Source organism: Cervus elaphus, chromosome 5, assembly GCF_910594005.1.
Source record: "Cervus elaphus chromosome 5, mCerEla1.1, whole genome shotgun sequence".
Lineage (NCBI taxonomy): Eukaryota > Metazoa > Chordata > Mammalia > Artiodactyla > Cervidae > Cervus > Cervus elaphus.
In genome coordinates, this window is record NC_057819.1 from 96,166,013 (window position 1) to 96,301,769 (window position 135,757).

General features: G+C 43.4%; 3 protein-coding genes across 7 annotated transcripts in view; 1 reads left to right on the forward strand and 2 right to left on the reverse strand.

The window, feature by feature from the left end:
* Positions 1–22,649: 22,649 nt before the first annotated feature.
* PAFAH1B1 (platelet activating factor acetylhydrolase 1b regulatory subunit 1) lies at positions 22,650–87,325 on the forward strand. 2 transcript variants are annotated; one of them, XM_043903393.1, is made up of 11 exons: positions 22,650–22,781; positions 50,945–51,165; positions 69,362–69,446; positions 69,724–69,798; positions 70,690–70,896; positions 75,616–75,784; positions 77,712–77,814; positions 78,523–78,751; positions 79,967–80,068; positions 82,358–82,514; positions 83,409–87,325. In XM_043903393.1, exons 2-11 carry the CDS (start codon positions 51,134–51,136, stop codon positions 83,480–83,482), a joined length of 1,233 nt encoding a protein of 410 aa, XP_043759328.1. In that variant the 5' UTR covers positions 22,650–22,781; positions 50,945–51,133; the 3' UTR covers positions 83,483–87,325. The 2 variants fall into 2 exon arrangements, with proteins under 2 accessions (XP_043759328.1, XP_043759329.1); XM_043903394.1 differs by lacking the exon at positions 22,650–22,781 and adding an exon at positions 23,336–23,606.
* A 5,397-nt stretch (positions 87,326–92,722) lies between these two features.
* On the reverse strand, positions 92,723–113,958 carry CLUH (clustered mitochondria homolog). Of its 4 annotated transcripts, none has more exons than XM_043903398.1 (26): positions 113,729–113,958; positions 106,211–106,413; positions 105,095–105,266; positions 103,963–104,106; positions 103,636–103,760; positions 103,400–103,554; positions 103,191–103,316; positions 102,776–102,923; positions 102,521–102,613; positions 100,704–101,398; positions 99,789–100,012; positions 99,580–99,681; positions 99,352–99,452; positions 98,447–98,599; positions 98,280–98,342; positions 97,955–98,199; positions 97,691–97,775; positions 97,418–97,571; positions 97,168–97,307; positions 96,273–96,353; positions 96,062–96,187; positions 95,858–95,979; positions 95,483–95,576; positions 95,268–95,402; positions 95,119–95,192; positions 92,723–94,210 (listed from the first exon to the last, which is right to left on the reverse strand). In XM_043903398.1, exons 1-26 carry the CDS (start codon positions 113,826–113,828, stop codon positions 94,024–94,026), a joined length of 4,047 nt encoding a protein of 1,348 aa, XP_043759333.1. In that variant the 5' UTR covers positions 113,829–113,958; the 3' UTR covers positions 92,723–94,023. The 4 variants fall into 4 exon arrangements, with proteins under 4 accessions (XP_043759333.1, XP_043759332.1, XP_043759331.1 ...); XM_043903397.1 differs by having other exon boundaries at positions 99,580–99,684; positions 113,729–113,957; XM_043903396.1 differs by lacking the exon at positions 113,729–113,958 and adding an exon at positions 109,610–110,335.
* Positions 113,959–122,610: 8,652 nt separating this feature from the next.
* The window catches only part of CCDC92B (coiled-coil domain containing 92B), a 23,377-nt gene continuing 10,230 nt past the window's right edge, over positions 122,611–135,757 (reverse strand). The window contains exons 2-4 of the mRNA XM_043903400.1: positions 134,113–134,265; positions 129,485–129,532; positions 122,611–126,505 (exon numbers count right to left, since the gene is read on the reverse strand). Coding sequence (XP_043759335.1) covers positions 125,910–126,505; positions 129,485–129,532; positions 134,113–134,242 — 774 coding nt within the window. The 5' untranslated portion in view covers positions 134,243–134,265 and the 3' untranslated portion in view covers positions 122,611–125,909. The remainder of the gene's footprint in view (positions 126,506–129,484; positions 129,533–134,112; positions 134,266–135,757) is intronic.

Below are 135,757 nucleotides of genomic sequence, written 5' to 3' on the forward strand. Positions count from 1 at the left end.
CCTACAGATGCTGGAACTGGATGGACTATAACAATTTTTTTTAATGAAGATATAATCAACATATAACATTGTGTAAGTTTAAGGTGTATGACAGATTGATTTCATATATTTACATTGCAATACAACTGCCATTGTTAGCTAACACCTCTATTGTATCACATAATTATCCTTTCTTCTAGTGACTAGTGACAGGAACAGTTAAGATCTAGTCTCTTAGAAAGTTTAAACTTACAGTGTAAGTTTGTTGTCTATATTCCCTATACTATAGGTCTCCAGGACTTATTTGTTTACTAGTTATAAGTATATACCTTTAAACAACATCTCTCCCATTCTCCTACCTCCTAGCCTTTGGTAACTATCATTACACTCTCTGCTTTTTCGAGTTTATTTTTTTAAGATTCCATATATAAGGGATATCATACAGTATTTATCATTCACTGTCTGACTTACCTCACTTAGTATAATGTCCTCAAGGTCCATTCTTGTTTCACAAATGACAGAATTTCCCTTTTTCTCATGGCTGCAAAAACAGAATAATAGCCCTCAGATTGAGAGAAAATAATAGCAAATGAAGAAACAGACAAAGGATTAATCTCAAAAATATACAAGCAACTCTTGAAGCTCAATTCCAGAAAAATAAATGACCCAATCAAAAAATGAGCCAAAGAACTAAACAGACATTTCTCCAAAGAAGACATACAGATGGCTAACAAACACACGAAAAGATGCTCAACATCACTCATTATCAGAGAAATGCAAATCAAAACCACAATGAGGTACCATTACACACCAGTCAGGATGGCTGCTATCCAAAAGTCTACAAGCAATAAATGCTGGAGAGGGTGTGGAGAAAAGGGAACCCTCTTACACTGTTGGTGGGAATGCAAACTAGTACAGCCGCTATGGAGAACAGTGTGGAGATTTCTTAAAAAACTGGAAATAGAACTGCCATATGACCCAGCAATCCCACTTCTGGGCATACACACTGAGGAAACCAGATCTGAAAGAGACGCGTGCACCCCAATGTTCATCGCAGCACTCTTTATAATAGCCAGGACATGGAAGCAACCTAGATGCCCATCAGCAGATGAATGGATAAGGAAGCTGTGGTACATATACACCATGGAATATTACTCATCCGTTAAAAAGAATTCATTTGAATCAGTTCTAATGAGATGGATGAAACTGGAGCCCATTATACAGAGTGAAGTAAGCCAGAAAGATAAAGAACATTACAGCATATTAACACATATATATGGAATTTAGAAAGATGGTAACGACAACCCTATATGCAAAACAGAAAAAGAGACACAGAAGTACAAACAGACTTTTGAACTCTGTGGGAGAAGGTGAGGGTGGGATGTTTCAAAAGAACAGCATGTATATTATCTATGGTGAAACAGATCACCAGCCCAGGTGGGATGCATGAGACAAGTGCTCGGGCCTGGTGCACTGGGAAGACCCGGAGGAATCGGGTGGAGAGGGAGGTGGGAGGGGGGATCGGGATGGGGAATACGTGTAAATCTATGGCTGATTCATATCAATGTATGACAAAACCCACTGAAAAAATAAATAAATAAATAAAGGAAAAAAACCAGAATAATACACAAACACACAAATATCTTCTTTATCCATTCATTCGTTGATGGACACTCGTTTCTCTATCTTGGTTATTGTGAATAACGCAGCAATAAATGTGAGCGTGCAGATCTCTTTTCTATAACTTGTTATAATTTCCTTCAGATATATATCCAAAAATGGGATTTCTGGATCATACGGTAGTTCTATTTTTCATTTTTTGAAACATAACATTTTATTGAGGGTTCACGATATGTACTAAGTGCTTTACTTATAACATTTTATTCTTCACAGCAACCTGAGATTAAAAAATTCCTATGCTTATTTTACAGATGAACGTACTGAGTTATGCAACATCCACCTGGCTCCCCCACGTTTCCCATTCCCTTGCAGTTGGGTGGGACCAGAGGTGCTGGTAGACTAGAGCCCATGCATGGCTCTCCAGCTTTCCTCTCCCCTTACGTAGTGCCCAAAAGGTCAGTGTCCAGATGGGACGGTGGATTCAGCATCGGCCGGGTGCTTTGAGCAGAGTCCCTCACTTCCCCCACCAACCAACATTACATGTCAGATAAACACCAAAAATAAGAAATAAATCTTTGTCTGTTATGTTACCAAGATTTCAGTGGGTTTTTTTTTGTTTGGTTTTAATTGCAAAACAACCTGACCGCTTTCACATACACAAGAGAGTCTGAGTAACTTACCTAACAGGACACAGCTGTTACCTAACAGAGTCAGGATTCACACCCAAGTCCACTTGTGTTCTTTTTTAAAAGTTTTGGCAAAATACGCTACATAGCTTCCCAGGTGATGCTGGTGGTAAAGAACGTGCCTGCCGATGCAGGAGATGTAAGAGACCTGAGTTTTGGCATGTGGGCTCTAGAGCACAGGCTCAATAGTGTTGCATGGGCTTTGTTGCTCCGTAGCAAGTGGGATCCTCATGGATCAGGGATCAAACCCTCTGTCCCTTGCATTGGCAGGCAGATTCTTATCCACTCTACCACCAGAGAAATACAGAAGCAATTTTTGTTTTAATGTATAATTTTAAGTGGCATTAAGTACAAGTACAATATTGTGCAACCATCCCCACTTCTCATTTCCAGAACCTCCTTTATCATTCTGAAGAGAAACTCTGTACCCAATAAATAAGAATTCTCCATTCCACTCTCCTTTGGCCTCTGGTGACCATTTTCTACCTCCTGTCTCTATGAATTTTCCTTTTCTAGGTGCCTCATGTAAGTAGAATCATACAATACCTGTCCTCTGCACTCACATTTATTGCTGCATTATTCACAATAACCAAGATAGAGAAACAAGTGTCCATCAACGAATGAACGGATAAAGGAGATATATGTGTGTGTATATATATATATATTTTTTGGCCATAGGATCTTAGTTCCCTGACCAGGGATCGAACCTGGGCCCCATGCAGTGGAAGTATGGAGTCAGCCACTGGACTGCCACACAGTCCCTCTGGTATGTGTTTTTTTCATGTAGCATAATGTTTTCAAGGTTCATCCACATTGTAGCATGAATCAAAATTTCATTCCTTTTTAATGGTTGAATAACATTCCATCATTTGTATATACAACATACTGTTTATCTATTCATCTCTTGAGGGACATCTGGGTTGTTTCCACTTTTTGCCTATTATGAATCATGTGGCTGTGTTTGTTTTAGTCCCAGCTTTTATTTCTTTTGGGTATATATTTAGGAATGAAATTGCTAGGTCACATGCTGACTTTGCTTTTTGAGGAACTGACCAACTGTGTTCTTTTTTTTAAAAAAATCAGGTTCAATGAGGAATACTTCAGACAAAGTAAAATTCATTTTTTAGGTGTACAGTTCCACGAGCTTTGTCCAACACACACAGTCATGTAACTACCTCCACAATCAAGATAGAGCAACATGTTTTATCAACTCAAAAGTCCTCTTGTGCCCCTCTGCAGTCTACTCCAAACCCTTACCCCTAGACCATGGCAACTGATGGGCTATAGTTTTGAGTTTTTTGGACTGTCATACAAATGGAATCACTGGAGCCTGGCTTCTTTCAGGCAGCACAATTTGTTAAAAATTCATCCATCCATGTCAGTGTATCAAGCATTTGCTCCTTTTTATTACTGAATAGTCAGAGAAGGCAATGGCACCCGACTCCAGTACTCTTGCCTGGAAAATCCCATGGACGGAGGAGCCTGGTAGGCTGCGGTCCATGGGGTCGCTAGGAGTTGGACACGACTGAGTGACTTCACTTTCACTTGTCGCTTTCAAGCGTTGGAGAAGGAAACGGCAACCCAAGCCAATTTTCAATGGCTAATGATGTTGAACTTTTCCCCATATGCTTACTTACCATCTTTTCCTCTTATCTGGTAAAGTGTCTGTTCAAATTATTTGACCATTTTAAAAATGGGTTGTTTTCATCTTATGGAGTGTGAGAGTTCTTTATATGACCTGAATAAAATCTTTTTGTTTCTAATACAAATCTTTTATTAGATGTTTTGCAAATATTTTCTTCCAGTTCGAGTCTTGCATTTTCATTTTCCTAACAGTGACTCTTTAAGAGCCGAAGTTTTCATTTTAATGAGTATAATTTATCAATTTTTTTCTTTCATGGTTTGTCCTTTTTATCTATGAAATTTTTACCCAACTCTAAGTCACAAATGGGCTTCCCTGGTAGCTCAGCGATAAAAAATCTGTGTGCCAATGCAGGAGACAAGGGTTCCATCCCTGGTCTGAGAAGAACCCCTGGAGAAGGAAATGGCAACCTACTCCAGTATCCTTGCTTGGGAAATCCCACGGACTATAGCCCAGAGGAGCCTGGTGGGCTATAGTCCATGGGGTCACTAAGAGTAAGATGTGACTTAGCGACTGAATAATAACAACAAAGTTACAAATATTTTCTCCTCTATTTTTATTCTAGAAGGTTTATAGCTTTATATTTATGTTTGGGTCTATGATTCATTTCATTTTTGTGTGGAGCTCAAGGTACAGATCAAGGTTCTTTCTTGCATTGTTGCTGTTTAGTCGCTCAGTCTTTTTCACATACTGATGTCCAGTTTTTCCCGCACCTTTTGTTGAATGGTGGAATTTCAGCAAATTTCCACCATTTGCTGGAAATTAAGAACCACCCTGTTCTTAACTGCCATATTATATGGTATATAAGAGCTCTTTCCCTTATTTGTACCAACATCTAGCGATACTTGGGAGTTATACATGACATAGTTGCACTATTATTTTTAATAGTTTACAAAGTACTTTTGTTTATATAATCTCTTTGACTCATAGTCAACCCTGAAAAGTAGTAATAAAAATATTATTCCTATTTTACAGATAAAGAGACTCAGAGAAGTTAAACATTCAGCTAAGATGACAAAGCTTTTGATGCTATTTTCAATACATTATTGACCTTTGGTAAACACTGAGCTGCCTTTTCCAGGATCCAGGTTAGTTTCATAAATCTGCCTGGTACTCAGGAGCACAGGAAGCAGAAGTCTATACTCAATACTTCATTTTGAGCTCACTGGTCCTTGGAAAATGGAGAAACAAAGTCATTTGGTGCAGTTGAGATCCAGGAGGACTGCCATTTGGACTACCCGTGAGAAGCAGTCATGTGTCTCAACCCAGCCATGAACTGGCCATGGTCATGCAAACTTCATTGTATGAAAATGTAATTAGAGATTTTTTTTTAAAGTATATTGCTGAGCTTCAACAAGAAAAAAAAATCTGTCACTAAATAATTCAAGAGCAAAGCAATAAAGTGATCTGGCTTATGTTTTTGGTCATTTCTTCTGCCCACTAGCCACTCCTTTTCCCCTGGGAAGCACACCCACATAGCATATCATCAGAGGGGGCCCTTAGGAGCCATTCTGCTACCACCTGACTCCGCCTCCCCCGCCAGGGCTGTTTGTACCAGAGGGGGACAAGCCACCCTTGTTGATGGTGAGATTGTTTCTTTGGGGAATTGAGGACTGGACTGAAACAGATCGTCATTCTGTAGTTGGCTGGAATTTTAACGTGTGGACTGGGAGCTATACAGCAGCCTTATTAACCCACATGTTAAGTGGGTCAAAGGAGAAAGAAAAACAGACACGTAGAGAGAAAAGGAGTAAGGTCGGGGGAGGGGAGAGGTAGGCGCTCAAGACTGCTTTACTGTTCCTGGTTCCAGACCCTTCCAGTGGCCTCGCTTCCTATCTGTCTTGGTGCAGTGAAAGCACCTCTCTGTCCTTTAAAAATTGCCCTTTTACCTGAAACTAGCTCAACTGGGTTTCTGTTACTTACAACCCAAGAGTCCTAACTATTACAATGGAGGTAAATTTAGTTACCACAGAGTAGAAAGACCTGGCCTTGAACTGACTTATGGGGATTTAAAAAGAGAGCTGGGGACTTCCCTGGCAGTCCAGTGGTTAGTGAAGTGAAGTGAAGTCGCTCAGTCATGTCCGACTCTTTGCGACTCCGTAGACTATAGCCCACCAGGCTCCTCCGTCCATGGGATTCTCCAGGCAAGAATACTGGAGTAGGACTCCATAATTCCAATGCAGGGCTCTGGGTTCGATCCCTGGTCAGGAAAATAAGATCCCTACTGCTACGCAGTATGGCTGAAAAATAAAAAAAAATAAAAAGAGAGCTGACTTTTTGGGCAATGGGTGCTATAACTGGGAGACAAAAAAATCTCTCCCCTTTTGTTATTTATAAAATAAATTGCATGAAAGGATTAGGCCAGCTGAGTGAACAACAGCTTGTATAAGAAGAACAAGAGAGAGTATTACGCAGCTTAAACTAGCATTTGTTTCCAACTGGGAAGGAACAGGAAGGAGTGAAGGAAGAAACTGGAGTAGAAGGGAAGCCAGTGAAGGAAGTAAGGAAAAGTCTAAGAAGGTGTGGTGCCCAGAACATCTTTACACACTCACATTACATTTGGAAACACCTCCACCTTTGGATGAAAAATGCTGGTCCACTGCCAAGTATTATTTTGTAAATTAGATACTTTCTGTGAAATTAGTTAGCCTTTTGACACATTTCCAGCCATTTCTCTGAAGCAGCCCTTGTGAAATCTTGATTCTCTCTTTACAAACAGAGTTAAATACTGGGGCCTCGTGTTTTTTTCTTTGCCCAGAGTCTGGGTTTCTTTGCTGTGTTCCTGCTTTGGCCATTAGCTGTGATGAACAGAATGAATGATGCACAGAGGCGGGTGGGGACAATGGGGCTGATTCATGGTTTGGGAAAACAGGGAATTGTCACAGAGCAAACACTGGCCCTCCTTTTTACTGAGGACGTTGCAATGTGGAGCTGAAAGCATCTTGTTTGGATTCTTCCAACCAGTGGATAAGCTTCTAAATGACAGGTGCAGTGTAGGGTCCCCAGGGTCCCCAGGGGCGCTTATAACAATCCTGAGATATGCTGGCAGAGTTTGTGTTCTTTGTAAACAGAGAGAGGTTATTCAAACAGCTGTTAATTTCATTAAAAAACCTCATTTTCAGGTCCCAGAACAGGCATTTCTTTTGATGTCCAGATTATCTCTGAGTTTTATATTTGCATCCATTCTTGTTAACTTAGCTAGGATGTCAGGTGCTCAGCTTACATTTGGGTTGGTGTTTTGGCTTGAGCTTCAAAATGAATTTACCTTTAGAGCACACTGAATTTGATCAAAATTAATCTGATTGATAATACAGCACTATATATATGTTTATTAACATCAGATTGTACGTGTTGTTTGGTGGTCTTTTTCATTGAGCACTATAACATGAAAATATTAATTTATCAACTTATTTTAATCTACAATATCACTTCTCACGGGTGTGTTGTGTGTGACTATATCAATGAACCATCATTTCTTTAACTTGTCCTTTGTTATTGGACATTCAGGTTGTTTTCAACTTTTAATAGCTATAAACATGCATCAGTAAAAATTATTGCAGCTAAATCTTTATACGTTTCCTTATTTCCCAAGGGGAAAAATCCTGGATTTTGATTACTGGGTGAGAAGAGATGCATATATTTAATATTTTTCACTCATGCAGAGAAATTGCCCTCCAGAGTGCAATTCATACTTCCTCCAGGTATGAAGTACTTTCCTCCACAAACAGGCCCTCTAGTCTAAACTTTATCTAGCTTATCTTCTTGCTTTTTTCTAGGAAAATGATCATATAATATACACATAATGACTTTAGGCGGGATTTAATTTACCAGGTGGGCAAAAGTGCCAAGAATTATAATATGTCATTGTTGGTGAAAATATGGATAAGTGGGTGTGCTCAAACCCTCTGACTGTAAGTATTTTTGAAGGATAATTTGAGAGTATCTGTAAAAATTTTCAAATTGCATATCCTTTGGCTTAGCAAATTCAATTCTAAAAGACTATCCTTCATAAGTGAATAAAGATAGGTGCATAAAGTTATTTACTGAAGCATTTTTAATAGCAAAAAATTTAAACAACTTAAAATTTATCACTAAGGTATGATTAAATTATGTACATTTATGCTATGAAATACTGTGAAGCCATTAAAGAGCAGAAGATAAATGGCTAGTACCAACCTGGAAGTCTATGCGCTTAGTCCCTCAGTCATGTCTGACTCTGCAACCCCATGGACTGGGGGCCCACCAGGCTCCTCTGTCCATGGGGATTCTCTAGGCAAGAATACTGGAGTGGGTTGTGATGCTCTTCTCCAGGGGATCTTCCTGATAAGGAAGATCTTCCCGTCCACACTATTTTGCTAACTGTAAAAAAAATATTTTGCAAGACAATAATATATTACCCCAATTTTATTTTTCAAAATCCAAGTATAAATCTCAGAAATATACAGATAAAAAAGTTTATTGAAGATGATTACCTCTGAGATATAGAATTGACAGAATAATGAGAAACGTTTACTTTTAATCTTATATGTTGTTTAAATATTTTAATGAGCATTTATTCTTCTATAAAGGGTGAAAATTAATTTGTCTCCTCTTTCTTGATTTTTATACATTTTTCTTTTTATATCTTGTTGAATTAGCTCAGAATTTTAAGAATAAGAATAGTAACAAATGACATCCTAGTCTTGTTCTTGGTTTTAATAGTAATATCAAATACTTTTCAATTAATATCGATTGTTGTTTTCTGGACATTCTTTATGATGTCAAGGAAATACCCTATGATTCTTATTCAGTTGGAGATTTTTACTGTGCTTGTTGAATTTTATTAAAAGCTTTTTTGTCACCCATCAAGATGACCATATAGTTTTTATTTTTGGTTCAATTAATGTGATTAATTGTTTTAATACATTTTCAAATGTCAAACAATTCTAACATCCCTAGAATAAATCATTCTTGGTCATAGTGTTATTATTTTAATGTGCTTTCTAGATTTGATATGCTAATGTTTTTATTATGGTAAAAACCACAAGGGGCTTCCCAGATGGCTCAGTGATAAAGAATCCAGCTGTCAACACATGAGATTCAGGAGACATGGGTTCAATCCCTGGGTCAGGAAGATCCCCTGGACGAGGAAATGGCAACCCACTTCAGTATTCTAGCCTGGAAAATCCTATGGACAGAGAAGGCTGGTGGTCTACAATCCATGGGGTCGCAAAGAGTCGGACAGGACTAAGTGACTGAGCATCCACACATGGAAGTTTTATTTTTAATTTTTTGAGGAATCACTGCAGCATTTTCTATAGTGGCTGCATCATACAATCCCACCAACAGGCACAGTTTTCAAGTTCCAATTTCTCCACAGCCTTGCCAACACTTACTATTTGTTTCTTTCTTTTTTTTTTTTTTTTTGATAGTAGCCTTATGGCAGAAAGTAAAGAAGAACTAAAGAGCCTCTTGATGAAAGTGAAAGAGGAGAGTGAAAAAGTTGGCTTAAAGCTCAACATTCAGAAAACTAAGATAATGGCATCCGGTCCCATCACTTCATGGCAAATAGATGGGGAAACAGTGGCTGACTTTATTTTTCTGGGCTCCAAAATCACTGCAGATGGTGACTGCAGCCATGAAATTAAAAGACGCTTACTCCTTGGAAGGAAAGTTATGACCAACCTAGACAGCATATCAAAAAGCAGAGACATTACTTGGCCAACAAAGGTCTGTCTAGTCAAGGCTATGGTTTTTCCAGTGGTCGTGTATGGATGTGAGAGTTGGACTATAAACAAGGCTGAGCGCCGAAGAATTGATGCTTTTGAACTGTGGTGTTGGAGAAGACTCTTGAGAGTCCCTTGGACTGCAAGGAGATCCAACCAGTCCATCCTAAAGGAGATCAGTCCTGGATGTTCATTGGAAGGACTGATGTTGAAGCTGAAACTCCAATGTTTTGGCCACCTGATGCGAAGAGCAGACTCATTTGAAAAGACCCTGATGCTGGGAAGGATTGAGGGCAGGAGGAGAAGGGGACAACAAAGGATGAGATGGTTGGATGGCATCACCGACTCGATGGACATGGGTTTGGGTGAACTCTGGGAGTTGGTGATGGACCGGGAGGCCTGGAGTGCTGCAGTTCATGGGGTCACAAAGAGTCGGACATGACTGAGCGACTGAACTGAGCTGAACTGATCCAAGTAGGTGTGAGATGATATCTCACTGTTGCTTTGATTTGCATTTCTCTGATGGTTAGTGATGCTGCTTTTTGGCCATTTACATATAACCTTTGAAGAATGTCTATGCAAGTCCTTCGTCCATTATTTTTAAAAGAATTTTTGATATGGACCATCTTCTTAAAGTCTTTTATTGAATTTATAGCATTGCTTCTGTTTTATGCTTTGTTTTTTTGGCCATAAGGCACATGGGATCTTAGCTCCCTACCCAGGGATCAAACCCACACCCCCTGCAATGGAAGGTAAAGTGTTAACCACTGGACAGCCTGGGGAGTCCTCCTTTGTTCATTTTTAACTCAAGTAATTTGATTTTGCACTGCTGAGTTGTAGGAGTTCTTTATATATTTTAGATATTAATCCCTTTATCAAATATATGATTTGTAAATATTTCCTCCCATTTCACAGGTTAACTTTTCACTATATAATTACTATTCACTATATACATAACTATATCTCTATATAATATTGGCCTATATTTTGTCAATGTTATTTTTGACCAACTTATTTACTACTGTGATTATACTAACATCATTGATATCTTTCCTTATTCCCACTTGCAGTTCTTTTAATTGTAAGTCAAATTCAAACTAATTTAAGAGGAAAAATTATGGGAGGGGGCAGTGATTTACTGGCTCACACTTCTAAATCTTAAAAAGGGAAGCGATGGATGTGACCTCAGTCATGACTGGACCCAGAATGTAGAGTCCATCAGGTTCTTTCTTCTCTTTATTTCTTGTCTATGTCAGTTTTCCTGTGTGGGACTCGTTTTCTCCTATTGGCATTTGTCATAGACAGGAGCCACAGGCAGCTCTGGCCCCAATCAGCAGAGAGAACACAAAGACACATTCTCCTTGTAATAAAATTCAGATAACATAGAAGCTCAAAAGTAATCAGTGTAAATTTCCTTTCCATACCAGCTGAACTACACATTCAGGGAGTGCCATGTCTTCATAGTTTATGTGAAAGGCTGTGCACTCCCCAGAGAAAAGTGTGTATTTGTATTCCAAAGGGATCATCCCGTTTTTTGCCTGCTCAAAGAGCCATCCATAATGGATATAGTCTCTTGGGTTGTCAGCCAAAGGATGGGCATGTTCACAAACCCAAGCTCAGCCAATCCAAAATCTCTTTCTCTATAATTCGAACATTGATTTGGAAAATGAAAACACCTATTGGATTGTGTTCATTCCAAAAGCGGTAACATGAGGAACCTACCCCATTGGTCATTTCTCAGCAGTTCCCTTGGGCAGCGTGATTTCTGCTTTACCGAGACCCAATTCTTAACATTTTCTTTAAGTCTCTGGGGGAACCCTGATTACTCAATAAACTCTTTCTATTGTTGTTTTCTTAAATTAGCCAATCTGTTTGTGTTGTTAACCAGCTAAGAAGCCTGACACATAAAACTGTATATTTATATACAATGTTTTTGTTTTGCCATAAATGGGATTATACTACATAGATTGTTCTGCAGTTTGATTTTTTTCACTTACTTGTATGTCTTGCAGATTTCTCAATGTCAATATTTCTATTGGCCTATCTCATTCCTCTAGATCTCTTTCTTGGGGTATGTGTCTGTGTGTCTGTGTATGTATTTAAAAACCGGGATTACTCTACACATATGGTTTGTTATCTGCTTTTTAAATTTAAAAAACTATCCTAATCATATTTCTATGCTCATGTATGGATGTAAGTTATGAGTTTCAATGGATGACTACTATGTCATTGCCTGGATATAAATTAATCTATTTGCCACTTCCTTATTGGTGAATGGGTTGTTTATACTTTTTTTGATATTATTAAAAAAGCAACAATGAATATCCTGGAATAGACACATAGTTGTGCATTTATCCTATTTTCCCTTTAAGATAGATGCCCAGAATTAACCCTGCTCATTTACAGTTGCATACATTAAATTTTTTTTAATGATTAATTTTTAATATGTATATATGCCCATGGTAAAAAGTTCAAACAAAACAAACTATTTAGAGTGTCAAGGGAGTTAATACTAGGAATGCAACATTGGTTTAACATTTAAAAAAATATAATTCATCCTATTAGCAAAATAAAGGAGAAAATGATATGATTATCTCAATAGATGCCCCCAAAAAAGCATTAACAAAATTCAAAACCATACATTAATGATTTTGAAAAACCAGCAAATTAGAAATGGAAGGGAGTTTTTTAATCTGATACAGAGCATCTGAACCAAACTTCAGCTGACATGGTACTTAATAGTGGACCATTTTCCCCTAATAGTGGAAACAAGGCATAATGATTAGACAGAAGTAAAACTGTTATTATTTGCAGATGACATGATTGTGCATGTTGAAAACACTATGGAATCTACCCAAAAAAGCCCTACTAGAACTAATAAATGAATTAGCAAGATTACTAAACACAAGATCAATATATACAAATCAATTGCTTTTCTGTATACTTACAGAGGAACTGTTTTACAATTAAGCAATTGTAAAACAAAACAATATCTACAATAGCATTAAAAAACATCATATGGGGACTTCTCTGGTGGTCTAGTGGTTAAGACTCTGTGCTCTCAATGCAGGGGGTGTAGGTTTGATTCCTGGTCAGGGAACTAGGATCCTGCATGCAGCCTCCCAAAACAAAATTTAAAAAAAAAACCATGATATGGAGAAATAAATCTAATGAATCTGATGAAAGACATGTAATTTCCTCTAACTGAAAACTACTGAGAGAAGTGGAAGAAGATACAAATAAATAGAGATATACACCATTTTTTATAGGTTGGAAGACTAATATTAAGATATCAATTCTTCCAAATTTTGTATATATATTTGATGCAATTTCAACCAAAATCTCATCTAAGATTTAGTTAGTTTTTAAAATATTTATTTATTTATTTACTTATTTATTTGACTGCTCTAGGTGTTAGTTGAGCCATGTAGAATCTTTAGTTGTAGCATGGAGGACCTTTTTAGTTGTAGCATGTGGGACTGAATCTAGCACAGGACCACCAGGAAAGTCCCCAATTATATAACATTCTTAAACTGACAATTAAGGGAAGTAGCTGTGACTATAAAAGAGCAACATGGAGGATCCTCTTATTGATGGAAATGTATCAATGCCAATATCCTAGTTGTGATATTATACTATAGTTTTGCAAGATGTTACCATTGGAGTAAGGGGTAATGGTGTAAGGGATCTCTCTATTATTTCTTATAACTACGTGTCAATCCACAATCATCTCAAAATAAAAAGTTTAATAAAATATTTAAAAATAATGAAGGATTGTTCTATCCAAAATGCCAAGAGTGAGAAACACTAAGTGACCGGCAATTTAGCAACCACTGAAAGATGGTGCTTTTGTAGCACTGGGAGCTCTACTCAATACACTGTAATGACCTATATGGGAAAAGAATCTAAGAAAGAGTGGCTATATATATATATGTATAACAGTCACTTTGCTGTATAGCAGAATCTGACACAACATTGTAAATCAACTATGTGTATGTGCTCAGTTGCTTGGTTGTGTCCCCCTCTTTATGACACTTGGGACTGTAGCCCACCAGGCTGCTCTGTCCGTGGGATTTTTTGGGCAAAAAAACTGGAGTGGGTTGCTAATTCCTCTTCCAGGGGATCTTCCCTACCCAGGGATCGAACCTACATCTCTTATGTTTCCTGCACTGCAGGCAGATTCTTTACTGGCTGAGTCGTCAGGGAAATCAACCATGCTCCAATAAAAATTAATTTTGAAAAGATTGTGTTTTATTTATTTATTTTTTCAGCTAGTGATGTGATTTATTTATTTATTTATTTTCTTTTTTTTCTTTATTAGTTGGAGGCTAATTCCTTCACAACATTTCAGTGGGTTTTGTCATACATTGACATGAATCAGCCATGGAGCTACATGTATTCCCCATCCCGATCCCAAAGATTGTGTTTTAAAGACTGCTTAATGACATGGGAAAATGTTGATTTTTTAGCCTTCAATTAAAAATGATTAAGATTCAAAACTTCACTTAAACCAATTTTGTAAAAATGACTTAAATATCTGCAAAAAAAATGGAAAGGTGCCTATGATTTTTTCACTGTGGTTATATGTGAATTGTGGGATTACTTGTGACTTTCTCTTTTCATGCTTTCTGAACTTTCCATTTTCTTTTTGCTATGGGATAAGTCATAAAGAAATGAAATAAGGAAATAAACTTATATCTAGTGACACAGAAAAACGTAGACTCACAAATAAACATGTGGAGGTTTGTGGGACAAATGGGGCTTCTGTTCTCTATGAATTACCGTCTCACCTGTGAGAGTGCTCCCATTAATCTGTCTGCAGCCCTAGAAGATGCACAGGTGTTTAAAACAGTCTCCAATTCATAAGGAATAAGTTTGGAACAAAATTTTGCATACTTTTAAATATACATGTGTCAAAAGTGATTATAGAGAAAAGAATATTATCTTTATCTAAGGACTGTGCACTGTGGTCCAGGAAAAAAATAGAAAGTTCTGGATATGTAGCTACAATCTGTTCACTTTAAAGAAAGATGGAGTTAACGTGCTAAATTTTTTTTAAGTGAAGAAATACATAATTCCCTGGCAGTCCAGTGGTTAAGACTCATTGCTTTCCCTGCCATGGGCTGGGGGTCAGGGGTTAAGTTTCCTGGTCAGGGAACTAAGATCCCACAAGCCGTTCAGCACGGCCAAAAAATAAATAAATAAAATGAAGAATCTCGTGTGAGTTCTGAATGCTGTCACAGATGCACAGTGAGATGACTGACATTTCGTCCTGTTGGTGTGGTATGTCAGAGAGGGTGTCAGTTTGTGCCCCCAAACTCCTACAAACAGGGAAATTCTGTTTTAGTTTACATGTATATGTGCATTCTGTACCATATTTTGTTTGAGAAAAAAAAGCTTTGGAAAAAAAGAAAGCATAAAAACCATGATGTAGGGTCTGTCTTGATGTAACTTAGCATTAGTGGTTTTTCCTGGACCATCATTTAGAGACCTGGAACTCAGTTCTGCCTTTCTCTGCCCTGTCAATAGGGGAAGAAGGGACAGTAGGAAGAACAACTCGGAGGAGGAAAGAGGACACCATTGAAGAGAGAAAGTTCTCTGTGGAAGATGAAGGTTATTGGTTCATGGTCTGTGTGTGCTTGTTCACTCAGTAGTGTCAGACTCTTTGCGACCCCATAGACTGTAGCCCGCCAGGCTCCTCTGTCCATGGAAGTCTCCACTCCCATGGGAGTGGAGTGGGGTGGGTAGCTCACCCCAATACTGGGGTGGGTAGCCAATACCTTCTCCAGGATATCTTCCCTACCCAGGAACTGAACCCAGATCTACACTGCAGGAGGATTCTTCACCATCTGAGCCACCTGGGAAGGCACTTATGGACTTCACAAAGATGACTATAAGCATCCCATTAGCAAACAGGACAGACTAGTGATCAACATACTTGAAATCTTCCAGTCCAGTCCTTCCAGTCCATACATTTCTACCCTCTTCCCTTTCCACCCCTTCACCCTCCTCCTATCCGCCTCTCACATGCCAATACACTCCTTTTCATCTACTCTGGAATCACTTGTTTCCAGAACTTGCTTGCCTACCATACTTATAACTCCACGCCTTTGCTTAAACCACTTTTTCCACTAGAATCGTCTTTCCTTCAGACCTGTACTGTCCAGTATGATAGCCACTGGCCACATGGACTACTAGGCACTTGAAATGTGGTTAGTGTGGATTGAGATATGTCGTAAGCATTAAATACACACTGGAGAGACTTCCCTGGTGGTCCAGTGGTTAAGACTCCGTCTTCCAATGCAGGGGGTGTGGATTTGATCCCTGGTTGGGGAACTATGATCCCACATGTTTCATGGGCCAAAAAACCAAAACATAAAACAGAAGCAATACTGTAATAAATTCAGTAATGACTTTAAAAATGGTCCACATAAAAAAAAAAACTTTTAAAAAATATACGCTGGATATCAAAGAGTACAAAGAAAAGATAGAAATTAATTTTACCTCTTTAAACTTTTTAAAATGTGGCCACCACAAAATTAAAAAAAAAATATATATATATATATATATGGACATGTTACCTCAGTGTTTGTGAGCCCTAGTATTTAATCAGAATTATACCAACTTCAGTGAATTTTTAGGGCAAATGTGTTTATTAGAACAGACTATTTAGTCAAATTAATTATCTGATCTATTCTCTACTTTGCAGAGTTAAACCAGTTCCAATTTTACTATTTTCACTTTTATTTTAATAAAGTTATTTCCACTGGGGAAACATTCTAGTAATTTTACAAAGGAAATTTGATTTACTTATCAGGGTTTTTCTTTCAGTCTCTTGTTTATCTTTTCCTATTACTATCCTTTTGTGGCCATGATTTTCACCACATGCAATTCTTGGGTTAAATTTCACTGTGTGCAATTGTAGCCATCCTGGGTATCTGCTATACTGTGCTTAGTTGCTCAGTTGTGTCTGACTCTTTGCGACCCCATGGACTGGGACCCGCCAGGCTCCTCTGTCCATGGGGATGCTTCAGGCAAGAATACTGGAGTGGGTTGCCATGCCCTCCTCCAGGGAATCTCCCCAACCTAGGGATGGAACCCAGGTCTCCCGCATTGCAGGTGGATTCTTTGCCGTCCGAGCTACCAGGGTTGCCCATTCTGTGTATATGTCATGCAAATTATTTCTACTAGTGATATTCATTTTAATTGGATCAAGGACCATTCATGAGAAAATAGTGGGAGATCTCAAATAATCCAGGATAGTTCTACTGTCAAAGATTGCTTGACTGCATTGCTTGTCCAATTTCTCCAAAACTTTTAATTACTCCATGCAAAAATCATATGGCAGGGGAACTTCACTGGTGGTCCAGTGGCTAAGACTCCAGGCTCCTAATTCACAGAGTCTGGGTTTGATACCTGGTCAGGGAACTAGATCCCAAATGCCACAACTAAGAGATCCCACATGCTGGATCGAAGATCCCATACAGCCAAATAAATAAAATAAATATTGAAAGGGAAATAAATATTTAAAAAACCACAAAGGGCAGCGTCAAAATATCCTAAGAAGTCTTTTTTCTCTTAGAGATACATACGAAACTGTCAATTAGTAAAATAATGTGATAAATGAGTAAAATAATGTGGTATTTAGAATGTGCTTCAAAATATGAAGGGGAAATGAGTGAGTGTATAAATGAAATAAGAACAAGATTAGCCATAGTTTATAATTGTAGAGCCTGGTGACAAGTATATGAGGGTTAACATACCACTATGTCTTATATATTTGAAAATTTACTTATTAAAAAGGTAAGATAAAAAAAAAAGGTAAGATAATATGTAAAAAGGTAAGGATTTTTTTAAGTCTTTAAGGTCAAAAGACATAATCAAAATGTGTTCTTTTTTTGGGTCCTTACCTTTATCAATAGCTTCTAAAATGAAATCCAAGCTCCTTACTATGTTCTCAAGGCCCTGAACTATCTAATTCCTACCTGTCTCTGTGATCTTCTCTCCTGTTATTTTCTTCTCTGGGCTCTTCAGGGAATAAAACATGAAAAGTGTCAACCTAAAAAGAAACACAATGTGAGAGTTGAGTTTTATTTGGGCCAAATGAGGACTGCAGCCTGGGAGACAGCACCTCAGATGGTTCTTAGGAACTGCTCCAAAGAGGTAGTGGGGGAAGATCAACATAAAATTTTGGCAAAGGGGGAGATCAATTCAATCAAGTGCCTACTTTACAAGAGGTTTCTTCTAGTCATGAGGAGCTGATATCATCACGAAGGGATTTAGTGCTTTTCTAGATATGAGGACCATAAAGAAAGCTGAGCACCGAAGAGCTAATGCTTTCGAACTGTGTTGCTGGAGAAGACTCTTGAGTCCCTTGGACAGCAAGGAGATCAAACCAGCCAATCTTAAAGGAAATCAATCCTAAATATTCATTGCAAGGACTGATATTGAAGCTGAAGCTCCAATACTTTGGCCACCTGATACGAAGAGCCAGTTCATTGGAAAAGACCCTGATGCTGGGAAAGATTGAGGGCAGGAGAAGGGTGTGACAGAGATGAGGTAGTTGGACGGCATCATTGCCTCAGTGGACACGAGTTTGAGCAAACTCCAAGAGACAGTGAAGGACAGGGAAGCCTGGTGTGCTGCAGTCCATGGGGTCGCAAAGAGTCAGACATGACTGGGCAACATTGACAGATACGAGGAGATGCAAGGATTGGGATCATGAAAGCAGTTCTTGAATATATCTAACTTTCTAAAGACCTGTTCTACTAGTTTCCCTGGAGCACAGAGTGCCTCACTCTCCACCCTGGACTCCCTTCAGGGCATGTCGAAGGTCAACAGCTGGAGCAGCACAGGGTTCAATCTCCACAGAGGCAGATGGCAAATGCCCCTGGCAAGCGCCAGTTTGTAATTGACAAGGGCATCCCCTGGACCATTGCAGTCGAGGACTCTTTTCTCATTATCATTTCATTCCACCTGCCTGGACTTTCTTTAATTTCCTGGGACACAGCAATCATTTTCCTGTCTCAGGGTCTTTGCCTTTGTTCCTTAATCTAGAATGTTGTATCTACATAAGTCTCTCACTCATTCCTCTGACATGTCTTCTCTTACCACCCTAACTCATGTGATCCTTTCTATTTTTCTCCATCCCAAAGTTGTTTATTGCCTACATAGCTTGTCATCTTTTTTTTTTTTAATTTTAGGGTTCACTTTAAAAAATTTTTTTAATTGGAGGATAATTGCCTTACAACGTATTGGTTTGTCATACAACAACATCAATCAGTCATACATATACATTTGTCCCCTCCCTTTCAAATGTCCCTCCCATCTCCCACCTCATCCTACCCCTCTGAGCTGTAAGAGGTCACCAGGTTGAGTTCCCTCCATTGTACAGCAAATTTCCCCTGGCTACCTATTTTACATATGGCAATGTATATATTTTAATGCTACTCTTTCAATTCATCCTACCCTCTCCTTCCCCCACTGTGTCCACAAATCTGTTCTCTATGTCTGTGTCTCTATTGCTGTCCTACAAATAGGTTCATCAGTACCATTTTTCTCCGTATTATCACCTTTTTTCTGTCTTCTATCAGAATATAAACTCGTTGAATTCAGGGATTCTGTTTGTTGTATCCATTGTACATTTTCAGCTTCCAGCACAGGGTCTGGTATATAGGAGATACTCAGGTAAATATTCGTTGCATGGATGAATAAAAATTGTAGGCATTTTTAAAAGTTTGCTTTACATCACCTCCTTCATAAAGCTTTGAGTCCTCTAGGTGAAAATTAATTTTTTACTTTACAAGGTATACAAACAAGCATAAAGGGTAAGAAAGTTTGCCTGGTCTACTGCAGTGACATCTAGAATGAATTTTTTTGTATTATGTTAGCACTTTAACAATTATTATATATGTGTGTATGTATCATATGTATATGTATATGTATACATATGATCTCAGATTACGAAGTACTGCTTCTAAATATTTCTTCTATGTCCAGCTTGTGAGTTTCACCTCCTTTAATAGTCTGTAATTTGTTTCTGTGGCCTCCCAATGTTCATGACACATGAGGGTGTCATGATGCTGAGATGAAGAATGACTGGTTTAGTTGGACTTGCCCTCACTGACATGTTCATGCTTTGGGGAAATGCAGGTTACACAAATTATTTAGCCAAAATGAGTCTTGACCAGTTGGGTCATGGTTTTCTTTCAAATGGGACACATATGCCTGACAGACAGATACACGTAACCTGTATGCCTGAAAGCTACCCTCTCACAAATTGCTAATTGCTTTCTATCAAGTACACACATACAGCAATGTACGTTTGCCCATAAACAGAGGACAGTTTCATTCTCAACATAATGTTTTAACATTTGTGCCCATTGTAAACAGATTTATGTTCTGGAGCTACTTTTAGAAGACATTTTGTCCTCTCTCCAACAGTAATATTTTTAGAGTGCTTCTTCCAGTCCGCTTCTTTGCAGAATTGTTTAAACTAACACTAATTTTACTGCAGCAACTGAAACAAATGTTTCCATTTTGAAAATGTCTGCTGGGAAAAGTAAAGATTTGCAATTCAAATGAATGGGGAGATTGTTAGATTATGGTAAGTAAAATGGATGTTTACACTTACTTTTTTTCAAGAAACATCATCCAAAATATTCATTATTAAATGTTTCCTGAATGGATGTAGTAGGTTCTGTAGAAGGCTTTCTTATGAATTATGATTAATAGCATAGATGGCCTAATTCTTCATTTTCAACAGACAAGTGTCTATTAAGATGAGTCTATCACTTTAGAAACTGAAAAGAAAGTGCACAGAACCAGAACACATCACTCCATATTAAGATAAGCACACAACACAGTTTTCTTTTCAGAAAAATTGTAATCCAGGGACAGTTTTTACGCATTCCTCCCAAGTGAGTCTATTGTGTGTTGAAGGATTGCTATAGAACTAAAACGTGATCTCAATTTAATTCATAATTACGTAATATACATTTTAAAGCATTCTGATTTCTTGAGTCTATGAGCTCAAGGTATTGGGGTTAGTGCTACCTATTTGTATTAAATCAGTGTTTATAAATGTGATTCTGATTTCTGGGCAATTCTGTTGGCTCTTAGAACATTCATTTAAGAAATAAAGAGCTGATATACTCAGGTGATTAAATTTTAATACTGTGATGTTAGGCAATAATACACACTTTAAAAGGTAAAAAATGAACTAAAGATGGATTCTTAGAACAAAGGATGTTAATCTATTTCAAGTTTATTGACTGTTACTGGATGTGGCACAGACCAAACTCTTGTGCCTCATTTTGTTGTTCTTGCCCAACCAGAGAATCCCAGAACTGTAAACCCAGAAAAGACATTCCAGAGACCATTTGATTTCCTTCCCTGCCTTCAGGAAGGGGAGAACCCAAATCCTCCAGGCAATTCATTCATAGTCCTCTTGAACATCTGCAGAGTTAAAGACTTAAAACCTTCTTAAAAGGAAACTTATTTTGCTATCAACTAAAAGTAATTGTTACATGAGTTGCCTGTGACTCCCTACTAAAGCCATATACTATATACATGCAGCATTTCCTAATTCTCACAAAAGCCTTACAATTTATATGTCTATTTTACAGAGAAACTGGGGCTAGAGAGAGTCATTTAACCAAGGCCACACTTCCTTTATATGGCTGATCCAGGATACACATTCAGGTTCTGTCATTAACCCAGTAGTTTCTCAAAGGTAATGTATTTACCTAAAAAGGAAAACAATAAAATCAATAAACACAAGCCTAAACCTATATTTCAGGAAAAGAGTTTCCTTGGACAATATAAATTAGTGATGAGATGATCACACTAGGTAACTCTTAATAAAAGAATATTCCACATAGGATAATCTAGAACCTCAAAACTGGCCTCTTTTAAATCAAATGTCTGTGTGGAACGCATTTGACTACAAATCTCCAAGATTTTATCTGCCATCTATTTCAACCACCCAAATAGCAAACACACACGCACACAAAACACACACACGTGAGCGCGCGCGCTCAAGCCTTGTAGGGATAAAGTTCCAGGTCTTTCTTTGGGTATCAGTTTCGAGACTTCCAGAGTCGCAGATGTGTGTATGCCTATGTGTGACTAAGGAAAAGAATAGCTGAATCACATCTGAAAGCGAATATTCTCAAATTAAAAAATCTCTAACAACCAGGCATTCATATCCAGCAGGCTTTAAACCTCAACAGCTCTTCTCCCCAAACTAACCCAATCTACTCCCCCGCCCTCTCCCCGGTCCATGAGAAATAAACCCGAAGGCGGAAGGTAGAAGGGGCGACATTCTGGCCCGGGCTCTGCTTTCTGAAGCCCATCGGGGCCCGCAATCCACGGTGCCAGATGGTCCCTGCTGTTGGCCAGGGAAAACGGAGAGATCTCCGTTCGAGAGCAAGAGCAGGGCGTGGAGGTGAAGACAGACGGAGTTCGCCAGGGGCCGCAGCAGTCAGACGAGGGTCTAGGAAAAGGTTACTGGGAACCTTTGCCCAGGTTGCAAAGGCGTGCTGAGCGAAAATAAGCACCTCTCGCGCACACTTGCCCGCCCGCCTGCCTCTCCGACCTCTCTACACCGCCGAGCCGCATCGGCCCGCCAGCCTGCTAAGCGGAAGGCAGCGCGGCTCAGGGCCGGGCCCGGCCCGCGCATGCGCTGCAGCCCTCCTCCGCTCCCTCTTCCCCGCGGGTCTGGGGCGGCGGCGGCGGCGGCGGCGGCGGCGGCGCGGTGACGTCAGGGCGTTGGGGCAGCTCCTGTGACAGACGGAGCTGGAGCGGCGGGGCGGCGGCGGAGTCCAGCGGCCGAGATAGCGAGTGAGCGAGCGAACGAGCAGCGACCCCGGGGTCCAGGGAGCGAGAAGAAGAAGGAGGGGAGCGCTCGGGCGCGAGCTTAGAGCCACCGCGAGCGCCGGGCTTGGGCTCGAGCCCCGGAACGGCTGAGGAGCCCGCCCGCTCCCCTCCCCTCCCCCTCCCCGGGACCGGGCCCAGCGCGCCATCCTCCCCCTCCCTCCTTCCCTCCCTCCCTCCTTCCTCCCTTCCCTCTCCCTCTCCCCCTCCCCCGCCGGTGGATGGGAGTGAAGGACGGAAGAGGCCCTGCGGAGGCGGCTGTGCAGCGCTCCGGTAAGACGGACGAGGGTCTGCGCCCTCCCTTATGTCTTCTCCACCGCGCTCGGGCGGCTGCGGGCCGGGCCCGGCGGCCTGACGATGTGGCTGCGCCGGTCCCCTCCCTCCCATTCTCCCCTCCCCCTGCCGCCGCCTCCTCCTCCTTCTTCTTCTCTCCTCGCTCTCAAAATGGCGGCCGCGACGGCCGTTGAGTGAGAGACACGGGAGGAGGGGGGGACAGACCGGGTAGGGCGCTGCCCTCGCTCCCCTCCTCCCTGGCCCGCGTTCTGGGGGTGCCGGGGCCGCCGCGGCTCCACCCGCGGCCTTCCCCGGGAAGGGATCGCCTTCCTCCCTTGGTGACTTAGCAAGAAAAGTATTCTTGGGTAGGAAGGGCGTGGAGAGCAGGTCGCTCTCAGATCTTGGGGAAAGGGTTCGGCTCTCCTCTCCCTGTCCGCGGAAGACAAGCTCCGCAGTCCCCACCCCACTCCGCGGCAGGCGCTCAGGGACCGGGCTCAAGCCGCCTCGGCACTGTCCACCGGCCTGCAGGCGTTCCGTCCCCCACCTGTCCTTAGGATGGAGTTGACCTGAGAAGGATGGTCCAGCCTTTCCCTGGCCCCCCTGTGCGGTGGTTCAGCCCCTGCACCCACTGAGGAGGAGCGGCCTGACCCCACCGAACCATCCGCAGCATCCACCCACCAAATCCGGCAGGGTTTTCTTTTCTGCCGTCGGCTCCTTCAAAGGGAGCTGCCTCTTGACGTTGTAACACTGAGCTTCGAGGCCCTCAGCCATTCTTCGAATCTCCCCACTCGTATAGGAAACGCAGTGCCTGCCTTAACCTCCCAGGTGAGAAAATGCCTTTGAGGTGGTGGGCAAATTTTAACAGTACGTCTCTAAACAGAAGAGTGGAGAGGAGGAGGAGGTTTTTCAGTATCTGAGACAAGAGAGAAAGGTGGCTTGGCTTTATTTGTTGTTCTGCCTTTCTTCCGTGACTTAGCAAGAAACTCCTTGGGAGGAAGACAGGAGATTTTCTTTTGGGGTTGCCGTTTGGGTCCAATCTATATCAGTCTTTTGGTTAAGAAATTGTGCTTTGGAAGCGAAGAACCAGATTTGTGGTCTCCGTTCTCAATGGGCGATGTCATGCCAAGGTCCCCCCCTCCCCCTTTCCTTAAGAGGCAATCGGGAGAGAAGAAAGATATTACTGTTATTCCGACCTCTACTTTAACACACAATCCTTGAGATTTATAAGGTTTTAAAGGCTAAACAAAACAATTGTGCCGTTTTTGGTAATTGTATTTTTGTTGGGGGGTGGGTTGTTTTGTGTGAATTTCATTTTGAGCCTAGGGCGGAGGAGACGGTGCTTGGGCCTTTCATACCAGTAATGTCATCTCTCCCCTTTTGCCACGGTAGTGTTTGCTTGAATTTTTTTTTTTTTTAATTCCTTTTTTGCTGCAGCAGAGCTTGATTGCTGCGGGGTTCAGTCTTTTAATCAGGAAAATGTCCTGGTTGGGTAGGTCGATAGTGATATAATGTTGAATATATTAAAAGCTTTCACTTAAAGAATTCTGATTTGGATCTAAGGCATTAGCTACATTTTAATCTCTCGTGGGTATCTTTCAGGACACAGTTTTGCAAAATAATTGGCAGTTGCAAATTGCAGTTTTTATTAAAGCATAAGAGTGATCTCTGTTCAGGGTGATTTATTCTTTCATGTTCTATTATAAATGATCATTGTTTGGATTGTTCACAAGGGGAGGATCTATCTCCTAAAACAAAGCTGTTATTTTTATAAATCAGAATGAAACCTAATTTTTCACAAAATATTTCTGTTTATCTTGATTTTGATGGAGCTAGCCCTATTTCCGTGCCTCTCCCACCTCTTTTTTTTAAAATGGGCTAATATTTGTGGATGCTGTGAACAGCCATTGAGCTGAGGAGACTGGGTGGAGTAAGAGAGCAGAAGCTGTGAAATGCTAGATTGCCTTTTCATAGCATTTTTCTCTTGCTTATGTTTTGTAAGGTTATTTGATGCTAATTGGTGCTACAGTAAAGGCATTTCTCTGTAGTAAATCTTAAAATTTCATGTTTTTAGTTTCTACCTTTTTTTTGCAAGGTGGAGTAAAAAGCTGTGTCCCTGCTCTAAAGCAAATACTTATTGTCTGTATAGTACCTGTATACATACATACACGTTCATATACATATATACACACTTCTGAATTTTTTTTATTGTTTTAGTTAAGTTAAATGTAAATTAATGAATGCCAGAAATATTTGGCAAAAAATAGTAGAAATATTGCGAAAATCTAATGAGAACATTACAGATGTTTTCTTTAACTTTAGTTTGCATTGAAACAGTAAAATCTGTGATTTTTAAATAATGAACATCAAAAGTGAGTAAGAGAGGAAAAGGTAATTTGTGTTAAATGCTCTTTATATAGACCCTTTCTCTTGTGTTGTCCTTTGGAAGAGATCTTTTAGTAAGGTACTGCCCTAAGAGAGGGTAGGTCAGTATAATGTCTCGTATCAAGCATTAGTGTGAATAGATGTTCTCAGAAGGATGTCAAATTGATGTTGTAAATGTGGTTTTGATGGGCCTTATGACTATTTGTCAGTGTATGATACATTTTTATATTTTTGTTATTTTTAACGTAATTAAAAAGTAGAAGGGTTCATGTGGCGGGGAATGAGGTTAGTGTTACGTGTCTAACATATCCTAACCCTTCGTGTTTGTAGCTATAAGAGTGTACTAAGAGCCGAGATTTTTCAGTAGATTACTAGTTGATTAGGAGTTTAAAATAATTTGACTTAAGTATGAGAGCTTTTACTTCTAAATGTGTATCTGGATATGTTTCTGATACATGTGGCAGAATCTTGGGCTTAATTTGGAGATCAATTTTTAAAATTCTTAATAATCCTATACTTACGAAACTTTTAATGAGATTGGGATGGATTAATTTTTTAGTAGAATTACTTGGTATCTTCCAGATACAGTTACCCTGGTATATAAAATATTTAGAGATGTCTCTGGAAGGGAGGAATCAGTATAATAATTTTTGGTTTTCCAGCTAGAACAGCCATGTTTCATTGTTTATATTTTTTCAGTGTAAATGTTTCTCCCTCTTATGCAATAAATGATACCGTATATATGACTTTATCTTGCAGCTCATATTTTCAGTGTCCAAGAAAAAAGAGGATCTTTTTGTTTACCTGTGATTCATATTATTCACAATTTGTCTTATTAAGTAAGCCATAGAAACTATGGAAGTTATCATCATTAGGATGGAGATATCTTAAAAAACAAACCCAAAGTAAAATCTTAGGACAATTGGAATTAATTTTCCAATTCTCCCATTGAGTTCTAAAGCAGTGAGTCATGCACTCTTCTGCCAAAGGGACTTGAGGCTCCGGTTAGTTTTAAACCACGCCTGTCATGTCTGCTGTGGTCCTAAAAGAGATTTCTTTATTTGCCTGTAACTTTCTGTTGTGAAAATATTTCTTTATGACTGGTAATCTGTTTTCCAACACTTTGGAAAGAGAGACAGTTTAATTTACAGTAGAAATTCTTTGCCACTTTCATTGTACAACTTTTTTTTTTAATAACTTAAAAAGTTGCTTTATTAAAAATAAACTATACAAAAACAAACAAAAAACTGATGGTATATGACTTCTGAAAAGAAAAAGCAAACCTGTTCTCCTGGTCCTTAGCTGTAGAGTGAATCTTAGTTGCTAAAGGCCAGATTTGAGAAATGTTTTGAGAAATGTGTATTTCATGAAGAAAGATGCTGTATTATATAAGCCTACTACTAGGTCAGTTCAGTGAAGTCTTTTTGAGTTGTTTTAGCTTTGTTGCTGGTTTGACATGGCACTTTGACTAGTCATTTAAAGTGGAACTTTAGTTTAATTTTGCTGTGTGCATAATTTTTAACCTTGTCATGGCAGTTTCAAATTTTAATTGTTATTTGTGAAATGCTTTATAGTCTTTGGATGCAGATACTATAAGGACTTGTTATTTTGATCTGTTGTTTTCTCTTTAAAAGATGGTGGCTTGTAGTTGAGACTTACCTAGTTAGATTGATCTGTGCATTTGTCAAAGATAGTTCTGGAAGAGTATCCTCTGAAGTTATTGTCATCTAACGTAAACATTTTCCTAGAAGTTTGTAAACATATTGAACATGGCCTTTCAGTTCTGTCAGGTACTTTTTGTGAAAGAATGGTATTTTTATGGATAAGAGAAACTAGAATTTAGAGAATTTCTTTTCCCAAGGTCACATGTTGGGTTAGTAGCTAGAATGAGGTAAATACTGTAGTCAGTGAACCACTTGGGTAGTGCCTTGCATAATCATTCTTTTTTCTTTTGACAAAATGGACTCTTTTCATAACATTTTATGTTTGCTAATTTCTTTTCTAAAATGATGAGAACTGGTAGTATTTATTGCCTGCATCATTTAAATTGGCATTTATTCACATGATCTTACATTGCTATTTTGCTTGTATAAGGCATTTGAATAGGAACTTCCGGAAAATGTCTAATTCTGCTTTATCATAGTACATTTATAAGTAAATAAATGCTGCAAACATACAAATAATATTAATAAGTTAATATTAAATCAATATTTAAGTACATATAAGTGGTATTAGTAAGTAAATAAATACTTTTAAAATTTGATTGAGTATGAGGTTCTGTGAAAGGAAATGTGCTATCCTGTAGTTCTTTGTAGTGGCTAACTTCCAGGGATCTCTCTGGAATTAAGGTGAATAAAGGAAAAGTGTTCATATTTCCTTTACAGAGATTTTATGTTGTCCCAGGAACAAGGTAGCACTTCCGACATAGTTGTTTCAGGGCCACAGAACACTCACCTGTAAGAAGTGAACTTACCCAACTAGACAGATTGCATTTGCATTTCAATTATCTGTTCCTTGAGCTCTTATGTGCTGACCAGAATTACTGACAGTTAACTGAGGCTGATAAGAATTTTCTGAGAGACTCTTTTGATAACTGTGAAATTAAGAATCTGGGGAATTTTTAAGAAATTTAGTTGAAAGCTTATATTTTTAAGGATTTGCATGTTGTAGATTTAATTCACTTTTAATTTATGACAAAGATACAAGGATATGTTTATGATATTAGTATTTTGTGTGCGTAAGGCATCTATTTTATCTCTTCATCTTTCCTTCCATGTTTGTTTATCAAAAATGTGCTGACTGCAGAAGAAAGGAAGGTCAAGATTAAGAGTCAGTTGTATTGGGAACTCCCTGATGGTCCAGTGTTTAGGCCTCTGGGCTTTCACTACTGAGGGCCTGGGTTGGGGAGCGTTGGGGAGCCCACAAGCTGTGCACTGTGGCCAAAGGAAAAGTTAATTATATTGATTATTATTTACTATTATTTTTGTTATTTTGTTTTTAAAGGGTGGGGAAAAGCTATACATTTATCATTAGCAGAAAAAATTAAACAAAGCTGTTGACTAAAACCGAAATGAGTATTTTAGATTCTAATACTAACTCCATCATTTTTACCAGCTATGAAAGTGTGTTAGTCACTTAGTCATTTCTGACTCTTCGTGACCGCCATGGACTGTAGCTTGCCAGGCTTCTCTGTTCGTTGGGATTTCCCAGGCAGGAATGCTGGAGTGGGTTGCCATTCCCTTCTCCAGGGGATCTTCCTGTCCCAGGGATTGAACCGAGGTCTCCTGCAGTACAGGCTTTACTGTCTGAACCACTAGGGAAGTCTCTGTGAGCCTTGAGCAATAAGCCTGTTTTTTACCAGTAAGTGGATAATGTTGACAGCATCTAACGCATAGGTTGGTTGCTATTATTGGATAAAAGGCCTGTAAACCCTTCAGTAGATATTTTTTATTGTTAGAGACTTTTTTAAGTAAGAGAATTAACATACTGTTTACTCATAAAAGTAACCAGTAATATAGCTCTTATAGTTTTAAGTATATTTCTTAAGAATTTTCAAAATTTCTTAGTAGGCAAGAAGTGCTGTGTAAATCAATGCCAAATGGACTAATTCCGTTTTTTAATATAAAATTATATTGCTTGCAAGCATTTTATTTTAACTGCAAAGTGTATTTATATCTTTATTTTAACAAACAAAGCTTTTGTACTTTTTTTTTTTTTTTTTAAGTAACGTGCTTATTTTATTATTTTGGGCTGTACTGGGTCTTTGTTGGCTTAGTTGCGCTGAGGCATGTGGAATGTTAACTCCCCAACCAGGGATTGAACTCCTGTCCCTTGCATTGGAAGGTGAATTCTTTAGCACTGGACCACCAGGGAAGTCCCTTGTTTGTACTTTTAAATATTAAATAACCCATATTTTTCCTGTTTTCTTTTTAGAATACCTTTTTATTTTGGGATTATTTTAGATGTGTAGACAGGTTGTAACGATAGTGCAGAGAGTTTTTGTATATACCCTGCCCCTAATTTTCTCCATTGTTAACATCTTATATTTCTGTGGTACATTTGTCAGTCTTGGTATTTCCTATTAGCTAAACTCCAGACTTGATTTGAATTTCGCTGGTTTTCCCTTAATGGCCTCTTTCTGTTTTAGATTTAATCCAGGGTACCACCTTGTATGTGGTTGTCTTGTATCCCCCGTCTCCTCTGGTCTGTGACAGTTTCTCAGTCTTCCCTTGTTTTTCATGACCTTTACTGTCTTGAGGTCCTGGTCAGGTGTTCTGTAAAATGTCTCCCAAACTGGGTTTGTCTGATGCTTTTTCATGATTAGATGGGTTGTGGATTTTCGGGAAAAAAATACAACAGAGGTGAAGTGCGCTTCTCATCACATCTTGTCAGAGGCTGCATGATGCCCACAAAACATCAGTGGTGATGCTAACCTTCATCACTTGGTTAATGTAGTGTTTATCAATTCTTTTAAAGTTATTATTTTTCCTTTACCTTTTGGAAATGAGTCCAGTTACATTCCCTGGTGGGGGGAGTATCAGTTTACGTATGTCATTTGGAATTCTGCAGTAAGGCAGATTTGCCTCCTCTTCCCCATTTATTAAAACAATTTACATCCATCAAGAAAATTTTGTTTGGGATTTTAAATATTAATTTAAGTAATCCTCGTTTTATTCACATATTGTTTAAAACATTTTGACAGTGGTTTGAAGAATAAAGATCAGAGAAAGCCTTTGAAGGAGCTACATTTAAGTGAATTCTATATCCCTGTAGAAATTACTCTGAGAGTAACGTTCAGTGTTGGGATTTTAGAGAAGAGCTCCACATTTTGGGACTTGTTTGGAGGGACACTGCTGTGATCTGAGAAGCAAAGCAAATAGGGCATCTTATTCATCGGTGCTGTGCTAGAATTTGAATCCTCCTTGTTCTTCCCTTTCCCTCAGTAAACTTGTAAATATTGAAGCAGAAAACAAAATATTTTTGACTGACTGGACTCTTTAAAAACAGAGCTGAGATCTATGTCCTGAAGGAGATTTATTTTATATTAAGGAGAATTTATAATCCCTGGGTCGGGAAGATCCCCTAGAGAAGGAAATGGCAACCCACTCCAGTATTCTTGCCTGGAGAATCCCATGGAGGGGGTTGCAAAGAGTTGGACACGACTGAGCTACTTCACTTTCACTATATTTGAGTGCAAGATAATTCTTGAGCATTGCAGTTATTACAGTTCTTGGCAGTTTTTTTTTTTTTTTTCATTTATTTTTATTTTATTTTTAAAATGTTTATTTATTTGGCTGTGCCAGGTCCCAGTTGTGGCATGTGAACTCTTGGTTGCAGCATGTGGGGTCTAGTTCCCTGCCCAGGGATTGAACTCAGACCCCCTGCATTGGGAGCTCAGAATCTTAAGCACTGGGCCACCAGGGAAGCCCCTAAAATTTATTTTTAATTGAAGGATATTTACAATATCGTGTTGGTTTCTGGCATGGGTCAGTCATAGGTATACATATGTCCCTTCCCTCTCCTGCCTCCCTCCCACCACATCCCACCTGGCAGTTGTTTTTATATCTTGCCGTTCCACTGTATTACTTGTACAAAGAATATCATTGGGTTTCTACTTTTAAAACCCTTATTCAATATCATTACTTATTTTTGTTTCTCTTCTAAATTTTCATCAATTTTTCAGTCCAGCAGGCATTTATTTAGATATATTCCAAGCATTGGTGATGCAAACATGATTGTCAGCCCTTGCCCTCAATGATCTTAGAACTTAGAAACATATATTTAACGTGCAAAGGTAGAATAATAATGCTAAAATCAAAATATATACTTGGTGAGATGTTTTCAAAGAGGTCTTCACAAAGATTTTGGTTAAACATTTTTGAAGAAATCTTGTCACGTTGTTTGGGGGATTAATTTGTACCCAGTCTCATAAGCACCCCTTAGTGGTGAGGAAGTTCCATGTAGCTGTAGTTCAGTGTGGCTGGGGTGATGGCAGGTCTGGAGGAGTGAGAACGGTGCCCGGATCTCACCTGTGAAGCCGGCTGTGGACCCATTTCCATTTGCAGGCTCGGTCTCCTCTTAGGTCTCGTCTTAGACTCACTCAATACAAATTCCGTGGGTGCGGGGGAGCACCGGGGATACCTGCATTTTCAGTAAGCTTCCTAGTTGATTGTTTTTGAGAAGAACTGTTTTTGTCCTTGAGGTGGCAGAGGGTGATTTTAAGTTGTCATAAGTGACGTCATTAGATTTCCCTTTTAAAAAGGCAGCTGTCAGCATTGTGGAATATGCAGCTATGGAGTGGATGGAGGCAGATAGACCTGTGATAACTATTTAAAAGACAGTGAAGTTTTAAAGAATGGATTTGAGAGAGATTGAGTGTGTATAAATTAGTAACCGATTTGATAATGGGAAGTGAGACAAACAAGGAATGAGGAAGGTGAAGAATTGAGATTTGTTTGTTTTGGTTTGCGCTGTTGAGCAAATATGGTGGTTTGGAAGGAATGAGAAAGAGTTGAAGGAGAACCAAGGTTGGGGGGAAGTTTTTTTGGTTGTTGTTTTGTGTATGTTCTAACAGTGTAACCATTACATGTATTGGAGACTTGAGTTCTAAAATACTTGGTATTTTTTTGTTTTATATGTCTATCAGTATGATTAATAGTAGAATTTTTAAATTTATGCTTACTAACCTTATGAGGTATTAAAAATTCATTCTTTCATCAGAATGTATTCACTGCACTCTTATGAGAACTGTGCTGAGGTGCTGGAAAGTACTCCAGACAGGGGACAAGCAATAGTAAAATAATAAAGGTGTCAGAGTGAGGAGAGCGAAGTTGTGCGTTACAAGGTGCTCAGTGTTAGAGTTTGCGCAAAGTGGGACTTGATTAGAAGTAAGACTTGAAATGTGGGAAGGGACCAGATACTGGTCAAAGACCTTATACACTGTGTTAAGCATGTGGACTTCGGGAAATAGGTGCAGCATAATGCAGTGATTAAAGGCCCTAACTCTGGAGACCAGATGCTTGTGTTCAACTCTGCTGCTTACATAGCTCTGTTGCATTACACACACACATACACAGAGTATAAAAGCTCCTTATTTAAATTTTCATGGGTAGTTATGAGGAGTAAATGAACACTTCTAAAACACTTAAAGCAGTGACTAGCATACAGTAAGTGTTATTTAAATATTTGCTAAGTAAAAACTAGTGTGCCATTGAACAGTTGTTTTTAAGTAAGTGATATGGTCAGATTGTATTTTAAATATATGATTCTAGGGCTGAGTATAAGATAAATTTTAATAGGCCAAGACTAGATTTAGAAAGACCTGTTGAAATTAAATTAGGCCAGTCCAAGGACTTCCCTGGTGATCCAGTGGCTAAAACTCTGCACTCCCAGTGCAGGGGTCCGGGTTTGATCCCTGGTTAGGGAACTAGATCCCACATCCCACAAGTAAGAGTTGTGCAGCTATTAATCAAAGATCCGGTATGCTGCAACTGAGACCCAGTGCAGCCAAACAAGCAACTATTTTAAAATAAATAAATAGTCCAGTCCAGATGAGAGCTGATGGTGTGAACTCTGGTGGTACTATTAAGGACAGACAGAAAAACTGAACAAACATTGAAGTGTTAAACTTGGCAGATACAGGTAATCGAATATAGGAAAGAGAAAATCAAGGCTGACCGCCCCCCCTCACAATATTCATTAAAGTACTTTGGGTCTTAGATGTCCTCTATGCTAGTGATATTTGAGGCTTTGGTGTATATTAGGGTGCTTCCATAAAAGTGAGAACTAATGACCTGAGATAGTTTTTAATTTCTCTAGATGTATAGGCCTTTGCTGTTTTTCTCAGTAGATGGAGGGAAATTTCTCTTTAAAGATCCACTACTATGTGTAAAACTCTCATTTAACCCAAGTGCAAAGAGCCAGAGAGCTTAAATAATGATTTTATTATGTTGTTTTTATGTTATAACTTTATATTAAAATTTGTGATTATAAAAAGATAGCACCATAGTAATGCTGTAAAAATTTAAAGTGGCTGCTGAATCATTAAAGAAGTTAAAATTTGTTAATTCTATTATAGCTATAATTTTTCATTGTTTATTCATGTATGTGAAGTTGCTCAGTTGTGTCCGACTCTTTGCGACCTCATGGACTGTAGCCCACCAGGCTCCTCCATCCTGGGATTTTCCAGGCAAGAATACTGGAGTGGGTTGCCATTTCCTTTTCCAGGAGATCTTCCCAACCCAGGGATCGAACCTGGGTCTCCCACATTGTAGACAGACGCTTTACCATCTGAGCCACCAGGGAAGTCTTGGATCGGTACAATATTTCATCACGTATTCATTCCTTTGATGAATCTTACTTCCTCTTCCCTACTTTTAGATTTGTCAAATTCTAAGAATATTTTTTCATGCCATTCAGTTTTACAAAAATAGGCAAACTTGATTGAAATTAGATTGTTCTCTAGAGTCTTAATGAAATAATTAAATGGGTAGGAAATTCAGTATCCTTCTGTAGCCTTTTAAATCTGGGTCCTGGGTCATAGTGGTGAACACCATGTATGATATGTGTCACACTGTTTCAGGGCTCATCAAATCTCCCTACTAAAGATGGTTGAGAAGGATATTTAAACCAAATCTTGAATGAGTAAAATTGGAGTGGACATGGGAGAAGGTCATTTTAGGTAAAGGGAAGAGCAACATATACAGGTACAGAAGCATGAAAAACTATTATGTGAATGCTGGGAATGCAGAGGGAATTGTAGAGTACATGTGAGTATGAGACTGAAAAGGTACATATGAGCCAGATAGGTAGAATTTATAAATTCTGGGTTGTTCCAAATTCTAGGCAATTCGGAAGGCATAGTTTCAAGCAAGGTGAACGTTATAATCAGACGTAGAGTTAGGTAGTTTAGGTGGCAGTGAGGAATATAGATTGGAGTTTGAAGGTCACTTAAGAGGCTTTTTCAGGAAAGAATGATTAGCGCTTGAAGCAGTGACAGTGGAGGTTGTTGACTGGAGAAAGGTTTAGGAGGAGAATTGTGAATGGGTGGTGTATGATGTGCTGCAGTGGGAAAGAAATCACCTGCCAATGCTGGAGACGCAAGAGACACGGGCTCTTTAGAAAGATGGTGACGATAAACCTATATGCAAAACAGAGAAAGAGACACAGATGTACAGAACGGACTTTTGGACTCTGTGGGAGAAGGCGAGGGTGGGATGTTTCGAGAGAACAGCATCGAAACATGTGTATTATCTAGGGTGAAACAGATCACCAGCACAGGTTGGATGCATGAGACAAGTGCTCGGGCCTGGTGCACTGGGAAGACCCAGAGGGATGGGGTGGGGAGGGAGGTGGGCGGGGGGATCGGGATGGGGAATACATGTAAATCCATGGCTGATTCATGTCAATGTATGACAAAAACCACTACAATATTGTGAAGTAATTAGCCTCCAACTAATAAAAATAAATGGGGGGGGGGGGAAGAGAGACGTGGGCTCAATCCCTGAGTAGGGAGGATCACCTGGAGGAGGTATTGGCAACCCACTCTGGTATTCTTGCTTGGAGAATTCCATGGACGGAGGAGCCTGGAGGGCTACAGTCCATGGGGTTCGAAGAGTTGGACATAACTGAGCAACTGAGAACACAACACAGTGTGTGATGAGGAGCGGGAGGTATCAGAAGACATCTCAGATTTGTGGCTTGGGTGTCTGGGTGAAATTGAGAAGCTGAGTGTCATTAGCCATCAATAGCAGAGAATAAAAGGAGGAATTATGTGGAATATTACATAAAGCGCCAGATTAATTTTCCTGAACCATAGTTCTCGAGTTGCTTTCTTGCGAAAAACCCATTGCCAGCTTTTTACTCTATTTATTTAGTCAGCTTTGTATATGAAAATGCAAAGGGTACCTTGCTAAAAACATATTTTTTAATCCTAAATGGACACTCAGGGACTTTTCTATGCCGTGTCATCTTTAAAGTGAAATTATAATTTTCTCTTTGTATGTCTTCACTATTCTAGAACTCTGTGGAGGGAAGCAAAATGGTAGACAAGCCCTTAACACCGATTAACTCCTTAAGCTTCACCACAGTTGTTTGATTTATGTGGACAAGCTTAGGAATTTTGAAAATTTGCCCTCAGGTCAGTTTGTAGTTGTTATTTGAACCTCCACTATTGACTTCAAAATTCTACACAGTAGGACCTCAAAAAGTATAGGATTGATTCCTTCAGGGCTTTCATACCATTTATATATTCAGCTTGTTTTAAGAGGGCCCATCATGGGATCTAGACGTCATTTCTTTTAAATTTTATTTTACATATTTACAGCTTATTTTTATTATGCAATATGTCAAATATGCAGGAGAAATACCTGCGATGATATAACAAAATATCCACATAACTACTGCCTGAATTAACAGATATTAACATTTTGCTTTAAAGTTTTTTCTTTTTTTTTTTTTAAGAAATATGGCTTTATTACAGTTAGGGTTGATACCCACTTTCCAGTCCTACTCACCTTCCCTCTTTCTAATGATAAAGTTCTTCCTAAAGTTTGTATATATTCTTTTATTCTGTTTTTATACTTTTTCTATAAAATGTATCCATAAACAATGTATGATCATGTTTAGAGTTTACATGAATGTTATACTGTATATTCCGCAACCTGTTTTTTTCACCTAAAAATGTTTTCTAGATAAATTGATATATGTAGATCTAGTTTATTGTGCTAAATAATTTCTTATATATAATTGTCTCTAGTTTGTTATACCTATAGTACAGAAATAGGCCTTTAAATTGTTTTCAGATTTTCACTGTTAGATACAATGTTGCAGTGAACATGAAAAAGGTGTCTGCAGATGATAAATTTTGTTTTTGTTTCACAGAGTTTTATCTTAAGGTTGATTAAGTATTTGTTCTTTAGTAAATTTTATGCATTGAATTGAATAAATAGAATGAATAATATTGTTGACATTGATTTTAGACCATAAATTCCTAAATTTTGTTGCATTTTCCTCAGTCTGTTCAGAAAACCTATGTTTAATTCAGTATTGGGCCAGGGGTTGCACACTGGTGGCCTTTATGATGAACTAAGTGTAAATGCATTTCTCTTGTCCTTGCATAGTTAAAAAAATTTTTTTTGAGTCATTATCTTAGAATTAGTGTTTTTGGATTATCCTGAAAAATTGGAAGCTTTGGCAACAGCGGGGCCCACATTTTCCTGTGGCAGCAATTGGCCTAAGCTGAGTCACAGCTGCCCTCCTTTAGATGGGCATAAACTTTCCAGTGAAACAAGTTCCTACCACTCCGTTATTGTTTATTATTGCCCTTGTACTGTTTATAGTGAAGAAATACTTTCCTATTGATGTCTTTATAAAAAATGGGGGAAAGGTATAGCTAGAGAACTACAGTAGTAAAGAAAAAGTACCTTATTCAGAGGCTGCAAAATGGATAGTTCAGGATTCAGATTAAAAATATGTTTTGTCTGCTCAGTGGTTTTGTTTTTAATTAGATTTGCTTAAAAGAAAAAAAAAGTTCTATCACTGTTGCCTTACTTCTAGCTGATTCACACTTTTATCTGCCTAGTTAGTCTCTGTATTTGATTTGTAATCTATTTAAAGCAGTTTATGAAGATGCATAAACTACAAAATACCACAAATTAAAAACAAGAGAACAAAGAAACAAAGGGTAAGGATAAAACGGAATCAGAATCTAGGCCAAAAAGGTCTATCACAGTGGTCTTCCTGCAGGCAGAGAGCACAGATTTGACTGAACTTTCTATGAGGTGGCAGGAGGAAAAAAATACCAGTTAGGTTATTTTTCACAGTGTCCTTAAGATAAAAGTGAACCAGTTAGCTCAAAAAGGTCAGTAACACTTGGCACTCTCAGACTGTAATTTCTCATAGGGGTCCTCATAAAGGAGATTATGTATAATTATCATTTCCATCATCAACATCTCTAAGGTAGATACATGTCTAGTAATTTAACAACACTCAATATGGGAAGACCAACCATGTCATATGAGAGTCAAATCTGAATGAATGAGTAGATTGTTTGACCAATGGATATAGTTTCCCTCAATCCAGTTTTGATACATATTGAGATTAAGCTTCTTGGCAAGTACCTGAAGTGCGGGTGTTCCATACATCAGGCACAAACCATTTATATGTAGGATTTAAGTAGTTTTGTGAAAACTTAGTTTTACCCAGATAAACTTTGTGGGAGTGCTTGATTCCTATCTGCTACATTCCTGCCTTGTTTGAAGGTGTAAGGAGCAGCACTCTTCCATAATATCCCGAACTGGTAAAGTCATTAAGAAATAGAGTTAAAGAAAAAGGGCGGTCAGTGCACAGCTCTGTTTAATGTTGCTGCAAACCACTTGCTTCAGCAGACCATTCCTATGACAGTGGACTCCTGGTAAATACAAGGAGGTGTTGTTTTTATTTATGTCCGGTAATAGATGTGGCCTCAGCTTTTTAGCAGTACTGTATTTTTCAACTGCTTAAAATAGTTTTACATTTGTTTTTTTTTTTTTTCATATTATATTTAGCATATTATTTTCCCTTCTTCTAAAACCTGCCTCAGAAAACTGCCAGTTATTTCCATCTTTAGCCTTTCAGTTCACAAAGCTGACTTGGTTAGTCCTTGGCTCACGTTATACTCCATCACCTCCTTCCCTGTCCCCAGTCTCCCATCTTACTCTAATTAGATTATACATTCTCCTAGGGATGGATTGCATTTTATTCACCTTTATTTATAGTAAAACTTCATATCACAGAGTTCAGCAGAATAGTCAATGAATGATTGAAAGGCTATGTATATGTAGCTCACATCTTCAGCTATATTGTAAGTTTCTTAAGACAGGGACTATCTAAGTCACATGCAGCTTTTCATAGATGAGACACAGGTTACATGGGACACAGATATGCTTGATTTGTATACTTGATACTTGGTAGATCCTCAGTTAAAAAAAACAACAAACCAAAACTGAATAATTAACACTAAGAATATAGTTACTTCTCAGTGTTGCAGTGGAGGAAAGCATTGAATGTGGATAGTAGTAAACTAGAAATCAGTTCAGTTGAGATATGATGAAAGTTTTCCAGTTGGATTGTGGGCAGTTGTATTTGGTGATAAAGATCCTCTAAAGGGGATCCACCTTTAGGACCAATATCATATCTTTGAGAAATCCATCTTTAAAACCAGGAGCAAGTTAGTAGACGAGGTCAAAAAGAAAAATCACACTTTGCATAATTCCCTTTTGACTATAAAGCTGTTTTTTCCCCCAAGTCATTGTTAGCTGCTTCCATCCTAGTCCAGGCCTCTCTTACCTTCTACTTGTAGCCTGCCCTTTCTCTTTTATCTCCTGTACGTTATCTCCAAAACAATCATCATGGAACATCAATTTTAGAACATTGCTCTGTTTTTAAGAATTGCAGTGATTCCTGCATTGTTATAGTTTCTTTGGACTGTCTGCATCAGTATTCAGTGTAATTTGTACTTTTTTTTAAAAAAGGCAACAGGAAAAAAAAAGGCAACAGAACAATATGTTTTCTGTTATTGTTTGTATGCTTAGAAGTATTAGTAAACTTTTTCCTCTGAGTTTTAAGGTAATGTGTTTTACCTTAAGGTAATGTGTTTAAGATTTGCTTGTGTGACTTTGGTTAAGTTTATCTAATTGCCACTGTCCTTTGCATTTTGAAGCAAAAACCAGAAGAGTAATCAATATGCACATTAGAAGATTAAGTGGTCTTTAATTTTTGAAGTTTTATTATAAAGTTGAGACAGGCAATTGATTTTCTATAGGATTTTTAAATTGGTTTACTTTTATGACATTAGTGTTAAATCTTTTAAAAGAAAAAAATTACATCAAATCCAGCTCTAAGCAGCTGGATTTAAATGTATTTTATTGCCCATATTTCAGAATTTGAAAAAGAATGATGAGAATAAAGTAATACAGTACATCTTTTATTTCTGAGGACATGGTAATTTTTTAATCTCAGTTTTACTGTGATTCCTTTAGCAGACATAGAAATGCTTATCCGATCCTTACCGTGTGTGGATTACCATAATATTTGGTAGAGACATAATGAGGAATATGTCAGGTTTGCAGCTTTGGAGGAGTGTTGTTGAGGAGACAACATCAAGGCAGATAATTACTGTGTGCTGTGAGAAATGTTAAATATGTGTATGTACAAAGAACTATGAAATCTCAGAGAGGAGGAAGTTACTCTGTTTTTTTTTTTTGTCAAAACTAAGCCCCTCAGCTAGTTGCTGAGATATTTGCTGCTGCTGCTGTTGCTAAGTCGCTTCAGTTGTGCCCGACTCTGTGCAACCCCATAGACGGCAGCCCACCAGGCTCCACAGTCCCTGGGATTCTCCAGGCAGGAACACTGGAGTGGGTTGCCATTTCCTTCTCTAATGCATGAAAGTGAAAAGTGAAAGTGAAGTCTCTCAGTCGTGTCCGACTCTTTGTGACCCCATGGATTGCAGCCTGCTGGGCTCCTCCGTCCATGGGATTTTCCAGGCAAGAGTATTGGAGTGGGGTGCCATTGCCTTCTCCGGAGAGCTTTGCTAGTGGTGTTTAAATACCATTGATAAGTGTTAGATTGAATCTGTGAAATTGTCATTATCAACAGTTTTATATGGTTTAACTCTAATATGTATGGCAATTAAAAAAACATAGTTAATACCTTTTGCTAATACTTCTTGACAGTGGCTATATAATATTTTATTAAAATAAAGCTTTTGAAAAAAAATAAAGCTTTTGAACGTTGAAGAATACTGAAATGTGTGGTTTTTATCATATATGAAAGAATTTTATTGACTAAATTGCTTTGGAGTTATAAGTTATTGTATAATTGCTTATAACTGTGGAAATACACTTAACTTGATTTGGAAAATTTTGCTTTCAAGGCTTGACTCCATTCAAACACTAGAGAGGCAGATTCGGTTCAGTGTTTGCCCCTGAGGAGATCAGTCTGGTACTAGAGACGGCATGTATACAGTTACAAGGAATGTGGGAGGCAGCCCAGGGTAAAATCAGTGATTTTTCAAATTTTTCTTAACAGTGGAAACTTCTCCAAAAAAACTTGTGTGCAGAAATACAATGAGTGAACAGATTAAAAAATAGAATCCTGCCCTCTTGGCCTCCCCTCTCTGTCCTCATTCCTACTGTTCGAAACCTTTTGTGTGGAAGTAAAAAGCAAACCGGATTTGAATCCTGGCCGGGCCGCTGTTTAACATTTTGACCTTAAGTACGTGCTCTAACCTTGGTGAACTTGTTTCCTCATCTGTTAAATAAGTGTATTAGTGGTTTTTTGTTTTTGTTTTTTTGCTAAGAGTTGTAAGAATTAAATATTTCAGGAAAAGAGCCTAGCCTATAAAGCCATTCTGTACATGATAGCTGTTAGGATTGTATGTACATGGCACGTGAGATTAAAGACTAGGCAGCAGGCTGCTCCACTGAGAATAGTCTGAACAAAGAAGGAGTCACAGAGGTGGTGATGGGTTGCCTTTGGGGTGAATCTTGAAGGGAAATGGAAAATTTGCAAAACATATGGGTGAGGGGGCAGATACCCAGAATGAAATATTTCTATAATGAAGACTTGGGCATGAGGAATGCTGCCTGTTTATACCTCTCTGGAGATAAATGGCCTCACTTGAATTCTGCTTGACTTTTCCTTGCATTCTTTTGACTCACACTTTAGTTTTAGGCAGGCTTAAGCCAGGGTGAGAGTCGCTGACTTTTCTTGGTTAATTAAATTGGCTACTTAAGTAAAGGAAAAAGTATGCTAAACCTGAATTTGTAAGCCATGTCTTGGTTATAATGTAATCATGCATTTATAGACAAGTTCTTTCTAACTGCAATTGCATTGTGTGCTGTGCTTAGTTGATTAGTCATGTCTGACTCTTTGTGACCCCCTGGATTGTAGCCCACCAGGCTCCTCTGTCCACAGGGATTCTCCAGGCAAGAATACTGGAGTGGGTTGCCATGCCCTCCTCCTGGGGATTTTCCCAACCCAGGGATCGAACCCAGGTCTTACTGCATTACAGGCAGATTCTTTATTGTCTGGCCTACCAGGGAAACCCACCAGGGAAGCAGTTGCGTTAGTGTATTGAAAATTAGAATCCTGTGTCCTCCTTTGACGTCTTAGTGTAGATCTTTGTAAATATTTACTTCAGTAGGTAGGTGAGGGTTTTTGTTTTTTGCTTGAGATTCAGATTAATGAGATTACTGCTGTGAATAAATTCAGGTGAATGTATTTGGACTGTTGAGGGAAAAAAAACTTAGAAAATTAGTTTCTAGGAAAAGCTGATAAACTCATAATTGGATACTTTTTCTGCCTCAACAGTGATTTTTCTTTTTTATAACTGTCAAATTTTAGGTAAAACATTTCAGTGTGATAACAAATGAAAGGGTATTAAAGTAGAGGAGATACGGAAATATTTATTTTAGTCTCTCTATCTCTTCCTCTCTGTGTGTGTGTGTGTGTGTGTATGTGTGTGTGTGTGTGTGTGTAAAATCATTTGTCTAGGTTAAGGGGGCTTGCAAACTGTGTCTGACAAGCTGGATCCTCCCTGCAGTTTTTAGTGGTTGGAAAGAACAAAGTAATCTCTTGTAAAAATTTGTTTTGTAAACAGTTTTATACAATTCCACTTCTGAAATAATTTCCGATTTTAATTTTATAAATTAATAATTTTAGTTACATGAAATTGAAATTTCAGTGTCTATAAAGTTTTATTGATATGGAGACACAGATATTCCACATATTGTTTATTGTTTGTTTTTTGCTGCAGAAACCATAAGGTCAGCAAAACTTAAAATATTTATCAATACTGTCTATCCATTTATAAAAAGTTTGCCGACCCCTGGTCTAGATACAGAAGAGAAGAGATAGGATGAGACAAAAGCAACAAAGTAATATAATTACAAAAGAATGTATCTTTATTAGAACATTCCAGGAAGACTAGGACTAGATAGAGTTGTGTAAGGAGCAAGCCAGCAGTATTTTCTTCTTGAAGGATTAAAAAAAAAAAATCTTTAATAACAGCTTCACTATAATGAAAAATGCCTAGTTACTCCAAAGTGTTGTATTGACCTTTTTTTCCTGTTAGTATAAGATGTCTCCTCAAGATATATCTGAAGGGCTTTGTAAATATTTATTTGAATTTGGGTGACAGTTGTTGCAGTTACCTTTGAAACCTGAGTACTTTGGCCTCCTGATTTGATTTTTGCCCTTGGAACTCATCTGAGTTCTGACATTGAAGATTTCTTGATTTCCCCTTCTTTTATAATTTTGCCTTTGGCCATTTAGGACTGGTTACAGTCTGTAATGTTGAGTATATGGTCTCTACTGAGGGATGTGCATCATAATCATCTGGAGAAGATTTTAAAATCTCTGTGGCACCTCAGAGTTGCTAGGATAAGGCCTGGCATGATTATCTTCAGGAAGTTTCTCAGGTGATTCAAGTGTAGACTCGTGGTAAAATCCAGTTACCCCATTTCTCCTTCAGCTACTTTAGTAAATCTAATTGGAAAAAAATACAAAAACGTGGCATTCATTGTTTTGTGTCTCAGAGGTGTTTCTCAGCCTAAAGATTCATTACCTGAATTTATGTAAACTCATAGTAGAGGTCATCAGCATCAGTTTGGTGAAGTCATTTTTTATTTTGATATCATTCAGTATAATAATAGAATGCAAGTTGGAATTTTTGTTAGAGAGCAGGTAGTATAATTCATATTGTTTATTTTTATGAGAGACATATTTGGCATCATAGACTCCCAGTGAACCTAGAAATAATGGATTCATTGAAGTAGAACACAATTTATAGGAGACAGTATTTTTAGGAGGAATAGTTTATATTCCAGGACTGTTTTGTTTTGTCAGTGGTTCTGTCAGTTTGTATGTCTGTAAAACAACCTTTTAAATAGATCTTTTCCCTGTTTTCATTTAAGTATATTTCGACATCAGAGTGAATTTAAAAGGAAAAAAATGACCTGCAATTTCTAAAAGCATGTTAAAACAGCAGATAGTTGTCTTTTTTCACGTTCTCTTTCACTGTGTATAGACACAAACAGTTGTATCACACAGAACACTGATTTGAGATAAAAAGCAGTAGGAAGGGATATACATACAGTCACATCTAAGCAGGTCAGAATTCCACTTGGAACCCTCAGGTTTTCAAAATGGCTTCATGCCTTAAGTCAAAGAAGAGAACGATTTTAATCAACAAAGAAGCAATCTTTGGGCATCCGTCAGCAGGTGATCACTGTGGGGACAAAGATTATATCTTGCATGTATTCGGTGGGTGTGTAAGGATGAGAAGGCTGATCAATGTCCGTAAAGGGAAAGCCAAGAATGATGAGGTAGACAGGCCAAGAAAAAAGAAACAAGGATAGGAAAGAGAAGAGCTGAAAAGTCAGCAGTAATGAGATGGTGCTTACAAGTTGCAGTGGCAGTGGATATCAAAGACTCCACTTGCAGTGGGGAGAGGGACGGTGAAACAGGATAGGAGAGTTCTCAGTTATCCGTTTTGCACCTCAGTAGCCTTTTGTTTGATGCTGAAGCTCCAATACTTTGGCCACCTGATGCGAAGAGCCAACTCATTGGAAAAGACTGATGCTGCGAAAGATTGAGGGCAGGAGGAGAAGGGGGCAACAGAGGGTGAGATGGTTGGATGGATGGCATCATCGACTCAATGGACCTAAGTTTGAGCAAATTCCGAGAGAGAGTGAAAGACAGGGAAGCCTGGTATGCTACAGTCCATGGGGTTGCAAAGATTCGGACATGCTGAGTGACTGAACAAGTCTTTTGTTCAGGACGTTTCTCTTGTCTATTTTAAGTAGGACTCGGTTTGTTTTATTTGATAATCCTTAAGGGCATTGATTTACCTGGTGAGTATCCAGGGAGTAGAGTTTAAGCAGTTTGAGGGGTGAAGAGTATTCATTCCAATAGAGTTTAGTGAGAGGCTAAGGCTATGATATTAATGTCTGCTGTATTATTATAACAGAACTGAGGGCTTGGGGGGTATATTATTAGGGTTCTCCAGCCAGACACCCAGTAGGATTTATGTGTATATTGAAAAGAAAAAGTGACTACAGTCAATCTCTGGGAGAGGGAGAGAACTGAGGGAGAGATTTTAAGGAATTGCTTGTGTGGTTGTGAAGGTTGGCAAGGCCAAATTGTAACTGGCTGGTGACCCAGGGAAGAGTTGATGTTGCAACTCCCAAGTCCAGAGGCAGTCTGCTGGCCTTGCACATCTTTCTTTTCAGGCCTTCAACAGATTGGATGAGGCTCACCCACATTGTGGAGGGTAATCTGCTCTACTCAGTCTGCTGATTTAAATGTTGATTTCCCTGGTGGTCCACTGGCTAAGGGTCTGTGCTTTCAACGCAGGGGGCCCAGGTTTGATCCCTGGTCAGGGAACTGGATCCCATAGGCTGCAGCTAAGAGTTTTTAGAAGAGAGAGAAAAAATGCTATTTCTACTTTCTTCAGATTTATAATCTAAAGCAGTGGAGCATCTATTTGCAACACTTGCCTTTAATACTAAGAGTTGCTAGACTTGATATTGGTACGAGTAATTCTCAGTGGAAAAGGTGGCATCTTAATCACTGGCCCAAAGCTAATTGAAAAAATGTAAAATATTTTGAATGTAAATTTTGGATGAGTGACTTAAATCTTGCAAAATGAGATATAGTAGTCAGCTGTAACTAATAGGAAAGTGAAGAAATGGTGTAGCTGTTGGAAGAATTTTACTTTTACAGAAAGTGGACTGTGCCTTTGCTTAGTCCATCCCTCAATGGTGACCCATCCTGGTCCTTTTTTGCTTTAGTTTTTTTTTTTTTTTTTTTAGTTTTTGTTATTGCTTGCCAACAGCAGGTCCCAGTGAATCATGGGCCTCCAAGCTGAAGGAGAATAAGAAGAGGTGGACACTAAAGCCTAGGTATTTGATGAAGAACTTTCAGTGATCTAGTGTTTTCAAATTGTGGGGGGTGGGGAAAATCTAACTTCTTCATATTAATCACACAGCACAGGATACTGCAGGGACCATTAGTGTTTTAGTTATTTTTGACATCTTTGTTTTATTAGAAAACAACCTCAAAACTCTAGAAGCTTATCTCTGTAAGTGGAGAAGTGAGGAAATCACAAAACTTGATTTAAGGAAATGAAGTTGCTTTTGAGGGTACTTTGTTGTCTGATGTAGTCTTACAGAATTAAACTGTAAATTTAAAAATTTAAATTTGACTGGGGTGTTTTTCAGAATAGGCAATGCATTAATTTCATAGGTAAGTATACTTTTTTAAATTATTTGACTGCTTTGCAGTATAGCATTAATGATGTAGTTTAAAACTGTTTTTACATAGAATAATAGTCAAAGTCAAATACTGAGAACTTAGAGAAACCAGTAGTAACCTCATGTTTGGTGCCATGATACCGAGCATTACTTGGTGGAAGTGATGGAGAATTTGCTGGCATACCCTATATGTCCACCACTATTTAATGGATGAGTGATGGTCCTCCTTTTTACTTCTGTTCAGTGAGGACTTTGCAAATCAGAACATATATGTGTATGTTCTGTTGGGTTAATTATACAGAAATCAGGATGATTTTGATGATGCACACAATTTGGGGATGGTGAGGGGAGGAGAAGACAGAAAAAGTGAAAAAAATTTTTATCCAAGGAGCCAGGACCTTGTTTTGGGAGATGACAAGTTTCATTTCTCATGAAGCATAATTTATTGGCAAACAGGAGATTTTTATTTAACTCTAGAAAGCTAGTAGGAAAAGGCACTCAGTAATCCTTGACAATAGCTTCTGTCTTTCCTCATTGCTGTATCTGGACTGTATTATTTGTATTAGGGTTAGGAACTGTAACCTGCTGTTCAAGGAAGGTAGGTAATCTGCATTGCTGAGTGACAGTTTCGTGAGACCAGGAACCCTTGGTAATCCCTTAGTGTAAAAGTCTTAGGTGAATTTCTTAAACTCTTCTACATCTAATATTAATAATAAGTAAACCTGACAGCATTCTTTATGTCAGTACGCCTCTACTGTTAACATGTAATAGGCTGTTTATGTTTTCCCTCATGTACATCCTTTATAGTCTATATTGTTTTCCCCTGTTTCATAAACTCCTACTTAGCAAGAAACAGTGTACAGAATAGGTTATTGATGAAATAGTATTTTATAAAAGTTTTGATAAGTGTGAAACCTATGTTATTAACACACTGAAACAAAATGAGAGGAACTTAAATTAGTAATTCAGTCACTAAGATTATTTTTTAATACTCTATTTATTTCCTGTTTTCTTTTTTTACTTTTCCCCTTTTTCTTTCTGTGGTGAGGTACTTACCTAAGCCATAATAAACAATGTTGTCTAGGAGAGTTGCTTTGGTATATCAGAAAACTTTATGTTGTGTTAGAGTATAGAGTGCTTAAGAATTCTGCATTCCAAAAAACATACTGAAGAAGCCTCTGTTTCTAGTGCTCAGGCAGCACAGATCTGATCTCTAAGAGTGTCTGGATATTGACATGCATGCTAATAGATAAACCAAACTCTTCTTTGAAATATGTTTGTGATATATACAAGTAGCTTAGAGGGGATTGTTGGAGTACTGCCAAAATATATTTCAAAAATAATAAGTAAAAAAAAAATGATGTCTTTTCACTCATTATGTTGACTTTGGAAGGATTTGTGAACCCCCTTAAAATCCATGTATGTATTAATAATATTTTATCTTCATATGTGCTTTTTTGAGGGAAGAGGTTTTGCCTCTTCATCACACTGTCAAACGAATTTAGTGACTCCCCAAAAGATTTAGGACTCCTTCCCAGGTTGTGTGAAAATACTGCCTAGTTTATTTGTACTGTTGGTTACAAATATAGATTGATCATAAATTGTTGTAATGAAAACATTATTAACCTATAGTAGTAAATAAGAGCATATATTTTAATTAGCAAATTGAGACATTTCAAATTTAATCATCCCACTCCCTGACATATCCCCTTTCAAGTGGTCTCCTGGGAAGGAGCAAACTCTGCTTTCTACGTCCCTCTGCTCTGTTTGCCTTTTCAGTTTTCGCTTTCTGCACAGTGGCGCTTAGGCTCTTTGATCCATTGTTTCCAGTCTGCTCGTTATGCATTCATCACACATACCCTGTAAACCTTTAACCCAATCCTAGATCTCTAAATGTGTGACTTTTCTGTGTCTGTAGCCAGACAACTGCTAAAGAAAAGTCACATGTTTGTAAGATTGTCACCACCAAAAGTTCCTGGTCTCCAATCTTAAAAATGTCCATCCTGTACTTCCTGTTGTGTTTTTTTTGCCCTCTTTCTTCATAGCAGCTGTTTCAAGCCTCTTAATGCCTTCTTCTTCACGCCCCCTACCCAGCAAGTGACCTCATTTCCTATTTTCTTGAAATAAAAAGATTTCATGTTTTTCTCCTTCATAATACAGTAGAAGAGGTAAGTCATCTTTGTATCTAGATCTCTCATTCTGTTTTCTTCCTCCTCCTCCCATTGAGTATTTCTCTATTCTGATTTTTTTTTAATATGGAAAACTTCAGACCCATAAATGAAAGTAGAGAAAATTACCATTCATGTACCTATTACCCAGCTTCAACAGTTATCAACTCAAAGCTAGTATTTTTTTCATATATATTCCTCCATCCACTCTTCCAAAATTTTTTGAAACAAATCCCAGACATATCATTCTACTGATAAAATTTTCATTGTATATTTTTAAATGACTTAAAAATAATCACAATACTGTTATCCCATGAAACACTCACAGTTATTCTTTAGTATCATTAGACATTCAGTCAGTGTTCAGATATCCCCAAATGTTTAATTGGTTTGTTTTACAAAAATTGTTTATTTTATACTTAGAAGAACATTTAGATCTAAGTAAGGTCAGTGTATTCCAGTGGTTATGTCAGTTACCTCCTTTCATCTGTAGCTTTCCCTTTCCAGCTCACTCTCTGTCTCTCTCAGTTTCCTTGGAATTTATTTGAAGAAACTGGGTCATTTATTTTATAGGGTTTTTCAAAGTCTGGATTTTACTGGTTATATCCCTGTGGTGTTTTTAACATATTCTTCTGCCCTTTATGCTTCTTGGTAATTGATAGTTGGAGCCGGAGACTTGAACAGATTCAGATTTGATTTTGTGACAAGAATACCTTATAGGTGTGTGGTGTTATTCTGTCGGGGGATACATTGTGTCTGGTTGTTTCTTTGTTTGCCTTTGGTTAATTAGGTGGTGAAAATGGTGATACTAAAATTATTCATTCCTTTATTTCTCCTGTGTCTTTTTTTCCTTCCACCATTAACATTTAAGCATCTTGCTAGGTTGAGAAAAACAATAGCCCATAAAAACTGCTTTTCAATATTTCCATCTGTTTCTAAGATATTTTTGGTAACCATCTTTACTTCATCTTTGTGTATTCATCAGCCCGTTTGATTATGGGTTTTGCAGTGCTGAACCATGCTCTTAGCCATTTTACTGAAATCATTCTCAGCAGGGTTATCCGTGAGCTCTATAACGAGTGAAACAGACCCATTTCATACCTTATTTTGCTTGACAGTTGGGTAACTTTGGGTACTGTTGGTTGTCTCTTCTTGAAATATTCCCATATTGACTTGTGATATGTTCCCTCTCCTTTTTACTTTTACCTCTTTAATTGCTTCCTATCAGCCTCTGTTGTAGACTCTTAAGTGTTGGTGTTGCTCTGCCTGGGTCTAGTCTAATTATACCATCTCTAAGCAGGTAAGTAACAAATCGTTTATTCCCCCTTAGGTTGGTTCTTTTTAGAGCTGACATATCTAAAGATGGAATGATTCACACTTCTTCATCCCTTCACGTATAGTTCTACTTATTTCAGCTTGTTTCTAACCTAGAAGTTTTTTGAGTTGACTCCTTGACTGACCTTTTACTCTCACCCTTCTAGTTCTCTTTACTGCTGCTATTCTAGTGTAGATCTCCATCTTCATTGCTGCAAACATCTTACCTGGTTTCTTCCTTTCCCGTCTTTATGGTCCTTCTTCACTATAAAAACAAGAGTGATTTTTCTTTTAAAAAAAAGGAGGGGCTCCCCATTATTCCTAGGATATATTGTAAAGACCAGAGCTTGTTTTCTGACCTAGCCTCTGCTTATTATCTTCAGCTTTATGTTGAATCATCATCATCTGCTATTTGGAAATACTTGTCACACATTTCACACAGTTTTAACTGCTTGGCTGACTCTTCCAGAAGACTGTAACTTCTTCAGTGTAAAGACCAAGAAGTCTTTTCTTTTCCCTCATTAAACATGATGCCTGGTTCATTGTGTTTAGTGTATGTTGAATGGATAAATTTGTGCAGTACACTATTATATTCAATGATTTCTTTATATCTTGGTTTTATCCTGATTAGGTCATGTTAGTATTCTTTTACTGTTGTAATTCTTGTACGTTAATTTGCTTTTTTTGTCTAGAGGTAGTCTCTCCATAGTTAAACTGAACCTTGTAACGTACATAATATTGTGGAGTTTAAAAAAAAAATATTGTGGAGTTTTTTCATTTTTGCTGCTTCTTTTTTACTGTGATTTATGTGATTAATGCTCTGTCAGTGGGTTACTGTTGTCCCAGATAATAGAAATCTGTAGACAGTTCACATTGTCACCAATGTAAGATAATCCTATTGAACCTTCTTGTTGGAATATATGAGTTCCTAGGTGGTTTGGCTTGGTGTGACAATTAAGACTTAGAAAAGTGAGGCTAAAATTTGAGTGTTCAAACCTGTGTTGACCCATGCAGTTCAAACCAGTTTTGTTCAAGTGTCAACTATATTTCCCAATTACAGTGGAAATTCTGTCTAGCTATTTTTTTTTTTCAGGATATCACATACTTTTGTTTTCATATGCTTGTTCTAATGTTTTATGTTAGTAAGATTGATAGTAAATAGTTGGTGTGATAATGAGATCCTTCCATGTTTTTTTCCAGATTTACGTATTTTTAATTGAAGGCACATTGTTTTGTCTAGCTATATTTATACAGTGTATTAAGACAGACTGTACTTAGACTTTAAAAAAATAGAGGAGATTTGAAGAATAATTCTTGAAGAAATAATTCTTGATTTTTCTTTTACCTACATTTATTCTCATTGAACTGATCATGTGTTGCAGGTATAAAAAGGGCTCTGAAATATTAACAAGATTAGGGAATTGGGTTGTTTGATTACAAAGAAGTATGTACTCCATTCAGTTTAAATACATACTTCTTAAGCATTGAGCAATGCTAAATTATTTCTTGATTAAATGTATTGGTTAAGAGGGCATTAGATTAGCTAAATAGTTTATTTACATTATAAATAATATCAGCTATTGTAAGATTACTAGTTGCTAACATTCAATCTTGAATTTACTTTATGGTTAGAACCTTTGACTTGTGGGCAGTTTGTGCAATATTTATATTTGTTACTTTTTTCAGGTAATACTTTTTGTAAATTAGAAAATTTGTTTTTGTCCTTAAGGAAAAAGTGTTTTCTTCTCTAAAAGTTATATGTTAATATTTGAAATTCAATAAAATTGAATAGTGTTGTTTTGGCTCAGTTAACTGTTAAAGATCATTTAAAATGCATAAAATGACTGTTTTGGCATTGATTTTCACAGTAGGTTAAAAAACATCACCTGGTATTCATATTACCATCATGGTAAACCTCACCTTTGATAGTGCATACAGCACGTAATAATTTAAAAATAATTTAAATTCTAAGTGAAAGAAATAATCTTTCTCTCTCTCTCCTTAGGTGGAATGAACCTTACTTGTTGAATATCTCCTGGTTACACGTTGGATTCACTTGTGAAAGAATCATTTTCCCCTGCTTGGAAGCCACTTAGTGGCTTATTTAATTATAAATCCAGGGATTGCAAAGCTTTTTGATTTTCCGGAGGAGGGACATACCACTATATCAAATAAGCTTGATATTACAGCCAAAATGGTGCTGTCCCAGAGACAACGAGATGAACTGTAAGTTTCTCTGTTTTGTGTTTTTTTGTTTTTTTTTTTGTTTTTTTTACTTAAATCCTCTCATAAAAGACAAAGTAGTAGATTAAAATACAGCTTTGAGAGATGTATTCTAAATTAAAACTGTTATGAGAGTTCAAATACTGGTTTGGGCTATTTGGTCTATTAGAACTGGGTCTTATTCTGACATAGTGTTATTTACCCTTTTGACATTATCATGTGTACTTTTGAAGCAGAGAAAACAAGTAAGTTATTTGCGATAAGTTTTATTCTAACCTTGTCTTAACTATCTTATGTTCAATAGGAAGGTAGATGCTTCAAAGCACTTCAAATTTTTTTTTTGTCTGGAATCCATGTAGTAGAAAAATGAAATCTTTTATGTTACTGTCACTGCTGATGCCTTTCCTTTTTGTCTTACTATGTTTTTCATCTTTTATCATCCAGTGGCTATTGTATATGAACTTTATGAAGTGGCTAATATAGTTAATGCAAGAGCATTAATGAAAACAGCATGAAATTATGTGACTACTATTTTATAGTGTCTTAAAGCATCCCATATTTTATAGCATTTTGTTTTTATAGATGAGGAGCATTGGGGGAACATTTTAACTTCATATTCTAGGTTTTTTTAGGATTTTCCTGTGAGTTTTAAAAAACTTCATTTGGAAATAATTTCAGATTTATAGAAAAGTTGTAGCATTACTACAAAGAATACTTACTATATGTTTTATCCAAATTCGCCTGTTATTTTTTTTTTACCATTTGCTCTATCATTTGCACCCTAGCCATGTGTAGTTTTTTAAAAACCATTTGAGAGTAAATTGCATGCAAGAAGGACCTTTGCCCCCAGATACTTCATTGTGCAGTTTCTAAGAATAACTATACTCTTCTATAAAACAGCAACTTCAGTAAAATTTAACACTGTCACTTTTTATTTAATGTACTTGAGTTTTGTTGCTTGGACCAATAATATCATTTGTAGCATTTTTTTCCCCCTCTCTGATATACCATGAAGTCCAGGATTGGGTTTATTTAGTTGTCATGTCTCTTTAATCTCATTTAATCTGGAACATTTCCTCATTCTTTCTTTGTCTTTTATGGCATTAATATTTTTGAGTAGTCTTTAAAATTTTCCTTGTTGAATGAGAGATTCTTTAAATTCTGTAGTGCTTCACAGTTTTCAGATGTTTCACACATACAATTTCATATACTTCCATGATAACCCCTTTTGCCTCGCCCCACTGATGACCAACCACTGGCATATTCTCTGTGTGAGTGTACTTCCTTTTTTTTTTGTTTGTTTCATTCACTAGTTTGTTGTATTTTTTCAGATTCCACATATAAGTGATATCACACAGTATTTGACTGCGTAGTGCCCTCCAGGTCTGTCCATGTTGCTGCAAATGGCAAGGTTTTCCTTTTTTGGGCTGAGTATTATTCCATTGTATATATACCACATCATCTTTACCCATTCATCTGTTGGTGGACAGGTTGCTTCCATACCTTGGCAGTTGTCAGTAATGCTACTGTGAACATTGGAGTGCATATATCTTTTTGAGTTAGTGTTTTTGGAGTGGAATTGCTGGGTTATGTGATAGTTCTATTTTTAGTTTTTTGAGAAACCTCCATGCAATTTTCCACATTGGCTGTACCAATTTACATTCCCACCAACAGTGTTTGAGGGTTCCCTTTTCTCCATAACCTTGCCAGCATTTGTTATTTGTGAGTCTTTTAGTTTCTTTTTTGACTGCATCCTGTGGCATGTGGCATCTTAGTTCCCTGACCAGGGGACCCATGCCCCCTGTGTCGGGAGCATGGAGTCTTAACCGTTGGACCAACAGGGAAGTCTTTTTTTTTTTTTCCCCAAAATAGAGTGTTTCTCATTTTATGTTTCTTTCCTCATAATTAGATCCAGTCTATGCATTCTTGGACAGAATACTACATAAATAACTTTGTCCTCCTGTCAGAATATCACATCTAGGCGCATACAGTGCCCTCTGCCCCTCAGTGATGGTGTTAACTCTGCTCCCTCAGTCTCAGTGCCTGTTGTCTCCGTTGTATAGTTACTGTTGTTTCCTCGTCAGCAAATAAGTGCAGAGACTCTTTAAGATGATGCAGACATTCTTCTTCCTATCGCTCTTTCTCCCCTAGATTTAACATCCATTGATGATTCTTGCCTGAATGATTCTTTACTACAGTGGTTGTAAAGTGATGATTTTCTAACACCGCTACTCATTCTGTATTTATTAGTCAGCGCTCAGCATTTTACTGTAATCAGTGCACCTTCTTTTTCCTTCTTTTATGTATGTGTCTTTTCATTATTGGCATTAATTCACGGGTTCTTAAATTTCCAGTTGTTTATCTTTCATTACTATTGCACTATTTTGGTGCTTGAATTGTCACAGATTTCCCGTAGGAACCTCTTCAGTTTGCTCTTTTATGTGCCCCTATCGTTTTTTGTAAGCACTGCCTTACTTTCTAGGATAATAGGATGTTCCAGGCTTATTGTTTACCTCAACAATTTGTTTACCTTAACAAGGGTTTGCCTTAACCCTCGAATCAGCCATTGCTCCAAGAAGCCCTGGTTCTTCTTAGTGAAAGTCGCTCAGTCGTGTCCAAGTCTTTCTGACCCCATGGACTATATACAGCCATGGAATTCTGCAGGCCAGAATACTGGAGTGGGTAGCCTTTTCCTTCTGCAGGGGATCTTCCCAATCCAGGGATCGAACCCAGGTCTCCTGCATTGCAGGTAGATTCTTTACCAGCTGAGTGGTATTTGAGATCAAGATAATGGGCATTAAGTGTACTCATTACTAGGGATGTCTTTGCTTCAGGGCCCTTTAAGTAGACAGATCTAGGAAATAGGTATATGTATTAACACATATACAGACTCCCTAGCTCATATTTGTGCTAAGGTTTCTCAGTCTTTGCACAGTTGACATTTTGGGCTGAGTAATTCTTTGCTGTGGGGGCTGTCCTGTACATGTTTGGTTGTTTAGCAACATCCCTAGCTTTTGCCCACTAGATGCCACAACCAAAAATATTTCCAGACATTGCTGCTGTCCTCTGAAAGGACTGTAATGCTTCTAAAACAGTTTCAGAATTATTATTATGCTCATACCAGTGAAAAATCTCCTGGAAAGGGTCCAGAGTTTGAATGTAGTTCTTCCCCTCTCCGTTCTACTGAAGACTGAGAGTATATAATGAAATAGTGTGTAAGTTACGTAGATTCATTTTGTTTTGTGTTTTCTCTCCTTCTTCATTCATTTGAAATACAATTGGGTACATCTGTTCTGTTAATAGTTTTTCCTGTTTCTGTGTTTTACATTGCACCTGCTTCCCATCTTTATTATATATGTTTTCTTGTTTCTCCCTTCTTTCATAGTTAAAAGGGTAGCATACTGTATGTTCTCTTTTGCATTTTACTTTTATTCACTTAACAGTGTCTCCTGGAACTCAGTCATGTCAGTTCATAGAAATCCTCCTCTTCCCCCACCCCTCCAATAGCTGGATAGTACTCCACTGTTTATACACCAGTTTTTCAACCATTCTTCCATGTTTGAACATATAGGTAGTTTCCACTGTTTTGTAATTGCAAAGAATATTGTAATGAGTGACCTTGCATATATACTTTTATCTTATAGAAGGTATATCTGGTTTTTAATCATTCTTGTTTCTGTCTTTTCTTTAGATAGATTTTTATTTCTTTAGGTAGAAGATTCTTTTCTTCTAAATAACTTGTGAGAGCTGACTGCAAGTCTTGCTTATCACCCTCATAATCAGGATGACTATTTAAATTATGGCCAAGAATAGAGCTTTTAATTTGTCTAAAAATCAGTTGAGAAAGAAAGAATCTAATTTCAGGTGGCTAAGTTTTTACAGAATTTGAGATAAGAACTGACTTAAAAGTATTAATCAAGCAAAGCAGATTTGTCCCACAGATCTAAATATAAATTTAGGATATGGATTTAGTGTCCTCCAGTTTTTAGGAAGGAAGTAAAATGAAGGGTTTTGCTTTTTTTCCTGTTTTTGAAAATGATCTGAACACATATTTACTATGATAGCAAGAAATAAATGTTTATGTGCCTCTTACAAGTAAGATAAATTTTGGCATCTCAGTTGGCCTTTGTAACATTTTAGCATTTCTAAAGGTTGGCTAGCAGTTAGACTATAAAATTCTTTTAGGTTTTTTTGGAATGGAAATGAAATTTTTTTAGAAACTTGAAACATAATTTGTGATTCAACCTAGCAAATGTGTATTGTGTGTTCTTACTACTCTGGGGCATATAAACATGAGTAATAACATGAAACTATGTGGATATGACAGGCATCTTTTAGATAAATCAAGGGTGGGAGAAATGAAAATGATCCAATTTTACAGCGAGTAACAGAGGTAGTTTTCTGACTTTAAATTCACTATTCATTAGACAAAATTCCATTACCAAAAGTAACATATGTCAAAATGTAAACCTAAACCCCCACTTTCTCAGTCCCACTTTGGAGAAGTGGCCACCATAACCCCTATATAATTTTTAAGATATTTTTGTATTTTTACAAAAAATGCATGAACATCTTTGTTCTCCTTAAGATTTATAAGATAGAATTATACTTTACAGCCTGTTTTTAGTATTTTTTGTCACCCTTGCTATGAGTTTGGAAATGTTTACTATCTGTTGCTGGTTCATCTAATAGCAACTTTTATACATCTTATACCTCTATTTCTTTATCAAATGTTATGCATTGATTCTCCCCCATAGAAGATGAAAGGAGTCTGTTATTTTTATGTTGTCGTGGTTGATGATATTTGTGCTGTTTGATCTGATGTTCACTCCCTAATTCTTTCGTGCAACAGCTTTCCTATTGTATTTTTTAACACCTATATTGAAGTATAGTTGATATATAAATAACTGTACATGTTTAATATGTACAATTTGATGAGTTTGGACCATTCTTATATTCTTATTTTGATTACTCTGTTGAGTTCAGTTCAGTCACTTAGTCATGTCTGACTCTTTGTGACCCCATGAACTGCAGCACGCCAGCCTTTCCTGTCCATCACCAGCTCCTGGGGTCCACCCAAACCCATGTCCATTGAGTTCAGTGATGCCATCTAACCATTTCATCCTCTGTCGTCCCCTTCTCTTCCTGCCCTCAATCTTTCCCAGCATCAGGGTCTTTTCCAGTGAGTCAGCTCTTCGCATTAGGTGGCCAAAGTATTGGAGTTTCAGCTTCAACGTCAGTCCTTCCAATGAACACCCAGGACTGATATCCTTTAGGATGGACTGGTCGGATCTCCTTGCAGTCCAAGGGACTCTCGAGTCTTCTCCAACACCACAGTTCAAAAGCATCAGTTCTTCAGCCTCAGCCTTCTTTATAGCCCAACTCTCACATCCATACATGACCCCTGGAAAAACCATAGCCTTGACTAGACGGACCTTTGTTGGCAAAGTAATGTCTCTGCCTTTTAATATGCTGTCTAGGTTGGTCATAACTTTGCTTCCAAGGAGTAAGCGTCTTTTAATTTCATGGCTGCAATCACCATCTGCAGTGATTTTGGAGCCCATAAAGTCGGCCACTGTTTCCACTGTTTCCCCATCTATTTGCCATGAAGTGATGGGGGGTGCCATGATCTTACTTTTCTGAATGTTGAGCTTTAAGCCAATTTTTTCACTCTCTTCTTTGACTTTCATCAAGAGCTGTTGGGTTGATTTTGTCATTATGTACCTTTTCAAGATGGACTTATAGATGAACCTCTGTGGATCTTTGCATGCCAGATAATACTTTTTTTGCTCCCAAAATGAATAAGTAAAAAGTGAAGAATTTTTAGATTATACATTTTTCCCACTCAGTTAAAAGTATTAAGGGAGAAAATTGCCATGTTTTAGATTGCAAAGAAAATCTTAAATTCCAAAAAAGCAGAAATCACATAGGCCTCATTTGCTGATCATAACACTGTAAAAATGCAATCTATCCATCTGAGCATTTAAAATAAATACTTCTAGATAACTGGAGTAGAGAGAGCAAAATGAACCTTAGGAAGTGAAGAAATCAATAATAGGGTACTCACATCAAAAACCTGTAGGATATATAGCCCACATAGCATACAGAAAATTAGATAGTCTTTAATGAATCTTTATAAAAAAGAGAAATGAACTTTCAAGAAAAAGAAAAATAAGCCTAAAGGAAGCAGAGAGAAAGAATTAATAAAAAGCAGACATTAATGAAATAGAAGATGTAGCTTGGTAATTTGACAGGTAAAATTAAAAACTAGCTTTAAAAATAGACTAAAATGAAAGAGAAAAGACACAAATGAACAATAATGAAAAAGGCAACATAAAATGAAGTCAGGTGATTTTCAAAATTATGAGAATGGTCTATTAAGTTTGAAGATCTGAATGACCTGAGTGATTCTCTAGGAAAATATATGTGATCAGATTTGTTTAGAAGTTAGAAAATTTGAATCTTGATTATAGAGGAAATGATAAAAATAGGTACAGACTTCAAGTCCAGGTGATTTTCAAGGCTAGACTTCCTGTCAAGTCTTTAAGGACCAGTAACTTCCCAGATTATGCAGTCTCTTCCAGAACATAGGAAAAGGTGGAAAACTTAGGAATTCATTTTAGTAGGGTGGAATAACCCTGACAGCAACAGCAAGCAAGAGGAAAATAATAAAGAACACTACATGCTAATTCTTACATGAACTCAGATATAAAGAAATACAACAACTGAAGCTGATAGTATATGAAAAAAATTAATTATGGCCAAGTATGATTTATTGCAAGAATGTAAAGGTTTTTCAGTATTTAGAAACCTGTTAGTATAATTAATAATATATATTAATAAACAGGAGAAAAAATTGTGGTCAGTCCAGAGAATATAGAAATGGTATTCTTAATACCCAATCCTTATTGTTAGAAATTGCTTAGAAAATAAGAAATTGAATATTTATTTAATTTGATTAAGGCTTGTTGCCAGAAATCTACAGCAGACATTAGAAATATCAAGTGCATTTCCATTAACGTATAGAGCAAGTTCAGAGTTCCTATGTTCCTGCTACCTTTTAAATTTGTATTTGAGATTCTAGCCAATGCAGGGAGACAACAAAAAGTATTAGAACTATAGGAAAGGAAGGAGACCAAGTGTGTTTGTAGGTGATAGCATCTGCATAGGAAATCGAACAGAGTCAACAGTAGCTTAAAAATACGATATATTTATGTGTGTCTCTACACATAAAGATGTCTATAAGATCTTTTGATAAGTCATATAACCTGGTTGCTAAATAGATGGTATAATACATTTCTGCTAAATACCCCCACACACAACTGTGCATTTCTTTTGTGCCTGTATCTGTGTAGATGCAAGATAAAGGCCTGAAGTGTTAAGCGTGGTTACTTCTGAAGAGAAGAATGAAATTGGGTAAATGTAGAATGAAGATGTGTGCCAGTATTGTTTCAGTATTTTGAAGACAAAATATATTTATTTTTTGTGTAAATAAAAAGTAAAAATTTAATGGATTTTCTTCTAAACAAAGTAACTATAGATGATTATTATTCTCTGACATTATAGGTTGCAATGGAGAAGTGTTAGGTCAGCCTATTTTCTTTTGCTTTTCTGCCTGGGTACCCACAGTATCTGTGCACTTGCTCATGTTCCCCAAGCTAGGTTTGGTTGGTTTGGTTGGTTTGGCTGTGTGGCATTGCAGGATCCTAGTTCCCCTGATCATGGGTTGAATTCCTGTCCCCTTGCAGTGGAAGCATGGGAGTCCTAACCACTGGACTGCCAGGGACGTCCCTGGACGTTCTTTTTTTTTTTCTCTTAGTATATTTGGTTATTTTGTATTGTGTCTTTTGGATTCCTTTTATTTTCAGTTTTATGTTACCTTAGTTTTTTGTTTTTTGTTTTTTTGAAAGTATAGAGTGTTCATCTATAATTTTCTGCTGCTTCCAGGGGTTATTCTTTCTCTGTATAGCATGCTTTCCTCTATTTTACTGGCTTTGCTACTTTTCCTCTTCTCTTAAGAAAATTTGCATGGGTCCTGTGTGGCATTTTTGAGTATAGTTCTGTTTTGTGGAAGGAGCTATGAAGCTGGAATAGCTTGAAATTCAGTGTGCTGTCTTAGTGCACGTTTCTACCTGATTAGCATGCTCTTGGGGCATTTTACCTCTTCGTTTTCCAGGTCCTTCTTAGGTGAGCTAAATCTTCCTCAAGTCATCTCAGGCCTTTTTTGGATAATTTATTGTTTGTCTTTGTTGGCTAATTCTGGCTGGCACATGTAAAGCTAATTCCCTTAACCCTTCTCTTAAATCCCCCTTTACCTGTAGACAGTGTCACTGCCCTAAAACTCCCCCGTGATTGCTTGTCCATTGCTCTCTCCAAAGCTCCTGGAAACCACCCATCTTTTTACTCTAGTTTTGCCATTTCTGGAAAGTTGAAATCACATGGTATGAGGCTTTTCAGAATGACTTTTTTCAGCATGCATTTTGATGTTCCTTCATGTCTTTTTGTTACTATATTTTTAAGCTGTGTTTTGCTTTAGAAAAGACTTCCCTGGTGGCTCAGACAGTAAAGCGTCTGCCTACAATGCGGGAGACCAGGGTTCAATCCCTAGGTCGGGAAGATCTGCAGAAGGAAATGGCAACCCACTCCAGTATTCTTGCCTGGAAAATCCCTTGGACAGTGGAATCTTTTAAGCTACTGTCCATGTGGTCACAAAGAGTCGGATAAGACTGAGCAACTTCACTTTCGCTTCAGAAAACTAAACCTCTTGTTATTTGAGGGATTCAAGTTTTTTCTTTGCATGTATTTTAACATTGTATATATTTAGTGTCTGTTAGAAAGTGACTCTGTCCTGGCCCTTAAAAAAAGAGTAAACATCTGTACTTCACTACAAACTAAAATTATATCTATACATAGGAGTACACTGCTACCTGTGTGAATTAGAATCTCTTCATACTTGGCAACAAAGGCAAAATGTATGAATTGAGTGCTGGGACTGAAATGAGACTATAACTGTAGTTCATACCCTTTCAATTTCAAATTTTTTTTTATGTTAAGCTATATTTTCATTGACTATAAATATAAGTATATATTTAGACATACACTTAATATGTTGCTTTCATCTAGCTTGTTTTGAGGTTCTGCTGCCTTTATATTTCCTTGGGGTGATAGAATATGATCCCTTCTGAGTCTTCAAAGGAAGATAAAAGTATTCTCAGTTTGTGTTATATTTAATCTTTTTATTCTTTGAAAGCTTTTAATTGAACTATTTCATTCAGTAGAATGCATCATATTTTGATCATTCCAAAATAAAAGATAATTACAGTCCATGGGGTTGCAAAGAGTCAGACATGACCTGGAGACTAAGCACACATACTGTAGGAGGTACTGGTATTTTCTGTTGTTAATGTTAGACTTGTCAAAATAGTAATAGTAAATAAAACATATTTCATTTGTGAAATTAAACCAAGATTATAAAATTGCTTAATGTTTCAAGATACACATTTCAGCATTTATTGAGATGTAGGCATCTCTAAAGGTAATAAAGATGTGGTCATCAGTGTCAAAATTGTTGATTTTCTGTCGAACTCATACAGAGCTGCAGAACTTTTATTGTGTCATGACATTTCGTTTCACTGAACTATTTGATTGTATTTTAGAAGACGGTATTGAAAGAGAAGTCATACTGAAAAGAGAGGAGGGCAGTGCCACAAATAAAGTTAGGGAAGTTGAGAAAGTTGTATGCTGAGTGGCTCCTGGTTTTTTTTTTTTGTGAAGTTGATGGTCAGCTGAAAGGTGGGATACAATTAAATATTTGAGAATACAGAAAGGAGACTATGCACAAGTGAATGAATGATTCATCAGGCAGCACTGGAATGACAACCGTATATTATGACCTGACCCATACCAGTTTTTTTAGCCAGGTAATTCTAGGGATGTCTGTTGTGAATATGATCTGATTTTAAGTGATCTTTACTTTTATACTTTAGGGCTTACTTATGATTTTTTTTGTTTATTTAGTTGGTATCCCATCTAATCTTCCTATATGCTTCTGATAAGTAAGTCTTTTAAAAATGTCACTTAGAGTGCTTTTTCTTGCCTTGCATGTCCTTCATAATGTCTGTTCTATCTTTCAGCCTTTTCTGTCATACCTTAATCTCATTTCCAGTGTTTATATCTATTACTTACGTGGATCACTTTTGGGACAATTTTAAATAATAGTTATTATAGGCATTCTTTTCTTGTTCTTGGCATTAATGCAAATATTTCTGGTGTTTTACCATTAACAATATTATTTATTGGTTGAAGGTTTGAAGGATTTCTTTTTAAAATATTAATAAGATATCTTTTTTAATATTAATGACGACCTTTCTGTTGTTAAGGAATGTTCTAAAATCAAGAATGTTGAAGCATTTGATCATATAGACATTGAGATCTTCATCATAGTCTCATTCCCAGTTCCCCTCAGTATACCAGGTACCTGTTCTTTTACTTAATGATGAAGATAAAAGTCCGCTTACCCTGACTTACCTAATTTTTATTTTCCTTTACTTCATCACTGTCAGAATTAGGTCTCATTGTAACCTCTTGCTGTGCTTTACTTGTCCCAGGACTGGTAGTAGTGGAATCCTGGCCTACCCTTTTGAAATACATTCAAGTGTGATGATGAAGGATGATTGTTACAATCCTTTGTCAGGGCACAGGAGTTTGGAAAGGTATAAGACCTATGACCGAGAGCTTACCTTATCAATACTGCCCTTTCCCCAGAGTCTCAGTGGGGACTGTAGCATACTTAAGAAGCCATGTTGCCTACCTGTCTGAGAGTTGGTTAATGTTGTATGCAGCAGTTTGTGAATGACCTGCATTAGTGTCTCTGCACTTGGAGTGAACTTTATTCACATCTTCACCAGGACTATGTAATTCATCTTGGTGTTTGTCTAAAATGGCATTGCCTGGGTCATTGTGAGGGTTGTGTTCTGGAGCGGGGCACTAAAGACGATGATGTGCTCCTGGTGGCATGAACCTGCATGCTTGATCCTGCTGGGTCTTCTCATTATCCTGGTAGTGTGTCCTCCTAACCCAGTAGGGATCCCACATTCATCGGGCCACTGCAGCCTATTAGAGCGGTGTACATTAACCCCATTGCTCTCCTCATTCCTGAATGGGTGAGATCAGTGTCTTTTGTAATGGACCTGGTAAGAAGACATCTATTTGTCAGTTTCTGACTTAACCTTGTTTTTCCTCATATAAACAATAAAATTTAACTATAGAATTCCTAGAACATTTTTATTCAGCCTTAGAGTACCAGAGTACACAGTTTGAAGAAACACTGTTATTGTCATTTTGGTTTCAGAAGACCTGAATTTTGATTCTCAGCTTCACCGTTTATTAGCCAAAAAAAAAGTCAGTTAAGCTCTATGAGCCTTGGTGTCTTTACCTTTGAAAAATAGCTTCCACCTCAGTCCCCTGTAGTGCATGCTCTGTAATTCTCTCTGCTTCAGTTTTGTTGGTAAGAAATGCTGGGGACCCTGAAGTATTCTGCTTTTATTGTTGGTGTTATCCAGTCTTTTTAGAGTCGTTTTTGTTTAACTAGCAGTTCACAGCATTTAGAATGACTTTTGATACTCTTATCTCTATACGAATGTGAGGTTATGTTTGGGTTGGTAGTGGTGGGATGTTATGTATGACTGATCCTACAAATACTACTGATACTACTGATACTACAACTACAAAAAATTATCTTGGAGTTATAAGAATGAAGAGCATGTAGGAAGTCAACTAAAATGCTTAAAATACAACCCTTGCATTTTTAATAAACTTAAGAATAGTTTAGAAAAACAGAGTCTGATTTGTTATCATAGCAGTTTCAAAGGAGAGCAGTAGACTATGTCCAGTATGGTACTGTTCCACATGTTAGCGTAAATTCTAACCAGTTCTGTTTGTTCATAGATAAAGTCCTTCCATCTCAGTTTGTTCTTGATTTTAGCCACTTTCTGTGATTCTACATGGCTTTAATGGTTTTGGTTCTACTCAGAATGACCTGTTGCACTTCTGTCTGAATTTTTCTTTGATTCTAGTGATACTTGTTTTTCTTCATATCTGAAGGCTTAGTAGATTTACTTAACTCGTGTATTAAGTTTCTTTGAGAGATTATTATAAACTTGTGCTTTGGTGCCCTTCTGTTTTCAAGGGTATGCATCTTTCATCATTAATAAAGTGATGAAGATCAACTCTGAGTCTACAACTGAAATTAGTAGCAAACTCTAGAAGCACCCTTTAGGCTTTTGTTAGAAGCAACAGATTCTTCAGTCTTCTTTACTCTTTCTTTAAGTGATGGTGGTACACTTTGCCTGTTGGAGGTTCCTTCTTCTCAGTATCACTTCAGTTGGCGTAGATGTTGAGTGGCGAGGTAACAGGGGCAGCAGTGCTAGTTACTTGGCCACGGGCACCTGGTATTTGATGTGGAAATAAAATTGACTAGACTGTTCTGGGACTAGGTTGTAGACTTTGTACATCATCAGTATGTTGTACTTCTCCTAATGATATCATACATATTTAAACTTCAGCTTTATTTGCTGTATTTTTGTTTATATTCTCTTGCTCTTTGATAATTCGGTATTATGATATTTTAGACCATCCCCAAGAAAAAGAAATGCAAAAAAGCAAAATGGCTGTCTGAGGAGGCCTTACAAATAGCTGTGAAAAGAAGAGAAGTGAAAAGCAAAGGAGAAAAGGAAAGATATACCCATTTGAATGCAGAGTTCCAAAGAATAGCAAGGAGAGATAAGAAAGTCTTCCTCAGTGATCAGGGCAAAGAAATAGAGGGAAACAATAGGATGGGAAAGACTAGAGATCTCTTCAAGAAAATTAGAGATACCAAGGGAACATTTCATGCAAAGATGGGCTCATAAAGGACAGAAATGGTATGGACCTAACAGAAGCAGAAGATATTAAGAAGAGATGGCAAGAATACACAGAAGAACTGTACAAAAAAGATCTTCATGACCCAGATAATCACAATGGTGTGACCACTCACCTAGAGTCAGACATCCTGGAATGTGAAGTCAAGTGGGCCTTAGGAAGCATCACTACGAACAAAGCTAGTGGAGGTGATGGAATTCCAGTTGAGCTATTTCAAATCCTAAAAGATGATGCTGTGAAAGTGCTGCACTCAAAATGCCAGCAAATTTGGGAAACTCAGCAGTGGTCACAGGACTGGAAAAGGTCAGTTTTCATTCCAGTCCCTAAGAAAGGCAATGCCAAAGAATGCTCAGACTACCACACAGTTGCACTCATCTCACACACTAGTAAAGCAATGCTCAAAATTCTCCAAGCCAGGCTTCAGCAATACATGAACTGTGAACTTCCAGTTGTTCAAGCTGGTTTTAGAAAAGGCAGAAGAACCAGAGATCAAATTGCCAACATCTGCTGGATCATTGAAAAAGCAAGAGAGTTCCAGGAAAACATCTATTTCTGCTTTATTGACTATGCCAAAGCCTTTGACTGTGTGGATCACCACAAACTGTGGAAAATTCTGAAAAAGATGGGAGTAGCCAGACCACCTGCCCTGCCTCTTGAGAAATCTGTATGCAGGTCAGGAAGCAACAGTTAGAACTGGACATGGAACAGCAGCCTGGTTCCAAATAGGAAAAGGAGTACGTCAGGGCTGTATATTGTCACTGTGCTTATTTAACTGATATGCAGAGTACATCATGAGAAACTCTGGGCTGGATGAAGCACAAGCTGGAATCAAGATTGCTGGGAGAAATATCAATAACTTCAGATATGAAGATGACACCACCCTTATGGCAGAAAGTGAAGAGGAATTAAAGAGCCTCTTGATGAAAGTGAAAGAGGAGAGTGAAAAGGTTGGCTTAAAGCTCAACATTCAGAAAAGTAAGATCATGGCATCCCCCCCATCACTTCATGGCAAATAGATGGGGAAACAGTGGCTGGAAACAGTGGCTGACTTTATTTTTCTGTGCTCTAAAATCACTGCAGATGGTGATTGCAGCTATGAAATTAAAAGACTCTTGCTCCTTGGAAGAAAAGTTATGACCAACCTAGACAGCATATTAAAAGGCAGAGACCTTACTTTGCCAACAAAGGTCCATCTAGTCCAGGCTGTGGTTTTTCCAGTAGTCGTGTATGGATGTGAGAGTTGGACTGTGAAGAAAGCTGAGTGCCGAAGAAGAATTGATGCTTTTGAACTGTGGTGTTGGAGAAGACTCTTGAGAGTCCCTTGGACTGCAAGGAGATCCAACCAGTCCATCCTAAAGGAAATCAATCCTGAATATTCATTGGAAGGACTGATGTTGAAACTGAAACTCCAGTACTTTGGCCAGGAAGAGCTGACTCATTTGAAAAGACCCTGATGCTGGGAAGGATTGAGGGCAGGAGGAGAAGGGGACGACAAAGGATGAGATTGTTGGATGGCATCACCGACTCAATGGACATGGGTTTGGGTGGACTCCAGGAGTTGGTGATGGACAGGGAGGCCTGGCGTGCTGCAGTCCATGGGGTTGTAAAGAGTCGGACACGGCTGAACGACTGAACTGAACTGAACTGAATGCCGTGTAATACCTCTCTTTTTCTAAACTGTTAAATGTAAATATGGTTACTAACTAGATATTTAACTTTCATTGGATAGAGTACACATGCCTGATATTCTCAAGTCTCACTGCTCCTCCCCAACCTCAGTATTTTACAGTGTTCATTTTAAGCCTTACTGTAGAGTAGAATACTGAGGCTACTTTAAGTTCTGAAGCTGTACTTGCTAAAGTCAGCAGGGACCTCTGAATAGCCTGATTGCTTGGTCACTCTTTAAACTATATTTTACCTCTCTCAGATCTTTGTCACTGGTAGTGATTTCCATTTCTTTGAAACGTCCTTCTCCATTGGCTTGCTGACATCTCTTAATTCTTGTACTATAACAGGATTCTTCACTTTCTGATGGCTTCTTAACAAGTTTGATATCTCTCAAGGTTCTGTCATTTACTTTCTACTTTCCTTTTATCTTCGCATTATGTACCTTCTTCCAAAGAGTCTTTTACCACTTATGGTTTGAAACACTAGTACTTATTTACTAATTTTCCCAGATTCTTTCCTTAAATCAAATCCATCTCTTAAGCTTTTGATCTGTATATTCAATTACCTTCTTTTATCATATATCTACACTTAAATGTCTTATAGCCACTTCAGGTCAAAACATTTAAAACTGAACTAATTATATTCCTGCCTCCCCTTTTTTTTACCCCATCTTCTTCTCCTGTGTTTTCTGTCCAAGTAAATGTTATTACCATGTACCAAAACCTTGTGAATCAACTATTTTCTCCCATGTCCCACATCTAGTCTGTTACCAAAACAAAAGCCTACTGGTTAAAAGCATGAGTCATTCTTGGTTTCAAAAATTTGTGTGTAGGCTGGTCAGAATGCCCATCATTAAAAAGTCTACAAATAACAAATGCTGGAGAGAGTGTAGAGAAATTGAACCCTCCTACACTGTTGGTGGGAATGTAAGTTGGTGCAGCCACTATGGAGAACAGTATGGAGTTTTCTTTAAAAACTAAAAATAGAATTACTGTATAATCCAGCAATCTTACTTCTGGTCATATACCTGGAAAAAACTCTAATTCAAAAAGAGGGTACCCCTGTGTTCATAGCGGCACTATTCACAAAAGCCAAAACATGGAAACATCCTATCCATTCATTGGTAGATGAATGAATAAAGAAGATGTGATACATATATACAATGGAATACTACTCAGTGATAAAAGAGAACAAAATAATGCCATTTGCAGAAACATAAATACAACTAGAGATTATAATACTAAGTGAAATAAGTCAAAAAGAGAAAAACATGATATCACTTATATGTGGAATCTAAAATTGTGGCACAGATGAACCTAAATACAAAACAGAAACAGACTCACAGAGATTAGATTTGTGGTTGCCAAGAGGGAGAGGGGGAGGGAAAGAGAACTGTGACTTGGAGGTTGGTAAATGTAGACTATTTCGTTTTGAATGGATGTACGACAAGGTCTAGTTGTATAGCACTGGGAACTGCATCCAGCCTCCTAGGATAAAACACAATGGAAAAGAGTAGTTTAGAAGAGAAGTGTCTGTGTGTGTAAAGCTCGGTCACTGTGCTGTGCAGCAGGGATTGGCACAACATTATAAATCAGCTGCATCTGGATTTTTAAAAGTTTGTGTGTTGGACTTTCTAACACTTTAAAAACATTTATGGAAAAAAATTTATGAAGAAATTTAGTATATGGAAGTATATGAAAATTGAACAACTCCAGTTAAAGAAGGGAGGTGTAGTGTTCCACCTACTTGGCCAGTTTCTTCCCCACCTGCTCAGTAAATATTGATGGAATTATTATCCTAAATTGCTTCACTACCTGTTTTATGACCTTGAATGTATCAGTCTCTCAATTATGTAATATAGGGGTTATACACTTTTCTACCTAATTTAGCAGCATGGTTTTAGGATCAAAAGGACAGTGAATGCTATTTTTTAGATTTAAAACTTTATAGAAAGTTTTTATACGAGTTATACGTCCTCACATAGGCCTCTCTTCCAAACACCGTTACTTGGGGGGTTAGGTTTCAACATAAGAATTTGTGGGGTATACAAATATTCAGTCTGTAGCATCTTTTGACTTAAATGTAAAAATGTTTGAAAGACTTTGACTATATGAATACTTATTTGTAACATTGGAAACAACCTGTAAGTCTAGCAATAGATGATTGCTTAAATAAAATCTGGTATGTCTGTTAATTGCTTGAATATTAAGAACTATGATATCATAAATGAATATTTACTGACAGATTTTCAGTGTATTGAATGAAATGAACAGATATGTGACTTGATTAAAGCATACATGGTGATGTGAATGTATAGGCAGAGAAAATGGTATGAGTGACCTGTGCTGACCTATGTTAGTGTTAATCTCAAAATATTGGGATTTTTTTAGTAAGGGAAAGGATATAGTTTCTTCTCCCTTTAATAATACGTCTTACCTATAAAAGTATCATCATTTATCTATCCTTTACCAAAACAAAGTCCATTAAGATTAGAATTGCTATAATTTGTACGTGTTACATGTACATACTGTCTGTTATGTGAGCTTCACAGTTGTAAGCTGTGTGCAGTGTGTTCAGGCAAAGTTCCAGCACTCAGGCTTGACTCCGAGGAAGGGGTAGAGCTGCGTAGGAACAGTGAATATTTACAAATACTACATAAGATTTTTTAAACCCTTGATGTTTTCCCCTTTGTTGCCTGGAGAAGGAAATAAAGCTAAGAGATAGATAGATGTCTTTTAGCATCTTTGTTTTCCTTACCATTTGGGATATTCTTACCAAACGGTAATTTATTTGTTGAAAGTTAGTTTGTAATATAGGCTTTGACAGCACAGTATTTGATGAAATTATCTTGAGAGAGTCATTGCCTTTCTATTTGTATTATTTCAGAAGGTCCAAGTAGAACTGCTTGGAAATTACAAAGTAGTACTATTTACAGATTCACGTAAAGAATTTATTTCTGAATGAATCAAATTATCCATTAATAAAACAGGCCAGAAGGTACAGCCTTATAAGAAGCACACACAGACTCACAATAATACTACTATACTTTCTTCAATCCCATGGCCCACAAATGTGATGTTCTAACCTTATAATTTTAAATTAATTTCTCATTCTATGGTACTGTACTGTTTGTAGCTTGTGCCTTTTTTCCACCCACTCTCATGGTTTAAAGTTGTCTCTAATATTAAAATACTAATTATAATTTTAGCAGAACAATTCTCCTTAAAAAAAGTAAATTTCACTTGCTAGTCCTTGAGTGTGTGTAAGAATAACAAGTATTAATAGTATGGGAGGGCTAAGTGTAAACATGAACAAAATTGATAATTACTGTCACAAAATGATTACTAGTTATATAAGCCAGGTCTTGATCGTACAACTTGTAAGGTAAACAGTGCATTAAGTTCAAGAATAGTGTTACAATCTTACGGATGTGCTATGAAGGGTTAACTATTTTAGAGGCTTTTGTGGGGTTGGTGGTTCATTTTCTTATGATTGTATGATTTGAAGGGTAATCTTAAGGGTGTCTTAAGGTTTATGAGAGTTTTTTAAAAATACTTTCTTCAGCATGGAAATAAGAGTTTATGAAGAGTCATTTAAATTTGTTGTCTTTCAGAAATCGAGCTATAGCAGATTATCTTCGTTCAAATGGCTATGAAGAAGCATATTCAGTTTTTAAAAAGGAAGCTGAATTAGATATGGTATGTTTGACTTTTTACAGTTACTCATATAATTGATGAGTAGGTTTTATTGAAGTATCAGTAGTTAGCAGTCACCTCAGTTATTCAAAATCTTGTCATTTGTTATTATGGTTTTACTTGGCACTAAACTTGAAATTCACCCCCTAACACACACCTTCTTTGTATGATCAGATAATTTTAGTAATGTTTGGGCTTAGAGACTGAATGGTGTGCATGGCTTGAGCTTTTGTATTTGAGCCCTTTTTTCTTTCTTTAATCTACTTTTTTTTTCCTCTAGAATGAAGAATTAGATAAGAAATATGCTGGTCTTTTGGAAAAAAAATGGACATCTGTTATTAGATTACAAAAGAAGGTAACAAAATCTTTTTCTTTTAGTTGTATTCAGAGTATTATATTAAATATAAACTTTGAAAGTATCAACATAATAAATTTTTTTCTGCATTAGCAATTATGTTTAACCTTAAAAAAGGTAAATAAAAATACGTTTCTATGCATTATGCCATATACAGACCGTTGCTGGTACATTGCTACCTTATGCAAACAGGAGTACTGGCTGGGTTGAATGTAACACAGCCCTGACTTCAAGGAATTGGTACTGAAGAACCCATTTATACACTTAGATGGGAAGAACACATGGAACCAATATGATGCTAGGAAAAGAGCACTAAAATGTGCTCTTAGTTTCATTTTCTTCTCTGAGCTTTGATCTGCTAAGTGAGGGCAATAAGTAATATTCTGGTCCTAAAATTTGTACTTTAAGTAGGCAAAGTTAGAATGAATAATGTTGTTATAACATGATTTAATCCATAAAAAGCCCTTATTAGGAAAGTGCTTGGCACATAGATGTCAGTAATGTTAGCTTTTATTATGAATATTCTGGTTAACGGGTACAATATAAACGAAGTTTGGAAAGAATTTACTAAGGGTGGGAGAATTAGAAGGGATAAAGGTAGGTTTCCTACTCTTCCTCAAGTTGTATCCAGCACCTTCCAAATTCTGCTTTGAGTTAAGGGGTTAAGACTCAATTGTATTGAGTTTTTCTCAGTGTGCAGTTTTGTCACCCCACTAAGATTTTAATGATATGTAATACAGATAATTTTCAGTTAAATCTAACAAATGCTTTGTAAATTGCTAAAATTTTATTCTGCATATATGGATGCAAAATAAAGGCAGTTTTAAAAAATACCAGATATACAATTTTTATCATCTATCTGTATATAACTGCTGTGTGTTCCTTCTTAAGGTTATGGAATTAGAATCAAAGCTAAATGAAGCAAAAGAAGAATTTACGTCGGGTGGACCTCTTGGTCAAAAAAGAGACCCAAAAGAATGGATTCCCCGTCCACCAGAAAAATATGCATTGAGTGGTCATAGGAGTCCAGTCACTCGAGTCATTTTCCATCCTGTGTTCAGTGTTATGGTCTCTGCTTCAGAGGATGCTACAATTAAGGTAGTTTTTCTTTCAAAATTGAAAGATGTACAATAGGATAATTGTTAAAAGCAACTTTAAATGTTAATTTGAGAAAATTGGGTGTCATCAATTTAACATTGGACAATAATAGGTCACCTAGTGCTTGAATAACTTTTCTTCTTGAAGACTGGAAGTGTAAGTATTTGCCTTATTTATAAGCAGGAGGAGAAGGGGATGACTGAGGATGAGATGGTTGGATGGCATTACAGACTCAATGGACATGGCTTTGGGTGGACTCCAGGAGTTGGTGATGGACAGGGAGGCCTGGCATGCTGCGGTTCATGGGGTCACAAAGAGTCGGACACAATTGAGCGACTGAACTGAACTGATAAAACTAGTAATTCAGGGGATGAATGTATTGTGCGAAAGAATTCAATAGAGGACTTTTTTAATAAGGAAAAAAGTTGTTTTTATAGTTTCCTTTGATTCAGACACAATACAGTGACAGTTGTATAAACCATGTACAGAAAGATGAGTAAAGCATGGTTTTAAAATTTTAAGTAGGTTTCTCTATCTAAAGATTATTTCAGATTTAGTTGTAGATTTTAACTTTCATTTGTAGAGGTATAGCTAAGAAAATGTGAGTAGATTGCCAAGATTGTATTTATCATATAGCAACAGTCAGCATATAATGCTGGCATGACTTAAATGTATGTACTTAACCCGTTCTTCAAATTAAACAGGTTGTATGTTTTCCTTTTGTGGTTGCTTTAGTTTCTAAATCAGTGGCCTCCTTTCTTTCTGTGGGCTGGTGATCGATGGGGTGTGCTGCCAAGTGATTTGAAGAGAGTCTTATGTACATATTCGCATTACATATTTCTATAGGCTGAGATGACTACCTATCTAATACACTAATATATTATCTTTCAAATTATGTTGACATGTATTTAATTCATTAACTTTATGATAGTCTTGTCTACTTAAAACTGCACTCCTGTCATGAAGCATGGGGTTAAGATAGGCTCGTCAAATAGATGGAAAGCTCAGTCTTAACCTTTGATTTTGCAGCAGTGGTATAAAAACATAAACAAAACTGCTAAGGTGCCATCTATTGGGTCAACTTTAAAATATTACAAATGGAAGTTTTAGAAGCTTGATATATAACCATAACATATCTCAACAACTACTAAAATTCTCTCTTCCATTTAGTCTTTATTTAATGTGTATACATGGCTGTTTTGTTAATGACAAGCATTTGTAGTTTTTATTTCCTTTTTTGATTAAACTTATTTTAGAAATACTTTTCTTTGTTTCTAATGAAATCATCATTTTTTGTCATTTTTAATTGCATCATTTAAATTTCTGAAACATTATTTCTGGTTGTCACTTAGAATTAGTTCTTAAATATTAAGAAAAATAAACAGCAAACAAAACTGAAAAAATATCTTCAATTAGTAAAGCAGAGGACGGATTGCCAACTTTATAGAATTCAAACAAGTATGATAAACAGTAACATCTCAATAGAAAAAGTGGACTATAGGACATGAACAGGTAATTCATAGAGGAAGGAAAAATAACCAACAATAGAGCTTTGGCCTCATTACTAATAGTAGAAAATGTTGGTCACTCAGTCATGTCCAACTCTTTGCGACCTCGTGGATTGTAGCCCTCCAGGCTCCTCTGTCCATGGAATTCTCAGTAGAACCAAGAATAGAGCTTTGGCCTCATCACTAAGAGTAGAAGAAATGTAAATTAAAATACATGTCAAATCTAGCAAGCTATTTTAGTTTTACTTTTTTACTTATTTTTTATTATATTTCTATTTTTGTCTGTGCTGGGTGGTCATTGCTGTGCTGGCTTTTCTTTAGTTGTGGCAAACAGGAGGTACCCTCTAGTTGCGGGCATTGTGTGGGCATCTCATTGTGATGGCTTTTCTTGCTGTGGAGTGCAGGCTGCAGTGGTTGTGGCGTGTGTGCTCAATAGTTGCAGCTCCCAGGCTCTAGGGCACAGGCTAGTTGGCTAGTTGGCGCACGGACTTAGCTGGCTCCACAGCCTGTGGAATCTTCCTGGCTCAGGGATCAAACCTGTGTCTTTTGCATTGGCAGGTGGATTCTTGACAACTGAGCCACCAGGGAGGCCCCCAATATTTTACTTTTTAAATGAGAGTTCCCAGTTGTGGTAAGAATTTGATGAAGCAAAAAAAAAAAGAATTTGATGAAGCAGGCATTGTCATTACATTTGATACAGTCTTACAAGAGAACAATTTTAGCAGAATATATGAAGGGCTAAAAAACTTAGTTTTTGACTCAAAATTCTTTTTCAACCATCACTGTCTGACCTAAGTTTTGCAGAATGAGGATGGATATTTTTCAATATTCAAAAGTTTTCACTATAACATTTTCTACAGTAATGAAAAAAATTTCCTTTTTGTTTAGAAAATAATAGGAATTGGTTCTAAAAGAACGTTTGCTAAAAGTTTTTAATGGCATGGAAAAATTCTTACAATAAGACACAAAGGGAAAATTGGGTTAATGAAGTATACACAGTCACTGTACTTTTTAAAAAAAAAAAGCATAGAAAAAAACAGAAAAATCATACCATTGGTAGGATAGTGGATATTTTTATTGCCTTGATATCAGTACATTACAGATTTTTTTATCATGAGCATTTATTTTATAATCATACAAAAGGTAAATATTCAGTAGAGAAAAAGTTGATTATCTTTAATTCCTGACATTTATAAACACTACATTACCGTGTTTGCTTACCATTTATGAAGATACATGGTTCTGGGTATATTTATTAATATTTTAGAGGAAGATGCTTCAGTGTTCTTTAATGAATTCATGGAAACAAAGTTAACTGAAATGAAAGTGAACTTCAAGATCACACCTTACCGTTCAGAATGTAAAGTATTCACCTGAACTCTTGGTGTTGAAACAATTAGATATCAAAATGGGTAAAGATAATACAAAAAAAAACCCTGTAGACTGATACAGTAACATTCATGAACATAAATGCAAAATCCTTAACAAATTATAAGCAAATTGAATCCAGCAGTTCATAAACGGGGTAATTAGTATGTCATAACCAAGTAGGGTTCATCCCCAAATGCAAGATTGGTTCTATATTTAAAAATTAATTGGTGTGATATACCATATCAGTTAAAAAAACATAATAGGTTCAGGAAAAGCATGATAAAAACTCTCAACAAGCTAGGGAGGGAGCTTCCATAGCCTGATAAAAGGTAAAGGTATCTGGTAAACCCACAGTGGACTAAATATTAATACTTAATGGTGGAAAGCAGTTCTTCCCCCTCGAGTCCAGGGATCAATGACCACTTAAATCCACCTTTGTATTAGAGTGCCTAGCTGGTGCAGTAGAGAAGAAATAAAAGGCATACAGATTGGAAAGGAAGAAATATTACCTGCAAATGTTACTTGCAGATAACATGATTTTCTGTGTAGAAAATTCCAAGGATTCTTCAGAAATTTGCTAGAACTATGACTGAATTTAAGCAGAATGCCAAGATACAAGGTCAATATATGAAAAGTGGTTATTTCTATAAACTGGAATAATTGAAAATTGAAATTCTAAAATGCCATGATAAAAACCCTTCCAGAATAGTTAAGAACACATTAAAAAAAAAAAAAAGAATACATTAACAAACTGTGAAAAAAGCTAAACATACAGTAATCACTCCCATGTGGAAGTAGTTGAACATTTAAATGGTAAAATTTTTATATGTTTATTTTGGGGAGGATACATAAATTTTCTATAAGAGAAATGTTTTTAGAGGATATTTTTGTGTGCTTTTTTTTTTTTGCATTTTTGTAATTTTGTGTTTTTTTATGTAACAATGTATACATGCCATAGATTCCTTACAGTAGCAAATTTTATATCTATGTGGCAATTTCCCTAATATTGGATGTTTAAATTGTTTCTAGATTTCAAAATGCATTTTCTAAGTTTCTTTAAATTCGTTGAAATACACCCTATCCCAGATACATTTTATTATGGTAAGAATGGAATCAGCCATTTGATTTTATGGTAAGAATGGAATGAGCCATTTGATTTTAGAGCACGTACGTAATTATTGTTAGTTACAGACTTAAGACTAGCCTTTGACCACCAGAATAGAAGTTCACTGTGTTCTTGAGATGTGTTTATAATAATTATTATTCTTGATAGTTCATTATTTTCATCATCTTAGAAAAATTACCTTTAAAAATGTGACTGTGGCTCAGTGCTTTTACATCAAAATGACCATATGCTTCTGTTAATCTGCTATTTAAAGACAGTTAACATCTTGTAAAGTCTTTCTTTGGCTTCTTAGATGTCTGAGCTCTGCTTGTCTAGTAGAATTGGGTATTCCTTTATCATCCCCCTCATATTCTACATATAAATTCATGTCATAGGCTCATGAAATTTTTTTTTTCTTCTTTTGGTACTTATATTTACTTTTTAACCTGTCTGTCACCTGCTGTCAGGCTGAGACGGGACTCTGTTCTGTGGCAGTCACTAGCATGATTAGATATATGGTGGATGCTTAATAAATGTGTTTTTAGAGGTTTATTTAATAATCGTTTTTCTCTGTAGAGAAAAGACCAGTTTATGCTTGAAGATGTGATGATTCTAAGACAGTTATCTTGTTACTTGCTCGGTTAGTCAGTAAAGTGCCAGACTGGCATGCCGAGTGCAAATGTGAACTGAGAAAGGAATGATGTGATGCTAACCGATTTTCTGTTCACTTGACAGGTGTGGGATTATGAGACTGGAGATTTTGAACGAACTCTTAAGGGGCATACAGACTCTGTACAGGATATTTCATTCGACCACAGTGGCAAGCTTCTGGCTTCATGTTCTGCAGACATGACCATTAAGCTATGGGATTTTCAGGGCTTTGAATGCATCAGAACCATGCATGGTAAGGCGTAGCATTTTGATACCGGTTTCTAACATAGTACTGCAGGGGGAAGAAGGATAATGGTTTCTAACATAGTACTGCAGCGGGGAGAAGGATAAGGTTTCTAACAGTGTGCAGGTTCCCTTCATTCAGTCCTTACTCTGTCAGTGGGGGAGCATATGATATAGATAATCCATGGATCGTCATGGTCATTGAGAGTTGTCTGTTTTGAGGTTTTAAGTATCTCTTTGTGCTTGCGTGCTCAGTCACTGTAGTTGTGTCCGAGTCTCTGCGACCCTGTGGACTGGAGCCCACCAGGCTTCTCTGTCCATGGGATTCTCCAGGCAAAAATACTGGAATAGGTTGCCATTTCCTTCTCTAGGAGATCTTCCCAACCCAGGGATTGAATCTGAGTCTCCTGTGTCTGCTGTATGGCAGGTGGATTCTTTACCACTGAGCCACTGGGGAAGTGTCTCTTATGGTTATAAAATAGTTACTTTCACAAATATTTTTGGATGAGAAAAACTGCTAGGGCATCTATCCGTTCTTGAGAAAAAGAGAAAATGAAGTTACTGAGGTTGTTTTTTTCTTTTTGTTTTTCATTTTTCTCAATTGGGAAACTGAATTTAGAGAGTAGATACAGTAAAAGCTGGAACCCAGGTTCTCTTGCTCACTTTTTAATATCCCACATAGACTGTAGTCTCATTGTTATCTTCTCCTTGTCCTGGAGACTATTTTCTGAAGCAGTTTGGCTTTCTGGAAAGAGCATGGGCTTTGAAATTAGATACCTGGATTCTGAGTCCTACTTGTTTACTTATGGCGTTAGGAGATTTTAACCTCTTTAATCTGTAAGATTAATAAAACTTAAGTATTGAATTAAGAATTGAAGCCATAAGACTTGTGAAGATAGTGAGATTGTATGCTTGAATCATCTGGTTTAGTACCTGGTACATAGGAGGTGGTCACTAAATAAGGATTTTTGTTGTTTTTTAAAACATGATGAAATAAGGATGTTTGGATTTTATATAAGGAACACACACTGTGTTAATAATAAACTATTTTTAAATAGATTATCTAGTGATGTTAGCACATGAGAAAGCTATGCAATTACATAGACGGTGTAATTTGAATAGTATGCCCCCCACTCCCCAATTTAAGTGCATTAGAGAAGTTTACCAGTTAAAGGAGTTTTATTGAATCCCTTTGTAAAATCTGTGTTTGTTTTGTTAGGTAGCCTGTATCTTATTGCTCTGACTTAAAGAGTTCTTTCCAGTCATTGTATATTCCTTTAAATGATGTGATACTTAAGAGAATATTCTGGGGCTTTTTTGCCATAGGATAGCTAACTAGCATTATGAATAATGTTTTTCTTTTTTTTTTTGTTCCTGTGCACATCAATACAAAAAACAAAGCTTTCAACCACTAGTTTCTACATAGAACCAAATGCCCATTTTTCTTATTCATTCTGTTCGTCTCTGTAAATCTCATTTCTATTTTATATCTTAGAATAGCAACCATGGAAATTTTTGTTTTGTTTGTTTTTTAGTGCTCAAAAACATCCGGTGTATTAATATATTCAAATGCTGATGGCACTGATTACCTGTGATTTTAACACATTATTGGCTGGGGGGGTGTTTTGCAGAAATGAACACCCTATGGCGTTAATAGGTATCCAGGCAATAACGTGTTAAAACAGTTGTGCGGGTGGAAATGTAAATTGAGCTGGCTACTTATTTCATTGTGAATTGTTTTATTAAGTTACTAATTCCTTAACATTCCATTGCGTTTTTGTGTAAATCCAAGTTTCTTATCAAATTTATATGAACTCCATTGTATTTAAAGTAGCTGTGTGATACTTGAAATCCTGTGATGAAATCTCATGGTAAATTAAGGTTTAATTGCTCTTGGTGATATATTGCTCAATACATTAACTGTGTTTGTATTTTAGGCCATGACCACAATGTTTCTTCAGTAGCCATCATGCCCAATGGAGATCATATAGTATCTGCCTCAAGGGATAAAACTATAAAAATGTGGGAAGTGCAAACTGGGTAAGTAGAGTTAGTTGAAAATGCATCAGCTTAAAGAAATAATATACAACAAAACTAAGTTCTGATTGTTCTAGTAAATTTGGCTGTAACCTAGAATGATTACCATGACAGAACATTTTAAAACTTAAGTTTTAATCTCTAAATGTCTACCCAAAAGGAACAGAGAAATTATGGAAGAAACTCTATATCCTTGAGAGCCATTTTCTGTGTAATGGCTTATTTTCTCTGTGGTCTTCTTTTAGGTGATCTCTGTGAGTTGAATTAAAATGTAAATAACATTTGTGCAGGTATGCCCCATTAGGCTTAATTTGGTTGTGCTTAGAATTACATGACTGTTACAATAAAACCTTAACCTACTGGTTTTGTCCAGATTAGTAAGAGCATGCCTTTTCCCCAATATGGCTAGAAATACTTTTGTTAGGTTTACTGTGTGTGCTTAGTTAAAAGATTATATTTCTCTCTATTTTTTTTCCTTCTAGATTTTGATTTGGTTAGCTCTTTAATGATACTTCCATCAGCTTATTTTAACTGATGTTTGACTTTCCAGCCTGTCTCCCTCTTTTATTAACCAGGAATGTACGTGTATTCTGTTGACTTGCATATGATGCCAATTCTCTTCGTTCCAGTGCATAGCTAGTTTTGTATCGCTTCTGGGAAGGGTCCCAGTGATTGCTGTTCACAGTGTAAATTATCATGTATTTTTTACAGCTACTGTGTGAAGACATTCACAGGACATAGAGAATGGGTACGTATGGTGCGGCCAAATCAAGACGGCACTCTGATAGCCAGCTGTTCCAATGACCAGACTGTGCGTGTGTGGGTCGTAGCAACAAAGGAATGCAAGGCTGAGCTTCGAGAACACGAGCATGTGGTAGAATGCATTTCCTGGGCTCCCGAAAGCTCATATTCTTCCATCTCTGAAGCAACAGGATCTGAGGTACTGTATGATTTGTGTTATTTCATGATTTTGTGGCTGTTATTACTTGAGAACCTTAAATGACCTTCCCCGAGTCTCTGTTTTATGCACTTAACGCATTATAAAATCTGCATCCAGAATTCTGAGTCTTGAAATTCTTTCCAACCTGCAGATAGATGTGTTTATATTTTTTAACCAGTGGTTATTGTTGCTGTCAGTTGACCCTTGATGTGTGCTAGGGTTAGGGTAAGTGAAGTGGTCATTTAAATTAATCATAAATTAATTATAATTGTCCCTGTTTTAAGAGTATACCAATACAAAATAAAACTTATGGGAGAAGTTAAAGGCATCTTCTAGGAGAATAGCTTTTCTCAGGACTTCAGTGGTGGTCCAGTGGTTAAAAGACTCAGCTTCCTGATCAGGGAACTGAGATCCCACATGCCATGTGGCATGGCCAAAAAGTAAAAACAAGAATAGCATTTGTTTTAAATGAAGAATATTTCATATGGAGTCCTCTGATGTTCTTGATCATTTGTGCTCCTCATGATTTCATTCTTTGTAATTAATACTTTTAAAATTACAGAATAATTATTTCTGTAAATAAGTTGTATGAGCCAAAATTGACATTTCTTTTTTATGGCGACATTCCTATTGTGGTTTGTTTGTTTGTTTGTTTTTTTAAATAAATGAAGACTCTCACCCTCGCCTACCCCCACCAGTAATTTTTCAAAATGAAGCTTTTTGGGTAATCTCTTCCTAATTGGCTGGCTAGTTGCATTTTCAGGTTTTTGTTTTTGTTTTTTCTTTTTACTGCCACCTGGTGGTGGTTACTTACGACGTCATAGATTCATTGCGGCTGGGACAGTAACGGTCTGTATCCACCTCTTTGTGACCTCGGATGAATAAGTCCTGGATATCTAATGTACAGCATGGTGACTGTAGTTAACAGTACTGTATTGTATACTTGAAATTTGCTGAGAGGGTACATCTTTAGTGTTCTTTTCACAGAACACACACAAATGTAGTAATTTGAGGTGATGATTGTGTTGATTAGCTTGATTGTAGTAATCATTTGTATACATAGCTCAGTACATAAGTGGTATGCCTAAAATACACATAGTTTTTATCAAAAAATGCGTTTTTACAAAATTAGAAATACAGATCATTGTTGGGTAGTTGTCATTTAAGTCACCTAACTTCTTGCCCAGGAAATTTGATTTTATATGTTTTCTATAGACTAAAAAAAGTGGCAAACCTGGACCATTCTTACTGTCCGGATCCAGGGACAAGACTATCAAGATGTGGGATGTCAGTACTGGCATGTGCCTTATGACCCTGGTGAGTTTGCATAATTTCACTGCTGCTTTCGCCTTTTTACTCTGTGCATATCTTTTGGGGTCAGGTGCCTTGTGATTTCCTAGTAAATCTCAATTATTTGAAGTTCTAAAATAACTTCTTTATGAAGATACTTTTGGTTAAGAGCATGATTACAGTGATATGGAGGTTATTTCTATAGAATATTACATTATACAGTGGATCTGCAAAGCCAGTCAGTGCTAGGAGGGAGATTATAGCCATTATATCTCTAAAATTATGTAATATCTCCTATGAAATACGTTGAAAACAAATACTACAGACTCATTTATATTTTTTGAAACTGTGCTTCTTGATCTCATTATATTTACTTTTAAAATGAATCCTTTTAACTTACTATCTATTCTCATGTTCCAGTTTTTTTTGGTTATTTTAAGCATTCAGACATGAACAGTATTAGCTGTGGGACTTGGAGATCTTTATTTCATGTAGGAGCCTATTTCATCTAGATTTTAGTATGAGGATATATAAATTACAAGAAGATATTATGGACTTTCTTGCTTGCCTTCAGGAGTTCTGAGGGCGTCCATGGACATTAATCCAGTGGCAGCTTTTATAATTTGGCATGAATATTTGTTTAGAGGTTCTTTAGGTGTTAATTGTATCTTGAAGCGACTGTCTGTCTATGGGATATGGTAGACACATATGGAAGTATCATCAGGAACTGATTGGCATTCTTAGAATGCTAGATTTCTAATTTAAAAAAATAGATAGGCAGTATATTTTAAAAAGAAGAACTGATTAGAAAATTAAACTTTCCTCTTAGTATTCTGAGCTGAGTTCAAATATACTATGTTGCTGTTTGAAAACATGATCTACATTTAAAAATCAGAAAGCATGTGCTCTCTTCTGGAACAACACAGGTCACCATTAATTTCCCTGGAGGTTTCTGCCTCCTGTTTTTCAACTGAAAGAGATTCTTTTTTCCTGCTTTATTTTGGTGTGGCTCCACGAAACGTTTTTTGATTTTTATGAATCTTCTGCAACTCTAGTGATTGGTGGGTGGCTTTAGTGTTTTTTTTTTTTTTTTTTTTTTAGTGTTTTAAATAAGAACAAAGAAGGAAAAGTAAACTGAAGACAAAGATGTATCGCCTTGGTCATTTTTTTCTTTTTTAACTGTTAGCTCTTTTTGGGTGTTCTTTTACAAAATCAGTATAGTTTATTTACATTGTAGAAAATTTGAGAAATAAACAGATAAAGGAAAGAAAATAGAAGAAAATCACCCTCAGATCACTTTACCGTACCTACTAATAACTACCAAGTATATTTGATTAGAGCTGTCCATTAGAATTTTGTGTGTTGATGTGCTGCGTATGCACTGTCCAGCATGGTAGCAACTAGCTACAGACAACTATTGAGCATTTGAAATGTGGCTAGTGAGACTGAAAAACTGAATTGTTTAATGCTAGTTTATATTTAAATAGCCATACATGGCTAATGGCTATCCTGTTGGACTGGACTACTCTAAACTCTCTTCTTAAATTACTATGTTAAAAAAAAAAAATTACTATGTAGATGAATATGGTGGCTTTTTAAAAACATGTGAACATGGTATACTATACATACTGCTTTGCAGCAGACTTTTAACTTAGAAGCTATGTGGCATTTGCTCATGTTGTTAGATATACTCAGTACATACAGTGCTTTGTTGAACATCTTTGTTAACTAATTAGTCACCTTACACATTCTTAATTATTTCTTAGGATAAATTGTAAGAAATGAAACTGCTGGACAGGGGATATAGGTAAATGAATGGATGAATAAAGATACGCAATAAATACCTACATATCCTTCATCTAGAGTTGCCAGTTGTCAGCATTCTCTTTTCTCCATATGTGTATTCTAGATTTTGCTGAACAGTTTGAAAGTTACCTGTAGACACCATGACACTTGACCTCAAATATTTTAACATGTATTTCCTAAAGTATATTTTATAAAACCTTAATAAAGTTGCTACACTGAAGGAATTTAATACATTATATATTTAAATTTTCTCTAGTTACCCTAGTAGTGTACTTTATAAGTATTTTAGCCACTATCCAGGAACTAGTTAAGTATTATATGTGTTGCATTTACTGGTCATATCTTGTTAGTTTCCAATTTCCTTTAATCTAGAAGGATTCCCTAGACTTTTTTCCCCCTTTTGCCTTTATGGCATTGACGTTTTTAGTGCATGTAGTTTCAATCTATTTTCATAGATGCTGTTTAAACTATTTATCCCTTTATTAAGTCATACAACTTTTTGTTTTTAAGGTGGGTCATGATAACTGGGTACGTGGAGTTCTGTTCCATTCTGGGGGGAAGTTTATTTTGAGTTGCGCTGATGACAAGACCCTGCGTGTGTGGGATTACAAGAACAAACGATGCATGAAGACCCTCAATGCGCATGAACACTTTGTTACCTCCTTGGGTATGTACGAGTTACATGGTTTCTGAGCAGTTAGGTTTTGGAGTGCCAGACCTAACAGTTTAATCTGACCCTATGGATGTTTCCAGGTAAGAAATGAAGATGGGCTTTCAGGGCAGAATAGAGAAGACAGGTTAAAGACCTTATGGATTCCTACTGTTTGTTTGAAATTCTCCTTTCCTTAACTCTCTCCATCATCAGCCTTATAATAAAACAATTACTTTCTCCATTGCACAACATTGGTTTTGGAAACTAGAATTATGAAGAGGATGCTTACTGACCACTCTGAAGGGTAATTTTTCTTCCCTTCTAGTTTGTAAGTTTCTCAAAGGAAATCTTAACCTTTTTCCTCTGGCATGTATATACTCCCATGTACTGGGCACTCAGAGAATTGTATTTACACTTAATAAACATTCTCAATATCATCTGGACCTGAATTTAGAATTTAAGATAGTAAATTATAATACACTAGGGTATTATGGATCTAATAATGAAGATGGAGCAGTAGAATAGGGCTAATGCTTAAACCTTACAGAATTGTTGGGAGGATTAAACGTGAATATAAAGCATTAATACTAAGCCTTGAGCATAGTAAGTGTTCAGTAAATAGCTGCATTGAGGCTGTCCCTGCTGTTAGAATTCATTGTTTATTCAACCTCAGTTGGAAAGAGGATAGTGGGGGAGGTATTTTTTTTCAGAGATTTAATATAGGATTTCATTGTTTCAGTTTCCCTTACCTAGTTGGTAAGCTTGTGATATATCTGCTTGGGGTGGATGTGTGGCTGAATAGAAGAAAAAATGGGTATTCCTGGCATTTGAACGTGTTATTTTGTGCCTTATTAAACATTGTCTGTGACGCAATCTGATTTTAAAGTAAGCCTTTTCTTTTTTTTTCAGATTTCCATAAGACGGCCCCATATGTGGTTACTGGCAGTGTAGATCAAACAGTAAAGGTGTGGGAGTGTCGTTGATTGAGTCTCATTTGGCCCCTCCTCCCTTTTTTCCTCTGGATGCACTCTGATGATACCATGGTTACCCCATCGAGCTCTGTTTAAATAAATATTGTCCTTTCATGTAAATTATTCTGGATGTAGATTGAGCTTATTAAATGTTACACACAAAGTATTCATGCATGGTGAATCCAAATTGTATACTGTAAATTTACATACGTTGTCTAGAAGTACCATAGGGTTTAAAAACCTGGGCTGGCATTGGTCACACCAGGCCTAAGAAGGCAGAAGTTGAATAAATTGAACTAGGGCACTAAACTGAATAGTTGACAGTGTCATTTTATGTTGGATTATTAATTCCTGTTTTTCTTTCTGCTGTCTGTTGGTGCCTGACTTGATGGCCTCATTTGGGGGAAAGTGGTGGTTTATTAGGGCTTTTTCTGAAATGTGTATCTATGTAACATCACTTAAGTGTGCTTAATAAATCTTCTTTAAGGATGTTAGATAATAAGGCTACAATTCAAAATCTTCTGAACCATCTATGTAATTAATGGGGATTACATATTGGAATTTTTGTCATGACACATTTGCCAAATCAATGGGATACATTTGTTTTGGTAGCCTATCAAGCAAAGGCTAGTGGTATATTTATGTAAGAAAATGACTGTAAATCTGAAATAAGAAAAATCTCAGCAACTAATAACAAATCATTTATTTCATTTGGGTCTTACTGCTTTGTAAACAGGTTAAAAAAACACTGTAATACTCTAAGCTTCTCTTTTCCACACTAGACACACTTCTAGTTGTATTCTCCATCCTATTAGACTGTATAGTGATGTGATTCCCAAGTAGATTTTAATCTTCCCATTGAGTGTGTCATGGTACAAATCACTATTTGTTTTTGATGTTTTTTAGGGATGTGCAATGTGCATAACATAATGACAAAGAAATACTGAAAAGGCTATGTTTGCCCATTTTAAGGGAGTGGGAGAAATACAGCAGTTTGTTCTTCAACATGAATCTGATAGCGATTTGAACTGTGTTTTACAAGTTTATTAAAAAAGACAGGGTTTAATGGAGCGTGCATAAAAATGTACTGTGTTTTCACCTTTTGTTTATATATAAATGTTTATGAGTATATAGGCCTATCTATAAGTGGATAAGTCTGTATATGTATATATATATCACACACACATACAACCTCCATGTCCTTGGGTCCTGGGTTTTTGAAGAAGTGCTAAAACATATAAATAGAATAAATCTTGCTGTGGAAATACCATGCTTTAGAACAAATCCTTTTTGATCTTAACGCTTCTGAAAACTAGGTCTGACTCTGTGGGAATTTTTCCCAGCTAAAGAAAATCACTTCCATTATCACCCCCACCCCCCATTTGGCTGTTGAGCATTTTACACATCCCTGATATGTTGTATATTGTGATCCAAAGTCACTACAAGTAGGTTTAAGAGAATTTTTATCTGTGACTTTGGAAACAATATTACATTGCAGATTAATAAATAATCCCACTGCTTAGCTAACCAACATTTTTTTAAAGAAGGTCATTTGAAAAGTTAACAGAACAATGAAATAACAAAGTTTAACAAAGAAATTTATCTTGGATTGCATTTATCCATTTACACATGATTTTTTTAAAATATTCTTTTTAGTATTCAGTGGAAATTTGGTTCCTGAAAAAGACAAAGGGTTAGAGTTAATGTCCTGTAGATACACACCCAGAGAATAGGCCATATATTTACTAGAAGCAGCTTTATGTCTAGCTTGTGTCTTTTTGTTTGTTGGCTTGTTTTTAATTCCTGAGAGATGTCTCTGGAAGGAAAAGTGTTTTAAAAACTAATGACTATTTTTGAGGACAAAAATGACAACTTAAGCTAATTTCTTAAATACAGTAGGATAACTTTCAGGACAATATTGCCTCACAACCCTGCTCACATTGAGAAGTCTTTTTTTCGTTTCCTCTTAGCTGTTCTGACTGGATTTTTCTACAGAAGCTATGGAAGATTATCTTTGTTCTCGTTTGCTGCTATTTCCTGTCCTACTTTAAGAAATATAAATACATAGAAATGGTGCATCTTTAACATTTGTTTGTACATGTATAAATGTCTTGTATTTTAATTCGTTTTTAGCATGTAGCAACACGAATTGTTCAAGGGTAAGCCACAACATCTAGAAATCACTCCTAGATACGAACAATAAAGGAAAAAAAAAAATGGTACCGATTTAGGAGGAAACAAAGCCGCTGTCGCTGGGTTTTCTGTGCAGCCTGCAGTGACTTCCACTGACACCCGAGGAGAAACTGTCACTGTAAACCAAGTCATCCTTGTTGGGAGAGTGCCACAGCCTGCTGCTTAGTTGAGTTACCAGACATCCTCCACTTCCGAAGCAGCGAACGTCGAATCTCAGGGATGGTCCTCAACTGGATCCAAGTGTAAAGAGCCCTGTCTGAATAATGAGGGAGGGGGAGAGTGATCCATCCACAATCCGGAAGCAGATTTGCAGAGGTTTCCTGCGCTGTTGTTTGACACTGCCCTGTTGATGCCCTTTCTTCCTGTTTCCCGTTTTCTCTGTCTGCTGTCTAACCCTGTGCCTTGCCTGGGATAAGTACAATGATGAGGTTACTGGTTTGGATTGTAAGGAGAGGAATTTATTAACTGGTTTAGAGGTTCACTGCTGCTTTGTCACTTTCTCAATCAAATTGGCCACTTATTTAAGAAATAAAAAGCTGGTAGAACTGCATCCTCCAATGATGATTGACCTTTTGTGTGTGTGAAAAACAGACATTCCAGTGCCACCCTGACATAACGTGCCCAAGACGCGCTGGCCGCGCTCCTGACAGCGCGAGCCACGGAAGCTGGTTGTAGACATGGCTTGGAGAATAGTTGCTTCTTGACTTGGCATCTTGCACTTTAGTAGGAGACTGAGACTGTCCTGTTCTGTCCATTGTGGTGTGACCAGTTGTGTGCCCGGAGCACTGCTGCAGAACTCACTAGTGTTAGCACGCCGTCCGGGCTGTGGGCACTCGCTGTAGTCTCCGGAAGCTTTGGCTGTAGGTCACCAAGCCCGGTCTCCTTAGTGTCAGTGCCCTGCTCTCGTTTGCCTCTCTGTTTCTGTGTGAACTTCCAGATAATATCACTCATTAAATAGTTTTTTTTTTAATTTATTTAAAGAAAAACTATTTAGAAGAATATTTCGTTTTGTTGACAGTGGTGGCTTGATAATCCTTAAGCAACTGAAAGTAAAATTGTCGAAGGAAACAGCACTGAAAAGATAGTTTATTCTGTCCAGCTGTATATAAGTCCAGTGTGTTAACCAATCTAGATGATGAAAAGAAGAATCACCTGGTAGAGAAGCAACATGTACAAATCAGTGAAAAAGGTTTCAGTTTTTTTCAGTGGGGTGGGGGGAGGGCAAGCTGGATTTACAAGTCACGACTGGACTGAACTGGCCTTTTAATCTTTCCACTCTATCATGTAAGTAGCTGCTTTCTTGTCCTGCCTATCCTTCAGGCGTCCCTAACGCTCACTCTGAAGATGGTAGAAACAAACACACAATCTTCGAGTTTAGAAGTTGATCCTGACACTGACATGAAGGCGAACGTTGATTTCATGCAAACGAACAGTTACAGAGGTGGTGATTGGAGAAAACCGTTCCCCAGATTGTAAGAGTTAACTGAAGATATTGACACAATTAAAAAAAATCAGTAAAGGAATGTATATAATATTGCTCTTGTGTTTTACAGTAAGATTTGTTGCTCTCAGACTGTGTAAAACAAGATTTATTCATGTTTTCTGCATATTAAAAAAATCTTATTGTACCAATTGGTAAACTATTAAATGCCTATAAAACTAGATGTGATTTTTATTTTTCCGGTCTTTTTGTGCACAGATTCAAAACCTTTTAAATTGAGTCCTAATAGGAAGCAGGGTTGTGTTCAGCACCAGTCATAGAGTAAGAAGCAAGTTGCTGGCAGGGCAGCAGGGCCTCACCTCAGGACAGGGCCAGCTCTGCCTTTGCCGTCTGCTTCCTTCACCCAATTTGTGGGAGGGAGCTAGGAGTTCAGCTGCAGCGGCTCGCACAACCCACTGGGTCGAGCAGTTTCAGGCCGTTTTCTAAGGCTCTGCCCTTCCCTCCAGCAGCTGTTTCTGACAGTGGCTACAGCTGAGGCCAGGAAGGACATTTTACAACCCCATTGCAAGGATTTGGTCCTCAAGTGGCAGTCAGCACCCCCGGGGAGAAGTGACTCTACTGCTTCTTGTCTTGCTAATGAGTGAGCCTTTTTATTCTGCCCAGTGGTCTTGGATTCTTGGAGATAGTTAAGTCGCTCAGTTGTGTCCACTCTTTGTGACCCCGTGGACTGAAGCACACCAGGCTTCCCTGTCCTTCACCATCTGGAGTTTATTCAAACTCCTGTCCATTGGTCAAAATGTACCAAGAATCCCCACCCTTTTCCCCTGATGCCCCATGGCTTTCTATGTGCTGTCTTTTCATCTCTGTACTACTGCCCAGCTAGCATCCATAGCGTCTTTAGGGCACCTGTGAGGTCTCAGCAAAGGACAAGTTGATGATGTAGTGGCTTCTTAACAGCCCATGCCTTTTAGGAAAGTGGCCTCTCTACCCCGGTGCCCCTCCAAATGAGAGGCTGGGCCAAGAGAACCAAGTAATTTGCTTGAAGAGAACAGTTTCCTGGGTCTTGCAGCTTTTCCATTTCGTCACAGGGCTCCTCTTTACCCCTAGTCTGAGGTTCAGATGATGAGCCTGACCACGTTCCCTCAGGGTGGAGTTCCAGCTTGAGTGTCACTATCCTGAGGTGCACTTAGCTGTTCAAAACCTACTGGTTTGTCACACACCAAGCTTCTTAACAAGACTGATGGTTGCATGTGTTCCTGATGCAGGATGAGGTCAGGAAGACTTGGTGGAGAACTGGTGCTGTATCCTGGGTGTGGCACCTCTGTCCCTGTTAGTCTGGTGAACCTTGTCTCGCGAGTAGATGGGCAGTTCTCCACTGCTGAGGAAACTGACTGTGTGCTCCCCATTCCAGCATCATTGTCATCTGGGACCTCATCAAAAATGCAAGTTCTCAGGCTCCAGCTTAGACCTACTATATCTAACACGGTGCACGGGTACATGCTTAGTTGCTTCAGTCATGTCTGACTCTCTAGACAGGCGTGGTGGTGTCTGTGTGTATGTGCTCAGTTGTGTCCAACTCTGCAACCCCATGGACTATATAGCCCGCCAGGCTCCTCTGTCCATGGGATTTTCCAAGCAAGATTAATGGAGTGGGTTGCCTATCCCCTCCAGGGGATCTTCCCAATCCAGGGATTGAACTCGTGTCTCTTGCATCTCCTGCATTGGCAGGCAGGTTCTTTACCACTGTGCCACCTGGGAAGCCAATGGACAGGTGAGATCCAGCAAATCTGTTGTAACAGACCATCCAGATGATTCTGATTCTGATAAGTTTGAGAACCACTGATCTAAATGGCTGAACTACATTTTCATTGAGAACATTTAGACAAAAGTCACTGTTCCATGGGCCCTCCAGCTGGGGTTTGAACTCAGACCTCTTTACTTTTTCACTGACAGTTTGACACATGGATTTGTTCCTTTGTATTTTTTTCTTCCCATTCCCACCTCCAGTTTATTATTTCTTATGTAAACACATGGGATAGTTACATTCCAGGAAAAAGGGCAAGGATTTTCTCTTACACCAAAGTAACTGCCTTTCCAAGATCTTGTATACATAAACCCAGAAAATGAAGGGGCTGAATGGACACACTTCATTTTTTTCCTCACCATATCAGAAACATAACTAAAAGTGAATTTTTGAGTGAATAAGTTCAACACTTTACTTTGCCATACTCACATTTAAAGGCTGCATTTTCCTGAAACTATTTAGACACATCATGCAGACATTCCTAGGAATGTTTTGAGATCACTAAGAATAATAACCATCACTTTGTCAAAACACTTTGTCATCATCCCCACTTCGTCACCAGTCCTCTGAATAGAAGTGACGATACCCCAAATTTGAATGCCGGTCAGGTGTCAACACTTCTCAACACACCCTCTTCCTCATATAGATCCCCCTGCTGGTGGATATTAGCACATTTTTACCTACAAGAAAACAGGCTCACTTAGGGTGAGGCCATACACGTGCCAAGGGTATGGAGCTAATTAAAGAGTGAACTAGCTCTTTCCCTTAACTGGTTCTGCTTATATTAAGCGTAAGCATCTAATACGTGTAAGGAGGGCCTTCTGAAATCTTTCAAACAAACATTCTTTAGCTTACTGTAAGTAATACAGGAAAGACCCTCATCCCACCCACCCCTGAGGCCCTCTCTGTCACCACAGCCAACTCCACTGCGGGGTGACCATTAGGAATGGGGTAGGTAGAGGCTGGGAGTGGGTAAGAACTGTTGCCCACACTCTCAACACAGAAAGGCTCCTCAGTCATTCTATCCGAAATGACTGTTCTTAGGGTAGTTGTGCCCTGAATGGCTTGCATCTCAGTGAGTTCTTTAGTCGGTGGATTTGCCTGTTTAATGTAGTTGTTTCCATTTGAGGAGGCCCCCTGGTCCTCTAGAAGGTGTCCTGATCATGCATGCCTTGTTTGATTGCTGGTGTTGACACTGGAAGTCGGGACCAGAAAATACTCAGGCCACATCAGGATACCTTATTCTCACCTTTAGGATGTGTAGGAATTACTCAACTAAGTCTACCAGTTCTCACAATATTCATGTTTAAAATGAAAATAATGCCACCAACAGGGGCTTAGTTTCCAAAATTTACAAACAGTTCATACAACTCAAATTACATAAAAACCAAACAACCCAATCAAAACAGGGGAATAAAAACTAAATAGACATTTTCCCACATACAGATGGCCAACAGGCACATGAAAAGATACTCAACAAAGCTAATAAGAAATGCAAATCAAAACTACAATGCAGTATCACTTCACACCGGTCAAAATGGCCATCATTAAAAGGATTACTGGGACCTTCCTGGTGGTACAGTGGTTAAGAATCCGCCTTGCAACAAAGGGGATGATGGTTCGATCCCTAGAAGGGGAACTAATATCCCAGATGCCGTGGGGCTACTAAGCCACAACTAGAAGGTCTGTGCGCCACAATGAAAGATCCCATGTGACATAGTGAAGATCCTGTGCTCTGCAACTAAGCCTGATGCAGCCAAGTAAATAAATAAAAAAAGATTAAAATAATAAATGTTGGAGAGGGCATGGAGAAAAGGAAAAACCCCCATAGTATTGGTGAGCATGTAAGTTGGTGCAGCTGGTATGGAAAACGGCAGAGTGGTTCCTTAAAAAGATAAAACAGCTGCCACATAAGCCAGCAAATACCATATACCTCTTACTTGTGGAATCTAAAATACAACACAAATGAACTTATTTACAAAACAGAAACTGACTCAGACTTAGAAAACAAAGGTTACCAAAGGGAAAGGGGGGGTGGGGTGGTGGGAGAGGAATAAATTAGGAGCTTGGGATTAGCAGATACAAACTACCACAAATAAAATACATAAACAACATGGTCCTATTGGCATCTTCTCGACCCAGCGATGGAACCCAGGTATCCTGCATTGCCAGCAGGTTCTTTACCATCAGAGCCACCAGGGAAGCCCCCATTGTGAGCACAGGGAACTATATATTCAATATCCTTAATAAACCATAAGGGCAAAGAATATGAAAAATAATACATAGATCTATCTATGCATAAGTCACTTTGCTCTACACCAGATAGACATTGTATTAATAAATCAACTATACTTCAACTGAAAAAAAACAAACAGGACTTCCCTGGTGATCTAGTGGTTAAGACTCCACACCTCCTCTGTAGAAAGCACCGGTTTGATCCCTGGAGGAGTTCTCCATGTAGTCTGGTGCGGCCAAAGATAACGGACTTTGGAGGGCAGGAGTGAGTGGAGACATGATACAACTTAATAACAATTCTTTTAAAACTATTTTTGAAGTTGCAAAAGTTAACACCATGTTAACTAAGAAATGCAACCAGGCAAGAAAAGAAGAGCAGAAAGTGCAAGGCCAGCCTGGGGGCCACAAGGAGGGGCAGGCGGGCGTAGTTGACAACACCTTCAACCTCATCTCCATGAACAGACCTGCATGCCAGTTCTCACCCTAACCCTTCCTGGATGCCACTGTTCACCCTTTCTCAAAAAATCACTGTCAACCAGTAGGAGAAAGGGTGGATTCCACACCTCTCTGTCCTGTATAAAACAGCCCCTTGTCATTTGTGTTCTCAAAGGTACTGGCCATCGCTAATAAGCTTAAGGGATCAACCATGAAAAATGGGCCTCTCAGGTGACTGGACAACAATAATTAAACCTGATCCCTTCTCAGCTTTTACAAGCTGATGCCCCCACGTTCACCTGCTGTGAGACACATGACTAGTGTTCACAGGATGAAGGCTACAAGAAGGGGCGCATGTTTAGAACACAACCAGGAGACTGTAAAGGGGTGGGAAGCGGGAGGGAGGGAGCATCGCTAAGCAGCGCTTAGGAGGAAATCTCATGGATGTCCTCCAGCTGGCTCAAGAAAACTAACAGACATCCGGACCGGAATTTTTGTTTCCATAATGTCACATACAAAGCAGTCTCCACGTATTCAAAGAGGCATTCGAGTTCCACATGAGGCTGCGCGCCTGTCTGCTCAGAACTACGGCTGTAGATATCTAGAGACAGGTCTCCCCACAACCCTTCCCTCCTCTTCACAGGTCCTGTCCCTCAAGCCCACCTAGGTCCGGCTCTGCTCCCCCCAGGACATTAGATCTAAAGGGCCTACATAGGATGGCAAACTTCAGACATCCCTCTACTCCAGTCCTCTGGGGTTGGCGCCCAGTCCTCCTGACAAGCGCAGGGACAAGGGTGATGCCCAGTTAGGTGTGCAACAGCCTATCAGGGCCTGGGGCCTCACCTGGAAACGCCCCTCACCCCAGCCAGCACCACAGAGTTCTTTAGAGGAGACAGTCTCCTTGTTGCCTTTCTGATGTTCATCCATGTGCCCTTGCCATAGGTCTAGTCACCAGCAGACTGGCAAGCCCCAGCTGGGCGCCTGTGGCTCTGTCCACCCCCTTCCTCCAACTTAAGTGACATTATAAGGAAAACCCTGAATTTGACCTAAAGAGCTTTCAACTCTTTTTACTAGGTACTGCTTCTGGCAATAATCTTCACCATCGAACAAGACTGGTACAGAACACGCAGGAGAGGCTGGGACAGCAGGTTTCAAAAACTCACTTTATTCCAATGTGAAATGAAGACGTGATGGTTTAAAAACAAGAAAAAGTTCTTGATCAGCCGTGGGGATGCCTCGCTTGCTAGCTCTCACCCACTCCCTTTGAAACAAGGTGTTCGGACAGACCATTCCCATAAGCAGCTCCCCACCAAGCCACCAAGCAAAGGCCCCAGCGCGGGGACAGCTCCCTCCAGTTCAGAAGGACAGCCGTCTCCCCCAGCCAGCCGAGAAGCAGCACAGGCCAGCGGCAGAGGGGGAGCTGGGGCCCATGGGGGCCGCAGCCTTCAGCAGGGCCCTCCCTGCCACCCCCAGGGCTCCTCTCTGTCAAAGGTGCCAGTGTGGCCGAGGTCCAGGTAAGGAGCTAGGCTCCACCACCAAGTAATCACTCCTGTATTTGTAACTCTTCCCCCAGGATCCATGATTCAGCCCTAATTCCCCTAGCCCCCCACCCCCACCCCCACTGTGCGTTAGGCAGCTGAGGTTCAACAGGGAGAATACATTCAGACTAGACCCCAAGGTTAGCCCCAGCTGGGGTGCAGGGAGCGGGAGGCAGCACCTCCTGCTGTGGCCGGGGGCCGACAAGCCAGGGCTGGGCACAGGGGTGTCTGGGGAACTGCCCCTGCCCACCCCTTTCCCCACCCCCAGCACAGCCAGGCCAGGCCCCAACCACGATCAGTAAAGCTGCTGCGGCCCTCACCCCGCCATGAAGCTAAAGTGCTCCCCAGGCCTCCAGCCCTGCCACAGAGCTCAGGCCGCCCCCTCAATCCCGGGACGCAGGAAAGCGCCCCTCTTTTTGGCTTCGGACCTGGACTTTGAGCCGCATCGGCCCCAGGGGCAGTGGCAGAAGCAGCAGCCTTAATGTCACACGTACAAATGACCTGAGAAAGCCCATCCGCGCATCACGCACTGGGGACCGGCTCGGGGCTATGTACAAGTCAGAAAGGACGGGTCAGGGCACTCGCGGGCACGGACGTACTCGCACACACCTGCTCGAGGACGGGGACCCGCAGAGGCACCTGTCCCCCAGCTGGGAACTGATGCCCACACACTCCGCTCGCATGTCTTCCATGAAGCCTCTGCAGCGTGTATTCGTTGAACCAGTGCAAGAACATCTCGGGGTTCAGGCAGGCCTGGGTCCCAGGAGGATGCTGGGGGTGGGGATGGGGTTGGAAACGTGGAGGAAGAGGGACTTGACTCCTCTCCTGATGTGCAGGGCGTGCCACCTTCTCCTGGAGTCCGGATCACTGGGGGCAGCTGACTGACTGTCCGTCTGTCTCTCCCTTTCTACCCCTGCAAGCTTGGGGAGGAAGGGTCCTTGGCAGCTGGGGGCTGGGCGGCCGCATCCTCTGAGGCCCCCGCGGGCTCCGGCTCAGTGGCCATGGGCTCCTCGGCCTTATCCCTGTTCCTGCTGGCCTCCTGGAGCTGCTGCCGCCGCGCCACTTCAGCTTTCAGATTCTCCAAGTCTTTTTGGCTGAGTAAAAGGATGGGGCGGAAGGTGGGCATCAGGGTGGGCCTGGGCCCTCCCTCCGTCACCTTCCTGGCTTTGCTTCAACTTAGGACAAGATTAGGCTCTGCACTTTCTGCAGTGAAAGTAAGAACTCCACACACCTGCCAGCCTCCAGCGAAGGCCTGGCTCCCATCCAGCCTTCACACCCAGCCTAAACCCTGTGCACTCTGGCCGCTCCCATCGCCGATCACACCCAGAACACAGCTGCAATGTGGAGCAGGTCTGCTGTAAATGCCCTAAAGCTGACCAGACCAAACCCAGGCCCCATACAGGTGAGAGGGAGATGGGACAAGGGGCTTTCGAGGGCAGGGTTGTTGCTGCTTGTGTAAGAGCTGCACAGGGACCCCTCCAGGGCTCAGCGCTGAGGCACGTCCCTACTGACAGAGCAGCAGCTCAGAGAAAGAATGAAGTTGCTCTTTGCATGCCTGCTGAGTAGCTTCAGTGGTGGCCAACTCTGCAACCCTATGAACTGTAGCCCCCCAGGTTCCTCTGTCCATGGGATTCTCCAGGTAAGAACACTGGAGTGGGTTTCCATGCCCTTCTCCAGGAGATCTTCCCAACCCAGGGACTGAACCAGCATTTCTTTAAAGTCTCCTGCATTAGCAGGTGGGTTCTTTACCATTAGCTCTTTACATACTGACATGAGATGATCGCCAAGATTGATTAAGTGCAGGAGAAAAATACCTATGTGCCAGGTTTGCTACAATTTTGTGCCTTAAGGGGGGAAAAAAGATGACAGATCTGTGTTTGCGACATAATGCAGAGTATTTCTGGAAGGAGTCACTGAGGGCTATACTTCTCAGTATGAGCCACCTCAATCCTGTAGTTAACAAACCAAGAAAGTAATGGCCAACGTCCAAATGGGGCCTCACCTGAGAGGAATGAAGAGGATGCCGTTGATGACGTTCAGCTGCTCCAAGACGCTGGCCATGCTGGGGGCTGTGAACTGAGGGGCGCGGGGAGCATGAGCCACCGAGGCCGGGGAGTGGGGGAGCCCACCCAGCCCCACTCGGAGACCCACCTTGAGGGGCGGGATGTTGGCGCTGGAGCCGTTGCGGTAGATCTCGTTCATGGTGCGCTGCAGGGCCACGGCCTGCTGGGTCAGGCACTTGAGGTACTCGGAGCTCTCCTTGGTCTTCTCGTGGTCCTCGCCAAGCTGCGAGGGGCGGGCGGGAAGAGATGAGGGCCGCCCTCAGCCCCGCCCCCGACCCCGCCTCACGCCCGGCCCTGGCCCACCTGCGTCTTGTAGATGGTGTAGCCTTCCTTCTCGTGCTGCAGCGCGGAGCGGAACTCGGCTTTGCTCTCATAGACCCGGGCGACCAGGTGGTGGCTGCAGGGCGGCAGGGCGCAGGGTGGGGGCGAGGGAGGGACGTGAACGGGCCGGTGGGCACTGATGGGGGCGTGTGCGGGCTGCTCGAGATCCCACTCCGGGACCTCTCCAGGGGTAAGAGCCACGTCCAGGGCTCAGAGAAGAGATGGAAGGTGAGAGAAAGTTCCTCAGGAGTCAGATGGATGGCAGAGTGCTGCATCCCGCGCCCGCCCTCGATTCAAGTGCTTTCTGGGACCCTGTGGCCCGGGGTCTCCCTGCCCCCTGACCCAGCACAGCCTCACCTGAGGGCCACCTTGAGGGACTTGGGCCCGTGGTACTTGGTGCTGACGGCCAGCGCATTCTCCAGGAAGCGCAGCGATAGGTCATACTCCATCACTCCGTGCAGCACCAGCCCGATGTTGTTCTGGGGGCAGTCGGGAGGGCCCTGGTCAGCTCCCACTCCCCTGGGATGGAGGCTAGTCCCGCTGCCCCTCCCCAGCACTCACGTCCAGCAGCGCCATCTCAGGGTGGTCCTCCCCGAACACGAGCAGTGTGAGGTAGCGGGCGCGGTACAGCAGGCTCAAGGCGGTGGACAGCTGGCTACTGGCGAAACAGTAGAGCGCCAGGTGCATCTGCCGGGGCAGAGCAGTCGGGTCACGGCGGCCGCCGGCCCCGCCCCCCGCGCCGGCCCCGCCCCCGCCCCCGGCGGCGACTCACGTATTCCTGGATGGTGTTGGGGTGCTCGATGCCCATCACTCGCTCGCTCATTAGCACGGCCTTCTGCTGATTACTGAGGGCCTGGGAGAGGTGGGGGGCTGTCATCCCCAGGTGGCACCGCCCCACACCCCGTCTGTCTGTCTGTCTCGCCCATGAGCCTCCTCGGCAGCTCAGGCCTCTTCATCTCTGCCTGCAATTTCTATTTTTACTTTGCACCAAGGAGGCAAAGAAGTGGTCAAAATCCAGCTGCTGTGACCAGGGAAGTCTACACCCCACCCCGAGGCTGCTTCACATTTTAAAACACTTGTCTTAGTCTATGCAAACATATGCATACAAATCTAAAGTTACTAAAAATAAAATATTCATACTAAGACAAGGAGGCATATACAGGTGAAAAAAAAACAAGGAGTCCTATGGCTGGAGACGAGTGGAGCACCTGCAGTGTGCCCGCACCGGAGGCAGCCTCAAACCCCGGGGCTAACAAGGCAGGTGAACACGACCAGGCCCCAGGACAGTACAGCCAACAGCACAGTCCCTGAGCGGCTTCCAGGGCGCTTACAAGGTACTGAGTGAGAATGTGCCCCTTGCTTGTCCCTGTGAAGGGAAGCAAGGCCCTGGCATCACTCCCACTGTGTCCACGGGCACCGCAGCTCTCCGCAGGACACAGTTGTTGGGGCAGGCGGAACTGGGGGGTGGGGGAGGGATGTACAGGCAGAGCAAGCAAATCCCAGGGTTTCCACCTGCTCCTCCTGGGGGGGCCCGGAGGTAAGCAGCATTTCTGGGATGACAGGGCTCCACTTCCACCTGCCTGGACCCCCTCATCCTGCTGGGCCAGGAGGATGAGAACACAACCCGGGGCCCAGCTGACCACCCCCCAGAAGGTGCACAAGCCCACCTCGGCGTAGTCGCCCATGATGTAGTGGAGGCGGGCAAGCAGGCGCAGGCAGGCACAGATTTCCACGTGCATGGCCCCGTACACGTTGTTAAACAGGTTCAGGGCCTCATTGATAAGCTCACAGCCCTCCTTTAGGAAGCCTGCAGGGCACCCGGGGGCGGAAGGTCAGGGCTGGCCTGGGTTTGAGCTGGGGGGGCCCTCTCCACCCCCCCCCGACCCCCACCCCCTGCCGGCCGCACCTGGCACGCACCCTGCTGTACTTTGGCCTGCCCGCTCTGAAAGAAGTGGAAGGCGTCCGAGGCCTTGGGGTTGACGTGCTTGACCACGGGGAAGATGTTGAGCACGTCCTCCTCCGTGAAGGCGGGTTTGTGGCGGCTGTCGAAGCTGTATTCCTTCAGCAGGATCTGGGGGCCCCGCCCGACACCCACAGGGAGCCTCAGCCCAGGCTCACGTGGCCAGCACTGCCCCACCAGCTTCACCCGAGGCCCCGGGGACCCTGCAGGATGCTCCAAACCCGGCCCACCTGGATGCCAGTTTTCAGGGAGATCTCCCGCAGCAGCGTGATCTTCTGCAGCCCATAGGTCTCCACAGCCTGGTCCACTGTCTCACTGGGGAGGAGCGGAGGGTGGGCCCGAGCAGCCCAGCACCCGTCTGCCCGCCTCCACCCGAGCCCCTAGGCACTGGGCCCCCTCTCCCAATTCCCCAAGCAAGTGGTCTCCCGCAGCTGCCCCTTTCTCTTCTCCCATTCCTCCGCCGGAGACCTGTAGTGCCACACCCGCTCACGTACCACTCGAGGCTGAAGTCAAAGTAGTTCTTGGCCTCCTGGCAGATGTTCTTCCAAAGCTCCTGGGGGGTCATGACGGCCCAGGCTGTGTTATCTGCTGCCCCTGGAGGCCGGTTTCGCCTCCTCCTGTTCCTCTTCTTGGAGATGAGCTCGTCGGCGGGCAGGTGGGCCACGGGGTTGGGGTAGGAGCTCAGGAAGCAGTTCAGGAAGTGGCTGATGGCGGCTGAGAGCCCCGAGAGCTCGACCCCCTGCAAGGGAGGTGTGACCACTGTCATCACCCGGGCTCCCCGGACACCTCCCTGAGCCGGGCTGGGGGGAGCAGCAGTACCTGTAGGTACGTCTTGAAGATGTGCTTGGCAGAGCGGGTGATGAGCTCTCCGATGCCAATTTTCTGCATGGGTTCAAAGAAAAAGGGGGGTGTCTGGGTTGGGCTCCAGGCCTCCAGCCCAGCCCCCTGCCCCCCTCTGTCTCTCAGCCGCCCCGGGCAGCACTCACGTAGATGTGGTCCAGCTGGTCGCGGGCCGGGCTCCGCATCACCAGGTCCAGCACCTTGCCCAGGTAGCGCATGTTGATGCCACGCTGGCGCATCACCTCGGCCAGCGTGGCCCCGTCCATGGGCAGCACCGCGTGGTCTGTGAAGTCCTTTACCTGCGGGCTGCAGCAGGTCAGGCCCCCCCAGCCCAGGCCCTCCACCTCCTCCTGCCCTGGGTCTTCCCATGGGGGCTCCTGCTATTCTGGGGCCCTGAGAAAGGAAGGGACTAAGACTCCCTGCTCCCAGTCAGGGAGAGGAAAGGAGAGAAAGGATGCAAGCAGTAAGGATGTGAGCTCTCATCCCCGGCCTTCTGCTCAGGCCACTGTCACCCCTGTGACTGCTGGGACCACCAGCGGGGAGCAGCAATGAGGGGGCAGCAAGGCTCCCCTGTGATGGCACGGGAAGGAGCAGGGTCACGAGCCTTGCCTCGTGAGCCCTGGAGCAGTGGGCACGGCAGGCTCAGCTCAGAGATCGGGGGACAAGCACAACACCTGAGTTCAGGGCTGCCTCGGCGGGGAGCAAGCCCTCTGGACACACACAGGGACTCCGAACCAAGCTTGTTGGGGGGTGGGGGCGGGTAAAGATGCTCCCACGCCCTGTCTGCCATCCCCTCACATGGGGACACTGGAGGACCAGACCCCCGCTGCCAGCCCCCAAGGGAGGGCACCCAGGGCACAACTGATGCCTGCCTTGGCCCCTTTGTGTCACTGGCCCTCTGCTGGGAACGAGAACTGTCTGCCTCGCAGGTCAGGAGGTGTAGGTCACTCCTGCAAAGGCTCCATGAGCTCCCAGAGGCGAATGAGGCCCCAGAGCCTGTGACCCCCGCCGCCCCCGCCCCCGGTGCCCCCCTGCCCCACCCCACCCTCACCAAGCCAGGTATCTGGCAGGAGAGCAGGAAGGCAGCAGCGTCTTTCAGCAGCTGCTTCTGGTCCCGAACCTCCTCCTGGCAGGACTCGGGGAAGCGCACTCCTGCAGGCGGGGAGAGCAAGGAGGTGTGAGCCAGCAGAAGAGAGGCAGGCACCACACAGACAGACAGACAGCAGCACTCAGGGAGGCAAGTAGGCCCCCAGCACCGGGGTCCCTGAGGACCACTCACCCGGCGAGAAGATGTCAGGGTTGAAGCGGACGTCGAAGGCCGTGCTACTGATGGAACCCACCGCCTTGCATGCGTTGCGGATCACCTCCCGACTCCGAGGGTCTGCTGTGAAGACAAAGCCTGTTAGGGGCTGCTCTGCCTCCCCCATGGATGGGGGCTGGGTAGCAGCCTGAGCCTCCCTTGGCCTGGGGCTCCCCCAGCAGCCCCACCTGTCCCGTCGTCCGAGGCAATGGTCTCCGCCAGCTCCTTGACCTTGGCCAGGCCACTAGCACTGCTGCCCTCCTCCTCGCCTCCCGCCTCGGGGGCTGGAGGGTCTTCAGGCTTGGACTCCGAGGATGGGGCGTCGCCGTTCTCCAGTGACGTGGGGCTCTCCATCTTGCTGGCCTTCTGCTGCATCAGCTGTAGGGCTGCCAGCTTCATGAAGAGCAGATACCTGGGGTACAGTGGGTGGGGTGGAGCAGGGGATGGGAGAGGAGCGTCTAGGAGCTTCCTGCTGGCTGTGGGAGGACCTGAGCCAGGCCCCAGCTCCTGCCCTGCTGGGGTTAAGGATGTTGGTGCCAGGGACACGTCCTGTCCTGTCCAAGGAGCAAGTGTCCACGCATACGTGCCAGCCCAGCCATTCTACCAGGTTTCGGCAGGTCACAGCAAAAATAGGGATCTTCCTAGATAGGAAGACAGTTGGGTGTGTATGTGGGGGTGGGGGGCTGGCTCACCACGCAGGCCAGGGCTCCTGAGCACACCAGGGACCCCACTAGCATTTTGAGAGGGAGAGTTATTCCTGGCATGGGACATTTTTGACGGGCTGACCCCTAAGCACTGACTGCCAACAGCAGGGACCCCACCTGTATTCCCCCACCCCAGGGCCATGGCACTGGGAGGTTCGAAAACTCCTAAGCAGATGTCCACATGCTTCTCGAGGAAACAGCACCACTTCAGTAGAAAGCCACCAGTCTCGCTAGTTTCTCATCTACATGAAGCTCTTGGGTGTCTGTGTGGGGGAGCTGGATGCCACAGTGATGGGCCCAGAGATCATTCCTCTTCACTTCCCAAAGCCTCCCCCGGCTGGGGTCAGACGCCACCACCGCCCTCCCTGCCCGAGGCTGCAGCCGCCGGCCCGGCCCCACCTGTGTTCCACGAAGGCGTCCACCAGCTCCTGGCGCAGACAGCACAGCTTGTGGCGGTGTGCGCGGGGGAAGCCGGCGCGGGTGCACTCCTCCGGCAGCGCCTCGCCCGGCACGGGCAGGAAGTTGAGGTCGGGGGGGAAGGTGCGCAGCAGGTCCAGGATGTAGTGGCGCCCGTCGTTGCCGATGATGCCCTTGCACTCCACGGAGGAGCAGAGCTCCACCTCCTCGTCCCGGTCGTTGAGCACCCGGTGCCTCAGGATCTTGAGGGGCCGGCTCGTGCGCTCCAGCAGCTCCAGGTACCGCGGGTGCGACACCACCGTCTTGCCGAAGTCAATGGAGCCGTAGATGACACTCTGCTCCTGGTCCCGCTCCAGGATGCCGGGGATGATGGACTGGGCTGTGACCCGGTAGCCGCGGTAATCCACCACCACCGTGCCCAGCGTGTATAGCCCCTCCACGTCCACCGCGTTGTACGTGCGCACGCCGTTCAGGTCGTTGGTGGGCGCCACGTAGGCCGCCACGTCCCCGCCGAAGTCCTTGTAGTGGTCGCGAACATCGAAGCCCAGGCTGAAGAAGATGTTGTTCCAGATGAACATCTGCATCTTGGTCTCCTCGCTGGGGTTGATGGCCATCACGTTGCCGTCGATGACCGCCATGGCGCCCCGCGTGGCTGCCGCCGTGAAGTCACTGTGCACCTGGGGGTCGGAGGTCAGAGGGTGAGGGAGCCGTTGTGCGTTCATCTCGCCTGGCCAAGCTCACCCGGGGTTGGCGGAGGTAAGCGGGACGAAGTTTTCTCAGGCTTGGAAAAGCGCCAGAAACCCCAGCTCGGAAAAAATGTAACATTTATGACTTCCCTGATGGCTCAGCTGGTAAAGAATCCGCCTGCAATGCAGGAGACCTGGGTTCGATCCCCGGGTTGGGAAGATCCCCTGAAGAAGGAAAGTTACCCACTCCAGTATTCCGGCCTGGAGAATTCCATGGGCTGTACAGAGTTGGGCATGACTGAGCGACTTTCACTTTGATCAAATACTCGGAGAGACAGCAGAGCTCAGTGATTACAGGGGGCAGGAGGACTTGCGTGGGTCTGGGACCCACCAACTATGTGCCAGGTGATCTCTGCTGGATCACCTGTCACATCCTTCTTCATGTCTATAGATGACATAAAAGTATCAACCTTCAGGGGCCTTCCCTGGTGGTCCAGTGGTTAAGAGTCCACGCTTCCACTCCAGGGAGCATGGGTTCCATTCCTGGTCGGAGAACTCAGATCCCATACGCCTAGCAGTGCAGCCAAAAAAAAGCCATCGTCCTTTATAAGGTGTCCGGGAAATTACAAGCCTACACGGCACCTGGCCCAGCTTCTGGCAAAGTGAGCACCCAGAACATTTATATTTCTTTACCATTATCATCTCTAGTAAAATTATGGGAGACTTTAAAGCTTTTTCCCCACCCCACCCCCCCTGAAAGTACTGCTTTTTCCTCATCTCTGTCAGCAAAAGCACTGAGAACATCACAGGAAGACACGTGTGCCCAGGTCCCCAAATGGCTGTGTTGGGAGTAAAGTGGGCATCACTTAGCCCATCCTGGAGGTGGCTCCCTGCCCCCAACCCCCACCCCCAGACTCTAAATCTCAGAGAGGCCAGAAAAAGGAGCTGGGGTTGTCTGCTGGGAGGCAGAAAGTGGCAGAATGACCTGGAAGGTCTCTGAAGGCCCTTATCCACAGAAGCCCTGATCCAGCTTCCCTCTTAACCACAGAAAACCAGTGGGGAGGTGGCAGGAGGGCCTGAGGCTGCTGGTCAGGTCTCAGGGGCCACGGGCACCTTGAATATGGCTCTTTCTCGCAGCAGTCGCTCAGGCAGGTTTTTCCGAGGCAGCTCCCGTGTGGTCTGCAGCTCCTCGTTCCAGTCCCGGGTCTGCAGAGGGACCAGGAGGGACAGGCCAGCTCAGCCTGAGCCCCCACCACCTGCGGGGGGCAGTCCTGCCCCCTGCCACCCTGTGCAGCCCCACAGGCACCGAGAACCCAGCCTGGGCCCCACAGGGGAAGGGACAGAGGAGTCGGGGATGGCCGCAGGCACCTGTCCGGGAATGTGCTCCTCGTAGCCCAGCCGGGAGGTGTAGGCATCCTCCGCCCGCACGCAGTCCATGGCGTGCTCCGCCTGGGGCGCTGTCCAGCTATACACCTGGAATGGGGTGGCGATCCTCTCGAAGGGGTGGCGCTGGACCCTGCAGCAAGCAGAGGGGACATGGGGTGGCGCAATGAGCCCAGAGCTCTGCCCTGGGCCCCTTCTTCGAGGCCGCACCATCTCCTCACTAAGGCTCTGTCCCTGGAGAGTCCAGCAGGGGCGCACAGCCACCTGTCCCAGGACTGCTGCCTCGGGTGGGAGGCTCTGAAATGCTGGGGGCCCAGCTTCTTAGGGCAGAAGTGCTAGATTCCAGGCCGTCCAGGTCACCCACCCTGGGAGATGAGGGACCGACAGGCCGAGGCACTACCTTTTCTTCTGCAGGGCAGCAAAGTTTTTTTTGAAGGTTGGGCTGATCTGGTTGAGCAGCTCCACCAGGGAATGGCTGAGGAAGCGGGGGCTGGCAGGCTTGGGGTTGAAGTGGTACGCCGTGGACCTGCAGAGAGAGGGTGATCACTGTGCCACGTGCCCCCCAGGCGGCTGCCCACAGACTCCCCATGGGCTTGCACAGGTACTCACTGGTTCAGGTAAAATCCCCGGGTGGAAGCCGTGATGCTGACTTGCCGGTCCTCAGCTGTGATCACGAACAGGTACATGAGGTCCCCGTGCATCCTGCGGTTCCCAGGGGGCGGGTTCCAGCCGCTCATGGTGAGCACCTTCAGGCACTGCAGGGGCTGCGGCAATGGCTGAGCGTGAGCAGGCCATGCTTCCTGGTGGGTGGTCCCCTGCCCCCATCCCCAGAGACCAGCTCCCACCTTCCAGTCCCGGTTCTGGGGCTGCAGAGGACACAACGGCCGCTCCCGGCTCCCAGGAAGGATGTATTCGGGCGGTGTGCAGTCGATGGGGTCCATCTCCAAGCCCTTCTTCCGCTTCCCGCTGTCTGAGGGACCCGAGGCTGGTGGTCAGCACACAACGGCCCAGGGGGGCCAACACCCTCCCCAGCTCAAGTGGCCCGGGCCTGGGTGCCTCCGGCCCCACCTCCCTCCGGTGGGAAGGCTGAGGCCCCCAGCCCCCTTCACCCACCCTAATTCAACTTGCTCCCAGCCCCTCTGCCCAACCGCCATCCCCAACGCCTCCTGCACCTCCCAGGTCGCCATCGGTAAAGACGCTCAGGAAGGACAAGGAGTTGCAGTCAACCCCATTGAAGGCATCGGAGGGGTCCAGGCTCTTGAGCAGGTCTCGAACGTGGCGCACGTGGATGCGGGCTTCTCGCACTGTGTACGGCTCTGTCAGGAGGCGGAGGGGCAGGGCGTTACCAGGGCAACAGCCTCCCCAGCAGAGAGCAGTCGGCCTGAGCACAAGCAGGGGTAGCATTGATTTTCAATTTTAGGCTTTCACTTGCAGATTCCCTTTTGAACACCTAGGCTGGAAATCTGCTTTCCACACACATATCTGTCTATCAGCAGGGATCCTTGTTTGCAAAGAACCTTCTGCCAAAGGGCACAAGAAGTACCTCTGGAAGTGCACACAGGCCACGGTAGCCCACAGAAGCCCCAATTCTCTGTCCACAAGTGTCACCGTGGCTAGGTTGTCCCCACAGGCTCAGTCCAGTTCTCCCGGTGCAGCCCTCCCCCAGGGCAGCCAGAGGATTTACAGGACTCAACCTTGCTCCCCAACTCACGTTTCAGGAAATCATAATGAAGGCTCTTCAGAGACAGGTGGGAGGACCCGTAATTGGATAAGTCTGGGCACAGCCGAGTTACTTTTCCCCCACATTCGAACTTTGGGTGACATGCCTGGAACCTCTGTGCCACTTTCCCCAGGTAACCCAAGTTTACGGGATCTTTTCTTTTTTATTTTAACAAATAGACCAGCCTCATCATGCCAGCTGATTGCTCCACATGGGGCCTGACTTTCCTACTCACGAACCATGAAACTTCAGTTTCCTTAAGAGACTGAACTTTTATCGCTATAAAATTTGTATGGGCAGATTTCAAGCACTTGCTTGCTACTGTTTTTTTGTTTTTTTTTAAATCATGACTCTGATATTTAACCCCTGAAGCTGGAGGGTGTGCCGGAGAGGACCAGAGAAGCAGACCTCTGCTCCTGTCCTGTCGCCACAAGTCCAACACTGCCCCAAGCCTCTACATGCTCATCCATGACACAGAGATACCAAGATGCCAGCGGGAGGGGCGGGATGGGGAGAGTGCCACCTGGCCCCGCCTCCTCGTGTCCCGTCCCCTCCTTGGGGAGCTGCTTGACTTCCAGACAAACCTTCCACCACGCGTAGCACCGAGCCCTCCTGCAGCCCCTCCACACTGCGCAGCTCTGAGAAGTGGTCCAGCATGTTGCCGTCCAGGTGCAATGAGAAGCAGGTGCGGTGACATGTGTCTTCACGGTCCATGAGCACCTGGTGGATCTCCTGCACCATCTCCTGGGGGGATACCTGCCAGGGAGAAGGCCCCCACCACCCTGGTGAAAACATACCGGTTTTCCCAGCCCAAAGTCCCAGCCCAAAGGGTCCCTAAAATCAATGCTTCAAATACCGTTTTCCCCTTTGTGGCTTTTATTTTAAAGTCCAGGCCCTGCCCCTAAGTACTGTGCCCACCTGCACCTGTGTGCGTGTGTGCAGGGTGTACATACATGTGCAGGACAGAGCCTGGACTCATTACCCACAGGCTTCAACTATTCCTGCAGACTCTGAACAGAGCAGAGGTGTAAGAACAAGGAAAGGAAAACAGCCACCTTGCCTCCTCCCTATGACTTCCCCTTTCAGGAAGGTATAGCCTGGGGCTCAAGCCTGTGGGTCTAGAAGATGCAAGAGGCCTCATCTGGTTCCCCAATGAGTCAGTTTGCAAGACTTCTGGGGAGGCTCTGCTCTTGGAGACGCCCAATACCTCTCTCCTCCCAAAGTAAAAGTGTTCGTTGCTCAGCTGTGTCTGACTCTTTGCAACCGCATGGACTGTAGCCCTCCAGGGTCCTCTGTCCATGGAATTCTCCAGGCAAAAATAATGGAGTGGACAACCATTCCCTTCTCCAGGGGATCAAACCAGGGTCTCTTGCATTGCAGGCAGATTTAACCCTGAACCACCAGGGAAACCTCTCCTCTTCTCAAGCAGATAGTCAAACTCCAGCCAGAGAGTTGACGTACCCAAGGCTGGGGAGCCCTGGGACCCCAGCACTACCCAGCCACTGTATCCCTCCCTAGACATGGCTGGCAGTTCCAGCTGGGATCTAGCCCCTAGCAGTGGGGTGACAGTTTGAACCTGGACTCCCATGTCTACCACGTGAGTGACCTTGGAAGGCAGAGGACCCTCAGTTTCCTGCCTGTGACCCCATCCTCATCCCCCCTCACAGGCCCCGGCCCCCAGCACCCCTCCGCTATCTTACCTGGAGGGAGAAGGGCTCGATCCCAGGAGCTAGGATCTTCACTGAAAAGCCTGTGTCCTGAATGACGATGACTTCCTGTCCGGTGGTCTCCTCTCCTGGCTCGTTCTCATCGAGCCCGTTTTCCCGGGGCGGTTCCGCAGCCCCTTCTTCCTTCTTCAGGCTCTCTGGGCAGTCCCCATTCAACAGCATGACTGAAGGCAGCTCTGCAGGGGACAAGGGGGCTGAGTCAGATGGGCCTTGCTGGTGAGGTCGGCGTCCAGCCAGAGTGGGCACCGCCCTACAGAATGGTGTCTGCCTGTCCGCCCCAGACCTGGCCCTGTGCCAGGCCCACCATACCCCAGGCACACCACTCCTCCCGGCAACCCCTCTCTGGCCACCTGCAGGCTCCTGCCTGTGCCCTCCACAACCCGGGCACTTGCTTCCCATCTCTCCTCAGGACCCCCGTCTGGCATCCATGTAATTAGGCCCCCCAGTCGACTCTCCCAGAGTTACCAATGCAAGTGGCTTCAACAACCCTCCCCACATTCACTCCCCCCTCTTCCCTGATGGACACTCTGGTCCCTTCCTGTCCAGCTCGACTTCTCCTGCAGTCCCGCTGTGGGTGTCCCGGGCCCCAGCTACTCCTCATCTCCATCTCACCCTTATCTGTGCTTCCAAATGCCCTCCCACCTCACGGCTCATGTGACCCATCCAGGCTTCCATCCAGGTTTTCAATGTGTGGCCATCCCCAAGGCCTCGCCAGACTCATCTCATCAGTGTGGAACTTACCATCTTCCACAAACCAGCCCCTGCTCTGCAAATGCCCCCCACCACGCTCCAGCCTAATCGCAGGGACTTCCCTGGTCATGCAGTGGATAAGAATCCGCCTGCCAATGCAGGCAACACGGGTTCGACCCCTGGTCTCGGAAGATTCCACACGCTGCGGAACAGCTAAGCCCGTGTTCCACAACACTGAGGCCGTGAGCTGCAGCTACTGAAGTTTGTGCGTCTAGAGCCTGTGCTCCACTAACAAGAGAAGCTAACACAGTGAGAAGCCCGTGCAACACAATGAAGAGTAGCCCCTGCCTATAAGATAAAGCCTGCTACATATTATGTCAGATAAAGCCTGCGAGCAGCAATGAAGACCCAGTGCAATAAAAAAAAATTTTTTTTTAAACCCTTAACACTGAAAGTCAACTGTACTTAAAAAACAAAAACAAAAACACCTCGTATATGTACTAGTCCTAACTATGTGTGTATATGCACATTTACATCTTTGCCAGTGGAAAGACTAAAAGACCCAGGATTCAGTGGCTTTCCTTGAGCAGGATTAAGTGATTTAACCTTTTCCTTATAAGTCTGTACTTTCCTTACTGTGTGACACAACTGCTTAACTAGTGTTTATTTTAGGGTATGATTTAGAAAAAAAAACGTATGAGGAGCTTTTTGAGAAAACTAGGACCCTGAGACTGTAGGGAGCAAATTCTCCAAGCAACTTTGTAAACTGTTCATATTTTATATTCGAAATCAACTAGTAATCTTCATTTTCATGGTATGACTATATCCTTAGATGAGTAGCTTAAATGTGATCCAAAGACAACACTTGTGCTTCCACGAATGAAATTCTGGTCACTAGAGATAATCGCTTTTTGAAATAAAGTGCTTTTTAAGTTGATGTTAAATGTGACCATAGTAAAAACATAAAATGTTTCAATTAATGGTAAACCTGCATAATTAATGGTTAATATGAGTAAATGAAAACCCACAGAATCAAATAAACACAGCCATTTTGATGCTTTCAAAAACAATAAAAAGGTACCACTTAGAATGTCCTAACACTCTCCACTGTTTACAGGATCCAAACGTCTTGGGTGTAAAGTCCCTCTCAGCTCCTGCGTTCTCCATCAAGGTACAGCTACCCCAAACTACTCAGGAATCTCAGAACAGGCCACACATCTTGCCTCCTACCTGTGCTTTGGTGTGCTGCCCCATACATGCCACTCCGTCTGGCAGGCTCCTACTCATCCATCAAGGCCCAGGTGAAATAAACCTCCTTCCTGGAAGTCCGACCAGTGACTCCTGACAACAGTGTCCCACGGCACTTGGGGTGGCTGTTCACACTAGCAGCTCTGTCTCCCTCCTCCTTTCCTGCCCTCTCAACAGAAAGGCACTGAACTAATGAATTAATTACTGTAAAAGCCTAACATCTGTGACTAGCAATGGACTCACATGTGGGGAGAAGAGGAGCAGGTGACCACACCTTCCATTTCTCCCCCAGGAACTAGGGGGAACAGAGGAGACCCCCCACCCGGACCCTGGGGAGCAGAGAAGGAACTCACAGAAGCCCTCCAGCACAACAGAGGCCTGCCTGGGTGCCCCGTCAGCCCGCGGGGCCTTCCCTCCCGGGTCCACCTTGCAGCCACACTGGCCCCGCGCTTATCTCTGAGCTCCAGATAGACCTGTTCCCCTGGGTCTGCTCCGGACCCCAGCGATCCCCTCTGGACTCCACCTCCTCATCCCTACCCTGCCGTGAGGAGCAGGGATGGGGCACATCTCCACAGAGCTGTGTGGGCTCTACCCAGACCCACCAGCACCTCGGGAAAGGGTAGAAAGTCCAGATAAGCTTGGCACACAAGGGCACACGAGGTGGGGGTGGGGGGGGGGTGCTGACGTGGAGAAAAGCCACTCCCTCTTACCGCGTCCCCTCAACTTAGTGATAAACAGAACCGCCAGGCACTCAGATACAGTCCCATCCTCCTCCCCCAAAGAACCACAAGAACCTCTCCTCTGAGTGAACCCACAGCCCCAGGCACGGTGACTCCCAGCACCCGGAAAGTGAGCAGCCAGCCCGGAAGGGAGAACCTGGCCACCTCTGTGACAATGCAGACAGAACAGGGGGGTGGGAGATGGGTGGTGGTTGGTCAGTTTTCAAAATGCAGCAAGAGACGTGACAGGCTTGAGGCGGCCTTCCCCCCACTGAGTCCCTGAGAAAGGCTGTGCTGGCTGACAGCCTTCAGGATGAGGGGGCCCCCAGCCCAGCATGGCACAGCCGCTTCGAGGTCTGAGACCCCAAAAGTGGGAAGGCAGAGACCTGGGCCCAGACAGGCATCCTGTGCTCTCTGAGTCCGGGTCGGGAGGACAGAGGAGGGCCAGGGCTGTCATAGCTCCCACTCCCCTTCCCTGGCCCAGGGACCCTGCCCAGGAGGCAGGCGCCATACACCAGGTTGCCCCCCAGGGGGCACGCAATGCCCTACCAGATTTCAAAGGCATGTGGCTGGTTTCCAGGGGCCTCCACTCCCCTAAGGACAGCCCGTCCTGCCCTTCCTCTTTCCTCCAAAGGACCCTGAGGGTCTCCCTATAGCCGGATCAAGGCCCAGTGACCTCCCCACAAGAGACTGGCTCACTGCCCCCACAGCCCACCTGGTGTGGTCGGCCGCCGCCCCCTCCTGGGTTCTGGACTCACGGGACCTCCATGGCAGCGAGGCCCCCCGCTCTGCGGCTCAGGCCCGGCACTGCCCGTGTCCCTCGTTCGGGGCTGTGCCTCCAGCCTGGCCCCCATGCAGCTGGTCAGCCCTGGGCTGGAGCTCTGGTTGGCTTCGGGTTTCAGCGGGGCCAGGCCTGCCGGGGCGGCCCTGGGAAGGGCACACTCCCCCTGCCTTGCATCCTGCTCAAGGTCGGCCAGAAGGACGGCTGTGGGCCAAGAGGCCCTGGAGGCTCCAGGACCCCGGGTAAAGCTGCCACCAGGGCTCAGGCCTGCTTTCCTGGATCCCCCCCAAAGGGGGTCACTGCTGGTGAAGCAGTTTGTGGGGCGGGAGAACCCAGCGTCTGGGCTACCTGGGACCCTCCAGATCGAGGGCCCTGGTGACTGGCTGGCAGGAGTAGGGCCCAGCAAGGGGGTCCTCTCCTCTGCCCCAACCCCAGTGGGGGTGGGCAGGACTGCTTCTGCCAGCTGCCGGCAACAGCTGGCGCAGACCCGGGCCCAGGCCATGAGGTAGCCGCCCCCTGTCCACTGGCAGCCGCTGAGTACCCTGCCTGCCTCCTCCCGGGTCAAGTGACCGGCGGGGGCCTCTGGCTCACGCTGCCCCCTGCAGGTGACCTGGCAGCTCTCCCCTTCCTGAGAGACACCCGTTCTGGGGGGAGGGCCGAGGGGCCCCCAGACTCCCAGAGGACAACTGCACCGGGGCCCGGCCTCCAGCTCCACCAAGGAGCTGGCAGGCTCCGAATTCCCTTCCCAGCAGCCCCTGCGCTGCCGGGAGAAAACCAAGTCTCTCCCCTGGGGAAAACAGAGCTGGCAGCAAGAGACCGAAGGCCGTGCGGCGGTGGAGAAGGAACATGCCCAGCCTCGCCAGGGCGCCTTCCCAGGGCCTCTGACTTGTTGCCAGGGCCCAGGCAGGGCTGCTCCGGCATCCATACTAACCAGGGTGGGGGCGGGGAGCCAGGCCTCTTCGGGCCCCTTCCCTCCCCTCCAGTCCTGTCCAGACAGCCCTGAAGGGCTGGCACGCAGCAGGCCCCCAGATCGCTGCAGCCCCCACCAAGGGTTTCTGGCTCGCACACCCTGAGCGGAAGGTACAGAGCGCCAGGCAGGGCCCCTCTGCTCCCACTACCCTCCCCAAACACGCCCTAACCCTCTGGAGAGGAGGGCGGGGTGGGGCAGCCTGGCAATGACCCCTGAGGAGCTGCTTCCACCACCCCCATCCTGGTTACCACAGAGCCAAGGCTCACTCTAGGCCCGGTTCACAGCAGGTCCCTCCATCAGCTCGACCAGCCCATCTCACCTGAGGATAAACTGAGACTCCAGAATGTTGAGTGAGAGCAGGCTGCCCAAGGTTGCAGAGGCAACAGGCAGCCAGGTCAGGTCAAGAAAAGACCAGGTCTGTCAGCTGTCCAAGCCCAGCCCTGAGCGCCACCCCCTGGGCTGTAGCACCCACCAGGTTAACAGGATCCCCTTCCTCCATCCATAGCCAAGCCTCCACACCCATGTCCTCTTACCCCAGGGGGACACCCCTGAGGATGTGGGCTGTAGGGAAGGAGAAGAGTGATCCTCTGCAGAAGGGGAAGGGGTTGCATGGCACACCCCCCACCCCAAGTCTTCACTGGCCAGACCAGAATGAAGACATAAAGCACAGCCCTGCCCCAGCCTGGAAGAAAACGGATCCAATGGGCAGCAGAGAGGAGTTAGAAAAGAAATGTAAGCCATCCCAAGTGGCCCCTGTGTGCATTCTCCAGCCTGGCATGGCCTCACTCGGTAGACTGTGCCAGGGCCAGGCCCCGCCCCAGTCAAAACCTCCGCAGGTGAGGCTCTGGGCAGGAAGTAAGGCCTCATAAGGGATCATTCCATCCCAGGAACCTGGGGCTTCAAGAGAAAGGGGTGGGGGCAGGCAGTCTAAGGAGGGCCCCAAGGAAGTAGGCATCTGCTTGCCTCCTTCCCATCCCCACCCAGGTCAGAATCAGGTCTGCAGGGCCTGGGAAGGATCTAGTGTTCCATGAGCTACTCTGCTCAGGCCCACCCAAAAGAAGAGCTCTGGGGGGTACCATCCAGTAGCTCCTGTAAGCCCCCAAGCTCCTCTCCAGTCTGCCAGCCCCCTGCCTCTCCACTCCCGGCCTTGACTCCAAGCAATCCTCCCCTAGGAAGAAGGAACTGGACACACCACCATGAACTTGAAAAACCTGCCTGTTCTCTTAACCCCTAAAAGCAGCTTTATTCCCAAGAAGGCAAATGACCCTTGGTCCCCCCTGCTCCCTCCACAAAAGGCCTCAATCACTTCCTCAAGGAGGCTAAAGAGTCTTCCAGAGCTGGGTTCTGAGGTCAGAAACCTGGATGAGGGTCTGTTGGGAAGAGTCTCCATAAAAGCCCCATCCTCCTTTGAATAAATTCAGGCTGGCTGGAATTCAAGTTCTGGCTCTATACAAGCTTCCCAGAGGGTTCGAGAGCCCATGTTCCACCTGCTAGTAGGCTTCCAGTTTCCCCCAAATGAACAGCTAGCTGGATGTGCCCCTGACCCAGGTTGCCCCAAACAGAGTCCCTCAGAGAAATTCTCCAACTCTCCTCTCTCCCGAACCCTGAGTTCTCAGCATCCCAGCCCAGCCCACATGCCTCTCCCAGCCTCCTCTGGGACAGGCTAAGGCAGCCTTGGCAATCTGGCCAGGAGATGGAAATCCAAATGCTAAATGGCTGTGTGACCTTGGGCAAGTCGCTTCATCTCTTCGGGTCTCTCTGCTGGAAAGGAAATCAGCTTGCTCTTATCTAGCCTGCTCCACTGATTCAGACAGAGCCTCACTGGGGTGAAGCCTGGCAGGTTGGAGTCATCAGCATTTGTCACTGTGCCCAAACCTTGGCCTTCTTCAGGCAATCAGCAAGGCTGCCACAGTACCTATGCCCCACCACCAACGAACCTGGCTGTGGCCCGTTACAGGGCCAGAGAGCCCATCTAGCCCTGCTCTGATCCTGACTCACTGAAGCTGGGGAGGGAGTTGAAGATGACAAGTGTCTTTTGAGGAGAGTTGTGGGAGCGGAGGAAGGCAAGGTTAGTTCCGTACTCCCACGGCCACCCAGGGCAGAGAGGAACATATCCCAGCCCTGAGGCTCTAAGAAAGATTTGAAGAAGACAGCCCAGGGGCTGGGAAGGGGCTCCCGGACCTCAGGGCTGCAGTCAAAGATGTGATGGAAGGAACAGAGGAAGCCCGGGAGAGAGGCAGTCCCCACCAGAAAAAACTGCAGCCACTCCCAAAGTCAATGCCACACAGTCCCCACGGGGAAGAGCTGGGAGATCAACTCCATGCTGACGACCTTTGCCTTAAAAACAGCAACTCTGGGCTGACCCACTTTTCGCAATAAGACGGGTTAATGATCAAGTTCTGGCACAAACACTACCTCCTGCCAAGGAGCTTGGCTTTGCCCCCATATATAGGTAGACATCCCCCGCTCCAAGTCTGCCCACCAGGCTGACATCTAACAGGGCGGAGATCAGAGTCTGCATAACAGGGGTTAAAGCCTTGCCTCTGGGAATGAACCACAGAAAGCCCCTCTCAAAACACACACCCTCAACTTGAGATCTTCCCACAGACCAAGCGTGAGAAGTCCCAAGCTATGCCGAACTCGCAAGGCTGCAGCCGGGTGCACAGGGAACGCTAGGGATCCTGACGGCAAGGGGGTGCTAGACGGAGCAAGTGTCAAGTGACCCCAGTCGGGGGAGTTCCCCAAGCCCAGGCGAGTAGGGGGTGGGGCCGCCGAGTCCACCGATCTGCGGAGCCGGCGCACCCCGAAACCGCGTGTGCGCGCACGTGTCCCCGCGATCTGGCACGCGTGTGTTCGCCGCCGCTGCCCTCCCCGGGATCCCACGTGTGTGAAGTCCGGGCCGCAGCCGGGGGCGACAGTGAAGGTGACCTTCAGGGCGGGGGCGCCCGGTGGAGGGCTCGGCGAGATGCGCCCGGTCAGGCGCGGAGAAAAGGCGGCGGTCCCCGCGCCACCCCAAACCCACCCGCGCACTCGGCCCGGTCCAGCCTCCCGCCCGGCTGCCCCTTGGCCCCGGCCCCACTCACCCGCCGCTCCTGGCCGCCCCTTGCCACCGGCCTGCGAGCTGGGCTCCCGAGCGCTGTCCGCCGGGGCTGCCGCCGGCAACTCGTCCGTTTTGATGACCATGGCGGCGGGAGCCGGCGTTCGCCTCGGCTATCCGCGCCGCCCGCCGCGCCACTAACCCAAGTGCCCTGCGCGCCGCTGCCGCTGCGGGAAGGACGGAGTCACCGGCCCACGTGGTGCGCGCTGTAGCCTTTGACCCCACCGCCGCTTCTCTGCCCCGCCCTCGCGCCCGGCCCGGCCCACGAAGGCCCGCGAGGGACAAAATATGCCACGCCTCGTTCTCTGTGTACCAACGCCGTGACTTTCTGGAACGCCTTAAAGGGAACGCGCCCTGGCTTTGGCGAGAAATAGGCTTCGGGAGCCCTCGAGGGGCGGGGCTACGGAGAGGCGTCCTTGCGGTTCGCCGCCCGTCGGGCGGGCGCCTTGACCTTGGGTGGAGACTAGTCTAGGACTGCTATTGCATACTGTCTCCTCCCCCAATGGTTTCCTGTTGCAAGTCTGCCAAATGACCACGCGGTCTGTAATCTGCAGTGGTAACCTGACCCTCAGCGACCCCTCACCGAGCCTCCCGTAGTCCCTTGAAGGGGTGGGATTGGGGTACCCAAGGTTTCTGGAGGAGGGCGTGGAAGGTAGCCTAAGGCATGGTGACAAAAGGCAAGGTGTTAGGTGGCTAACTGAAGTGTCAGGGCCCACGGAACTTTGTGCTGAGCCACAACGGCTCAGGAGCCTGGACGCCCCCCCTCCCTCCACCAGACGAGTCCTCACATCTGGGCTGGTACTCATCCCCAGTTTTGAGTGGAGGAAGCTAAGATCAAGGTCACACGGAGAGAAAGACTAGCTGGGCTAGGCTAAATCCACAGCCTGGACATTTTACAGTCGTTCATGTTTTCAGATGTTTGCAGCCTCGTGGGGACTGAGAAGTTAGGTCAAAGAATGCTGCCCAGTGACATTTTACCAGGTCTTGCCAGTGAGTTGAAGTTCTTCAAGTAGAAAGTGGAAGGGTCTTCCTTGCACAGGGCCAGGAAGCCATGGGGGAAGACTTTAAGACATATTCCAGAACTAATGGGAATTGGGAAACTGCAGCTGCAGAGGTGGGCTCGGGCAGGCCTAGGGCCTCATAAAAATTGCAAAGGAAAGTGGACTTTGTCCTGGAGTACTGGTGATGGGAAGGGGAACCAGTGAGAGGCATTAAGCATTTAAGCAAGAGAAAGGAAGATGAGAAATGCTTTGGTTGCTGTGTGAGAGATAAGGGGCACTGAGCTAGAAAGAGGGAGATGAGTTTGGACTATTACACAAGAAGGCTGGAAATAAAAGCAAGACCTGACTACAGCCCACCACACGGAAGGTGCACAGTCAGGTGGTACATGAACCTGACACAGAGTTGGATTGGCGATCTGCATCCTGCAACCTCTGCCCTCTCTCTTCTAGAAAACTTGAGCAAGTCACTTGACTTTCACGCCTCTGAATTGCAGGAGCTTCCTCTGTCAAATAAGAACATCCATTTGTTTAGACTCTCACCTAGTTGTTGGGAGGAGATAATGGTCATCAAAGCACTTTAGATAGTGTAAAATACTTGGTGATTCACTCTGTCTTTTAAGCGAAGCTTTCGAGAGCTCAGTGCTGCAGGAAGATCAGAGATGAACCAGACCAGGGGACTTCTTGAAGTCAAGGACTGTACTTTATTTATCTGGGTATCCCCAGCATCTCCCCAGAGCTTGCTACATAGTAAGTGTTTAATCCACAGTAGTTAGTTAAATGGAGGACCTGGGTATAGGCAGAGTCAAGCCATCCTTTAGAGGCCTCCATGGGGTTTCACCTTCGACCCCATCATTATTTATAATATCTGGGCTTTCCGTGCAGATATTCCTTTTATATGCTATATGCTTTGACCTTTGTATCCAGAGCTTCAAACTGTTTCTATGGTGCCTAGCTGAGACCCACCAGGCAGAGCACCAGCCTCTACCTTGCCCTAGCCTTACTCCTGTGTCCTCCTTATGATCAAGGTCTGTGAGTGCCTGCTGTCAGTGAGAGCGCTAATGACCAGTCAGTCCAGGGGCCTAGTGACTAAGCAGTCCCGGCAGCCTGAGAACCTGCAACTTGGCTCTAATGAATTCTCTTCCTGTTTCCCTGGCAGGCTCCTGTTAACTCCCTCTCCATCCTCAAGGCTGCCTGCCCGGGTGGCACTCCCTGTCTCTGTCTTTATGGCCCCTGGGTAAAGATGCTAAGTAAATACAAAGGGAGGTTTATCAAGGTTGAGATCTAGCCTGTATAATTAATCTGTTTGAAGCTTCCCACCTCCCTAATTATTGTAAAATGGATGGGCCCTTTCAGCTGGGCAAAGCTACTTCCCCCCCTCATTTTCAGAGTTCCCAAGGGGGTGGAGAGGTGAGCTGGAACCCAACCCCACTGGATTGCAGGAAGGAGTCCCCTAGCTCAATGGCCTGATTCTAGGAACCCATAAGAGAGGAAATGCTCCACCTCCCTTAACCCCAGCCTGTGCGGGCAGAGCTGCCTGGAGGAAAGGGGTGACAGTCAGTCTCCAGACCTATGAAATGAAAGGATTGAAAAAATGATCTGGGACTTATCTGGTGCTGACACTGCACATCTCTGCTCTGCGGTTTGACTCTGAGCTCAGCCCAGCAGCCCCAGAGGAGTCTAGGAGGCCCCTAAGGCCAATCCCTCTCCACCTTCCTCTTCCTCTCTCCTTTTTCTCTACTTGAACATGGGGATCCCTGAGTCCTGGGTAGATGTTTACACAGTGGGGGGCTGTCCCTTCCCCAGCTGCCTGGGGAGATAAAAGGCCAGGGACAAACAGAGGCTTGGGCCATACTTCCTGGACTTATTACCGGTCTGATCTTAGCTTATCCTGGGCTCAAATCAGATCCCCAGAGGCTGGAGCTAGGAACTGAGATGGGGTGGCCAGGGCTGCCTGTCTCCCCAACCGGGATACACTGGGTAGGAATCAATATGCAGGTAGGCTCTCCACACAGGCAGGTTCAACCAACTGTGGATCAAAAATAAATAAATAAATAAAATTTTTTGGGGGGGTACCACGAGGTTTGAGGGAATTCCCAGAGCAGGGATTGAACCGCAGCTATGAAGCTACAAACACTAACCACTAGACCACCAGCGAAAGTCGCTCAGTCGTGTCATGGACAGTAGCCTGCCAGGTTCCTCTGTTCATGGGATTTCCCAGGCAAGATTACTAGAGTGGGTAATCATTTCCTTCTCCAGGGGATCTTCCTGATCCAGGGATCAAACGCTGGTCTCCTGTATTGCAGGCAGATTCTTCACCGTCTGAGCCACCAGGGAGGTCCAGACCACCAGGGAACTCCAGAGAACTCTTCAAAATATATGTATTTTAAAAATATTCCAGAAACTTCCAAAAGGCATAGCTTGAATTTGCTGCACTGGCAACTACTTACATAGTATTTACATTGTATTTATAACTATTTACACAACATTTACTTTGTATTTGCAATTATTTTCACAACATTTACTTTGTATTTAGAACTCTTTAGGTAGCATTTCACATTGTATTAGGAATTATTATAATCTAGAGATGGTTTAAAGTATTGGGCAGGACTGAGTATTCCCAGCAGTCCAGTGGTTAGGACTCTGAGCTCTCACTGCCAGGGGCCTGAGTTGGATCCCAGTTCAGGGAACTAAGTTCCCCCAAGCTGAATGGTGCTGATCTTGGTGAGGCACCAGTGAGCTGTGGTGTGAAGTGAGATCTAATTCCCTACCCAGGTATTGAATCTGGGTAGCCTGGATGAAAACCAGGAATCTTAGCCACCAGACCAGGCTAGGAGCTAGAAGCTAATTTTCCCTGGATCCTTGCCCCCAGTGAAAAACGCATTTATCGTAGAGGCGGAAACTGTAAATGCAGGTACAGTTTATTATGAGAAACAGCACAACTAGTGGGTGAGCACACGGAGAAATGGTTTGTTCAGTTGAGATAGGAGCAAGGCAGAGATGCACAGAGGGAGAGAAAGTGTGTGGGTATTCCCCCTTGTCAGGAGGAACAGCAAAGTAAAGAGGCAGTGAGGTCACATTTATAGAAGTCAGTTCTTCTGAGTCTATGTCTTCCTTCAGGCCAATTATCTGGCTTTTTTCCCCACACCTGACCTACCCTGGGACCCTCCGCTGGGGTGCACATGCACCCCTCAGCCAAGTTGGGTCTTGAAGTGAAGGCTTCTGGGAGGAGCAAGACTCAAGATGGCCTGGCGTTATCCCTTGACTTTTGACCCACAAGGAGGCTTTTTGTGCATGTGTAGTGTCTCCCTTGTCCCAAAAGACGAGGGACTGGACATCCCTTAATCCTTTACTCAAATAGGGTTTTGCCCCTCTTTGTCCTTGCCATGACTATTAGCTTAAGGTGTTTTACTAGAGACAAACACTGGCTGTTTACCCTGTTTCTGTTGTTACTTCCATTTTGGAGGACAAACAGGAGGCTGATTGTAAATGCCTTAACTGGAGCCCAGCCATCTCTTGTCTCAGGAAATGCTAACAAGAGGCTAGTTGTAAATATCTAACCTGGAGCCCATCTATCTCCTACATCAGTGTGGCCAAGAATAAATAGAAATAGATAAATCCAGCATAAGGGAAAGTGAAAAAGCAAAAGTTGCCCAGTCGTGTCTGACTCTTTGTGACCCCATGACTCTTAGCCCAGGCTTCTCTCCATGGGATTCTCCAGGCAAGAATACTGGAGTGAGTGGCCATTCGCTTCTCCAGGGGATCTTCCCAACCTAGGGCACAAACCTGAGTCTCCTGTACTGCAGGCAGATTCTTTACTATCTGAGCCACCAGGAAAGCCCACAGTGTAAGCTCACAATGTGCAAATACTGTGGCTTTTTTTTTTTTTTCAGCCTCACCACAGGGCTTGAGGGATTAGTTCCTCAATCAGGGATCAAACCTGGGCCCCCAGCAGTGGAATTGCAGAGTCCTAACCACTGGACCACCAGGAAATTCCCAATACGATGTCATTTTTTATCAGGGACTTGAGTAACCTCAGATTTGGTATCTGCAGGGGGGGAGTGGATGGAGTTTGGGGGAGTGTCCTGGAACCAATCCCCTGTGTGTGACTATATGTGACCTGGTTTATCTCCATCCCTGACTCTTTCACTATGTGATCTTGAATAAGTTACTTACCTTTTCTCAGTGCCAACTTCTGTGGGAGAAGCATCCTGGGAAAAGAGGCGAAAGTCCCAGGTTTGTGAAATCAAGCTCAGGTACCACTGAGTCTGTTAAACTACTTTTCGGTCCTGATAGCTGGAAGCAGTCACTCCCCACCCCCTCCCCAGAGTTCTGCAAATATTTCATTCAGTGTACTTTATTAGTTGGGGTCCACTTGTTTCCCCCCCAGTGATTGCTCTTGGATATTGTCAGGATGCATGGGATTTGTTGTTGTTGGTTTATTTGCTAAGTCACATCCAACTCTTTTGTGACTCTATGGACTGTAGCCCGCCAGGCTCCTGTGTCAATGGGATTCTCCAGGCAAGAAGACTGGAGTGGGTTGCCATTCCCTTCTCCAGGGGATCTTCTCGACCTGGGGATCAAACCCATGTCTCTTGCATTAGCAGGTGAATTCTTTACCACTGAGGCACCTGGGAAGCCCACTCACGGAGTTCACAAAGCACTAAAATCCAACTCAAAATGGCTTTTAAAAGTGTGCTCCGGATTGGAGGAGGCTAAGAAAAAAATAACTAAATGCAGTGAGACCCCAGATGGGATTCTGGAACAGAAAAAAAAAAAACAACCCTGGGGGAAAACCTAATGAAATTCAAATAAAGTTTATGGTTTAGTTAATAGCCATGTCAGTTCAGTTCAGTCGCTCAGTCGTGTCCGACTCTTTGCGACCCCATGAACTGCAGCGCACCAGGCCTCCCTGTCCATCACCAACTCCTGGAGCTTACCCAAACTCATATCCATTGAGTCGGTGATGCCATCCAACCATCTCATCCTCTGTCGTCCCCTTCTCCTCCTGCCCTCAATCTTTCCCAGCATCAGGGTCTTTTCAAATGAGTCCGCTCATCACATCAGGTGGCCAGAGTATTGGAGTTTCAGCTTCAACATCAGTCCTTCCAATGAACACTCAGGACTGATCTCCTTTAGGATGGACTGGTTGGATCTCCTTGCAGTCCAAGGGACTCTCAAGAGTCTTTTCCAACACCACAGTTCAAAAGCATCAATTCTTCAGCGCTCAGCTTTCTTTATAGTCCTACTCTCACATCCATACATGACTACTGGAAAAACCATAGCCTTGATTAGACAGACCTTTGTTGGCAAAGTAATGTCTCTGCTTTTTAATATGCTATCTAGGTTGGTCATAACTTTTCTTCCAAGGAGTAAATCATCTTTTAATTTCATGGCTTGCAGTCACCATCTGCAGTGATTTTGAAGCCCAGAAAAATAAAGTCAGCCACTGTTTCCCCATCTATTTGCCATGAAATGATGGGACCAGATGCCATGATCTTACTTTTCCGAATGTTGAGCTTTAAGCCAACTTTTTCACTCTCCTCTTGCACTTTCATCAAGAGGCTCTTTAATTCCTCTTTGCTTTCTGCCATAAGGGTGGTATCATCTGCATATCTAAAGTTACTGATATTTCTCCCAGCAATCTTGATTCCAGTTTGTGCTTCATACAGCCCAGCATTTCTCATGATGAACTCTGCATATAAGTTAAATAAGCAGGGTGACAACACACAGCCTTGATGTACTCTTTTCCCTATTTGGAACCAGGCTGTTGTTCCATGTCCAGTTCTAACTGTTGCTTCCTGCCCTTCATACAGATTTCTCAAGAGGCAGGTCAGGTGGTCTGGTATTCCCATATCTTTCCGAATTTTCCACAGTTTATTGTGATCCACACAGTCAAAGGCTTTGGCATAATCAATAATGCAGAAATAGATGTTTTTCTGGAATTCTCTTGCTTTTTCGATGATCCAGCGGATGTTGGCAATTTGATCTCTGATTCCCCTGCCTTTTCCAAAAGCAGCTTGAACATCTGGAATTTCATGATTCACATAATGCCATGTACTAGTGTTAATTTCTTGGTTTGGATAATTGCACTATGATAAAATAAGATGTTAACTTTAGGAGAAGCTCGGTGAGAGACATACAGGAAATCTGTATCATTATTGCAACTTTTCTCTATGTCTAAAATTAAGTTAAAATAAAAAGTATAAAAACCCCACAAATTAATGCTGATCATTTAAAAACAAAAGTGGAAGAGGAGCTTATTGGTCTATATAGTTGAAAAGGGCACTAGTATATGGGTTGCAGGCACAGCTGGGTCCAGGCAACTTAATTGTCAGGAATTGTCCAACAACAAGGTTCCTACTGAACAGTAGAGGGAACTACATTCAATATTATGTGATAAACCATAATGGAAAAGAATAGGCAAGGTTATATATACACACATATATATTTCAATCACTTTGCTGAATAGCAATTATTAATACAACAACATTGTAAATCAAATGTATTTCAATAAAATTTTTTAAAAGGTAGAATTAAACATTCATGACAAAAAAAAATGGAGTTCTCTCTCTCTTTTTAACTTTTGGCTGCATGGCATGTGGAATGGCATGCAGATCTTAATTCCTTCTACCAGGGATCAGACCCACATCCTCCTGCATTGTAAGTGCAGAGTCTTAAACACTGGACTGCAGGAGAAGTCCGTGTCTCCATCTCTCTTGGTTTTACTTTTTTGTGGAGCCTCATACTCGGGTAGCTCCATCCCTGGGGCAAATGGTCAGTCTTCCAGGATGATGTTCTGCCATTTTAGCCACCTAAGAACTGGTCCTGCAGTAGTCCTGTTTGTTTCCCTGCTGTATCCCTACACCTAACTTGTGTGTTAAATGAAAGGTTACAGCGTGGGTTCTCATCGGCTTAGAGTTGCATGCCCACCTCTAACCCAGTTAGTGTGACCTGGGTCACATGGGTGGGGATAGTCCCCGCCCCCAACACATGCATTAACATGCCTTCATGCTAAGTTGCTACAGACGTCTGACTCTGCAACTCCATGGACTGTAGCCCCCCTAGGTTCCTCTGTCCTAGAGAGTCTCCAGGCAAGAATACTGGAGTAGGTTGTCATCTTCTTCTCCACGGGAACTTCTCAACCCAGGGATCCAACACTCTATCTCCTGTATTGGCAGGCAAGTTCTTTACCACTAGAACCACCTGGGAAGCCCATGGACTAACATGGGAGAAGGTACTGTTATCAGAAGAAAGGTTGCAGGCAAAACCCATATGTCCTCGGCATCCTTAGACTGCAGAGCCGTGCTTTTTCTCCAGGCCTACACTGAAGATGTGCGAGCCTGAAGGTGCTGAGTGTGCTAGCTCCCAAACGGCAGTCCCAGGACAGCGCTCAGGAGTGGAGGATAAGATTAGGGCTCTTCTCTGGGACGCTGGGCTTCTCGTAGCTGCATCAGATGGAGATGGGTGTCAGGGAAGGAGAACCAACATTGCCAAAGATGTCCAGAAGCCCAGGGTTGCTTCTGGGCCAGAACAATGGGCAATTCCAGGCATAAAACCCTTCCCATCTATCCCTGCCAACCCTAGCCAGGAGCCTCTGATCTAAGGTCTTGCTTGTTCCCTTGGGTTGGGGTGGTATGGAGACAGGGCTAGCTTGAGCCTCAGGACATCTCAGATGAGAGCCTTGTGCCTTATGTGAGGGTTATCCATAGAAGGGACTCGGGAGTCTCAGCTCCCAGTCTCATCACCTCCTCCCCCCAACGGGCTAACTCCCAAACCATCCTGTCTCCTCCACGTCCTTTCCACAGACCAGCCCCATCAGGTGGTGGGGGGTGGGGTGGAGTGCTCATAGAAAAAAGTTTGACTTCTGTGTTTTTCAGGTATTTTATTAAGAATAAGGCATATGACAGTCACCCCTAAAGCACAGGGCTCTATTTCTGTAGATGAGTGAATACTCTCTGAAAAGCATTGGATTAAAAAGCGCAGCCAACAGAGAACTTGGAGCCGGATCCGTCTGCCGTGCCTGTGGGGCTCCTGCCTGGTGTTTCTGAAGACTCGCAGGTCCCCTGCTCAAGGCTGGCCGCTCAGCGAGAGTGCTTAGAGGATGCTGGCTCCCCACCAAGAGGCGGTGCTGCTCCACACCCTCTTGGCCTCCTTCTGCTCCATCAGGGGGACCTCTAGTCTGCTGCTTGTTTTGGGGGAGGGCTACCCCATTTCAGCCCTGGACTGGTCCCCCAAATTGCAGGCCACTGTGAGCGGGGGGCAGGGGCACAAAGCCTCACGCTGTATTGCCCACAGGTCCCTGGCTGGCTTCCAGAATGGGGAGGGGTCCCCACCTGCAGCTCCTGACTGCAACTAGGGCCCCTGAGTGTCCATGTCAACACACCCCTCCCCCAGTGGGATTCGTGCAGCAAAGAGGGGAGAGTGGAGAGGCGGGGGGCAGGGGGGGGACAGGGAGAGGGAAGGCAATGTCCTTTCTAGTCACCCAAACTTTTCAGGGGCTCGAGGAGGGGGGTCTCTCCTTTGGTAGGGTGGGTCCCCCAGGCTAGGAGAGGGGGAGGGCCAGAAGCTGAGGGCAAGGCTGGGGAGTTCCCTGCCACTGAGGCCAAGGGCAGACCACTGACTCCCAGTCTTATTCATTTGATTTAGCGCCCTGAGGGTTCTGGAGGAGGAAAGCTTCTCATCTATTATTTCCAGGAGAGGGATGGGGAGGGGGCATTTCTGTTAAAATTGGAACCCTGTATTTGCTTTGGACCTTCCCCCAGCCTGCTGAGTGGAGGGGGGAGGGATGGTTGCGTTTCCTTTCCCAGGCACCCCCACACCTCAGCTGAGAGTCAGTGAGTCAGCCGCCCCAGCACTCCGGACCTTTCATGGGGGGCGGGGAGCCGGGATCTCCAAGTAGCTCAGGAACAAGAGTCATCTCTGATTGCTGGAAGGGGGACAACACGGGACGTGCTGATGCGTCACTTGGGGAGAGGCAGGCAGGCCACCAGCGAGGATGGTGGGGCAGGGGTGTTGTGGTGGCCCCCAGCCGGGCTCCTCGGGTACAGAGGGAGGGAGGAAGAGGGCTATTGCTATAGAGCCGGGGGAGGCCAGCTGGGTGGAGCTATGGCTTTTAGTGGGTGGGTGGGTGGATAGAGTACTTCACCATCTCTGTAGAAGAACTGACCTCACAAAGTCACCCAGTTCACCCCGAAAGTATGGTTGTGGAAGATGAGAGTTTGGGTGGGTGCCTCCAGAAAGACCCCCTTTCCCTCCTCCTTCCCAGGGTCATAGGCCCCTTCAAGTGAGCACAGCCCCGAGCAGAGAGAGAGAGGCCTCCTGGGACATGTTCTGAAAAGGCAGGCAGCGGGTCAAGGGTCAAGGGGTCGTGAGTCACCCACACCTGAGGGGAGACAGAGGGCAGAGGTACAACCACAGAGACTGGGGAGCGGAGAGGTGGGAGCAGGCAGAGCAAGGACCCTAGGCCACTCCCGCGGCCCTTTAGACTGGACAGCACTGTCCGTCCCCAGGGCGCCCCAGTGGCGGACACAGACCGGGCCTGCTTATTGCTCAGTGGTCTCAGCAGCCCTGAGCGGGGAGGGGGGCTGCACGTTTGTGTGCTCACCCGTGTCCTGCTCCCTCTAACGTATACAGTGGAAGGGGGTGTAATTGGGGATCTGTCCCCCTTTTCTTCATGGGGCCGTAATGGGAAAAGGGTTCATCGCCCCCTGGAGACCTCCCAGACCTCTGGGCGTCAAGCAGAAGTCTCAGCCCCAGGCAGAGGGTCAGGACCTGCTGGGATGGGGCATCGTGAGTGAGGTCAAGGCCTCTTCCTGCCCCATGTCCTCCCTTGGTGGCCCCTGGAAGACCTCACAGGCACTTCGGACTTGATGCACGACCAATAAAAGAGGGATGGCACGAGAAGACAGGGTTCTAGGGATTTGTCTTTCCAGGCTGGACTCAGGTGGGCGCGATGAATCGGGCTGGAGCTGGACTTCCCGCCTTTGGTTGTGAGGGGGAGCTGGGGAGAAACGCGCTAGGAGGTGGGGCAGTAGTCTTCCCGTCTGCCACTCCCCAACCTAGACAAAGGGCACTGAACACCGGCTGCTGTCAGGTCTGACAGGATGGGGGCAGTCCTGGCGAGGGTGAGGCTGGGCCTAACCTGCGTTCCCACCATCCCCCCACCCACAGCCCCCAGCACACTCAAACTTCTATCAACAGCTGCCACTTCCAAGAAGCAGGGCCCCTCTTCCTGCCTCTGGGTGCAACCAGCTAATTAGGAAGCTGGGCAAAATTAGCACCAATAAACAGGACTAGGGAAACTCCCAGGGCAGCCTTCAGGTTCCCAGCTACCTCCTGAAAACAGTTTCTAACCCACCCTTCCATCAGCCCGACTCTGGCGTGTCCTTGGAATCTACATACCCGGGAAGAACTGAGAATTGGAGACAGTTATCTGCCACCAAACCCATTCTGTAATCTTCTCTAAGGGTCTATGGGTGCTAATTTCTAGAAGTTCAAACTTCCGTAAGTCCATACTCCCCCCACCAGAGGCTGGGGGGGAGGCGTCTTCTAAAGTGTTCCGTGCTCACCTGTAAGGATCTATTAGCAGGTTGGGGGAGAGAGGGAATGTGGGGGAGAAGGTCCAGCCTCTAGCCCCCAGCCCGAACCGCCCCTCGGAGGCAGGCTGGGAAGGAAGGGCGGCCGTGCAGGTCTGGGGGAGGCCGCAGCGGGGAGCTGGAAGGCCTAAGGATGCTAAGGGCCACTCGGGTTCCTTTCCGTAGGCCAGCCCGGCCTCCCCGCTATGGCCAAACGATTGTCACTTTCCTGGGTCAGGGCGTGACTCCCGCCCCGTCCCCTCCCAGTGGCAGGGTGGGGACCAGATAAGGATCGGTACTGTGAGTCCTCTCCAAGGAAAAAAAAAGTGCCTTCGCTGGGCCCGGCGGAGGAGCTCCCCGGCGGGAGAGGAGAGCTCAAAGCTGCGGCGACAGCTCAAAGCCTCGGGAAATACAAAAGGCCGGGGCGGCTGGAACGCGCGGGGGAGCAGGGGCCGCCTCCGCCCGCTCCCTGCGGGAGGGACTGGCTCCCTCGGCCCCAGGGACCCGCCCCAACCCTATCCGCCCAGGCCCGAGCTGAGTCGAAACCCGGGCCAGCCTTTCCTGGCTCCCCGCCCGCTCGCCCGCCCCGCGCCTACTCCGGGTCCGCGGGCGCACTGGGTGGGCGGGGCGCGGCCGGAGAGCCGGCTTGGTCCGGGGGTTCCTGGGGAGGCGGCTGACGTGGGCTGCGGCCACCGGGCCGCTGGGGCCTCCGGGCGCAGAGGAAGAGCGCGGGGTCGGGCATGGCATCGAGGTCGTCCGGGACGCCGGCCGCACGCTCCCAGGCGGCCCAGTCCCGGCCGGGGCCCTTGGTGGCGGCCTCGGCTGCGGGCTGGCGGCGGGCCCGCTGTGCGCGCCGGCGGATCCGGGGCTCGGCGGTGGCGGCGGCGGCGCCGGGCCCCGGGCGCGGAGTCTGCAGTTTCTGGCGCGCCGCATGCAGCTGGCAGGAGAGGTAGGCGGCCGCCTCGGTGTGCTTCTGCAGCTCCGTGCTCAGCACGGTGGCTCGGTGGCTGCGGCGACGCAGCTCCTCCAGGAAGCGGCGCTCCTCCGCGCGCAGGCTGCAGCGCAGCGCCGACACCAGCGCCTCGCGCTGCGCCACCTCCCGCCGCAGCTCCGCGTTGGCCGCTGCTCGCTCGGCCAGCTGCGACTCCAACGCGCGGCACTTGCTCTCCAGCTCCCGGGACGCCAACTCTGGGCAGGGGAGAGGGAGGGGAGAGTGAGGGTCCCCGCCTGGCCGGACCTGCGCAGCTCACCAATCTTCAGAGCGAAGCCCCGCACCTCCCCGATTGCAGGTCCCGCAAGCTCGGGCTCACTCCTGCTCGCCTACCTTTTCCCCCCTCCCAGCTCTTGCCTCCTGCTTGGCCGAGCCTCTAAACTCTTCCGTCCAGCCCTTACGAGCAAACCCTTCCCAGACCAATTATTCACTCCACGACAATTTGTTGAGCCCTGACTCTGTGCGTCGTGTTGGGGATTGCGGATAGGGTGGATAATTCCTCACGAAGCTCTCAGTAAGCACAGTGGGAGATGTACGGTACATAATCACAAAAGAATGTGTAGGTGCATGTGTGACACCTGCCAACACCACGACTGTCACAGGAGACTGTGACCTAATCGGAGAAGGCTTCTCAGCAGAGAAATGACGAGGCTAGGATCTGACAGATGAATGGGAATTAAGTAGTGAACAGAGAAGAGAAGGATGCTTCCCACGGAAGGAAGAGCTTGTGTAAAAGCCCTGTGGCAGGAGAGACACACAGGAACAAGGGACTGAAAGAACTGGGAGTGTGAGCGGAAAAGGTGAATCTGTGCTGTGAACCTTGCTTCCTTCATAAAGAGAGCATTTATTACACGTTTTACTTGTTCATTGTTTGTCTTTGCCCACTGCACTCGGTTTCAAACCTGGATGTACACTGGAAACATCCAGAAAGCGTTATTTAATTTATTTTGACCTTTGAAACTGTAGCTTGTGAGATTTTAGTTCCCTGACCAGGGATCCAGCCTGGGCCCTTGGCAGTGCGAGCGCAGAGTCCTAACCACTGGACCACCAGGGAATTCCCTAGAGAGTTTAAAAAAATAGTTTCCTGGGCCCTAACAAATTCAGACTGAATCAGACTCTCCCCGGGTTGGACCAGCACACTGGTGCTTCTTAAATCTTCCCTGGTGATTCTAATACACCCCCACGGTTGAGGACTCCTGCTCCCTGAATCATAAGCTCCATCTCAGCCAGGACTGTATCCCAAGACTGGCACATGTGAGTGAGTATGGGGATATCAGTAGCCGAAAGGTGACTAAGGGAAGGTAAAAAGTGACTCTAGAGGGGATAGGAGAATCCCCAAGTGATTTTCATAGAAAATGAGAACACAGAAAACTAGCTCTTAGGCCCAGTGAGAGAGAGGATAAAAACCAGGGCACTGGGGACTCTTCCCTGGTGGTCCAGTGGGTAAGACTCTTTTGCTCCTAATGCAGGGGGCCAGGGTTCGATCCCTGGTCATGGAACTAGATCCTGCATGCTGCAACTTAAAAAAAAAAAGTCTTGCATGCAACTAACACCCAGTGCTGCCAGATAATAATATTTATTAAAAAAAAAAAAAAAAAAGCAACAACCCAAGGCACGGGGGTCCAGATGATCCCCAAAGCCGTTTCAGAGGAAGGACAGTAGGTACAGTAAAAGTTACTACTATGAGTGCATGCTCAGTTGTGTCTGACTCCTTGCGATCCCACGGACTGTAGTCTGCCAGGCTCCTCTGTCCATGGGATTTTCCAGGCAGGAATACTGGAGTGGGTTGCCATTTCCTTCTCCAGGGGATCTTCCCAACACAAGGATCAAACCTGTGTCTCTTGTGTCTCCTGAATTGGCAGGCAGATTCTTTACCCCGAGCCACCTGGGAGGCCCCCAAAGCTACTGTTTTCACACAACTGTTCTTTCCTGATATCCGGGAATGCACCTCCCCTTCCTCCAAGCACTAGGCACCAAGAGGTTGCCCACAACTGCCACTTATAGTGGGCAGAATTAGTTCAAGTTCATAAGTATTTAGATCTTTATGCATGAACATGCAGGTAATTTGTAGGGCTTCTAACATTTTACCTTAACCTTCCAGCCTTTCCTGTGCCTAACTCTTGGTCATGTAGCTTTTGATCTATAAGCAGCACATCCACATGGCAAAAAGTCCATTCTTAAAACCCTTCTGGTCAAAGAAATACTACTTTTGTGGTTCATTTTAAATCAAGCACTTACCGAGTCCCTCTCTATGTCAGGTAATGTGTTTGTACTGGAAGGCAATGGGTAACACCCAGTCCTAGTTCTCAGAGGTCATATTACCTGGGGATTAAGATCTGAACAATGCAATCCCTCCCATTTAAAAAAATTAATTGTGGCAAAAAACTAAATAGCTAAGTTTACCATCTTAACCATTTTTAACTGTGTGTTAAAAATGGTTAAGGATGTGTGTGCTTGGTCGGTCAGTCATGTCTGAATTCTTTGGGACCCCATGGACTGTAGCCCATCAGGTTTCTCTGTCCATGGGATTTTTCAGGCAAGAATACTGGGGTGGGTTGCCATTTCCTTTTCCATTTTTAGCTCTAAAGTACTATGAATATACTCACATTGTTGTGCAACAGATCTCTAGAATTTTTTCTTCTTGCAAAACTGAAACTCTACACTCACTGAATGCTATCTCCCCACACCTCTCCCCATTTTATGGATGAAGTGATAATCTATAAACAAACACTTTAGTGGAACCGCTACACTCGCAAGAAGTCCTGTTTCTATAAAATGAAGAATTTGCTAATGTGCACTTGTCTCTTTTCTCCACCTCTAGACTAAGTTCCTTGAAGTCAAAGACCTCCTATTGCCATCATGTTGAATCTTGACGAGTGTGCACACTGACCGTGAGAATCACTTGCACAAGGATGGGAAGACTGGGGAGGTGGGTCACAAAGGAATGAAGTCAGGCACGTGGACTTCCTGGAAACCATCTCCTTCCTGCTTTCATTTTCCCAATTTGGATGGAGACAGGGATACCAGGCATGTGTGTATGTACAGTGGTGCTGGCTGTTCACTGCACAAGGCCACCCAGCGGAGTGGGCATGTGAGGCTATCCCCAAGTCTCAGCTGGGCATGGAGAAGGCATGGGTCCTAAGTCGGGGGGAAATGGTGACCAGTTGTTCTCTTACCTTGCTGGTGTGACTGGGCCTCTCTCATCTCCAGGTCATGGGTCAGTTCTGGGGGCAGAGATAAGAAAAGGCCGTTGTGTGTTAGAAACAGAGAGAGAGAGTATGTGTGTGAGATTAAAAATCACAACCCAGTAAAAGTGGCAGTAAGGATGCTCAGAAACCATCGAAATCACCCCCATACCTATTTTAATGCAGCCCAGAGGGAAAGAAATGAAAGAGAGGTGTCAGAGGTACAACCTGAACCTGATCTGCCTGATTCTAAGTCCAGATATCTTTCCAATAGATCTTTCCAACTCTGTGTCCTGAATTTGGGGATTAGTTCAACCCTTGTGGGACGAAGGCTTGCTTTTGGGGCTGGTGGTGGTGGGAGTATTTGCCCCTTTCCAGAGGTGATGTACAAATATTTAACATGCCAACCAATCAGAGCCAGTCTGGGGGACACCTGTTGTCCAGGGCACAGACCTTTCAGTGTCTATTGGTGGGTCCGGGTAGGGTCCGACTTGGCATAGTCGGTAAAGAATCCTCCTGCAATGCAGGAGCCTTTAGTTCGATCCCTGAGTCTGGACGATCCCCTGGAGAAGGAAATGGCAACCTACTCCAGTATTCTTGCCTGGTAAATCCCATGGACAGAGCAGCCTGGTGGGCTACAGTCCACGGGGTTGCAAAGAGTCAGACCCACCAATTCAAACAAAACAAACAGACATTTCTCACCTCCCACTGTGGTGATGGTTTGGTTAGTCTGGGAAGGTTGGAGTGTCCTGGGTGGGCTGCCTGGGGACACTAAGAGGGGACTCAGGGTATTTACCAATAGGACACACGTGTTTCACTGGTTTCACAGCCAGTACTGCTGTGCCCTTGCTAAGTCCTGGTTTTGCCACATTCCGTGGGGGAGGGAGAGGAGCTTCAAGGAGGACAGAGCCACCTAGTGAAGCAAAGCCTGCGTGGCTGTCAGCCTGGTGCTGAGGGCAGCCAAGGGGCCCCCCAAGGGCACTAGTGCAGGAGCAGTCTCCTCCCCTGCCTGTCCCCAGTCTCCACCCCTTCGAGCCCAGCATGCCCCGCCCCTCAGCCTGCTGAGTCTGATTGTTTTTCCAGCCCACTCCCCATTCCACTACATCCCAACTCCATCAGGGCTCAAGGGCTGGGAGAGGGGCAGGAGGGAGCCCAGGAGGGGCAGCTGCCTGTGACGGAGGGCACCTCTCAGGCGCACCTGCGTGTACCTGCAGGGACGCTGTCTGTGCCCAAAGGGAGAAGGTGTGAAGGTGGGGGTGGGGGAAGGAAGCGGATCCCCGGGTCCACTGTCCGGCAGTACCAACAGAAGGAGACTCACCTTGTGGGCCCTCCGCCCGCCCCTCCTCGCTACCCTCACCAGGCTCTTCTAGATACCAGGGGCTTTACCGGAGGTGCCTTCCCTGGGGAGGCCAGCTGTTTCCAGGAGACAGAAAGCCTGGAGGGCCTGGGCCTTTTGCTGTGACCAGAGCCTGACCCTCCCCCAGGGCTTCCCGGGGCTAACCTGGCCCCTCCTCCGAGGCCCTGGGATGTAAACCCCGGGGGGCGGGGGAGGGGCGACCCTGGACTAGGTCTGGGGAGTAGCCTAAGGGACTCTGGCTCTGTTACTAACTGCCTGTGGGCATGTTTCTCCATAGCCTTTAACCACCAGAGCTGGGGGAAGGGAGACAGAATCCCAGCTGGGCTTCACTCCCTCATCCATCAAACCTCCTTGCTCCTCTTCCAGCCAGAGTCCTGGTGGTTTAGATGAGTATGCATGAGGGCACCGGCTTCCCAGGCGGCTAGTGGTAAAGAACCCACCTGCCGATGCAGGGGATGCAAGAGACGCGGGTTCGATCCCTGGGTCTGGAAGATCACCTGGAGGAGGGCACAGCAACCCACTCTAGTATTCTTGCCTGGAGAATCCCATGGACAGAGAAGCCCGGTGGGCTACAGTGCATAAGGTCACAGAGAGTCGGACACGACTGAAGTGACTTAGCAGGCACGCACACTGTGAGGTCAGACACGCTGCGTGACCTCGGGCCAGTGACAGCACCTCTCTGTGCCTCAGTCTTCTCACCTATGAAAGTGAAAGTGGTCATCACTCAGTTGTGTCTGACTCTTTGAGACCCCATGGACTGTAGCCCGCCAGGCTCCTCTGTCCATGGGATTCTGCAGGCAAGAATACTGGAGTGGGTTGCCATTTCCTTCTCCAGGGGATCTTCCTGACCGAGGGATCGAATCTGGGTCTCTGGCATTGCGGGAAGATTCTTTGCTAAGAGAAAAGAAATAAAGGACTCAGTCTAGCTGAGTCAGCTCTTATTATCATCCAAGCTACCTTCCCAACCAGAACACACCCACCTACCTCTCAAGCCCCTTTATTTTGAATTATCACCCCTTCTTGGGCAGGTTCTTCCCTAAGCCCTGCCCTCCTGGTTCCTATTCCAGCCCCTTCTCACTCTTATCCTTTTTCCACTCTCTGGATCCCTCTTTAATCTCTTTTTAAAAACATCTCCTTTGTCCTCTCTCCTCTCCTCCTCTCTCCTCCACCCCTTGGAGGGAAGGCCTTATTCAGTCATTTCAGCCCCAGGAGTGGCTGCTCCAGGCCAGCCCAGAGTTATTTTTATCTCCTTAATCAATAACCAAGAGGCTGCAGGCCCATACTTGTCTGAGAAGGAGGGTGGGGGCTGAGGGCCCTCTGTTCCTGCCTGTTACACTTTCTTACAGAGGATGAGATGGTTGAATGGCATCACGGATGTAATGGACATGAACTTGGGCAAACTCCGGGAGATGGTGAGGGAAGCCTGACATGCTGCTGTCCATGGGGTCGTGAAGAGTCGGACATGACTTGGTGACTGAACGACAGCAACCCATTTTCCTGGGATCCTGGCCTGTGTCCTGCGTGGAAGGACCCAGGTCTTCAGAATAATTATGAAGCAAAAAGAAATTAGAGAAAGAGCTATAGGGTCTTAGGGTTCACTCGTGTCAATATCCCTTTAATGTCATTACTACAGTAAAAAAGTGGCATCAGGCAGGAATGAGACGGTGTAGGGCATCCATGCCCCCAAGGGCTGGCCTCTGCTGCCTGCCAGGCTTTGGGGGAGATGACAAGAAGTCTGGCCTTGGCAGGTGGCAGCTGAACAGCAGTATATGGAGCTAGAGGGGACTGTGGTGGCTGAAAGTCAGGACTGGTGGCTTCTTGTGCCATAGAGTGAGAAGCCCGGTGGGTCACTCAAGCCCTTTGAGCCTCAGTTTCTTTCTGGGGAAGGAGGAGACTCCCATGAGTAGGGCAGGGAAGGGAGGTGGAAATCTGAGTATGCTGGGGAGAGGATGGGTGGAAAGGAGCAGAGGGGACTTCCCTGGTGGTCCAGTGGTTGAGACCTGGTGCTTCCACTGCAGGGGGCGAGGGTTCGATCCCTGGTCAGAGAACTAAGATCCCATAAGCTGCGTGGTGTGTCCAGAAAAAAAAGCCACAGATGCTTCACGACTGGGTGTGTGGAGCCCTAGGTTCTAATCCTGACTCTGATACATTGTGATTCTCACTCTCTGTCTCTGGGCTTCAGTTTACATATTTGTACAATGATGAGACTGGGATATTCCAGCTGAGACACTGAATCACTGGCTCTAAAGCCTACACTTGAAGATGCAGGGTGAGCATCTGGGCCAGAGCCAAGCTTCTGAGAAGGCCACACAGCTGAGACTTGAGGTCCAAGAATAGAGGTCAGGCACGAGGTTTACATCATCCCTGTCGCCTCACTCTGTCCTGCTTACAAATCCGATTGATTGCCAGGTCCCTCTGCATCCCACTGGTTCTCCCCTTTCCATCCCCCTTCATCTCTCCCCTGGACCTGTCACTAGTCCCCCTGCCTCCCTCTCCCACCAATTCATCTGCCATACAACTGCTGGATTGAGTTTCTTAATGTAGCATGAGTTTGCTCAAGAACCTTCAGGGGCTCCCTACTACCCAGGAGGACAGGCCAAACTTCTTAGCCATCCTGATATTGGTCAAGGTCTTCCATGTTCTGGCTCCAGCTATATATCCCACCAGCTTTAAGTAGAGGGTAATCCAGTCAAACAGAACTTTTCATGAGCTTTTGATTTCCTACCTTCTGGATGTTGCCATGCCGTTCCTTTGCAAAGCTTTCTCCATTCTCATTACCCCATAATATCTCAGCATGTCTAAATCTTACTCAGCTCTCAGGGAGAGGAAGTGCTTAATCCTCGGGACAGTGTGGGATACTTGGCCTCCTCATCACTTACGCCTCAAGCTGAGCATGAACCTGCCTATGAACTGTCAGCCCTCTTTATTTTTTGTGTATCTCTTTTAATAAATTTATTTCTTGATCATGACACACAACACGTGGGATCTTAGTTTCCCAACTAGGGACCGAACCTGTGGCCGTTGTGGTGGAAGCATGAAGTCTTAACCACTGAACCACCAGGGAAGTCCAAGACTGAGGGCTTCTTAGGGCTGGGAGGTGCTTGCACGTTCCGTGTGTCTCACTTCCCCAAGACTCAGTTTCTTCACCAAGAGAAAGGGGTGATGAACACGTGCCTGGCTTAGGGAGGCTGAGGGCGGACACCCCATCAGAGACGGTGCTGCGGCTGCTGACAGCCGCCCCCCTCACCCCTCCAGGCCTCACCCGAGCAGCGCTTCTGCAGCCTCAGGATCTCCAGGTGCAGGTCTCGCAGCAGGGCCATCTGCTCTTTTTTCAGGAAGCTGATGTGGCGCTGCACGCTCTGGATCTGATGCTCCAGGGACACGGTATCCATGGCAACCCAGGCCTGGGCCCCACCTGGGGAGGATAACAAGGTGAACCCACATTTTCTGGGCCCATCCACCCTGTCCACCTTCAGATCCTTTCAATGATCTCCTTCAATCTGGGGTCCTGCTGTGGCAGGTAGATGATTCTGCCCCTGAAGTCAGGTCCCCTGAATTTACTCACTGAAACTTCCGAAGCAAGCGGGTGTGTTGGCAGGAAGTATCATTACTCCTGTTCAACAGATGAAGAACCAGAGGCTCAGAGGGAATGACTTTAGTTCCTTGCCCCCATGGAACTTTAGCCTCTTCTATATCTCAACAGAGCAGCAAAGTCAGTAAAGAGAGACAGAGATTTGGGTTCTAGTCTGCTTCTTAACCAGCTGTGTGACTTCAGGCAAGCCCTCCCCTTCTCTAGGCTCTTGGTTTTCTCTTGGGTAAAATTAGGGGATTGTGGAGAATCCTGAACCCTCTCCAGCTCTGCCATCCCTCAAGTTCAAGGGCAACCATCAGCTGGCAGGACTGATGGTTAGAGGGCTTACCAGGTGACTCAGTGGTAAAGAACCCATCTACTAATGCAGGAGATGCAGGAGATGCGGGTTCGATCCCTGAGTCAGGAAGATCCCCTGGAGGAGGAAATGGCAACCCACTCTAGTATCTTGCCTGGAAAATCCCATGGACAGAGGAGCCTGGTAGGCTACAGTCCATGGAGTTGCAAAGAGTTGGACATGACTGAGCGCCTGAGTACGTACTTGATGGTTACAGCACAACCCTCCTCCAATTCAATTGCGTTTCTTTGACTTAACCTCAACCCAGGGCTCTGGGCTCTTCTAGGTCACAGAGGAGGACGGTCTGATGAATGTTTCACTCACACTGATTCTGTGGGCTAAAGGCAGGTAGTAGAAGCCCTTTTCCCAAGGGGAGTGGGGGAGTGTGATAAGGAGACCCAAGGAGTAGATCCATGGTGGAAGCTCTGACACTCTGATGGGAGAGGAAGACTTACATCCCTGAATCCTAATGGTGACCTGGCTCTCCAGCACTCCCTCTTCTGACCCTGCCCCTTTCCCTGTGAGTCTCTTCTGTGATGACCAGCGTCTTGGGAAAGCATAGGCAGAGGGCAAAAACAGGAGGCAGAGGGCAGAAGCCCAGACCTCTGATGTCCAGGACTGAGAGCTCATGTCTCCTCTGCCAGGGACTCACAAAGCTTGTGGAGGCCTTTCCTCCACCTGCCCTAGGAATGCCTGGCCAGCAGAGAGGAAAAGCAGCTGATGGATTGCTCTGTTCAGCAACGGTTCCTTCATACCCAATTTCTGATAAGCCTCTGCAAATCCAGACTGTCACTGGCAGAAGCACAGCCAGCAGGACTGAGAATGAGAACCTCACATTCACAGGTTCCTCTCTCGGGGCCCCTTTTCCTTGTACCTCCAAGGCTTTCCTAATCCAACCAAGTGAGCTTTCATTTCAGCTGGGTGGGGGTGTTCTTTGGTTTGTGGGAATCACAGGTTACATTTACTGACCACTCTGCTATA

Bases quoted from the DNA above. Each gene is read 5' to 3' on its own strand.
- PAFAH1B1 (XM_043903393.1), top strand. From the start codon at position 51,134: ATGGTGCTGTCCCAGAGACAACGAGATGAACT. The intron at 80,069-82,357 runs GTGAGTTTGCAT...TTTGTTTTTAAG, and splicing joins GCATGTGCCTTATGACCCTG to GTGGGTCATGATAACTGGGT. The intron at 82,515-83,408 runs GTATGTACGAGT...TTTTTTTTTCAG, and splicing joins ACACTTTGTTACCTCCTTGG to ATTTCCATAAGACGGCCCCA.
- CLUH (XM_043903395.1), bottom strand. From the start codon at position 110,177: ATGGCCTGGGCCCGGGTCTGCGCCAGCTGTTGCCGGCAGCTGGCAGAA. The intron at 97,776-97,954 runs GTACGTGAGCGG...GCTCCTCCCCAG, and splicing joins TTTGACTTCAGCCTCGAGTG to TGAGACAGTGGACCAGGCTG. The intron at 95,193-95,267 runs GTGGGTCTCCGA...CGCGCCCCTCAG, and splicing joins CCAACATCCCGCCCCTCAAG to TTCACAGCCCCCAGCATGGC.